Source organism: Sebastes umbrosus, chromosome 7, assembly GCF_015220745.1.
Source record: "Sebastes umbrosus isolate fSebUmb1 chromosome 7, fSebUmb1.pri, whole genome shotgun sequence".
Lineage (NCBI taxonomy): Eukaryota > Metazoa > Chordata > Actinopteri > Perciformes > Sebastidae > Sebastes > Sebastes umbrosus.
In genome coordinates, this window is record NC_051275.1 from 6,797,095 (window position 1) to 6,941,273 (window position 144,179).

Genomic DNA, 144,179 nt, shown 5'->3' on the forward strand with positions numbered 1-144,179 from the left:
TCCTCCAGGCTGTGAAATCTTGCAGATGCCATTAGGAGCACCAGAGGACACAGAGGCACATGATTTTTTAAGATTACCTGTCTCATGCACTACTGTCAGGATATAGTGACCGTTTTATAAAAATAACTTTTATCAATCATATTTACTGCTGCTTTAAACAAATATATATTGCATGTATCAATAATAATTAAATGCATTTCATATTTAAACTTCTTTTTTTCAAGGGAAAATCACATAAAATTCCAGATTTGAAATGGTCAAGTGTGTGTGTCTCACATGATGGAGTTCCTCTCAGCAGGTGGCTGAAAGAATGCAGTGCTCTGATTGGCCCAGCCAACTTCATCACATGACTCAAAGCAACAGGCTGGCAGTAAGCGGGCTGGAAGGCTAGAAAACACAGGAAAAATCGATTTGTCAAGTTAAATACTAACAAGCAGGACACAACCGGAAACTGCTGGATTTGTCTTTAAAACCAGAAAAGTAAATATTTCCCATATGTAAGTATTGTGTCTTAAGTACTGGAATGTCTCTTGTTCGTCTTGGTGAATTATTCTGATTGACTTGACTGACCAGTCAATGTCTCTTAATTATGATGAGTAGTTTGGTAGATGTTTATGGTGACGTTACATTTTTTTTTTTTTTACCCTAGCCTTTTCCGTAGATCATGATTTGTATGCTATAATAGGATGGGCATATATATGAGCTAGTCGAGATGAGGAGCACCTTCAGCCACAGACTCACCCCCCCTCGGCACAACACAAAGCGCCTGGGTCAGTCCTTCATGCTGGTAGCCATCAGGCTCCACAACCAAGACTGACCCCCATATGAGAACTATGAGGACTTTAAGAACTTTAAACATGCACTATCTGCAACCATCTAGCACTCTAACCTCTAGCACACTTTACACTTACTTTACACTAAACATCCTATATACCACTTTATAGACTGCACATATGTACATATTACATTTATTTATTGTACATACTACATTTATTTATTGACTGACTGTACACACTATGTTCACCCATTCACTCTATATCTTTTATATCTCTATTTATTGTTTTTGTAATTTGTGTATACCTTTACCTCTCCTGTGTTTCACTCTGTTTGCTGATGTTTGCTGATGTTGCTGCTTTGACACCTGAATTTCCCTCCGGGGATTAATAAAGGTTCATCTTATCTTATCTTATATATCATGGCAAGAGGAAGAATTGAATTTGAGTTTGCTGTATATTCCTGTTGAAATACATTCTTTCCAATTTGTCTTGTAGTATTAATTGCACACATTGTTCTAGCTTCTCGTCGGCTTTTATACTGAAAGACATAACCGGAAGTTCTACTCATGATAGTGGCGAATTGACGCTCGTACATCACATGATACTCTGCTCGGTAGAGCTGCTGCTAGACTAGAAACACCCACAGAAGATAGACATGGGCACCTTGTGTGGACTTTTAACTCACTTTTTAAGACTCTGCAAGGACTGCTTATTTTAATATAGAAGTTTAGTACGTCAAGTACTGTTTAATGATAATAAAAGCACCTATTTCATGCGTTGCTATGTGACGTTAGCGAGGTAAGATAACGGTTCTAGCTACAAGTGAGCAATCAGGACGCCTCTCTAACTTCTCTAACTTCCGAGAAGAAACCATCGGAAACGTTTCTGCAAGTGTCGGAGACAGAGTCAGTGTTCATGAGATGGAGTGACAACTCGCTCTGACATTATCCGGAGCACTTTGTAAAGTTTTGCAGCTTGTAAAAGAGGCAGGTTTTCACCATGTCAGAGCGGACTCCTCTCCTCCACTACCGCCTCTCCACCAGCGTCAATGAGTCCGAGACGCGGTCGCCTCCGCCCGGGCAGGTCCTGGTGGAGCACCCGGGCAGCCCCCGGCAGAGGTCCAGCCAGCAGCGACAGCCACAGAAACTCTCCATCTTCGTCGGTGTGGTGATCCCCACCTTGCTGTCCATGTTCAGCGTGGTGGTGTTTCTCAGAATAGGTGAGTGCTGATGATAATAGATGGACACTTAAATCACTGCATACCGCTTTGTGATTTCCAAATAACGGATGTACGCCAAACCCCACTCAAAATATGTTAGATTTTAATGTTGCCTTGCTTGTAAGTAAAGCTTCGTGGTATATAACATGCCTATGGTCATTTTAGGAGGCACTGGTGAATTCGGCATGCAAGTCATCCATCAAATCTGACTTGTTTCAGTAATATCAACTTTTAAAGTACTCACTGTTCTTCTATATAAATGACCATGGAGGTCAATATTGAATAGTGTGAACCAATACAACAAGTTGAGGTGACATTGACATTCAAACTGATATGATGAATCCATTCAAATCTTTTATCCCTTATCATTTCCTCCATAATTCAGTTACCCAATAAAGGAGATTAAAGCACATTAAATTACAGAGGGATTTTTAAGCTTTGATATAGTCACTTTGAGTTTCATACTCACCTGCACTCAAAACCATGGTCCTATTTCCTGTGGTACCAGTGTGAGAACTAGTCCAAATGCTACCTTTTTGATTTGATGGGGATTAAATCACCAGTTAAATGCAAAGTGAGTGCATGGCTCTGTTCTATGTCATTAAATCTAGCAGTGCATTTAGTTCAGTGACAGTATGACATGCAGACATCTTTATTATACTTATTACTTGCTTTTTACATTAAAACCCTCAACATCTGACACAGTTTTGCATGTAACCTGCAAGGTGGATGACTTGCCCCAGTGAGCGGGAGAGCTTTTCCCTCCATATTTACATTTATTGGGTAAGAATAAAATGTTTGACCAGGCTTTTCTTTAGTTTGAAAGTCACGCACAACCTATACTTTCTCTTGCAAAATTGTTCTAACCTTAACAAAAGTTTGTTCACAGCAAAAATGTGCAATTTTTGAAAAGCGATGTACTTATTTCTTGAGGTTCAGGTAATGATTTGATGGAGTGACTAGCTTCAGACGCCCAGGGTTTTAATATTTAAGTAATACAGAGCAGAGTTGTAACGTTTTCCTCAAAGTTTTCTTATCTGTAGGAAAGTGTAACATATTGGTTTCCACAGAGAACATTGTTATTTTTGGGGGGTCAATAGGCTACCTTCATTTAGAGGAAGGTTTTCTGCTTTTCATCTGGAGTAATGTGTAGGTTCAAGGCTAAAATAGCTGAAATAAGTCAGTTTGTTCCACGTCAAGAGCGTACAATTTCCGTTTGCCTTTGAAAAAAAGTGCTTGTGAAGCAGAGTAATCACGATATGTCATGCAATCCACAGTTTCACATTTCTGTTGTCAAAGCATAAACCAGAGGCTGCTGACAACTGGGAAGCACCAAAACCCAGCCTTTGACATAACGTAACTCCTTCTTCTCTTCTCTCTTATCTCGTTCCAGTAGTTGTTTCTCTCCCTGTTATACCTCCAAGTTGTTTTCTTACTTTCTCTCAGCCCCCCTCCCCAGCCCCAGTCTTGTGAGATGTCAGCTGCTGTGCAGAGGACACACATAGTGTATACACACCACACATACAAGCACAGACTTCACATGCACACACATAGTACATGTCTGTGTAGGACTTAAGAACTGCTATTCTCACACAGTAACATGCCACCCTAGACAGGAACTAACTGTAGTTTCACAGTGGAATTGAAACTATCAGCTGTGAAAGCCTCAACATAGAGGAGGATAAAGATACCTGTGTGTTGTTAGGTAACATTTTTTTTTAAATCAAACCCTCATCATACATGTAATATCATGGCCTAACATATCCCAGTAAATAAACTGATATTATTTTAGTATTTAAAATAATAAAATAAAATACTAAAAATAAAATGATAAAAACCATAAAATTTGCCATTAGAGCTAAACAAAATAAAGCCTTTAAAAAAAATCTTTTTCTTGCCATTACCACACTCAGCAGTCCTGTAGATGAAAGCAGATCATGATAACAGCAGCATTATGCTGTTAGTCACCGTGTGTAATCAAAGATCACAGTAGTAGAAAGTGGTGGTGATGAGGAAAATGTGTGTCTAACACGGTGTAAATATCTTCTCTCACACTTTGATGACAAGCACGAGACTTTTCTTATGAAGATGTGATATTTTAGTTATTTTAATCAACCGTTTGCTAGCATCTCAACTAGTTTTGTTACAACACTTTTCCTTTTTGGTCTTTGATAAATAGCTCCTGATGTTAAAGCCAGGGTTGTTAATCATCTTCAGAAACATTTTGTTACATTTGTTGACATTTGTATTGCCTCAACGCGCCCTTGTGGTTAGATGTTTTTCTCTTGCTGGCGGAGCAGCAGGTTGAAGGTGGCAGCGAGGCCGGATCTGGGTCTGTCTGTTGAGGAATAGTTCCTGTTACAAACTATACAATGTGGTGTGCAGTTATTGTAACTGTGTATACCTGCCATGCTCTATATATTTAAACCCCAGATTTAAGGTGTTAGAAGCCGTGAGCCACGCTGGACTGGGTAGCTGTGATAACTGCACCTTTTAATATATTTTATGTATTAATCACAGTAATATTTTCCCTTTTTGTATAAATAAAATTGTGCATTTTTAGATTAGTCATGTCTCCAAAGCATCCTACAGTTGCTCTTCAATTCCTCCATAGGATTATGTCAAGCATTGCTTTTTCTCCAGATAAAATAGCAAATCTTATCTTAACTGAAATACTTTAATTTTACATAATTTGCCAATTTTGTTATCTTATAGCCAACAGTTCTCTAACCCTTTAGCTTTAACGTACTAGGAACTTTTAACTGGTTATGAAACAGTCTCAATTTAACACTGATGCCTCAACATGACCTACGTCAGTAAACGAGACCATCAGCGAGAAGATTGGCTATTTCTATATAGTGATTCTTAATGCTTGTCATTGGTGCCGCCGGGTCGGATTCCACCGCGGACAGACCCAAATCCTGCCTCACTGCCGCATTCAGCCTGCTCGATGGCGATGGAGAGCTCTGCGCCAGGCAGCAGCGGCTCGTCCTCCGGCCTGAAGCCAAGCTTTGCTTCGCTGCTTGAAGAGAAAAACATCTAATCACAGAGGCACGTTGAAGCAATGCGTACTAGCCAATCACAGCGCTGTAGGGCGGGACTATGCGGACATTTCGCTCGGGGCGAATAAAAGGATTGGACGGGCTACCTGCCTGTCTGCCCGTGCACTCATTGGAGTCTTCCACAAACTGCTAGCTTGACAGCTGTTTGTAATGATAATTTTGGGGGCGGGGCTTTGGAGGGAGGCCTGAAGTGACGGGCTGTCAGTGTTGTCGACTTGTTGACTTTCTCGCTAGATTTAGCGACTTTTGGAGCTAGTGCCGCTAGCTACTTTCATTGGAAAAGAGTTGGCAACACCGGGCTGGGTTTTTCAGTTGGATAATTTTTACAATCTAGCGTTCTTAAGATTACTGACTGAACCACAGACTACAGCATCACACTAAAGACACGGAGAGGAAACTGGAATCACTTTCAACATGTGATTCCAGTTTCATTGAGGATGGAATGTTGGGATGAGTCATTTTCTACAATAATCCCTTTCATTTTGGATTTCTTATAAATGATTTTCAGAAATGTATTCATCATAAGCTACAAGCACAATTCTTCTACGTATGTCTATATCATCCACCCATACCGTATGATGGTGTCAGTGTGTATTAACGAGGTTCTCGTGCCACATTGAATGCTCACATCCTCTGCACTGTGACTGTGGGAGCTTCCCTGGAAAGTTTAAAATCTCCCTCTTCAGCCACACTGACGTTACTCCCAAGGCAAACTTCTGCTTTCAGCCTGCTGACCGAAGGAGTCAGGGTTTCATTCTGACTGTGTCTCTGTGTTCTGTGTGATTAGGATTCATGGTGGGCCAGTCCGGACTGTACCAATCTATCGCCATGCTCCTGGTGGCCTACATCATCATCTGCATGACCGTGCTGTCAGTGTGTGCCATCTCCACCAACGGAGCCCTGGATGCTGGCGGGGCATATTGTATCCTTTTCACATACACACACACACACACACACACACACACACACACCATCACATGACATTTGCACGTAATAGTCAGCGTAATATCAGTAACCACATCGAGATATCAAGAGCACACACTTGTAGAACTCTTTTCTACACTAAACGAAGACAAAGTGTGTCTTTATTTGTGGTGGTGTGATGTAGCGTTGTCTGTGACACTGAATGGGAGCCTGACTCGTTCATTATCTGCACTATAAGACACTGTTTGCTACTTTAGAGAGAGGCCAGTGTGTTTCGCTGCCAGGAATTTGGTAAATGACCCCAATCAGTGGTGTTTATCAGTCAGGACAGGTCATTTCCGTCATTGTCTTTAGTTGAAATACTACATGCACTACATGCCTACATTAAAGAGCTTTGTCTGCTTGGCATTCAGCCTGTGCAGTAGTGGCTTATCTGCAGACGATTATATAAAAATAATTCATTAAACGTGGATCATCTGCAGTTATATATTTACACACAGGACTTTGGAAGGACTTTGTTTTGACTGTTTTTCCTTCATTCAGGGAAGTTTCCCTTAGAGGAAGCCAGGGCTGGCTCTAGCCCCCTTAATCTAGGGTTTAGTTTGTCCGTTCTGGGCTACTGTAGCGGAGCAACATGGCGGACTCCGTGGAGAGGACCCGCTCCCTATGTGGATATGAAGGGCTCATTATAAGCTAACAAAAACACCACGATTCTTAGTTTCAGGTGATTATACACTAATGAAAACATAGTTATGAATATTATATTCTATCTTTGCTAATACATCCCCCGAAATGCTACACACTGGCCCTTTAAATCACTCAACTTTTCTCTCCTTCTCTGGCCAAATGTTAAACAAATTCCCCTACCAGCACCTGTAAAGCTCACCAATCAGCATGTTATATTTGTTTAATCCACAGAAAAACAAGTGTAAAAACTATAAGTTATGGTTTGTGGTTGTAGGTTATGTAGGGGTTAAGTCCTATAGACAGAGCCAGGCTAGATGTCCCCCCTGATTCCAGTCTTTATGCTAAACTAAGCTAACAGTCTCCTGGCTGTGGATGTAGATATTTACCGTACAGATATGAGAGTGGCGTCTTTGCATCTAACTCTCAGCAAAAAAAACAAATATTGTGTTCAACAAAATGTCAAACTATTCCTTTAACTTTGTTTGTCAAGGTCATAAACACAACTTGTGAATTGATTAATAAATAGAAATACAAACGCACACCTGTTTCACAGCGTATCCACCAAAACGAGTGCACTTTTCCTGAACTTCGCTCAGACATGATCAGCAGAGCGTTGGGCCCAGAGTTCGGTGGCAGTATCGGCATCATGTTCTTCTTCGCCAATGTGTGCAGCAGTGCTTTCTTCGTGCTCGGTCTGGTTGAAGCCATTGTGGCCACCTTCGGAGTGCCAGAAGGTGAGTTTAATTTTACACACCCTGTAAAATGCTGCCAGGTCAGCATTTGTCATTGTGTTAGTGAAGAAAAATTATTTTTATACACATTTAATTTACAACATGTAACACGCATCATAACAAAGAGACGCAACATTAGGGCTGTTAATAGCTGCAATATTGCAACACCTTGCTACTGATAAGCCAACCGCCGGGGATGGCAAGCAACCACCCTAACCGCTATGTTCACATTTTTTTGGAATATAGCTTAATACATTTTCTTACTTCTTTAGTTAGTTTACCAGGTTTTGTTCTTAATGGTTAAGTAGTGGTTTTCCATCTTAAAAAAACAGAAGGTTCACTCCTTTAGCCAACCAGAAGGATTTAGGTCACGGAGACACTAAAGTAGTTGGAAAGTTATGGAAAATCACGTTAACGTCCGATTTTACAGCAGGGCCCTGGTGAGAACTATGGAAAACATTCATAGGGATACCATATAAGAAATGCTTTCCGTGTTCAGTAACTGACTAGTGAAATAGTGAGAACATCTGAGGTGTGACTGCATAGAACTGTGAATATAAAGCAGAGAGTGTCTAGATAAAGTGGTAGCGGTAAAATAAAGCTTTAAAAATGGCCAGTTAGACTGAGGGCACAGCCATTATTGTTTATTCCTGTGAAAAGCTGTTTGTGTCTTTCAAAGCTTTTTAAATGCACCACTTCATATTGACATTCTGCTATTGAACACATTCTGTCAATCATTTATAAGCATTAACACATCTTCCCCCTTATCTTTTCCCTCATGACCTCCTGCCTCGACACCTTCACCATCTCATCCACCGCTAGACGGGTCTCTGGCCACTTCTGCCTACCAGATCCTGCCTTCGGGCTACTGGTGGTCTCTGCTTTACGCCACAGGCATCCTCCTGCTGTGCCTGCTGGTGTGCCTGGTGGGAGCCTCCATCTACGCCAAGGCCACCTTACTCATCTTCATTGTGGTCATGTTTGTCCTGGGCACCATCTTCATCAGCTTCTTTGCCGTACACCCTCGCACCATAGTCCTGCCCAGTTCCGCCGCATTTAACCCGGCAGCCAACAGAACGGGCCCCCCGTTTCCCACTACGGCCAACTTCACCGGCTTCAAGTTGGACACGCTGCTCGGGAACCTGTGGGGTGAGTTGGATGAGGCTGGAGACAGAAATAGTTCTCTCAGGATGTTTTCATACCAAGCAAGCTTGGAGTGCTTTATTTGATCTGTGGTGTGTTTACTTTTTTTTGTTCATTTTGCCGTATGACAACAATACTATTTAAACTTCAGGAATTTGCATAATACTTGCATGTGCTGGACTGATGTATGAAACCAGAGCCTCTATGATGCTTTTTCCTGTTGCCACCCATGTGCCCTTTTCTTTTTTTTTTTTTTTAATCAAAAGTACATAATTTTTTCCTGCAGTGTTGGCAGAGGACAGACGTTTTGATGGATCTGTAATTAGATATTGTACACGTTTTTCGGTTCTTAACGTCCATGGAAATCTATCCAAGCACTCCACACTGTTTGCAGGGATTTATATCCAGGCACATGATTTCTAAGCTAATTGGTGTAACTCGGGCATGCACCCAGGCGCATGTGAGAACTATTACACATTCAAGCTTTGACTAATCCCAAGCTCTGACTAAAGAGAAGCACAAACACACACACACACACACACACAGACAGAGACAGAGACATGTAAAATCATAATTTTACATGTGAATATTTTAAAGTCCAGAGAAAAAGGGTAATCACATGTTTACAATTAAAACTTCCAATGATGTATGAATAAGCGTTAATATTAGCTGTTAGATTATTTTCCTTCTTACTATACAATACTTTTACTTTCATTACTCAAAGAAGCACAGTAGTTTATATGATCTTTGTTCTTGTTGGAACTCCCCCAGGGAAAAATGCTACTCATTGATAGAACAAGACTTGACTATATGTCTGGATCGTGTATGGTCAGTCTGTGAATTTGTGGCTAAATTAGACTTAGACTGCTTTTATTGTCATTCCCGCATATGCATAAGTCTCACATACAGGGGGACGAAATTGCGTTTCACAGGGACCACAGTGCCACAAATTGTTAAACAAATAGTCAGTGGTCATGTCTATAATGTTAAATCCAGCGGTACATGTCCACCAGGTCCGGCAAGGACACTAGGGGACGTACACGATCATGGAATGCACCTGATTGGTGGGTGGTTTTCTGCTTGTCGTTTCAAACAGGAAACAACGCGGCGGCCTGCTCGTAAACTTTCTGTTATTCCGTCTAAACAATCCACCAAAATCTACTTCTGAAAACATTTAAAGCGAGAAATAGGCGATGCCACTGCTGAATCTGGTTTCATTTTAATACTAGATCGCCTTGTTTGACAGCTTGGTCCAAGTTTCGCGAGCCGGACGCGTCGCACCAGATGGGCTCATTTGCTTTAAAAAGGACTGTTCCCGCCTTTTCATTATGAAAGAGCAACGACCAATGAGGAAACTCCAACACTCGGCCGACCAATCGTGTAACTTCATCTCTCAGTCAGTCACTCACTCATGGTACATGTCCACAGCCTCCGTCCTTTCCACACTTCCCATTCATTGTCTATATAAGTAGTGGTGCAATGCATTATGGTAGTGCGGCGGCGCGATTCGAGAGATGGGGTGCCACATGCAAATCAGGGGGCGTACAGCGCGACTCGCCGCCTCTGGAAACTCCCTAGAAACTTTTAAACTAACCGTTGTCGATCCAAAATAAAGACAGATTCAGCAACTGCATGGCTTATTTTTAACATAAAACGCTTTCAGACACACATTTGGTGAACTATTTTCGTGATATAAGAGAATAAAGTTTCCAAACGAGCCATCATGTTGGTTCCGGTTTGAAAGCTGGGGGCAGCAGCCCACGAGGGAAAGCGTTCGTCCAAGCAGGTGCCGAGTGCCTTGTGTCTAGTGGCAGCCCATCAAGCATCCAGTGCTGGGAGGTGAGGTGATCCCTCGTGATAAAAAAACGCCCCTGTGCACATGCACCATCAGTCAGTCACTCAGTGACAGACTTTTGTAGGGCTGGCCCTCTGCGGTCCAGCCAAAAACAAGAGCAGAAAGTTCTAAAGTGTTAGTTAAAGTTAAAGTGTTAGTCGTGATCCATGTTATACATGTCTGGTAATGGTGATCAAAAGTCTCTTCAGTAGATCTGATATTTATTTCCAATTATACACATACAGCCATAAATACCTCAAAGCAGATTTGCTTTTTATAAATGGATCCAACATGCTGTGATTGAGTAGAAGCTGCTCTGTAAACAGCAGAAAGGATGTGCAGAGAATGGTTCTCTCAAACGCTGTAAAACATGATGAGGTTTGGTGGCGAGCAGGTGCAGAGGAGCCAACAAACCAAATTGAACTTTCCGTTGGAAGACTGATGGTGCTGATAAAAGCACAACTACAGTGACTTATCTGTTGTTATCTCTTCCCACAGCCGACTACACTGTGGATTACACGACAGGGAATATGATGACATTTGCCACAGTTTTCGCTGTTATATTTAACGGCTGCACCGGCATCATGGCCGGTTCCAATATGTCAGGTAGGTGAAGGCAACTTGTGTGTGTGTGTGTGTGTGTGTGTGTGTGTGTGCGTGTGTGTGTGTGTGTGTGTGACCTGATTACCTGTGTATGAACACACAGTAAACTTGTCTATCTACCAGGTGACCTGAAGAATCCCAGCTACTCCATCCCCCGCGGCACCATCACGGCCGTCATCTTCACCTTCATCATCTACAACCTGCTCAGCGTGCTGGTGGCCTGCTCCTGCGACCGGTCAGTAACACACACACACACATGTTTCCATTTTCATTTAAGTGTCTTGGCTTTATACTACTTCCTGTAACACATTCAGTTCTATCATTTACATCTACAAACAAACAAAAAAGCGGTGAAACGGCCCATAATTGAATATTAATCCAGGTAATTAAACCGTCGGGTTTTAGATAAGAGTACAAGTGCTGCGCGGTGCAGTGCTGTAAGTAATAGATGTTTGCATGTTTTGTTTTCAGCAGCTGAAATCCAATACTTAGTGACAATCAGATAATGCAAACAGGGTTCATTTTCTGCTTCACCAAACTGAATTGGAGCATGAGAGTAGCCCGATTTCAAAAGCATCTATTCCGAGTGGATGTTATCCGACAACAGGTGCCGGTTAATCAATTCAAACAGCTGCAGCGTGCATGAATGGAAGCGGACAAAATAATGGAAACACACTATAGTGACCAGTGTGCCTCCTTTTTAAGCCCATTGTTGACACTGGATCACTGATGGATGAATCATTATTATATCCCCGCGACAATGTAGTCGGGGGTATATAGCGCTCCGTGTGTCCGTCCTTCTGTCCGTCCTTCCGTCCGTCCGTCCGTCCGTCCATCTGTCACACTTTCGTTTTCGGAGCAGAACTCAAAAACTATTTAACATAGGAACTTCAAATTTGGTATGATGTTTGATAGTTTGGTCTAGTTGTGCCTTTTGGGGTTAAGCTTGTGTTAACCACAGACCGTAGTTCAGGAATCTACCTAAAAACCCATTCAAAAAACCCCATTGACTTCCAGACGAGGGAACCGAAAGTGCTAAAATGCTAACTCCTTTCCGAGTTTTAGGATTCATTCCTGTAACACTTTAACGGCTCATTCTGAGGTAATAAAAACACAATTCTCATTTTCAGGTGATTTATAAACTACAGGAAACATACAGTACTTATGCTACACACTGTGCCTTTAAGCATAATATTAGCATCTAGCTTCTAGTGACATTTCTTATTTTTGAGTTGTTACTAGAGGCCTACTGCCACTCAACACTCAACACTGTGTACTTTTAATGGTATATTCCACTGTAACTCTATATTTTGAATAACAGATACTTGCTACCCCTCGGCTTGAAAAGTGGCTGTGAAAAGTGTGTTGCTTGCTCCTTTGAGGAGGATGCTAGCTGTACTCCGCTTGGATTTACGACAATTACAAAGTAATTCTATGTCGACCCGAAAAAACATGTCCAAACACATCAAAATATCGATAGAAACGACTCATGCAGCGTAATCCACAAGCCTGTGTGACACTCAAGTATTCCTTTAATCAAGCGTTGGTGTGCAACTAACAATCTATCAGGGACACGTGGATAACTTCGGTGTCTGTGTCTTCACCTTACTTCGCTCTTAAGGTTAGGACGGTCAAGTCTTTTACATTGATGTTGCGGTTGGTATTTACTTCTTTCTATTTATTTGTCCTCCCTCCCCCGCCCTCTGTCTGTCTCTTTCTATCTGTCTTTTGCTGAGTGCCAGAGTTCAGTATCGATGTAGCTCTAAAGCGAGTGTTGCCAAGGTGCTAAACTGACATGACAGGGCTATAAAAGAGCATCAGAGATCAATACTGCCATCATTTACCCTGCCGCACCGTCTTCCCTCTGTCCGCCCACCACACACACACACACACACACACACACACACACACACACACTCCCTGATAAGAGACAGTTTATTAACACACTTTCTCCACCTCTGCAGTACTCTATCTTTGTCCCTGGAGTCACACATATTACTTGTACTTTACGTTGGTGTGTTTACATATGGTTTTCATCTGTTGTAGATATCTAAAGTAGATTCCCTTGTAGAAAATAATGACTTACGTCGGTTATTAATGAAAGCTAGAGGCAGTGTCAGCCCCCACTCACATGACCCAACAAAGAGGCCACAAATGTCCCTCACATGACCTGTGTGTGTGTGTGTGTGTGTGTGTGTGGCATTAAAATGTGTCTTGGTCACAAATGCAGTGGAATCTGGTCACTCAGGACACATCAGGTGATCAGTGATTCTAAACCAAAGGCACTTGTACCCCAGGGGATACTTCTGCAGTAGTCATAAGGTACATAAAAAGATTGTAGAGCAGCTCTACTAATTTGAAAACAAAATAAAATTGAAAAAGTGGGTCACTTGTAACACCTGCGCGTTGCGATTAAAGGCCTTTACACGGCGGGGGCGTGACAAATAAATGACACGAAAAGGTGAAATACTCGCCTGCGAATATTATATATGTCTAGGGCTTTTATTGTGAAAAGTAAGAACGGAAGAAGTGGATCTGGTCTGCACTGCCTTTGTCTACCTGAGTCTGCCTAAGTAGATGACCCCTCAACTTTATCAAAGGAGATTTGTTCTGTTGTGCAACATTTTTTTTTACTAATATCAGTAACGGCATGTGACATCACGCCATGTGCATTATGCACGTGAGAGAGAGAGAGAGAGAGAGCTTATCGATCAGTGCACACAAGGTTGCTGTAGAAATCTGGTCATGTGTCGTAATGACTTACTGTAGAAAGGACATGTAAATTATTACTGTTAATGGACAGGATAGAAAGTGAAACATGAAGTTCCTCAAAGCTGTTTCATTATGAAACATAGAAGGAGTATTATTGGTTTCATGTCCGGGCCGTCCCTCCCTCCCCTGTCTTATCTACAGTAAGCTCTGAGTCATTTGGTTTATTGAGGCTGACCAGAATTGAGCTGATACTGTATGTTATCTTGCTGGAGGAAATGTATAATTTCTCAGAAGCGCTATGAAAGCAGACGGGGTATTTCCTTATTGTGCACTTGTTTCTGTTCATCCTCACAAAGGCCAGATGTCTGGCTTTGTGATTTTTGACTTTTTTTTTTTTAAATTTTTTTAACAGCTGGTTAAAGCACCAGTAGGCAGGTTTTTTTTATATGTAAAATGCAAACCAAAGTAGCATATTAGGCATTACAGTAACAGAATATTAATTCATATTTGATCAGCGCTGCCTAGTTTGACCGTCTGATTGGAGTTTGCGATTGATTGTCTGCTCCCTCTGTTGAATGAACAGCCAATAGGAACGCTCTCTCTCTCTCTGAAATGACCTGTTATTGACTCCCGTCACGGGCTAGATTTTTTAAAGCCTGAAAACAGAGCCATGAGGAGGTGCAGAAGTCTAGTTTTCTCTCAGAACACTTGAATTACAATATGCTGAAAGGTTATTATGGAATTTTTGCCCAATGATGCCAATAAATATTCTGCCTACTGCCACTTTAATGTGAGAAAACAAGAAGAATATTTAAAAGTCAAACCAGTTATTTTAAATTTGGTAGGTAGCATCATATTTCCCACAATGTGTCTCATCTTACTTTTAGAAGTTTATGCGGAATTTTCAGTGTTTCGTAAATCAATCTCACTATGTGGTAATTTCTCCTCTGCATTGCAATAGCTGGCATTTTTACTGCTTTCACTTCCTGGATTTACACAACGGTCTGAATGTGCACTGTGGGAAAAAAAAACCCAAAAGTCTACAGACAATATTTGACACCTAACTCACAAGAATGCAGCCATTGACTGGCCAGCAGCCACTATCAGGAGATGATAAGTGGGCCAACAGTGACAGTGACAGGTCCCACCGGTGAACAATCTATTTTAATCTTCCAGCTTTCATTTTCCAACGGAGGATTGAAGCTTCTACCTGTTTGTAAGCAGCGTGCTGCAGCGCTCTTCATCTTCTGTATGTGGAAAAAACATTTCCATTCACCGCTATTTCTGCCTCATTAAGTCTGCTGAATCCAAGAAAAAATATTACCAACAATACCTAAAGTGCATCATAAAACTTTATTGATTTTCTGTAAGGAAATTAGAGAAAGACCGGCATTTATGATGGCACAATAATTTAGAAAAAAACATCCATTTACCAAGTGCAAATTGTTCCATCCATTATACGTACGAGATCACATACCTATTCAAAGAAAGCATTTTTGTGGTAATTACTCTGAGATATCTGTATATGAATAGAAGAAGCATTATGTGTTGATTTAACAAAAACACAAGCATGAGGGGAAACCATAACCTTGAAGCAAAAAAACCCCATCTTACATTTATCTCACACGACCAATTGTACATCCTAACTCCAAAATAACACACACTGACACACAAGCATGTGTTGGGCATTAAATTATTCAGACAGACAGGCTAACCAAATGATCATGGATTAAAATATGACTGCTTCTATTAAAGTCATTCGCCACGTTACGGCGCTGCAGCACTACATGTCAGTGAAGCCCTAACGCCTGAGATGAGACTATAGGGTAACTGTGAGGATGGCAGTATCTGATTATTATGGGATGTCGCTGTGGGATGTGGTAGGTAGGCTTATGTTTGTGTGTGAATCTCTGTGATTTAACTGGAAGATAGGTAACCCTAAACCTTTACTTAAACCCCCATTATTTAGCATTTATAAGCAGTATAAAAATACTTAAAGATGACCTATTATGCTTTTGTGCTTTTGTCCCTTTCCTTTAGTGTGTTATATAGTTTTTTATGCATGTAAAAGGTCTGCAAAGTTACAAAGCCCAAAGTCCACGCCAAAGGGAGTTACTCTCTACAGAAACACTGCTCCTGAACTGCCTGAAACGCCTTGCTCGAAGTCCTGCTTTTTCTTCCGTAACGTGGTGATGTCACCAAGTAACACATTTGCACAATACCTTCCTAGCAGCCAGTTTGTCACGTCCTCAAATCAAACTAGTTAGAATGGAGCTGGAGCGGAGTCCGAAGCGTTTTTAGCGTGTGTTTTGTGGTGAGTGTTCAAACCGAGTATGTTCTAGTCCAAAACCCAAAATACAAGTATGCACCTGAAAATGAGCATAATAGGTCGTCTTTAATGAATTGTTTATAACACACTATAATGTAGTTGTAAGCAGATATAAGAATATTTTAAGTATTTATTTATACATGTATGTATGCAAGTAAGTATGTCCTAACCTCTTATCATGTATTCGAATTGGTTTATAAACAGATAATGAATGATTGATGACACAGTAAAACACATCTGTAATCATATTTAATATATATACGATTCACACATGAACACAACCATACAGTGTTAGAAAGCATTTACTGATTATACACGTGCACAAGACATTCCACAGGTGGGCCCACTTACTAGATTTCTCCCTGATCTCAAGGCCTTCATCAGATGGTAGAGTTTGCCCTGTTGTCATGAGAACAAAGAAGTATTATTTATATATACTTCCATAAATATAATAAGCATAATGAACATGATGAAATAATGAATGCTTATTATTTCGTAGCCATATTATAATATAATTATTGCTTGCGGCTTCACAGAAGGAGATATAGTTACAAATAGAAATTAATCAACACATAAATATGTAGCATTTCTTGAAAATTACTCAGAAATATCTTCATATGAATACAATATATATAAACACCTAAAGATATCTGCTTACAACTACATTATATTGTTTTAGAAAACAATGAATGGGTTACACTTTATAATAACCATAATAATCATTTAATCTATAGTTGGGATTGACTGTTAACAAACAATGAAATGATAATTAATAATGTTTACTAATTATTCATAATGCTATCATTTCTGTTATTTTATCATTAATTTGTGTAATATGAAATAATTTATAATTTATAAATTCTATATTGTATCATAGCTGATGAGAGACAATAACAATTAAATTCTGAATACATTAGTAAACTATTTATTATCAGTTTAATGTTGCACATATTATAACATGTTTTTTACACTATATGAAGTATTTGTTAAAAATTACCAAATGATTTGTAAACCTTTAATAAATTGTTGTAAAACATCTATAAACATTACATAGAAAGATGGACCAGAAACCAATTATTAACAAGTATTAACTATCTATCTAAATATTTTTCATAGAGACTTTACAAAGTATTTATTAACCATTTAACAAAGTATTAAAATCATCAGTTGCAACTTTATAATAGCATCCAAATAATGTTTATAGATGGTTTATAAACCAATTATTAACCATTAACAAAGTGTTACAAATATGTGTTATGTTTACAGATAGATAGAAATGATATCTTAATCATTAACAAATACTTATATATATATAATTATATATATATAATTATATATATATAATTATATATATACTGTATATATATATATATCAAATTTTATAATGTGTGGAACAATATACTGTTTAAATAACCTAAATTATACGATACTAATATTTAGTAAACATTATTAATTACCATTTTGTTGTTTGTTAACCGTAAAATAACTATTAACTAAGTTTGATTGACTATCAACTTACCATTTATAAGTTATGGTTATTAAAAAGTGTTACCCATATATGAATTGTTTATATACAGCTTATAAATGCTAAATGGAGGAAGGGTTCAAATAAAGTGTCCTTTACGACGGAAGATGGTTAAAGGTCGCAGTTTTATGACCGAATGAGTTCAGCATGTTACTAATACTGTCAGGGTTTCAGGTGTCATTCCAACCGGGCGTCTATGCTGAAACAATATCCATTTTCTGTTGTAGTCGCGGGAGTTGTCCAAAAGGTGGCAGTCCAACTCTCTTACCAACCAGCTGTGCTCCCTTTTTATAAAAGGAAGATTTAGAGTGACAAGCTAACCTTTAACCGGCTCTTCTAAATTGCTACCCTCGGCAAATTGTAGTTCTGCATCATAGCTTTAAAAGGCAAAGCGGTTAAGATTGTATGTAAAAGTGAATGTCAGGGAGGTGGGAGGGCGGCCACTGAAAATGGTACCGCACGGTAAGGGTACCTCTTTATAACCGCCTACCTGTGTCAGCGTGTGTGCCGATGTCACAGCATCAGTGTCCTCTCTCAGGTGTGAGACGGGGAGCCGGGGACTGTCAGTGTGTGCTCCCGGGGCTGACGGCTTCAGACTGTCCACACTTGGATTTAACATAAACTATGACATACTTTAACTGAATTTTGTTAAGTCAGACAGTGTGGTCTGGTGATTTTTATCACACATTTAATAAAGCATTGAAGGGGACATTCACGTTTTCAGTGTTTGTTCACATCCATCTGGGTATCCGGAGTGCCTACCGACCCACGAACTGTGAAAAAAGACAACCCACTCGTTTTTTTTGGGCTGCCAAGATCAGAAAACATGTGATTCAACAAGCCATTGAGATTTGGCTACCCTTCCTATGTCATATGCAGAATCATTAGAATATACCGCCCACAGCTTGAGAACTACCTTTGTAAAGGTGCACCATATTTTTCCTGTAAGCCAATCAGAGCAGATTGGGCATTCTCGGGAGGGGGGCTTAAAGAGACAGAGGGTGAATTATACAGGTATATTCAGACTGACAGTATGATAAAAATAATGTGTTTTCTGAATATTACAGCATGTAAATATGTTCTAGTACAGTGGTTCCCAACCTATTTTCCTTGACGGCCCCCCTTACTTGATGTCATCACCCTAAAAAAATCACCCTCAAACAAATCCTCAATTTTAATAGAGTGATTAAGTGTATTAAATGTATTTATTAAATCAACTTTTTTTTATGAATAGAACTTGTCAGTTTCTTCAACAAAAATAAAGTGGTGACGTCTTGACAGATTTGCCAAACGAATGCAGATCATTTATATACACAGTATATGTGATCTATAATTTAAATGAATTTGCTATAATGGTGTTAGAGCGGAAATAGATTTTTTGTTATTGTGGTTAAATAAATGTAATTTAGATTTCTGCTAGACTGCCCCGTTAATACAGGTGCGAGTGGGAGAGCAAACATTTTTTTTTTAATCGCAGGGTAAATGTTGTTTTTGAAAGGCTAACCACCAACAAATATATCGATTGAAGCAGAATATTTCATTAGATAAAAACATGTTGTGACTTTGGAAAATGATTACATCTATCTTTTTTTCAATACATTAAGACTTTTGGACTTCACAACGCTCTGGAGTTATCGGGAATGTTCGGATCACACGAGTCGGAAACAATGCTGCGCAGCCACTACTTGAATCTAATTATATAAATAGTATAATACCATAAATATTAGTGTAGCCTGATCTTTATCTGCAACTGTGAACAAATACCAGGTTTAAACAGAATGAGGCCTACTAAGTAGCAAAAGAATATATCTTTTTAAATTTTTATATACAGACTTTTGTGTACATTATCCAGTACGTGTGTTGTTATGATTTTAGTTATACATGTGCAAAATTTAATTTTGACAACCTCAGAGCAGACGAATCCTGGTGCACCCCCTGTGATCTTTGGTACCCCCCTAAGGGTGGCCGGGACCCCAGGTTGGGAACCACTGTTCTAGTAGAAACCTAAAATGAAAATGAGCATAATACTTTAAGTTTTCAGAAGCTTTCCAGCTATAATGCAACTTCATTATGGAACTTTACTCCGGCTCCACAGTGGGGAACCCTGCGATCGACTTTGCAGATGCACTGACAGTACTGAATGTTTGCGTTTTTTTTCTTCTTTTATACAGCCGCATGAGCACATTTTCTGCTTCACAGCTATTAGTGTTGCAAAGAAAAACGTAGCTCATTTGGATGTGAAAGCTGTACAACTGGTTTCCAGGTCACTGTTAATAGAGCTGCCTTATATTTTGTCTGTTTTGAGATTATCGCTGATGATATGCCACTATGGTAAGAGGGCTGCTGATGATGGTGATGAAGGCTGAGGGGATGTGAGACAGAGGGGAATCTATTAACCTTACGCGACCAGCTAGCCAGCCATGACAGATTGCCCTGTCGCTACTTTATCAAGCTCTTTTGGTAGTGTGTGTGTGTGTGTGTGTGTGTGTGTGTGTGTGTGTGTGTGTGTGTGTGTGTGTGTGTGTGTGTGTGTGTGTGTGTGTGTGTGTGTGTGTGTGTGTGTGTGTGTGTGTGTGTGTGTGTGTGTGTGTGTGTGTGTGTGTGTGTGTGTGTGGGTGCGTGCGTGCGTGTACTGTATTAGGAATTTAAATCTACACAGAATGAGCATGACGACTCACTCTGTTGCTCCACAGTCTTTTTTAAATTTTAGAACTGGTTTCATGCCTGAATATTAACTAACTGGTTTAGTGTGTGTGTGTGTGTTTAGTGTGTGTGTATGTGGGGGGGCCTTGGCTTGATTGACTTCTTTGTGTGTGTGTGAGTGCACACACTACACACGTGCGTTCTCCGCAGCGCTGTGTGTCAGTGACCTGTAGGCTAATCCGCCCTGCGCTATAGAAGCTTTTGTATTAATAACTGACTTGATAATTATATTAATTTGAATCTGCCGGGCCTTCTTTTGTTGTGCTATCTCTGACATGCAGCCTTGTGGATTGTGTGTGCCTCTGCCTCTGTCTCTCATCTCTCTCCTGCTGCCCCCCCCCTCCCTACAAACACACACATGCTGCGTCTAATTCCTCTCACTTTTCCAGAAAAGTCACATCTTTCGTCACACTTTTCTCTTTTCTCTCTCCATCCTCCAAAAAACATGCTGAATTCTGTCTCTTGTCTTTTCACCTACGCACTGTCTATTTCCATTCCTCTGTTTTCCTCTTCTACATTTTGTCATTCCCCCCCCCCCCCCCCCCCCTCACTCCTTTCAATCAAATACTTTTTTTTTTTTACTCATTCAACATCTTCTCTCCCGCTTTAGCCCCTTCCTGTCTGCAGGATCTCCTCCCAGAACTCTGAAGCTTTTTTCAATAACTCAAGGACCTTTTACTCCTTTCACATCTGAAAAGTGCTTAAAGATTCTTGGCCATAGTTCCTCCTACCCCTACAAAAAAAATCCCGGTGACCCAGCCACCAGGTAGTATTTCACACAAACTATTGGGGCAGAGTTTGATTGGTGAATCACACAGCTACCGTTTTTAATACTAGCAGCTAGGGCTGTCAAGCAAATTAATCGCACATTTTTTTACGTTTAAAATGTATCCTAAAGGGAGATCTGTCAAGTATTTAATACTCTTACCAACATGGGAGTGGATATGCTTGCAAATATGCTTGCTTTATGCAAAGGTATGTATATATTTATTATGGGAACTTAATTAAAGCTGAAGTAGGCGAGATTGGAGCAAATATGATTAAAAAAAGTTATTTTTATAAAACAGTCGCTACATCCTGACAGTAGTACATGAAACAGGTAACCTGAAAAAAAAAAGCATGTGTCTCTGGTGTCTCCTAACGGCATTTGTAAGATTTCACAGACCGGAGGAAAACAACCAGGCAGAGCTGTCCTGGCATGTGCTGTCCATCTGCTGTCTATGAGAGCTGGCTGTCAATCACTTGCAAACTCTGATCAAACGGTCAAACTAGGCAGCGCTGATCAAATATGAATCAATATTCTGTTACTGTAAAGCCTATTTCTCGCCTCAGATGTTTTCAGAATCATCTTGTAGTGATAGGTAGTACCTTTATTGATCCAGAGGGAAATTCTAGAGTACTGTTTAGCTGTAAAATGAGAAAGTTTGTGACCCGGCAGTCATGTTGAGATCTCTTGGGGAATACCAAGCACCGCTCACATGACCGGAAGACAGCCAATAGGAACGTTCTCTCTCTGAAATGACCTCTTCCATCACCGGCTAGATTTTTTAAAGCCTGAAAACAGAGCCATGAGGAGGTGCAGAAGTCTAGTTTTCTCTCACAACAATTGAATTACAGTATGCTGAAAGGTTATTATGGCATTTTTGCCCAATGATGCCAAAAAATAGTTGCCTACTGAAGCTTTCAAACTGCATGTGATTATCATAAAGTGGGCATGTCTGTAAAGGGGAGACTCGTGGGTACCCATAGAACCCATTTTCAGTCACATATCTTGAGGTCAGAGGTCAAGGGAGCCCATTTGAAGGTGGCCATGAAAGTTTTTCATCGCCAAAATTGAGCCTAACTTTGAAGCGTTATTTAGCCTCCTTCCCGACAAGCTAGGAATTGGTACCAATTCCTTCAGTTTTCTAGTTTCATATGATTCCTTCACTTTAGCTCTAAAACTGAACCTGCTACATCCCGCGGGTCTCAGAGGGTTAATCCAACGTCGTACAAGAAAAACTGAGAGAAAACAGAATCAGGTTTCTACAACCATTGAATACCACAGTGACACAGTCTCGCTTCTCGTGCGTGAACATTTGAGCTCTTCTCGTTCTCGTCGTTTTGGCAGAAAAGACCGAGGAACCTCCTTGTCCAGACACATTGTAAGGCAACAAGTCCAGCATCCCGTCTCCTCTCATCCTCACTCCTTCCTTTTCTCTCCCCCCCTCTCGCTTTCTCTTGGCACTATCGCCCCACAGCAGCATTCTTGGCTTCCTTTTTTCCTTTCTCCCTCCTCTCCTTGTCTATCATTCATCCATCCATCCACACAGCCGTGCTCCCTCCTTTTGTTATTCCCCCTCTATCTCTCCACTGCAGAGATTCCAGTCACTTTCGCCCCCTCTCTCTCTCTCACACTGCTGTCCCTGTTTGTTTTTTTGAGTAGAGGTGGGGGGGTGTTCAACAATGGTGGTAGTAGGCCAAGTCTTCAACAACATGTCCTGAATTAAAAGCTGCTGGGATTGGAGGGAGAGATACAGGGATGAAGAGCAACAGACGGAGGAGAGAAAGGGAGGATTTGGGCGACAGGTGAGAGGTTTAGATATTTTAGATATTCATTTGAAACGGGTTGGCAGGCTCTTGGCGGTGTCTGTGAAAGATATGAGGCAGTTTATTATAATGAACGAATACCTCACCTGTCGTTTATGAGAAGCATTAAATTTATATTCCAGTTCACACAAGCACTGATGAGTAGAGAGAGCGGGAGTCCTGACGTCACTGCTGGGTTAGCCACCGTCTTCTGCAACTCAGTGCAATCTCTCGTCGAGGGTGTCTTTCATCTGTCTTTCTGAAAAAAATTAAACGTGTTTCTGGGGTTTTACTATCCATACTCTAAGATCAGTGAGAATCCCAGTTCTTGCTATTATAATTCAAACCCTTCATGACTCATGCAAAGTTAAACGATGATTCATTTGAGATTCAAAGTTCATTTTCGACCTTGGAAACATCAGTTGAGAAAAGATTCTCACCACAACGTCGATTTAGTAGCTGTTCTGGAGCTTTTTGCACGATATTCCTCGGCAGATTGCGTTGGCCCAGTTATCATGGAAATGTCATTGTAATTGATGTTTGAATTTCTATCTTTTGTCTGAGCACTTTGAGGACTTCCTCTTGCCCATGTTGGCTCATAAATTGAGTTTTAAAGCTGCAGTAGGCAGAATATTTTGGCATCATTGGGCAAAAATTCCATAATTACCTTTCAGCAAATGTTCTGAGAGAAAACTAGACTTCTGCACCTCCTCTTGACTCTGTTTTCATGCTTTCGAAAATCTAGCTGGTGACGGGAGACTTTGGCCAATCACAGGTCATTTCAGAGAGAGAGCGTTCCTATCGGCTGTTCATTCAACGGAGGCAGCTGTCAATCACTCGCAAACTCCGATCAAACGGTCAAACTTTGCAGCGCTGATCTGAATATGAATTAATATTCTGTTACTGTAATGCCTATTTCTTGCCTCAAATGTTTTCAGAAACATCTTGTAGTGTACTGTTTAGCTGTAATGAGAAAGTTTGCTGCCGGGCGGTGCTTGGTATTTCCTTAACTGATCTCAACATGGCTGCTCGGTCACAAACTTTCTCGTTTTACAGCTAAACTGCTGCACAGAGCGCTATCGCTTGTTTACTCAAAGTTTATTAATATTGAATGTTTCACGTCTTGAAATTGCATCAACCTCGACGCCGCACATCATTGGGTCCCGAGAAATACACCCACCAAGTGTGAAGTAGATCGGATGAACGGTTCTCGAGATACGTGAAGGACACACCCACACACATACAGTGGAGGAAATAAGTATTTGATCCCTTGCCGATTTTGTAAGTTTGCCCACTTACAAAGAAAAGAACGGTCTATAATTTTAATGATAGGTTTACTTTAACAGTGAGAGACAGAATATATAAAAAAAAATCCAGAAAATCACATCATATAAAAGTTATAAATTGATTTGCATTTGATTGTGGGAAATAAGTATTTGATCCCCTAGCAAAACATGACTCAGTACTTGGTGGAGAAACGTTGTTGGCAAGCACAGAGGTCAGACGTTTCTTGTAGTTGGTCACCAGGTTTGCGCACATCTCAGGAGGGATTTTGGTCCACTCCTCTTTGCAGATCATCTCCAAATCCTTAAGGTTTCGAGGCTGTCGCTTGGCAACTCGAAGCTTCAGCTCCCTCCACAGATTTTCTATGGAATTAAGGTCCGGAGACTGGCTAGGCCACTCCATGACCTTAATGTGTTTCTTATTGAGCCACTCCTTTGTTGCCTTGTCCGTATGTTTTGGGTCATTGTCGTGCTGGAAGACCCATCCACGTCCCATTTTCAGTGTCCTGGCTGAGGGAAGGAGGTTGTCGCCCAACATTTCACGGTACATGGCCCCGTCCATCCTCCCTTCGATGCGGTGAAGTCGTCCTGTCCCCGTAGCAGAGAAAGACCCCCAAAACATAATGTTTCCACCTCCATGTTTGACGGTGGGGATGGTGTTCTTGGGGTTATAGTCAGCATTTCTCTTCCTCCAAACACGGCGAGTCGAGTTGATGCCAGAGAGCTCGATTTTGGTCTCATCTGACCACATCACCTTCTCCCAAGCCTTCTCTGAATCATTCAGGTGTTCATTGGCAAACAGACGGGCCTGTACATGTTCCTTCTTGAGCAGGGGGACATTGCGGGCACTGCAGGATTTTAATCCGTTACGGTGTAGTGTGTTACCAATGGTTTTCTTGGTGATTGTGGTCCCAGCTGTCTTGCGATCATTAAGAAGTTCCTCCCGTGTAGTTCTGGGCTGATCCCTCACCTTTCTCATGATCATCGATACCCCACGAGACGAGATCTTGCGTGGAGCCCCAGACCGAGGCCGATTGATGGTCATTTTGTGTTTCTTCCATTTCCGAATAATGGCACCAACAGTTGTCTACTTCTCACAAAGCTGCTTGCTGATGGACTTGTAGCCGATTCCAGTCTTGTGCAGGTCTGCAATCTTGTCCCTGACGTCCTTAGACAGCCCTTTGGTCTTGCCCATGGTGGAGAGGTTGGAATCTGATTGTGGACAGGTGTCTTTTATACAGGTAATGAGTTGAGACAGTTATCTTTTATACAGGTCACGAGTTGAGATTCGGAGTACTTTCTTAAAGCGAGAGGACTAATCTAACTGGTCTGTGGGGGACAGAATTCTTGCTGGTTGCTAGGGGATCAAATACTTATTTCCCACAATCAAATACAAATCAATTTATAACTTTTATATGATGTGATTTTCTGGATTTTTTTTTTATATTCTGTCTCTCACTGTTAAAATATACCTACCATTAAAATTATAGACCGTTCTTTTCTTTGTAAGTGGGCAAACTTACAAAATCGGCAAGGGATCAAATACTTATTTCCTCCACTGTACATACAGAGATTCCTTTCCCTTATAGTTAGATTACAAATGGGGGGGTTTCGATGGATAGTGTTATTCTTCCATGATGGTGTACAATGCATTTCCTGAGGGCTGTTTGACGCAGAATATCAGACAATAAAACGGCTGTCCATATTGCTCTGCCATATCAGTCAGCCCCTAGTTACGAGCATCGTGGGCAGATGATGGAGTAACACAAACAAGTGGCTCCAAATTGCCAGTTGGTGCAAAGAATGACTGAATAGAGAGGCTGAAAATTGGAAATGGTGAAATGGAGAGCAGCCGTAAAACAAGATGAGAGTATCAGGAAAAAATGTGATAAACATTTTGAAATGTGAACGAGGTAGACGGGGTAACGGAGAAGCTGAGATGTGCGGAGTACATGTGAAGTGTTGGGAGAGAAGAGTGACTGAGGAAGAAAAGAAGGGAGGGAGAGAGAGGAGGCGGTAGCGTGTGTGTGTGTGTGTGTGTGTGTGTGTGTGTGTGTGTGTGTGTGTGTGTGTGTGTGTGTGTGTGTGTGTGTGTGTGTGTGTGTGTGTGTGTGTGTGTGTGTGTGTGTGTGTGTGTGTGTGTGTGTGTGTGTGTGTGTGTGTGTGTGTGTGTGTGTGTGTGTGTGTGTGTGTGTGTACAGAGGCCTTGTTAGTTATTGATCCCATTTAATAATCCTTAACCACAGTCTGCTCCCCTGAGAGCACTTAACTCTCTCCCTCCCTCCCTCTCTCCGACTCTTACAACCCCTCTCTGCCTCCCTTTTTACTTTCTGTTTGCCTCCTTTTCCTCGGCTGCTTCTTTATGTGTGTGCATCTCTTCCTCACCCCCTCGTGTACCGCGGCTACACACTCTCTAAAAGTACCTACAAGGTCAAGGTGGAGTGAGGCTAAAGACCAACACTAAATCCCCGCAGTAAAGGGTGTAGTTCTGCGCCGGTGCATTTGTTGCTATGGAGTCGATTCAGTCGTCTTCTAAGAGGCCTGAGCTCATTCAAAGCACACCGGCGGCCAGATGCAGACTGTAAAGGTAACACGGGTTCTTTTTACGAATTGAGATCCACACGTTCAGGCTGTTATACTGTTCAGACTTCTGAAGGGTGCTCTGAGCGTCTTGCCACTGGCTCAGCTTGCCAAAAGAGTTCTTATTTGTTTTTCCCCCCTATGGCACGGTGGAAAATCGGGCCATAGAATTGTCACCTTTTCATGTCTTTCAGCTGAGGTGTTGCTTTTATGCTTTTATACTTTCAGTTTAATTTAAGTTTAAGGATGGAGGTGCACTTTTACCAACATATTCAGTGTTTTTAATTTAAGACTAGAAACCCTGAAATAAGTCTTGGGTTTAATTCTACTGACTAAACAATCATCATTTATGTGAATCTCTTCACATAAGAAGGCCTTTAAAGGTACTATATGTAACATTTTACATGTATTCATCGCTTTGTATTGCTAACGTGTGAACGGATTTTACCGTAACTTAAACACACCTCTGGAGGATTACAGAGAGAGGAGATGATAGTGGCATCATCAATGTGTGCAAAAACATAAAATGTCACAGAATGCATGTTTTTGGGATACAGTGTAAATATAGTACACACAGCATTTTTATAGCTTTATAAAATGTTCAACTATCTTGTATGTATGGAGCTGTAATGTATGCAAAAACATACAGACAACATACAGATTTACAGCATCTATTCATCAACACTCTGAACCTTTTTTTCCTCTGTCTATCTACAAAACCCATTTATCATATATCAGACTACATTGTGCTCTCTAATATGATAATATAGGCAACATTTACTAAAGGATTAGACACTTCTGAAGACTATAATCACTCCACCATCCCAGCAAAGATTTACTACATATAGTAGACCTAATAAAATTTTTCTGCTGGGCATGTGGCAACTGTTGGATAATGTAAGAGCTTGTCCAAATGTAATAAAATGAGTTTATATTTCATTTAGTTTGCTAATTGCTTGATAATGTATACTGGGACTCGCTTTGCTACTTAATAACGGATAGAACAGGTGACAGATGGATCTTTTTTACAGGTTTATTTTGAAAATTAAAAAAAGTTCAAAGGTAACGTTACAAATAGAACATGTGCAAACATGCAGATGCGCTCACAGCTGGCGGTACCGTGAGGTGGTTGGCTTGCACGGTGCGTTACCGTGTAACGTAACGATGGATGCCTCTCTCATTCAGCAGCCTTGACACTACCCTCACCGTCCCGTCATCTGCCGCAAGCAAACCGAAAAAATTCCTGCTGCCATCGCACCATTTGTTTGAGCGACCTGTGACAGTTGCGTCACGACTGTACACCTATTTGCAACCAAATAGGTTTGTCCCACCGCATTTGTTAGCGATCCTGGTGCATGATGCCGTTCACATCGAAATCGACCCTGGTCTTACCCACCTCTCGACCTGGGTCAGTCAACGCGGGTTAACCCTTTCAGACACACAATCAACCCTGGTATTGTGTGAACTACTTGTGTTACATTTGATTTGTATGAAAAGTTCTATACAAATAAAGTCTGATTTGTTTTATTATTGAGTTTCAGTCCCCATGAAACAGAAGCCAGAGCATCTCTATTGTAACTGCTGTACTGTGACGTATCTCACAGTGAAACAGAATATTTGAGCGGTGTACAGCTACAAGAGGGATTTAAATCAAATAATTCACATTTGTTCGGGCCGCTAAAACCTGGGCGAGCTTAGAGTTTAGCTTGATAAGGGACTAGGAGCTACAGAGCAAAGGACTTGGCTCCACACACAAACCTCCCTCACCTGTTGTTGGATCAGGAAGAGGACGAGGGACAGATGAAAAGAAACTTTGCCAATTTTCAACCGGCTGTGTGGTAAAGTTACTGCCGTGCGGGCAGTACATGCAGATGAACGGCGCTCGGAGCCTCTTCCCGCTCACCTGCCGCCAAAACTCTGCCAGTCTTTTTCGCGCCATCTTCCAGCGGACATTCACAGCAGCACTGCAGTGACACAGAGTCGATAAAGTTTCTCTTGAATGAATTCGACCTCAGCCACCATTGTTTTGGAAATGAAAAGTGTTTTTGCCCGCTGATATCATGGATGTATAAAGAGGACCGGACACAGCGTTGGAGGCGGGGCCCCGTTCATTCCTATGAAAGTTGCTTAGTGGCGAATGAAGACAAAAAGGCCTTCCGCCTGACAAAGTAGCCGGATCTTGGGCACATGGAACATTCGCAGTAGCGTCCGCTCGGTCACATGACTCAGTCACGGGGTCCCAACATCACACCGTCGTCATGGCTTGCGCTCCAGCTCTCGGTCTGGGTCTCATTCACATGAACGGAGGAAGGGAAATAACTCTGGATTTAGCTATTAGTGCATTTTACAACTTTTAAAAACCTAATGATTTAAATAAGGGCTGTTAGAGTGTTTGTACTGGGAAGTTTATTTACCTAAAAAAAATATATTTTGATCAGCTTTTTGGCGTATAACAAGAGATAAATGAACAATTAACACAGGGACACATGATTAAAACTGGGAAAATATATTTTTAATTTAATTGGGACTTTAATTAGTGCAGCTTTAATGCTTTTTTTTTGAGGCAGGTCTGGCAGAATCATCAAATAGATCCAAACTTTGGGGGAGATATTTGAGAATAAAAATAGTTTAAATCTAAAGTTTTTGAATATAAGAGCACAAATAATGAGCTTTAATCTAAAATCAGCAGTACTATATCCGCCCACTCCTGTTTACAAACAGGAAGAGAAGGGCAAACAAAAGAAATATGCAGCAAAAAATAAATGCTGTCCTTGTCACGTTGATGGAGAGATTCATTAGAGGGACTAACCTTTGAATTCTACAGAGTCGGAGTATTGACTTCCAGGACCATCATCATGTCCATATTGCAGAGACACAAATGGTCCCATAATGGTGCAATGAGCATAACAGTGATGTTAGCCATAAGCCAGAGCCATCTCCGTAACTAGCTATGATCCCACTTGATCATTTATTGGACATTCTGAAGCCTTTTCCTTCTGGATCATTAAACTAGATGATCCTGAATGGTTATGTTAGTCGTGATGGGGAGCGACCTCGCCCTCTATGAGAGCTGAGACGACCGGGATCGCAGCAGAGCGAGCTCTGTTTGTGATGCCAGGCTTTTTTTACGCTGCTGTTCTAATGTACCTAAACACTCCTTGTCAGCGCTTCATTTTTCATCTCCTTTTGAAAAATCACAGATAATTATAAATCCATAATGTTCGACTAAAAGCGCTGGTGAATTATCAGAAGCACAAAACACATGAAATGATGGATTAAAAGATGAATACGCATGAATACACAAACGAGGGCATGAATAAAAATGGTAAACAAATGAGCTGATGGGATGGGGCGGGCCGGGAGGAGCGAGAACAATCGGCCAAACAATCTCTGCGGGCTCCTTTTAGTCCTCCAGCTTTGTTTCCTCCTCCTCTCTAAACGAGCTCCTTTAATCTGTCACTCGCTCCCTCGCGCTTTTGTTCTCCTCTTTATTTGGATGGCAGAGCTCATTTCAGCTGGATGATCTGATCAATAATTACTATCCAGGCCCCACACACACACACACACACACACACACAGTGTCATATAAACATTACACTCCTGGCAATGAATACACATTAAAGGAACAGTGTGTGACGTTTGGGGGGGGGGATCTATTGGCAGAAATGGAATATAATATGTTTTCATTAGTGTATAATCACCTGAAACTAAGAATCGTTGTGTTTTCGTTATCTTAGAATGAGCCACTTCCTATCTACACAGTGAGAGGGTCCTCTTCATGGAGTCCACCGTGTTGATCCGCCTTGTTTCTACAGTAGCCCAGAACGGACAAACCAAACTCTAGAGAGAACCCTTCGCATTTTTACGATGGCTGTCAAAGTTAACGCGATAATAACACGTTAATGCAAATTTGTTTTAACGCCACTGATTTCTTTAACGCATTAATGCAATTTGATCTTTCGGAGGTTGTAGCGGGCTCAGTTTTTAAAGCTAGAGTGAAGATACTGGCATCATATGAAACTAGATCCCTAAGGAATCCATTGGTACCAACCATGTCATACTAGCTTGTCGCGAAGGAGACTAAATGAAGCTCCAAACTTATGCTAAACTTTGGCGAGGAGAAACTGGCAAGGCTATATTCAAAGATATGTGAATGTAAATGGGTTCTATGGGTACCCACAAGTCTCCCCTTTACAGACATGCCCACTTTATGATAATCACATGCAGTTTTGGGCAAGTCATAGTCAAGTCAGCTGTTGTTGCCTGTTGGGCTGCAGTTCGCCACATTATGATTTGAGCATATTTTTAATGCTAAATGCAGTACCTGTGAGGGTTTCTGGACAATATTTGTCATTGTTTTGTGTTGTTAATTTCAAATAACAAATATAACCATAATTTGAATAAAGCAAGCACATTTGCTTCATATCTACATAGGTAGCAGCTCCTTTTCAAGGAGTCCGTCATGTTGTACCTCCATGTTTCTACAGTAGCCCAGAACAGACAAAACCAAACACTGGCTCAAGTGAGAGTCTTTTTATGTTACCTGAAGGCCACCGTATTTCTCTGACATGCTTGTGAAACTGCGATAACGTGAGCCGCTGAGTGCAAAACCGCGGTATCGCCAGCCGCCGCCTGACTTCCGTTGCTTTTAAAGTAGTGTTATTATGGTGAGGATGGCCTCTGAGGAGGGTGAACATCGTTACCACGGTTTTACACTCGGCGGCTCACGTAACCACGGTGTTGGAAAGGGAGGAGTGAGCGGAGGGGTACTCAGTTGGTTGCAATCTACAACCACACCACTAGATGCCACCAAATCCTACACACTGTACCTTTAAGAAACACCAAATTATAAAACAAAATACATATAGTTGTTCATGTTGTTGTGCACATGAATCTTTCTCTCTCTCTCTCACACACACACACACACACACACACCATTTGTCACCGCTGTCACCCAGTTTGCAGCGGCTTTGTTTTTGAGAGCCAGTTTGGAAATGTCAAGCTTTTTCGAGATTTATTTTGCTCCTGCTGCACGTCAGAGAAATTAATAATCAGCCTATAAGTTTTGACCCGCATCATCACTCACCATGCACACACACATACACACACACACACACACTTTAATTCCTCATCATGTTTAGAACCCCTTTTTTCTTTTTTTTTTTTTAATGATTCCCCTTTTCACGCTGCGACTCCCCTCCAATCGCGTGCCTGCGACGTATCAGCCCAGTGAACAGTTGTTTGGTGTTATGAATATGTCAGAGAGTCTGATTACAGCAGCGGTTCATAAACTTTTCACCGCAGTGCCCACGCCACGCACACACACGCGCACGCCATATAAACAAAGTAGTTGGCATTTCCTAATTTCGAGGGCGATGTTAACTTCTCAGCAGAACCTTTGATTTGTGGTAATGCAAAAGCGCGTGCGCGTGCGTCGTACGTGTGTATGTTCGCTCGCGCGCTGCCCGCTTCTCGGGCCCCCGTGTGAAATAATAGTGTGCTCAGATCTTTGGATGGAGTGAACAATACTTAACAGGGCCATGATAATAAGTATTAAAATCACTGGACCTGAAAGAAAACGTGATGAGACTCTTAATTACAAGAGAAAGAGAATGGACAGTGGTACAAGTAGAAATGAAATGAGAGGGGGAGGACTGAGAGAGAAAACTAGAAAAAAAAAGCCCTTGAATGGGTTTTAAAAACATCATGATGAGGGAGATGGAGGGGATGAGGGAGGGGAATAGATGGATTGGATGTGTGCGTGTGTGTATTGAAACACAAAGAGAGATTGAGATGGATCAGGAGAGAGAGAGAGAAACACTTTGCACTCTAATTCTCCTCTCTCTAGCTGTGTTGTATTGAAAAGAGGTGGGGGGCAGGCTGCAATCATGTGCACCCTGCTGTGGTTTTTGTACTCTCTGATCTCTTTTTCTCCGTGTCTAGTGCAGCATCTCTCTCTCTCTCTCACACACCCTGGCTGGAGTGAGTCCCTTATTCCAGGATCTCATCATTAGGCACCCCAGCAGAGTAATCATCACTTCCTCTTCAATCATATTCTTTTTCATTGGACACATTTTGGCCCCCCTCAGAACAAATGAGTTTGAAATGACCCGCAACCTTTCGGACCACTTGATTTTGATCCCCCCGATATGAATGTAATAACGTGGAGAGTTTTATCTGTTTATGGTTATCGACATGGTGGGCGTCTTCTTCTTCTGTGTGGTGTTGTTGCATGTGAAACTTTTCATCTTAACTTTTCATTTAATCATACACTTCTAGGGGCTCTTAATTTGGAAAACATCTAAATTAATACAGTAAATATGTTTGATTTTCAGCGTGTATGTAGTCAGAGATGTCCTGAAGTGACATAAATCCGTCATTGTCAGGCATTTTTTATTAAATTTTTTCCAGCAACCCAAAAATCAAAGAATAAAGACATTTCCCTCACACATTAGTGGTATTTTCCTTTTAGGATAGGATAGGATAGGATGGCACTTTATTTATCCCCGTGGGGAAATTGCAGTTGCACAGCAGCACAGATCCTAACAGAAGAAATGAGTACATATTATAAGACAGGGCATACAATAAATAAGAGTAAAAAATACCCAAGCGATAAGAACACTAAAAGTTACATGTTAAAAAAAGGTAAATAAATATGTGCATTATAAATGATGTGCAGTAGCAGTAGTGCAAACATTAAATCCATGTGAACAAGACAAACAAAGACAGTGCAAAAGCACACAGTGTCAGAGACCACCGAGTTGGCTGAGACTGAGGTCATCACGGCAGTTGGTATTGTACAGCCGGATGGCTGTTGGTACAAAGGAGTGCTTGAAGCGCTCCTTCGAACACCTCGGAAGGATGAGATGATTGCTGAAGGAGCTTCTTAACCCATTCATCTCCTCATAGAAGGGATGAGATGGGTTCTCCAGTATGTTCTTGATCTTAGACCTCATCCTCCCCTCAGCCACCTCCTCCAGGCTTTCAAGGCGCACTCCTACAACAGAGCCCGCCTTCCTGACCAGTTTGTTTAGTCTGTTTGCATCACCAGCCTTAATGCCACCACTGACTCATAAAACATGTGTAGCAGCCTGTTACACACATCAAATGAATTAAGTCTCCTCAGGAAGTAGTATTTTATACTTCTAAAAAAATACTTAATACTTTATACTATAATCCAATCAATTTTATTTCCATATAAGTATTTGTATATACAGTTCCCTTTGTTAACACCTTATTTTGAAAACCAGACTCAGTCCCACGTGTATACTTCCGCTAACTTCGCCAAGTCTGTCTCTAGCTCTCCCCGTCAGCTCCGTTCTCTTTATACATCCATGGTCAGCTCCATCGGAGCCGTTTGAATACATTTAACATAAATGTCAGTATATGGGTGCTCTACAGTTGTAGCGTCAGACGATTTGACCACGGAGATGAGAGGGACGGCTGGCTTGACCGTACGTTACCGCGATACGATAATGTTTCCTGTCCGCGACAGAGTTAGCATGCAGCTTTAGTCGTGATGTCTAGCTCTGCTTTTCCTGGTAATGTTTGAAAACCAAAGTGTTTCCATACTTGACTGGATGTGTAGTGTTTACCCCTTTGGATTTAAAATATGAGTGTGCAGGTCGTGTACACGTAGACCCTCCGCCGTTTTCTACATCGGCTCGTTGCGGTTTGTTTTGGTTGACTGATACGGAACGGATATGACGTCACGTTACTCAGACTACAACAATAAAAGCGGTAACTTCCTTCTACCTCTGCATAGACTCAAATGAAGCAAAAATACATTGATTTTGCGATTTTAAAAAATCGTTTTCAGAATCTTAAAAAGAAAAACGCGATACACCCCTATTCTTTATTCACATCAGAAATCCTGGATGTTACCGTACCCTCCAGAAAGGAAAAGAGTTCAACATAGACTCGAAGCTTCTGATTAGAGCCCTACCTATACTGGATTGTTGAGGCCATAGAAATAGACTAGGAGTAGAACGGACATTGAACTGTTTTCCGTGGTCAATTGACTTGTACAAAAGAAAATGGGGATTGTTGTTAGTTATTATGGTGACAATACGTCAGTGGGGCCGTAACTAAAGCACTAAACTTTGTTTGACAAAACAACCCCAACTGGCTTTTTCTGGCGCTTTCAACCGTATCATATGGTCTTTATCGGCAGAGGGAATTTACTCGACTGAGATGGATCTGTTGACATTCGGAGTGTCTTTTTTGCTCACTTGACTTAGCAAAGACCTTTCCACATCTTACCTCATCTTTTTCCCCATCTTTTATGTATTTCTACTTAAAACTATCAAACGAAACTAAAGATGCCAAAGACATAAACTGAAAAATAAAAAAATGTTTTTCTTTCTACTTGGTTCATAGTGAAGGTCAGACCCAAACTTCCATTCGTGGTTGTTAAAGTAATCTCTTGAATTGTGTTCTCCAAACCTTTACAGCGTCCTGCTTCAGAGGGATTACAGCTACCTGAGAGACATCAACATCTGGAACCCCTTCGTCACCATCGGGGTTTATTCCTCCACTCTCTCCGCTGCTATGAGCAACCTCATCGGAGCCTCGCGCATCCTCTACGCCCTGGCCAGGGACGACCTGTTTGGTAGGTAGCGCTGTGCTGGGGAGGAATGTCCCCCGAAACTAATGTTAGAGTTCTTGTTGGTGGAGGGAGGCAGACGGGCTTTGTGACTGAGATGAGCAGCACCTAGGACATTTCAGTGAACAAAGTAAAATAGACCTATTTTGTATGTTTACTACATCATTGAAAGTTTAAATTAATGTTTTTTTTTTTTCTGTTGAAGACAATGAATGGTCTCCTTGGACACCCAAAACCATTCTATTTTAACTCAAGGTCCACTTACAAGCTTTTTTCATGGCTCAGTAGCTAAACATACTTCAGTATAATACTCAATAAACACCAAAGAATATTAATAACTTGTATTATTCTCGAAAAATGAAAGTACTCCCAACACTTTAAACATAAAGTAAATGTAATAAATACACAAACATTGAATTTTAAATCTTTCTTTTAAAGCCAAGAAATGTCCCCGTGGAATGAGTTAAAGGATAGGTTCAGGTGTCCATCTGAACACTGAAACGGGTTTTGCTTGCTGGTTATTAAAAGATCAAAATCCACATTCCATTCAAAAATACATTCCAAAGTTTATCTGAAGTTAATATGATTTATCAAATGAAGCAAGTTACAGAGTTACACAAGTCTTTCGTTGTGTTACTATGCTCCACTGCTTTCTGCCTTTTTTTTGTTTAAAAGGCAGGTCTGGCAGAAACACCAAACGGATACAAAATTTTGGGGAGGTATTTGCACATGATGATAGTTTAAATCGAGCTTATAGTTTTTGAACATAAAGGCCCAGACACACCAACCCGACATCAGAGAACTAGCAGCGACGAAGGCTGACTCTTGCATCGCCTCACCTCGCCTTTTGTCTTGGTCAAAAAGTTGCACTCGAACACACCGCAAAGACTACAGCCCGACGGCCAGTTAGTACGTACGTTCTGCTCCTGAAATAACTCTCCACACCAGCAAGTCGCAGTAGTCTTTGTCATTCATAAAGGGAAACCGGAAGGCCGAGGACGGCGGATATACAAGCCGTTGTTATGATACGTACATGTGGCGTGTACATGTACACAACAAAGCGGCGTTTGCTGACCGTTTTCACACCACTCTCACTCACCACTTAGCTTCATTCCAGATGGCCATGTTGCTGTGAAAATATCCGTGTGTTGGAATGATCAGATGGTTCGGCCGATTCAACGCGCTGAATCGGCTGAAAGAACTCCGACATGGGCAGACTAAAGCCGACTATGCGGGACACACCGCAAAAACTAGGCCGACAGACGCTCACCGACGGCACTCAACTGTCCGACAGCTGACTGTCGGCTTGCCGTGTCAGGGCCTTTATACTAAATTTATAGTTGGTACATTACATTCTACATAGGATCTAACAGCTTGATGACTGACCCTGATGTCTCTGACTTCCTCATCTCTACAGCAGGTTTAGATAAGAGTAAGGCCGACTAGACTTATCATGATACTGTATTCACTTCAAGTAAAACAAGAATACATTTTCACACACGTCTCTTTATATAATTATATTTTGGATTATTTTAAGCCTTTCTCAGACAGCCAAGTAGAGAGGTAACAAGGGAAGAGAGAGATGTGGAGTTATACGCAGCAAAGGTCAGGCTTCTTCTCTAAAGCTATCTTTATTCAGTCTTCTTTCCACCACTTTTACGACAGTAATGTGTACAACCAAGCGCAACATGATTGTCTAATGCCACGATCAGACTACACAATATTTTTGACGGTTACAATGGTCACTATGTCAGATTAGACGATAGAGAGTCATAAATTCTTGTCGTGACTTGGCCGCGACACGTGACGGATTACACGCCGGTCCCCTGTTCCGACAATACACACTCTCCCGGACCCGCTGTCTTAATATACGGGCTTACCGGGGCTCAAGCCCCCGGGCCCAACCACGTAAAGGAGCTCACGAGGCTCCAGGGGAAAACAATAAGACGCAACGGCGGTGGTGTTTTTTACTCCGACACAACCTAGATTGAATGTCCTACTGCAAGGTCCGGCAGCAGTTACGCTGGCATCATTCTCTATAATAAGTAGCCATGTGCTTCTGTTTACAGCTGTGTGCGCGTCTGTGCTCAGCTGGTCAAATTCACGGCCATGACAGAACACGTCGTGGAAAGCAAAAAAAAATCAAACATGCTAGACTTTCTGTTGCAATAATAATGCATTTAACGCAAATTTGTTTTAACGTCACTGATTTCTTTAATTCATCAACACAACTTGTGATTTTTAGGTTGTAGCGGGCTCAGTTTCAAAGAAAAAAAACGAATGAATCCCTTGGTACCAACCATGTCATACTAGCTCGTCGCAAAGAAGGCTAAATAACGCTCCAAACTTACGCTAAATTTTGTCGAGGAAAAACTGGCATGGCCATTTTCAAAGGGGTCCCTTGACCTTTGACCTCAAGATATGTGAATGAAAAACGGTTCTATGGGTACCCACGAGTCTCCCCTTTACAGACATGCCCACTTTATGATAATCACGTGCAGTTTCGGGGCAAGTCATAGTCAAGTCAGCACACTGACACACTGACACACTGACAGCTGTTGTTGGGCTGCAGTTTGCCATGTTCTGATTTGAGCATATTTTTTATGCTAAATGCAGTACCTGTGAGGGTTACTGGAAAATATTTGTCATTGTTTTGTGTTGTTAATTGATTTCCAATAAAACATATATATATATATATATATATACATTTCCATGAAGGAAGTATATTTGTCCCATGTTGATAATCTCCCTGTAAGGTGCATTTTGGACAGATGAAAAATGTGTGATTAATTTACAATTATTCGTGATTAACTACGGACAATCATGCGATTAATCGCGATTAAATATTTTAATCGATTGACAGCCCTAGTAAAAATATTTTGGTTTCATTATGAAACCGTAGTGGGCCTACAGTACCTACACTGTGGCGGGTAATTAATGGGAAACGCTGCGTGGTGCATTTTGTGGTGCTTCCTGAAAGTTTACACCTTGAGTCGTCCTGTTTGCTGTGAAGTCTTTCCCACATTCCCACATCAAACGAACGGCAGCATTCGTGTGATTTCCATCTCTCCCTTCCCCTCTCTGTGTGAATCCATGCCGCCTGCTGCTTTGTCATTATTAATGACTGTGAGCAACTTCCTTATCCCGTCCTCTGCTCCTTTGTTAAGTCTATTGCAAATTGATTTGGCCCGTGTCTGTCCGTGTGTATGGCTGTGCGCGTGTGTGTGTGTGTGTGTGTGTGTGTGTGTGTGTGTGTGTGTGTGTGTGTGTGTGTGTGTGTGTGTGTGTGTGTGTGTGTGTGTGTGTGTGTGTGTGTGTGTGTGTGAGGGGAGGTAAATGGCTGTATTAGTGCGAGTTCCTCTGTGGAGTGATCAGACGGAGCGGAGGCAGATGACTCTAGTTCAGCTGATTGTTCACCAACAGCCGAAGGGTTAACTTAGTTTAATCTCTTTAATTAAGAGTCAATGACTGTGGAGCCATAAACGTGTAATACTCTTGTAGGAGGGATGAAATGGTTAGTATGACCACACTCTATGTGTGTGTGCACTTGTTGTTGTCATTCATGCATGCTGCTCACAGCTTAACCTTGCCACTGTCCTATGCAAACAGAGTGATAGATGTGTCAATTTTCCAAACGCACACGCAGAGTATTTTTTTTCTGCCGTCCCACACATTCCTCCGTTTCTTTTCTTCTCTCTAACTCACTAATCTCCAACTCCGTCACCTCTGTCCTGCCTTTCTCCATCCTCTCCATCACTCAGTCGGCTCCTCTCAGCCACATTGATTTGACTTTAAAGTCCCACTGATTTAATTCCCATCCTTCATCAGCTGTGAAATTTAGTCTCAAACTCGGATTCCCCCCCTCCTCCACCACTAACCGTCACCTCCCCTCTCTCCCCTTTTTTGTAGTTGCTCCTTTTTTTCCTGTCTTTCATTCTTGATGCGAACCTCTACTGCACAGATCTGCCATGGGATTCAACTCAGATCTCGTTGTCATGAGATGAAATGTCATATATGAAAAAGATGAGAGGCTGTATGTAAATGAGTTGTCTTCCAATAAACCACACAGCCCTGTAAGGTATTAAATAAAGTTAAGTGCCAGCTTAGTTTGTCTCCCTCGCTGTCTCACCCGCCCACTCGCTTTCCTTCTCTCTCTCTCTCTCGCTCCCTCTTGTCTTGAATAGACGTGCAGTTAATTACATACATTTTATTTAAATGTCAGCAACATTTGAAATTGCCAACCCTTGTCCAAATCTGATCTGTAAACTGTAACGTTATCACCGGCGCCCTGAGGTTCTGATGAGGAAACAACATGAATTACAGTAGAAGAGAAACAGGAACGCAATCCATGTGTTTGTTACTTTCAGTGACAAGATGAAGCCGTTTTCATTTTGATCGGCCGCTGCAACACGTTGTGGGATGATGCTGCATTGTGTTGCAGCAAAAGTTGAGCCGGGTTGGCTCAACCGTGCATACATCGAACCGCTTATACGTCATCCAGAGTAGGCTCTCATGACCACACCCCCTTTTAGGGGAAACCAATCCTGTGCCCCTCTTAGACGGGAACAGAGTAAACAGAAGAAGGTGAAACATGTCTCCAAACTTCTACTTTAAACAAACCGGTAACAGTAATAACGCTATGCCCAAGAGTTGCTGTGTAGTTGGTTGCACCGACAATAAATCCAAAAACGCTGATCTCTGATTTGTTCCCCTGCCATGTCCTTTATGACTCCAAGCTATAGACCAGACCAGCATCGCGTCATCGCTGAGGCTGCGCTCCCTTTCGGGGGAAAGAAACTCGCTGTCACAGGAGAGAAAATTATGAAAAGCTGTTTTGTAGCGGGTTAACTGAGGCTTTCACACTGAGATCTGAGGTACATACGATACGTTAATATTCACTGTCAGTGTGGTAAATGTCTAAATGATGCTGGTGACAGTGACTAGCATGGCTAGCTAACGTTAACTTGAATAATACAGTCACACATTAACGTTATAGCAGCATCAGACTGTCGTCTCCAACTAAATCTCAGCCTAGAGATCAAACAGTTTGCTATTAACACGTTGGTTATTTACAGACAACACTTAGCCTAACGGGATTCAATGAAATATGTAGAGATGCCCGGATAAGCAATATCCGGCCACGGTGTTGGACGGGGGAAGACTGAAGGGACATGACGGCGATCAACCTTCATTTATTAAGGTTTCGCAAACGCTCAGGTTCAGGCAAGGTCGTTAAATAATTATTAGATATATGTGTATAAAACAAACGATTTCTTAACAAGAGATGAATGCATACAAACTTGTCAAAATTCCAATCCAAACATAATGTAAAATTGTATTGAAGTCTGTGGGGTCTTCAGTTTTTTAACCCCCAAAAAGGGGTGCAGCCTTGACTTTTTGCGAAGTAGCCGTATTTGCCGGTCTGATGTATTCTTCTTTTTTTAACGGAGCCAACGCAGTGGCCCCATTGAAATGAATGAGAGCGCTGTGTTGTTCGGACATGGCCTTACACAATTCAGGTTCTGAAGTAATTTACCAAGAGTGTGCACTTACACGTATTTGACATCACATTGCGTCGGATCAAAAGTTGAGACAGGTTCAACTCTTTACTGGAGCCCTCTCCGTCGGCAGCCCCGCTACGTCAAACACTGTGGATTTGTTGAAATGATTGAAGGGGCTGGGTTCTTTCACTGCTGGTGTTAATGTTGGTCTAAACACGACCTTAGCATTTCTTTATATTATATGTTGTAGTCAAGACCGCCTAAACCAAGACCAAGTCATGAGCATGGATGTATTAAGAGAACTGGATACAGCGTTGGAGGCGGGCTCCCGTTCATTCCTATGAGAGCTGCTCAGTGGCGCATTAAGCCAAAATGGCTCGACTTCCGAGTGGAAAAGTACCCGGATCTTCCGGCGTTCTTCTGCATCCATTGGGCCCATAGAGCAGGCGCAGTAGTGTCCGCTCGGTCACATGGCTCGGTCACGTCGTAACAGCCGTCACGCTGTCGTCACGGCTTGCTTACTCGCTCCATCCCTCGGTCTGGGTCTCATTCACATGAACTGAGGAAGAGAAATAACTCTGTATTCGGCTATTACTTCATTTTACAACTTGTAGGACTTAATGATTTAAATAAGGGCGATTCAAGTGTTCGTACTGGGAAGTTGATTTAGCTCAGTCTGAGTTACAGACTTCTCTTTCCCCAATGTAAGTCTATGCAGAAAAAATCTTTTTGGGCTCTGTTGCATCACATGACGGACATGGAAGCTGTAATTTCACGAAAATTTGCTTCCTGGAAACTTGGTCATGACCAAGACCAGAGTGTTTCGAGATCGTGACGAGACAAATGATTTGAGGGGTTTAGGTCAAGTTGAGACCGAGACCATGAGAAAATACTCACTACTTTTAATTTGTCAAGTATTTAATTCACACAAGAGTATACAAAGTACCATGTGGTTATTTCATATAGACTATTGATTTATTGAATTACCAGAAAACATGCTATATCATGATATATATTGAAAGCCCGATTCAAAATGACCTGTCGTTATAGACGATTTTGGCCATATCCTCCAGCCGTAATAACCATTCATGCATAACAATGAGTTCAACATTTCAAAAGTTTTCTGTTTCAAGTCAACCTTGTTTTTTATTGTCCCGCCCCATCCACGCTGCGATTGGTCAGTTAACGAAAAAGGACATTGACGAGTGCATCGACTTTCACTATTCTGTTCCTTATTTCATATTCTATTTTTTGTAAGTCACTAAAAAAATGTCCTCTGGCAGCAAACTTTGCATGCCAAGTGAATACATTAATATCTAATGGGGGACTTGGAGAGTAAAGTGTCAAAAATCCTCAGGAATAGCAGTAAGTGAGGAGGAGGTGTCAATAGGGGAGCTCAAGTTAAAACTAAGTATTGACACGTGAACAGGCATCTCTGTATTAGTGACATCTGATCGACAAAGTATTTTATTTACTTCACGCTTACATTCTGTCCAAAAATGTGTACACACTATGTTTCCAGTGTTGGGAAGAATGCCTGCTGACATTTAATAGAGAATACTGTGGAGGAAATTCTCCATTAAACCCAAGGACGGTAGTTGATTACATTCTTTCTTTGATTAAACCTTCGAGTCCATGTATACGTCCAGGGTTTCTCAGACGTGGGTTTTGAAGGTCAATGCAGATATTTTTATATGGAAGGTGTTTTCAATTTTCATGCCAATAATTCCCTTAAATTTGAAGGTTCTCACCAAGATTTCTTTTCATCCCTGCAGGTAAGGCGCTATCTCCGGCTAAGAAGACGTCCCACAGTGGGAACCCCTGGGTCTCGGTGCTCATCTCCTGGATCCTTGTGCAGGTTAGTGGAGATAAACAAATGCAGAATGATGGAGAGAGTCATCAGAGACATTTGATACTTAGTAAGGGTGGAAAAAAAAAATTGATTCACCTATGTATCGCATTTTTCTTCTTTTTTTTTATGATTTTGAAGTTGATTTTTTAATGCCAGAATCAATATATTTGCTTCATTTGAGTCTAGAAGGACGTTACTGTATTATTGTTGCAGTCAGAGTAATGTGACGTCATATCCGTTTTGTATCCGTCAACCAAAACAAATCGCAACAGTCCGAAACGCGAAAGTAGAAAACGGCGGAGGGTCCACGTGGATACAACCTGTACTTCACATTTACAATCCAAAGTGGAAAACAGTACACATACAATGAAGTATGGAAACACTTTGTGTTTCACACATTGCCAGGAAAAGCAGAGCTAGACATCATGGCTAAAGCTGCATAGTAACGCTATCGTATTGAGGTAACGTGTGGTCAAGCCAGCCGTCAATCTCATCTCCGTGGTCATATCGGCCGACGCTACAACTGTAGAGCACCCATATACTGACATTTATGTTAAATGCATTCACAAGGCACCGATGGAGCTGACCATGGATGTATAAAGAGAACGGAGCTGACGGGGAGAGCTAGCGATGGAAGTATAAACGTAATAAGATTGATTGGATTATATTCACCAGAAGTATAAAACATTACATGTCCCTTATAAATTAAAAAGAAAATACCACTAATTTGTGAGGGAAATGTCTTCATTCTTTGATTTTTTGGGTTGATGGAAAAAATCTACCGCGTCCTCACCTCCTCCATCGCCGTCTGGTTCGCTGCTGCCACCGCCAGGGACAAGGCCAGGCTGCAGCGAGTAATTCGTGCTGCAGAGAGGCGATCGGCTGCAACCTTCCCTTCCTCCAGGAGCTGTACGCCTCCAGGACCTTGAGGAGGGTTAGGGAAGATTGTGGCCGACCCCTTCCATCCTGGACACCGTCTCTTTCAGACTCTGCCATCTGGCAAGAGGTGAAGGTCCATCAGGACCAAAACCTCACGCCACAATTCTCATTTTATTCTAATGTTTTAATTATTCTATTGTTATTTTTTACTGCTTATTTGCACCAACAAACCAAAGCAAATTCCTAGTGTATACCTGATACACCTGGCAATAAATAAAGATTCTGTTTCTGATACTTAAATATTGCAATACGTATCGAATCGGCACCCAAGTATCGTGATGGTATCAAATCGGGAGATAGACGTATCGTCCCAGCCCTAATACTTATATCAGCAATAATCATTAAAAGGGAAATCCCAGCAAATCTGCCAGTTCAGTCATGAAATCTCAGAAGTATTGACAGATTAAATAAAAGTAATTTAATTTTGAACTGATGTGTTGTAAAAAAAAAAAAAAAGTCAAGGCAAAGAAAGTTGAACCAAAGTTGAACCCATAGGGCCATAGAAATCACATTTCTTCTGCAGACACAACACTTTCACTCATTTTCTCCCTTCAAAATGGAGAGTTTTTAATTGCGCTCACTCATTTGATGTGCGATCAATGGTTCTAAAAATATAGAGCTTCAAGGGTCAAGAATAAAGATGCAACACTGGCCTTTGCTGTAAATATTTTAGTGAAATCGATAAATCAGGGGATAAATCCCTGCTGAGCTGCAGGAGCAATGAAGCTCAGTACAAAGGGAAGGAAGAGAAGCTTCAAACAAGCTACTCTTATTTTTGGATAATAGATCCAAGGTTGGCGGGGTAGTGCGACAAAAATCAGCCCAAACTCCTGTTTGGATTGTGAAGTCCTGCCATGGAATCTTTCCTCAGGCAGGAAGATCAGAAAGTCCTCCTGTTTAACTCGGGAGAATTCTTCCTTCAAAACAGAACTGATTCATTCAAAGGAGAATCTAATTCAGTTTGATGCGTTTGTTTCCTGTGACTGCTCAATCTGCATCAACATAAACCTGTTATACTGTTCTTTAATCGAGACCATTTGCCTCGAACAAATAACGCTTGAATTCATTCATTTTGTTGACTAATGCGTTCCAAAAAGGTGCCTCATGAACACAAGTCTCTTGGGTTTAAAGGCTGTCTCAAGGAAATTCAGATCTAAACACATATACTGTATGTGTATATGTATGTTGGAAAATAGTTACTGAAAACATGTGCAAAGACTGTAAACATTGTAGTACTGGATTGTGGAGTTAGACCGTTGAACTATTTTTTGCCAGTTTTGTGTTCAGGATTTTTTAGGCGAGGCTGAAACCATGGCTCGATGATGCACTTAACATAACCCCACCTGTCTTCAGAAACCTGGTTTTAGACACCCATGAAAGTATCAAGGGTTATCTCGGCTAGCTCAGTAGGTAGAGCAAGAAATTTATACCCTAAGGGTAGTGGGTTCGAGCCCACGTTGGGCATTCGCACTTTTATCACTGTTTTTGTATTGTATTTTTATGATTGTAATCCATCCCATGTCCTATGTATATTTATTATTTTTCTGTAAACTTCTAAAAGAGGTCCTGCCGCGATTCGGCGCTGGGCTCTTCCCTCTTCGCTCGCCACTACTGAGGGGAATCCTGACAGGCTGCACCTTCCCCGCTTGTGGGTGCGGTTTTCAGCCATGGATGTATTTAGAGAGGTTTCAGGTTCAGTGCCTTCAACGGACACGCCCTCAGCGTCTCAGAGCAGAGAATACTGCTGATTTTTCCATGATTTTGAAAGCTAATTTTATAAACTTGGTGATTTTTTTTAATCTTTCAAATTTGACTGGGTGGTTAGTAACACATTTTTCTGTGGTGTGACAAACCAAGAATGCTTATTTATTTTTGCTTTACACAGACTTTAACCTAACAATGCAATTGTGTCGTTTGCCACTAGACAGATCGTACAGAAGGGAAAGGCACTGTTTTCCCAATTCTGCATCTATCCACTCTCCTGTCAATTGATGATTGTTAAAAAAATACGTTTTGTCTTTGATGACATAGATGTTTTATTTGTTGTAGATACAATGGTGGACATTTTCACCTCACGCTGCTGTGTGGTGCCTACATTTTCTGCTACTGCAGGGCGTGTAGTCAGTTGATTTCAAACCAAAAATGTGCAAGCAGCAATACCAGAGGCCAAGCAATCGGCCCGTTTCTGAACGGGCACTGAACTAGTCCATTTAAGGCCTTATAAGTACTTAATATAATTTGAACTGAATTCTGGAAGCATTGGGGAAGTCAGTAAAGGGATACTAAAATTGGGGTAATGCGTTCTCTCCTCATAGTTCCAGTTAGCAGCTGTATTTTTGGACCAATTGAAGACGATTAAGTATTTTTTTACTGAGTGCTGCTAGTAACAATAATCAAGATGGGATAAAATTAAGGCATGGGGGTAACATTTTCCTGGTCAGCATCCGGCATAAATTGATTTTTGAGATCAACTGATAAAAGTTGACTGAATATTGTTACAACTGGGGAACCCGCGGAGGGACTCAAACGCACAACTCAAAACAAGGCAGGTGCACTCAAACAGTCTTTACTTGCCAGGTTCGGTATGCAGGTGAGCAGTCAGATAAGGCAAACAGAGCCGACGAGGGTAAGGCATGAACGTGGTCAAAAAATAAGATAACTAACACTAGGAAATTGCTGGAACGCTTGACTCGGTGGACAAAGTATATGTATAATCTCTACCTCCTCATAGACTCAGGTGAAGCAAATGTATAGATTCTGGCATTAAAAAATTGATTTCAAAATCATAAAAAGAAAAAAAAATCAGGATACATAGGTGAATCAATTTTTTTCCCACCCCTATTTGATGTAGTTACTTATCCCCCATGACTGATGCAGTCCCCATCTGGGCTGGTCACTAACAAAAGTCTGAAAGTGATTATAACTTAATTCAGTGCTACCATAAGATAAAATAAGATAAGATAGAACTTTATTAATCCCAAAGGAAATTCTTGTGCCAGAGATTGCTCAAAATTACAACAAGTTCAAGTGTTTAAAATAAAAAAACACTATTTCTAACAGCTGTTTCTAATAGAATAACAATAAAGTAAGATACATTTAGTAAAATTAGTAAACAAGATAAGTAAAATTAAAAAGGTAAAGTAAACTAAAAAACAGAAAAGGAAGTAATATTGCAGCATGGTTCTGAAGACGTTGAAGGATCTCCTGAGGAAAAGACAGGCGGCTCTGACCCTTCTTGTACAGAGTCTGTGTGGTCCGTGTCCAATAAACACTCAGAGTAACTTTTAAATAGTCGTAACACAGGGAGGAGATGCATCATCTCATCAAGTTTTATCAAAGTCAGTGGTGGCTGAGAAACTGTGGGAGGAACGCGAAAATGGTTTCAAGAACAGATGGAGACGCTGAGACAGAGGTCAGGCATATTAAAACAGCTGAACAGATCTGACCAAAGAAGGCAAAAAAAAGAAAAATCCTGTAGTGTGTATTTTTCTCTTCTATTGTGTCTTTTATGTGGGGAAAAAGTACATTTAAACTGAGGGGAAAATATTGGCAGAAGGAAGGAGGGTGAGGATAGAGAGAGACAAAGAGGAGATGGAGGATCTTAGGAGCAAATAAGCCTGACTATCCCATCATTATCAGAGGTGAGCGTTGAAGCCTGAACGGTTGTCATTATTTGCGCTCTCTCTCTCTCGCACTCTCTCTCTCTTTCTGTCCCTCTCTCATCCTCTTCTCTTCATCCCTCGCCAATCTCCAGGAGTGGAGGAGGAGCAATTAGATGGAAATCGTTAGCAGTGCCGCCGCTGCCATCAGAGATCATTGACTCTCTCGTCCTCTTTCTCTCTGCCTCTTCCTCGGCCATTTGAATGATTCACTGATGACAAAAGTCTGATTGTAATCTCGCCTTGCGCACGGCAGGATTGAAAAGAAAGTAGGAGGGGGGGCGGGTACGAGCCAAGGCTTTCTTTTATTGGACTTTTAAATAAAAATAGGCGGTCTGCAAGAACAAGGGGAGAAGAAAAACAGAAAAGGTTGTTGCTGGATAGGTGAGGTTAAAGCCCGGAAGAAATTAACGCGATGGAAAAGATGGACATTGCACGTGATGACATTGACATTGTACATATGCTGGTCAGATTTTTTTAAAGTCCCTCCAAGAACCTTGTGATTATAAGAGTTAATGCCAATGTGGCCAATACTCACGAGTATTTTTTGAATCCCCACAAACTGTTATGTAAAATCGCTCCAGCTGTAACAATACTTTACAATTTTTCCGATGACAGTTTCCCCACACATAATCAATCCAATTCAAAACCACTACTTTGAGCCGAGGTGAAGTGAAATTCAATCCTCGGAGCCTTTCTCAAACCGGACCCTCCGTCCACTCCCACTCCGTGAGTTTGTAGTCACACTCCCAGCTGAATGAAAGACCTTTCTTTAAGGTGTAGGGTATAAATACAGCTATAGGCTTTGGGACGAGCTTCCCTATCTCCGACGGAATCTGTCGTAACGTTCCGTAACCATGGTTTTGTATCAAGCTAAGGGGATGTTTAAAGGTTCACATTCCTAGAAAGAAAAAAGAATATGCAATATACAGAGAAACTAAAGATAACAAATAAAACTTACTCCCATGCTTCTTTGGTGGCATTTCTTTTCTTTTTTTGTAAACATCTTCTCGTTTTGAACTCTCACTGCTTGGTTTTTGCAACCGTCCATGTAAATATACAACACTTTACAATCAACACGTCTACCGTTTTCTAGATTAGACGAGGGTAGAACTGATCTTAAATACAATGTAACCTTAAGTTGTTCAATATCTGTTTAGTTTGAGCATTACACGTTTGTACGGGTAGTCGCACGGAACTTACATTTATACGGAGCTTGTTCCAAGACGAACACAAAAACGCCGTTGCACATTGCCAGTAAGTCTGAATCAATGCAGGCTCGCTGTTGGAGAGTTATATAATCCAGTTCCACTCCCTGCTAATTGGTTTGGGATGGCGCTCGATATGGCGGACCGTCCATGCGAACGCGCCAACGGAGTGGAAGTAGGTAGGGAGAGTGTGTAGGGGTTGGTTTTTAGAAAGGCCCCTCAATCTCCCAAAACAAAGGTCCTGCAAAGGAGCAGTGATTCTACTCCAGCTCTTTCCTCATTTCTGAGCTCATGCAGGGGCGAGCCCAGATACCCACTGAAGAAAACTCAGTTCTCCGTTCTACCGTGGTTTCATTCTTCCGGTCATTATCTAAAGCTCATGGCTATCGGTGAGGGTTGCAACTTAGATTGACTAGTAAATCGGGAGCTCTTCGCCACACGAGCGTAGTGCAGCATCTGCATTACTGCCGACGCAGCACAAATCCATCTGTTGATCTCACTCACGAACAAGAACCCCAAGACACTTGAACTCCTTCACTTGGGGCAGTGACTCACTCTCACCCCCGAAGGCAGCGTAACATGGCCTCAGATTTTGAGGTGCGGACTCTCATCGCCACTGCTTCACACTCCGCTGGAAACCGTCTGCGCTCTTAAGATCACAGTCTGATGGGTTCAGCAGAACCAGCATGAAGCTCTGTTGTGCAGAAAAAAAGTGATGCTGTGCTGGGCCAGTAAGTTTAGTCTGGAACTTGACACACATCATGATTAGCAGTCATTCCTATAAAGGTACTATATGGAGCTTTCAGGAAATCCTTGTTATTAATGACACCAGTGGCCGTTAAGTGAACTGCAGGTGCGAGCAAGCGAGCATCCTGGGCATCGTCCAAAACAGTGAGGTGACATTACAGTACAATCATATATCATATTTAGAATAACGTTACTATCTGTGATGTTCCTATATTTTATTTGGACCATTTTGCTCCATGATACTAACTAGCTTGTAGTTTTACAAATTACTCTATCAGCTGACGTTACGACCCGACAAAACCATCCTGAGTCCTTAGAAATAGAAATCAGTCCACGGACTGTTATAGGCCACCGAGAAAGTCAGGGAAGGTCTCAGTTTTTAAGTCACGTTACATCACCGTTCACGCATTGACAATACAAAGCAATACAAATTTACATTTTTACCTATAGAACAAACCAAAAATAAATTCCTGCAAAATTTCCGCAAACTTTTATATAAAAGCTGTCATCACAAAGTCTGAGGTTACACTTTTTGTTAAAGGCGCTAAATACGATATCCAGAGCGTTAATATAGCAGCAAATTTGCTATATAGATATAGAGGAGTAACGTCTCTGTGTGTGTTGTAATCTGAGCTTCTCTGTGCTTTGTTGACATAGCCGGGCCGGCCGTGCATCCGTACCTTTTAGTGCATACTCTTGCGTGTGAGCGTGCCCCACTGGCTAGCTCACGGCCACCGCTCTGCACCACTCTCATACGGTGGTTACAACTGATAACCGTTAGCTCTGGCTCGCCGTCGCCATGTTGAGAGCCGTTGAGAGGCAATAGAAATGCTCCCAACCCCATATTTATCACCTTTAAACTTTTTTTCGATTGCTTGTCGGTTAAACTCTAAAGTATTTATTTCCTGTAACTGATCGCTTCATTAGCCATGCTGTATCTGCATCTGAACCCAAGCACGCATTTAAGCAAGCAACCTGGAGACATTTCTGGAAAAGCATTGGCTTTGTAATCCAAAGCATTACTTGACTGCTTCCACTCAGTTCTTTTTATTTAATAAAAGTGTCTGTGTGAGCTCACTTATTCCACTGAAATTTATGTCAATTTATGCACTCTGCTTTCCAGTAAAAACAGTCTTTCAAACCACCACACAAAAACATACCCGGGAGAGATTTAATGTGCGTGTGTGCACGCACGCACGCATGCACGCGTTGTGCACGTTGACAGCAGTTGTCCATGCTGGCCTGTGTCTGAGTTAATGGCTAATTAATGCTCTGGTAGAGCCGGCTCCCAGGGGAGCGCTGGAGAGACACCCACTGACTTTGACTGCCAGAGGTCAGAGATGCTCTCTTAGCCGCTCTCTTCTTTTTTCTCTCTTCTTTCCATCTCATCTCTTCCACTCTTCTTCTTCTTCTTTCTTTTGCTCTCATTGCTCCCTCGGTTCGTCATTTTCTCTCTATCTTTCTGACCGCCTGTCAATAACGTGACATCATTAATCTCAATTGCCCATCATTACTTTCTATCCCCTCTCTCCCCTTCAGTTTACTTCTGCTTCATGGTCACAAAGTTAGCGATCACAGAGTTGCTACTTTCTGCCCTCCATGATGTGCCCTTGAGCTCGAGAAAATGTACTCCAACTCCAGCGGAGTTTCTCGCAAACCACATGATAATTGGAGAGAAAAGACTACGCTCTGTGTTTGCACAGAACAGTAGTTACCTCTCGCTCTGCGCTATCAATCGCACACAGGAAAAGAAAGCACACTTGATGATGATGATGAAACATTCCCCAGAATTTCCATTTCATTCAGTACAGAAGAACTAATAATTGCCTTTGCCTGAAAGATTTCATGTTTATGCACACTTTGTAGGAAGGTGTGTGGCGCATGTGGAATGTAAGGATGCGATGGGGGACGATTTCAATTGTTATAACTTGAAAGTGTTGCTTGTTGGTAACGAGTGTAATTTACGCACTGAATGAATAGTTAAGCTACAGTTGTGTGATGGGCACAGCTGACCATGTGTGGGGATAGAAATAGTGTGCAAATACCAATATTGCATTAAATTAGGGTGCAGTTACTTTGAATGATGGACTCCAGCTGTGTGTTGGGGCGTTCATGTTTGTTTACTTTTCTCTAGCTAGTCTTCCATATCGTTCTTTTTTGAGTCAAATATATCTACTTTGAGAAAGAGAATCCTAGTTGTAATTACTGCTCAGATGTGAGCTGTATTTACAAGTGAGACAATGATCAGTCTGATAGCTTTAATATGAGAGGAATGCAGCATAAACTTGACTTAATAAATAAATAAATAAATATCTGATTAGATTATAAATTAATTGTGCATACAGTTGACCAAACTGTGATTTCCTTACAGCTCCTTAAACCTGTAAAGCTGCACCGACCATATATATATTTTTTATTTTAACAGTGGATCAAATGACTAATGTAATGTGTAAGGTGTCACTTACAGTATAGTGACCCACCCACAGAGATTTATCTTAATCTTTAGCTTCTATTAGCTTCTTTTAAATTGTGGTTTTCCAGCCTATAATTTTACTGTTTTGGTTCACTCTCACTGCTCTCATCAACTTCATTTTCAGTCGCAGCAGGAGGCTATTTTCAGTGAAAAAAGCTGAGCATAATCTTTTTATTTTTTATTCTATTTAACTTAAAAACACAAATAACAGACTTCAAGTAAGCAACAGGTTACAAACAACATAAATTATTTCTAGGGCTGTCAATCGATATTATTATAATATATATTTAAATGATAAGTAAGAATATTAATCAAAAATGAATCAAACATTTTTGATCTGTTTAAAATGTACCTTAAAGGGAGATTTGTCAAGTATTTAATACTCTTATCAACATGGGAGTGGGCAAATATGCTTGCTTTATGCAAATATATGTATATATTTATTATTGGAAATCAATTAATGAAACAAAACAATGACAAATATTGTCCAGAAACCCTCACAGGTACTGCATTTAGCATAAAAAATATGCTCAAATCACAACATGGCAAACTGCAGCAAAACAGGCAACAACAGCTGTCAGTGTGCTGACTTGACTATGACTTGCCCCAAACTGCATGTGATTATCATAAAGTGGGCATGTCTGTAAAGGGGAGACTCGTACGTACCCATAGAACCCATTTTCATTCACATATCTTGAGGTCGGAGGTCAAGGGACCCTTTGAAAATGGCCATGCCAGTTTTTCCTCACCAACATTTTGTGCAATTTGGGAGCGTTATTTAGCCTCTTTCACAACAAGCTAGTATGACATGGTTGGTACAATGGATTCCTAGGTTTTTCTAGTTTCATATGATACCAGTACCTTCTCTTCTAGCTTTAAAACTGAGCCCGCTACAACCTTAAAAATCGCAAGTTGCGTTAATGCAATAAAGACATTAGTGGCATTAAAACAAATTTACGTTATAATCGCGTTAAGTTTGACAGCCCTACTTCTAGGATCTACCACCGTAGACCCCTTGTACACTACCTGCCCAGCACCAAACAGCAAATAGACAAAGTTAGCCACTAGCTGGTGAACACAGTGGAGCATGAGAGTGAAGTTGAATCAAATTTGTCCAGACACAAGAAGCTAATGTTGATCTGTGTCTGCCTGATGTGTTAACGGGCAACTGTACGCTAACTATGTTCACCAAAGCAGCTTTGATTGTGATGATACTGTGCGTCCATGTTGTGTTTACAGCTCAATGCGCTACCCCGAAGTGGCCAAAGATTCAAACATATTAGCTTTAAAATACAAAATTCTACTGTGTTTACATAAATATTTGCTGCTTTCTAGAGACATAATAAATGTGACTGTAATTGCGGTAGTTATAGGCAGATGTAATGCAGGTGAAACAGTGCTTTCATTCTTGGCTTTCACATCTGTGGTAACCCACAGAGAGATACACACAGCCCTGTCCACACATTTCTGGTGTCGGAGATCACGGCAGGCAGCAGCACTTATAATGGGGTCGTCATTTCGCTCCTCTATTAGGAGTCATCTGGTACTCCTCAGTCAGAGAGCGAGGGTGAATCTCATGCATTATACGACTCTCCCTCCGAATCAGGCGCCGAGAATTCAGAATGTAACTCGACCCAACTGTGTTGTCACGTAGCCGCCACAGCTAACAGAGCTGACTGCATGCAGCCCAACAGCAGCCTAGATACCATCTTAATTAAGACTGAACATTAGCCTCCATCAGTGGCTCACCAAGTGGAGCCCGGGGACCACCTGCGGTCCCGCAGTGGTCCTCGGTAAAATGTAGAACAATTTAATTTTAACAGCGTCTTGCTTCCTACATGTTGGTCACATCTGACCTTCACGTCACCTCCCACCTACAGTGCAGAAAGATAATCATATCTAACAGCAGGAAATCTTCTATAAGGTTTCTATTCATCCAAAATGGTCAATTAGCTGGAGATCGTTGATTTAAAAACGTTGTGAACCTCCTGCCTTGATAACAGCTTTCTTACTGTAAAAGTTGATTACTTACGAAAAGGGATTTGAAAGTATTTGGTTGATAAGTGTATTTGATATTGGATTATAGGATTCAGTCAAATTTTAACAATCATCTCAGAAATCATAAAAAGTCCCCCTCCACTCAAAAATGTGTTCTGCTTATTGTTACTTCACGTGGATGTTTGACATTCGCTTTGCAGAGTTTGACACTAGAAAGCTGTTTTCACATTCATCTGCTGAAAGGGGGGAAAGTTTCTGTTCTCACCTTGAAACTTCCAGCACACGAGATTTTCAGTGAAGTAGGAGACATCTGGTGTCCAGCAGTTAAACTTTTGAAATGAAATATATTTGCATCGTCATAAATGCTGGATTTTTTCAATGAGGGAGAGGGAGGAGATGCCATTTTAAGAATCTTTAACAAGGTAATTGAACTTTTCTTTTGGAAATACCATATATTATTCAAAACAGCGTTTAGTGTTAAATGTCTTAAAGCCTTTAGCTCCCGTACAGCACATAGGGGGCATTAGAGACTGATACATGAGCTTGTGTCGCCTCTTTCCATGTGAAGATAGATGGCAGTGAGGTAAACTGTGTCAGTTACTTCTAAATCAGATGATTCATCGTCTTATTTTCACTCAAAGAGCACATGAACATGCAAATCAAGTGATTGACTTCATATTTTAGGGATACATTTTTGGAGGTAGGTGGGTGCTGGAAAAGGTCATGAAAAAGGCATTAAACTGCACTCTTCTGTCCCACTTTGGAATGACACGTTCTTCTTTCTTTCCCTCCCTCTTCCTTTGTTTTGTCCTTTCTTTCCAGCTGGTGCTGTTTTCAGGGAAGCTCAACACCATCGCCAGTATTGTGACCATCTTCTTCCTGTTGGTGTATGCGGCTGTGGACTTGGCCTGCCTCGCTCTGGAATGGGCCTCTGCACCTAATTTCAGGTACACACACGTACACATACACACAGTTAAAGGAATACTTCACCCCTAAAATGACCATGTGTATATCACAGGTAAGACTAATAAGGCACCATAAAAATGCCAGTCCATTTCACATTTACCAATTACTCGCCCCGTGTTACCTAGAAATATTGAAGAAAACTTCTCACATTCCTCCACGGTGAACAGAGAATACAAAAAAAACGAGAAAAGTCTTAGTGAATTATAAACACAAACTGTATATAAGGAGTGGACGTAGTCACCGTGACGTCACCTATTGGTTTGTGAGCTGCCGTTTTGAAGCCTTGAGTCACCATCTTGGTTGTTTGCAACCAAGTGACACAAGAGGGAGGAGCTAAGTAAAACCAAACGCTGAATAAGACATTTCTAGGCGACCAAAAAGGTCATAATTATCGTTCAAGAACTGAAAACACACTGTGAAAGGATTAAAGTTCTAAGAAGAAAACACTGACGACTCCCAGACCGGACAACGCCGTGGTAGTGACCTGTCAATCACAAGGTAGCCACGCCCTAAAGCATCCCCTGCTTTATGGTCTATTTGACTCTAAATGGGACCATAATTTACTAAATGAACATCATGCTGTATTGAAGAAGTCTTGAAACTAGGCATTGAGACCATAAACTCATGTTTACGATGTTTACTGAGGTAATAAATCAAGTGAGAAGTAGGGCCATTTTCTCATAGATTTCTATACAATCAGACTTCTTTTTGCAACCAGAGGAGTCGCCCCCTACTGGCTGTTAGAAAGAATGCAAGTTGAGCTTTGGCTTCACTTTTCAGACCCAGAGGTTGCCCTCTGGTTGTAAATGGGCACAACAGCAAAAGTATTGCTCGGATGAGTAGCGTGCCTGCCTGTTATAGCATGTCATAGCCGCCTGTTTAAGCGGAAATGCATGTGTTTGGGAAGTAGTGAGCATTCGACTGGATAAATGAGACTTGAATTTTACTGCATGAGCGTATGAGTTTGTAAACGGATGTTTTGACGTATACTTTTGCTGTTGTTAAACGCGACCCCCCTATTTACTTCAATTCAGCAAGACTTTTTTTCTCCGTTTTTGGATTCTCCGTTCACCGCGGAGGCATGCGGGAAAAGCAGTTTTCTACAAGAATTCAAGTTCAAGTAATTGATATACAAATTGTAATTTTGGGGGTGAAGTGTTCCTTTAACCTGTCATAATGAAGACCTACGGCCGACACCCTGCGATGTGACTTTCCGCAGCACATTTTCCTCACTAAACACACTCCTCCTCTCTTTTTCTACCTGCCATTGTTTACGTTACGTGTGTAAAGATGTGGTTGTTTGCCAGCTGGATGCTGCTATGGTGACAGTGTACTAATTAAAAGTCATAAAACTGGCCACTGCTTATAGCCCCGCGTTGGAGAGGGACTGACAATAAAACTGTGTGTGTGTATGTTTGTTTTTGCGGGGGCGCAGCCTGAACTGGATGCTCAAGTAACAGCGCGTGGAGATGTTTAGAGATTTAAATTTACAGTGTTTGTGTTTGTGTTTGTGTGTGTGTGTGTGTGTGTGTGTGTGTGTGTGTGTGTGTGTTTTGTATTCCTAGGACACTTGCAATGATCCTGATTTATAAAAGCTCCCCGAAGCCATTTCCATACAACAGTAGCATAACCCGAGGACTGTGTGTGTAGTGTAGCTCGATGATTACATCACGGCGTCAGCGCTGCCTGGCTTTTCCATTCACTCTGCAACTTTTTTATGACTTATTCTATATTTTCCGTGTGAAGTGTTGATGGTGTCACAAAATGGAATGTTGTCATCCGAACCTTTAATTTATAAAAGTGCACTCCCAAATCCAATAACCTATATTGTTTTTCTAAAGACATACCCTCCTTGATTAAACTCCTCCGCTGGCTGTGAAGTACATTTCAAACATGACAACCGCAACCATTTTTATTTGTTATGGAGGAGAGAAAGTGTTTAAACACCATGCATCACTTTTTTTGTTGTGACAGATCGCCTCCAGCGCTGCATTCCGGTGTTATATATTCCTCCGCAGTGATAGTTGGAAATGAGTTGCAAGATGTGTGAGAACATTTGCGGCTCTCCACATCAAGGACGCATCAGTCACGTCTAGTTGGAATCAGCACCAGACAGTGTAAACATACTGTACATCTGGAAAACAAGATAATTATCATCCTGTAATATTGACTCTCAGCACAGTGGGGTTTTATTCAACTGTGGTGCTTCTGAATATTTTGTAGGATGATGTTAGTGGATTGGTTGCATATTGGACTGCTTCCTTTACTTAGTTTAAACGTGAACACAGAGATGATGTTTGGACCAAACTTCTCTTGTCACATTTTAGGGAAGATGACAATAGAACAATATTCCAAAAACTTCAGAGCAGTCCTTTTTTAGTGCTGATAAGGCTGCATGGTGAAAGTAGTTCCATTGTGAGGGCCGATGCTTGGCCCCAGAAGTTCTGCTTGCGGCGTTGTCGAGAACCTCGGTATGGCTGCTTGTACAAACCAAGTATGAAGTTGATTAAATAGTTTAATATTGGAGCTAACTTTGAGGGCCAGCTATAGAAAAACTGTATCCAAAAAAAACAGTCCAAAGAAGTAACTTTTTCCAGGTTGGGACTAGAAATGGTCTGTACCAAATTTGGTGACATTGCTCAAAATTTGTACGAGTAGCACAAAGTCAAATTTGGACAAAATTCAAAATGGCGGAAAATCAATATAGACATAATGGGCGTGGCTTATATGGATAGATTTGTCTTGAGACTTATGGTTAAAAAATAACAGGCCAAAGCGTAAAGTTAATTGTTATAGCGCCACCATCTGGCAAAATTGCACCACATTCGACACTGCATACCTTCGGTCATGAGCATTACACCCGCCCTGTGTGAAGTCTATTGGATGACCAGTTCTCGAGATATGTGAATAACTGACAGACAGATAGATAGACAGAGATTTCTTTCTTTATAGCTAGATATTATTCTCTATAAGAAGTGGACGTGGTCACCGTGACGTCACCCATTGGTTTGTGGACTTCTGTTTTGAAGCCTCAAGTTCGACATTTTGGCTTTTGGCCATTGCCATCTTGGTTTTTGGCCGTCTCCATGTTGGATTTCTGCAACCAGAAATAACACAAGAGGGTGGAGCTAAGTACAACCAAACGCTGAATACGACATTTTAAGGCGAACAAAATGTAACAATTAACTTTCATGAACTGAAAACACACTGTGAAAGGGTTAAAGTTCTAAGTTTAATTGATCTGTCAATCACAAGGTAGCCACGCCCTAAAGCATCCCCTGCTTTATGGTCTATTTGACTCTAAATGGGACCATAATTTACTAAATTAACATCAAGCTGTATTGAAGAAGACTTGAAACTAGCGATTGAGACCATAAACTCATGTTTACAATGTTTACTGAGGTAATAAATCAAGTGAGAAGTAGGCTCATTTTCTCATAGACTTCTATACAGTCAGACTTCTTTTTGCAACCAGAGGAGTCGCCCCCTGCTGGCTGTTAGAAAGAATGCAAGTTTAAGGCTTGCAATTGGTGAGTCTGTCTACACTAGTGGGAAAATAATAATTGTTATCATCAGCAATGTTATAACAGCTTACTGGTTAACATAACAATGAGTTACTTTACACTAAAGAATGTTTTAATGCAGACATATACTGCAAGGACTATAAGAATCATCATATTGGTTTGATTGTATGCATCAAAGGGTTAAATCGAGCATTTATGAAGTGCTTAGAGGATTATTTGAAAATATCGCGATATATATCATGTATTGCGATATAGCCTAAAAATATTGCGATATTATTTTTAGGCCATATCGCCCAGCCCTAGTACCAACCATGTCATACTAACTTGTCAGAAAGGAGGCAAAAAAATGCTCCATGTGCTCCACACAACATGTGCTAAATTTTGGTGAGGAAAAACTGTCATGGCCATTTTAAAAGAGGTCCTCTGACATCTGACCTCAAGATATTTGAATGAAAATGGGTTCTATGGGTACCCACGAGACTCCCCTTTACAGACATGCCCACTTTATGATAATCACATGCAGTTTTGATCAAGTCAGCACACTGACACACTGACAGCTGTTGTTGTCTGTTGGGCTGCAGTTTACCATGTTATGATTTGAGCATATTTTTTATGCTAAATGCAGTACCTGTGAGGGTTTCTGGACAATATTTGTCATTGTTTTGTGTTGTTAATTGATTTCCAATAATAGATATTTACATACATTTGCATAAAGCAAGCATATTTGTCCACTCCCATGTTGATAAGAGTATTAAATACTTCTCAAATCTCCTTTTAAGGTACATTTTGAACAGATAAAAAATGTGCAATTAATCGTGATTAGATATTTTAATAGATTGACAGCCCTATTTAAAATGCATCAATTTCACCTGCCACAAGAGTGCGCTGTGAACATCAGTATACAGTGTCTGCTTTATAGTATTAATGTTGTAACTAACTTTCTGTACAAAACACAGCGAGTGTGCCCAGTGTTTCCTCTGGTGCCTTCCATGTACAATGCCGCTGTGTGCTATCTGCTCATGCCTCGTTATCACTGTGTGACCGCTGGCAAAGGCTGCAGGACACAAAGTTAGCGGCAAAACTTTTCCTCCCGCTGATCTCTCCCCGTCGGCCAGGGGACCCCGGAGCCCCCGGAGCTGATAAGACGGCCTGTTGTCTGGCCGGCCGCCCGCTGTGTGCCTCCTTACTCCTCCCCTGAGTTGTTAATTCTGCCAGTTCATTGTTGCCGTGTCACCGGGCAAATTTCAACGCCAGTTGTTTGTGTATGTTTTTTTTTTTTTTTTGTAGCTTGCGCTCTCTGCTTCTTTCACTCCTGCTCTCTGTCTGGCTCTCTCCCACGTCTCTTTCCAGGCAAAAAGAATTAAAAGCCATTTAGCGCCGTCTCTCCCCCTGAGAACTGCTCTGTAATTAGCATAACTAATTTAGCAGAAATATTTCCCTTTCCCTTAAATTTGTTGTTGTGTGTAGGGGAGGGGAGGGATTGAAATTATGATGTAGCGGAAAAGATGTCTGCTTGTTAAGTGTGTTTGTGTTTGTTTGTGTACGTGCGTGCGTGCGCATGAGAGTATACAACAGCAGAGTGAAGGTATGCGATTTGGAGACTGTGTTTGTGTGTCTGAGATCCAAGTCACGCTGGATGATTTTTTTTTTTTTCTAATCATTGATGTGTGAGTGCATCTGTCTCTTGGACTATCTCTCTCTCTGTGTGTGTCTGTGTGTGTTTGTGTGCTTGCTTGTGAGTATTTTCCTTCCTTTATGTGTGTTTTCAGTTTTATCTTTGTGTGTTGTGTGTGTGTGTTGTGTGTGAGGAGGCTTCTGTTGGCTGCAGCTTTATCAGCAGCGGCTCCAGCTGTGTGGAGTGTTCCTCGGGGGGTACTGTGTGTCCTGCTGCTGATGCTGCATGGGCACCGGCCACTCCTGCTTGTGGCTTAAACACGCATGAACACACACACACACACACACACAGACACACACACACACACACACACACACACACACACACACACACATAAACACATGTATACACAGTATCACGGGGTCACTGGCCAGGATTCAGGACACAACCGAGCGCTGCAGCACGTTGATGCCAGAGGATGTTTGTGGAAAGCGTGGAACTCGGTCACACGCAGGCGATGACCTTCAGTCGGAGTGGGCAGCTGAAACGCAACAACAACTGGCATGTCCAAATTACAGCAGCATTCTCTGCAGCTACCTTTTATTGTCTTTGTAATAATCTGTGAATTGACCAGCTGAACCATTAGCTCCAATAACAATACGCTGTCCTCTGCCGGGCCCGACCTTTGTCCGAATATAGGAGTCAGAGTGATGTGACAGATTGGAGTGTGTAAAAATCCAGATGGGTCATCAGCCGTGTCTGGATGGATGAGAGAAAGTAGGTTGTTAGAGGACATTATCTGTTAATGGAGGGGTATGACTTGATGGTAGTTGAGGATTTAAGGTGCGTGCCTAAACTCAAACCACAGATTCAGAGCTGTATAGTTTGATTTAGAGCTGATACTGACCCTATTGTTTCTCCAGGTTCTTTGTCAGGTATTTTATAAGTAGACTGTATCTCAACTTGGCAATTTCACAAGCGAAGAAGATTTGATTTCCGGTTGAAAAAATAGATTTTTTTCTGGGTTAGAGAAATATGGTATCAGATCGGTGCATAGACTGGCGTACTCGCCGATACCAGAGACTGGATTTTGGGCAGTATTGGACGCATTTCTGATAATGGTATCGGTATCCGATACCGGTATCGGTATCGGAACAACTCTAGTGTTTGGAGTGAAGACTGTAGATCAGACGATGCTGCTATGTCAGAGCTTGTAGGACCACGATCACCAAACCCAGTCTGTACCACAGAGGCCTGCAGAGACACTACACACACACACACACACACACACAAGAGGCAAAACTCAAGGATACCATTCACACGGATGAAGAAGAGATTAAAAAAGGATGCTGCTGTTAATAGAAGACCAAACATGATGCAATAACCGCTTATATTATCATGACAGGAGTCCTTGAATATGTTGGGCTGAGGTTAATGTCCTGAGATTCATCCCATCATGCAGCTGTGTTCAGGTAGTTTTTAGGTCAAGATACATTGAGCTGAATTGGTTCCCATGTTATACCAGCCTGATCCAATAACAAGTTACTTCTTAAGTTCTTAAGTGTTTTCTTAAGGTCAGTCCAGTGCCAGTGTTGGGACGCTGCCTGACGTAACGTCTCATACACTCACTGACTCCTCACTTATAGAACCTGGCAGCCCCCCTGTCTGTGCGTGCGTGCGTGCGTGCGTGCGTGCGTGCGTGCGTGCGTGCGTGCGTGCGGGAGTGTCAGGATAAAGTTTCTGTCCCCGCTTTCCCTCAATTATGACGTGTTTTTTTGGCTAAAGGCCGGGTCTCCTCTCTCCATCTTCATCTGTTTCCTTTGCTTAATGTCTCTAAGGACTTGATGGCGGCGATTATTTCAGGGTGCTTTTGCTGTGTCAGCTAAGTGACATCAGTCGCTGGAGAACAAGAGAGACGGCTGAGGGGGTGAGAGCGAGGCGATTGCGCGGAGGGGGACCGTTGCCGCTGATGATAGAGGGACCTCAGAGACAAAAGAGATGGGTGGGCGAGCTTTTATCGTAATTGCACCTGCTCTCCGATGGGATGGAGAGAGGGAGGAGATCAGAGAACACCGCCGATGCTAAGTGATCAAGTCTAAGAAGAAATAAAAGCAAAGTTTAAAGACAGTAGGTCAGTGCGGTGCAACAGCGAGCACAGGCTGGATGGTATTGCAATCCACTTACAATATGATGAAGCTTCCTACGGAGTTTTAACAAGTTGATGTTTTGTTTAGGGCTTTCAAAGTTAACGCGATAATAACACGTTAACGCAAAGTCGTTTTAACGCCACTAAGTTCTTTAATGCAACTTGTTTTTAAGTTGTAGTGTGCTCCGTTTTGAAGCTAGATTGAAGAAATCCTAAGCAATCCATTGGTACCAACCATGTCATACTAGCTTGTCAGGAAGGAGGGCAAATAACGCTCCAAACTTGACGCAAAATGTTGGTGAGAAAGACCTGGCATGGCCATTTTCAAAGGGGTCCCTTGACCTCTGACCTCAAGATATGTGAATGAAAATGGGTTCTATAGGTACCCACGAGTCTCCCCTTTACAGACATGTCCACTTTATGATAATCACATGCAGTTTGGGGCAAGTCATAGTCAAGTCAGCACACTGACACACTGACAGCTGTTGTTGCCTGTAGGGCTGCAGTTTGCCAGCGTTTGTGAGGGTTTCTGGCCAATATCTATCAATATCTCATTGTTTTGTGTTGTTAATTGATTTCCAATAATACATATATACATATATTTGCATAAAGCAAGCATATTTGCCCACTCCCATGTTGATAAGAGTATTAAATACTTGACAAATCTCCCTTTAAGGTACATTTTGAACAGATAAAAAAATGTGATTCATTTGGGATTAGTCGTGATTAACTATGGACAATCATGCGATTAATCGCTATTAAATATTTTAATCGCTTGACAGCCCTAGTTTTATTATTATTTCCTTTCAAAAGTCTCACCGGAGAAATCATTCCACTGTGCTCTGGGAGGGTTTTACTCCACAGGTTTAGTAACACCCGCAATGAAACCTGTCCGACTCCGTCTTCAAGAGCTGATAGCCATCTAACTAATTTCACTAGTGTGACATTCAGCGGTGAGTTGAAGTGTCCCGTGTGGTCTAAACGCTGTTTCAGAGGACTTTCCACCTGGACAAGTTTTTTTGCAATTTGTCTGTAATGCGTACACCTACAAATAGTCAGATAAAACTCACCAAATGGCAGAGTCAACTGTTTGAATTTCAAAGAGCCAGAAATCTTGTGTTTACATCAGTACACTCCACATATTGTAGCAGGCTCATGTTAACCAACCCAGCCGGTGTGATGCTATATGCCAAAGGATACCGAAGGGACAAGAGAGGGAATATTGCTTTAGGAGTATGTTTTATATTTTGCTCAGAAAAGGACAACTTCAGCATGCTGATGATTCTTGCTCTCTCGGTCCTTTTATTGGTGAGATGTAAAAAATATCAAATAAACTTGAAAACTGCAGTAGAAAACAGTCTGATCTACAACAGAGATATATTGTATCGGAATGTATATAAAGTTTGTCCACCAGTGAGCACTGACAAGTACTTTTTTTTAACTTTAAAGTGTCCTTACTCAGTGCATATCTTGATCACAATTCTATAAAGGAACTGTTTGTAACTTCTTACACATATAAAATCTGGTCGGTGTCCCATGCGCGCTCACGTGTGGCTACGCTGTTCTAACACAAACTACACGGAAGCACCAAAACCCGCAAAGTTATATCTAGTGAAGCCTTTCTTGCAAAACAGTGTCAACTCTTCCTGCTCCAGCCACCCGACCACAGTCAGAGGACACAGGGGAGACGATGCTGTGGCTGCTTCGTTGCCTGCCTGCTTGCATTCACTCACGCACCGCGCTCGTTCTCACTTGCTCCACCTCTCACATGCATGCGCGCACACTACACACTGCAGAAGACTGAAGTCTGAAGCAGGAAACATGGTATCAGCAGTGATTCATAGAGAGACCTTCGTCTGGTCAGCTAACATTACTGCCAAGCAGGTGAAATATAGAGTGATATTGTGGTTTTAGCTAACATGTGTCGCCTCACTGTTTTGACCGATGCTCGTTCATGTCTATGTAGAGCGAGCAACAGGACGCTGACTTTCGTTGACTTAATGGCCACAGGTGTCACTGTTAACAAGCAATTTCTGATTCTTACATAGAGTCCCTTTAACAAAAAACTAATTTGGATCTTTATCAAAATGTTTGTATATGTTGTGTTTCTCTGCAAATCTACTGCCTCGCTAGCAGTTCTGGTGGCTCAGAGTTGCTTTGAGCTAAATGCTAACTCAGCATGCCAACATGTTGATGGTAATGCTGGTAATGTTTACCATGTTCACTATATGCTGATTAGCACTAAACACAAAGTACAGCTGAGGCTCATGGGAATGTCATGTTGTTTTGCTGGTATCTGGGCATAAACCAAAGCCAGAGGATCAAGTTATTATCATTCAGTGTTTCCCATAGGTTAGCTGCTGTTGGCTAAAAAGTCCCAGAAACTTTTGGTGGAAACCCGGCTTAAGTTATTAGACTTTATCCTCTGGGGACCATGAATATCTATATCAGATTTCTTGGCAATCCTTCCAATAGTTGTTGAGACATTTCAGTCTGGACCAAAGTGGTGGAACCAGCTGACAGACTGACATTGTTATCCTTAGATGAAAATGAATATCAGCAATTCTCACATTTTGATATCTGCCTCAAAAATCCATTATTGATCTGGTTCTAAATACTAAGAATAATTTTGGCAAATGGGGCAGATTCACTGTCTCAGTTACACAGGATGAGACTCTCGAATATCAGTGCAAACGATTGGCTTTCAGCAGCTTTGTTCTTTAAAAGTATTCAGTTTCAAACCTTAGACCGGCTCACATATTCCTTTGCCCCTCCCTAATCAAAGACTTAAACTTGACCAATAAAAGGGCTAATGGCTGTCTCATGGCCCTCTGTGTCGATCCCTCCCTCTCTCTACTCTTTTCATTTAGTTTCCCCGGTGGTCTGACCCCCCTGCTATCCTCTCGACACTTTCACACTCTCCTGCTGCGTTGGTGTTCGGCAGCGGTTACTTTAAAGAGTCTAAATCTGTTAATGTATCCGAGGAGGAAGCCAGTCGGTCATTTGAGCCGCGTCGTGTAATTACAGCTGGGACTATTTTAATGGCTGTTTATCCACTCGGCTGCAGTTATTGCAGGGAATCTGGGGTCAATTACATGATCCTCCAAACACGTGAGCGCTTCCGTCCCCTACGCATAGCTCCCAACTCCGAGCCCCCTTCAACTCATTTACACTTAATTGACACACACGGTTATGAAAGTATATTTTGACAGTTCCATACATGTGCAATGAATACAACTAAGGCACTTCATGCATATATGAATTCAAGCTCATGCACACAAACACTGAGAGGTCTACAGCAGTCTGCAGAGGCAGCTTATTATCCATGTGCAGTGTTTGTTTTTATTATTGCTCCTTTCCCGGCATTAATTCCATATTTACTTTGATTCCGCCGTGCAGTCACGCATTAGGAAATTGTGTGTTTGTGTGGAGAATTCGAGTCGAAGTAATTATAGTTTGTCTGACATTGACATTCAGACATCACTTTTGGTTCAAATCTGACCTTTTTAGAACAATATTGCAACGTACAGTAACTTTGGCCCAGATTTGCAATTGCTGAAATGTACATTGTTTCATTAAAGAATTATTCGTTTATCTTGCAAATCTAACTATTCAATTAAAGTAACACCTCTTAATTATAGTCGAGGGTATGTTGACTTTGCTAAAGTGTGTGTTGCCTGCACGCATGACATCAGCTGCAGGGGTGTAAGGTTAGTTACTACGGGCCCCGGTGCACGCTATTATGACGGACCCAAGAGTTACTAGTTATGAAGCACTCACCGACACATACACACCTTCATATTGTCTTGTCACATGATCAAATAGAGACGACATTGGACGGTTACACTTACTAATAACCATTTATGAATGGTAAATTGATAGTAAATTAACATCGATATTAGTTATTTTACTGTTCACAAACAACTAAATGATAATTAACAATGTTTACTTATTATTAGTAATGCTATAATTTGTTATTTTAACAGTTTATTGTTGCACATATTATAACGTTTTATATACTATGTAGGTATTTGTTAATATTTAAGATATTGGTAAACCTTAAAGAAATTGTTTGTAAAACATCTAGAAACATTACATACGTTTCTGGTCCATCTATCTATGTAATGTTTATAGATGTTTTACAAATGATTTCTTAAAGGTTTACAAATGATTTGGTAATCACTAACCAATATCTAATAAAGTATTTAAACTGTTATAACATGTGCAACAATAAACTGTTAATAAATAGTTTACTAACGTAATCAGAATGTAATTGTTATCGTGTCGTATCAGCTATGATACAATATAGAATTTATAAACTCATATATTACACAAGCTAATGATAAAATAAATAATTAGTAAAACATGAATTATCATGTCAATTTCCCATTTATAAGTGATGGTTATCAGTTAGTGTTACCAAAATAATAAATTATTCCTTTAAAGGGACTATTTGTAACTTTCAGAAATGCTTGTTAACAGCGACACCTGTGGCCGTTAAGTCAACGAAAGTCAGCGTCGGGCTCGCGCTTGCTCGCTCTACATAGACATGAACGAACATCGCTCAAAAGAGGTGGAGCGAGAACGTGCACGGTGTATGAGTGAAGGCAAGCAGGCAGAGGAGCAGAGGCTCCGGCCACATGCGAGCGCGCATATGCACATATGCGAGCGCGCATATGCGAGCGTGCATGGGATCCCGACCCGGTACATTTATACGCTTAAAAAGTTACAAACAGTCCCTTTAATTGAATATTTATTAATATAATTTATTTAGAAAAAGCACATCATCTTGTTAAATATTGCTACTGACTATTTGTGCCCCCAAGCAAGTATTCACAAGTAGAGTCTCACTGCAAGAACAGGATGTTCTTCAAACATTAGCATTGAGTTGAATAAAGATGAGTTGTCAGTCTCAACAAAAACAGAATATATTTGAAAGGTGTGTTTATTTTTCTAAATCTTAGTATATGTGATGCGTCGTTCCTTAGAACCTTCTCCCTTTAATTACATTTCACTATTTTCATTCCCCACATTTCTAAATAAACAACAAGATATTAAGAGTCTGAAATGTTTCCCTAAAGAATTGCGTTAAGGAGCATTTACAACATCATGTGACACTGAAACTGTCCAGTGAAACCCAGACAGATGACATTCTTCCACGGGTGTAACGGCTAATTAACAGATTCCCTCAGCGTTGCTGAAAGTTGGTTAATTTTCCAGATGGCTAACTCACTCTTTTGAAATTGCTGTATTTTATATTCTTTACTTTTTTGAAAGTAAAAGAAGATGCACACGGTCTCGTATCTTCCTTTCACTTCATCAGAGCAACATGCTGATCATCAGACTTAAAAGAGAAATCAGCACCACCAGAATGTACTCAACATGTACAAAGACAGCAGTAAAGATGTACTCAAAAACACTGTAAAATCAACAGTGGAACCATGTTAATACTTCAGAACTTAATGAATGCACTACTTATCAATGGCAATACGCATACAGCACTTATCTATAGATTAATATGTTTTATTCTTGAAATGCATCACAGGGCTGATACAGTAGAATTATGACTGAAATAGCGGCAGATTCATGCGTATAAACGGCTTCACAGTTATTTGTTTCTATCTAATTAACTGTTAAAATAAAGTCACACCATCTGCCCCTGGCTGCAGATTTATGGTTCTGTGTGTCTCACATCGTGCTGCTTTGAAGCATCCAGACAATAAAATGATTTCCTGAGGAAAGCATCATCATTTTGTTGAGCTTGTTGTCGTCATGCATCACTGTGATTGGCTCAGCTGTTTCAAGGCGATGAGACCAGTGATGTCGCTGTCTGAGAGAGAATTTATCACCAATCACCACACCCTCTGATCTATATTCCACGTCAGCCGGCTATTTTTGCATTCGCACTACTGCACATAGTACATGAACCAAAAGAGCAGAAGACACTCAACATAGTCCACGCGCCCGAGACCTACCGCTTTACACTAGTTGTTGCGCTTGCACGTTTTAAAATGGCATACTAACATGCTCACTATGACTGACTATATCACTGAAGCTGATGGGAATGTCATTAGTTTTGCAGGTATTTGTTCGTCATACTTGCCAACCTTGAGACCTCAAAAATAGGGAGGATTTCGAAACCAAAGCAGGGGGTCCTCCCCCTGTTTCCTGCATTCTGGTGACTTTCAGAATTAATTAATAATAATAATAATGAATATAATAACTAGGGCTGTCAAAGTTAACGTGATAATAACACTATAATGCAAATTAATTTTAACGCCACTGATTTCTTTAACGCATTAACACAACTTGCGATCTTTAGGTTGTAGCGGGCTCAGTTTTAAACCTAGAGTGAAGATAATGGCATCATATGAAACTGGAAAAACCTAAGGAATCCATTGGTCATACTAGCTGAGATTAAATAACGCTCCAAACTTAAGCTAAATTTTGGCAAGGAAAAACTGTCATAGCCATTTTCAAAGGGGTCCCTTGAGCTCTGACCTCTAGATATGTGAATGAAAATGGGTTCTATGGGTACCCACGAGTCTCCCCTTTACAGACATGCCCACTTAATGATAATCACATGCAGTTTGGGGCAAGTCATAGTCAAGTCAGCACACTGACACACTGACAGCTGTTGTTGCCTGTTGGCCTTGAGTTTGCCATGTTATGATTTGAGCATATTGTTTTATGCTAAATGCAGTACCTGTGAGGGTTTCTGGACAATATCTGTCATTGTTTTGTGTTATTAATTGATTTCCAATAATAAATACAGACGTAGGCAAAATTGTTGGTACTCTTCCGTTAAAGAAAGAAAAACCCACAAAGGTCACTGAAATAACTTGAAACTGAGAAAAGTAATAATAAATAAAAATTTATTGAAAATTAACTAATGAAAATGAGACATTGCTTTTGAATTTTGGTTCAACAGAATCATTTTAAAAAACAAACTAATGAAACTGGCCTGGACAAAAATGATGGTACTCTTAACTTAATATTTAGTTGCACAACCTTTTGAGGCAATCACTGCAATCAAGTGATTTCTGTAACTCTCAATGAGACTTCTGCACCTGTCGACAGGTATTTTGGCCCACTCCTCGTGAGCAAACTGCTCCAGCTGTCTCAGGTTTGAAGGGTGCCTTCTCCAGACTGCATGTTTCAGCTCCTTCCACAGATGTTCAATAGGATTTAGATCAGGGCTCATAGAAGGCCACTTCATAACAGTCCAATGTTTTGTTCTTAGCCATTCTTGGGTGTTTTTAGCTGTGTTTTGGGTCATTATCCTGTTTGAGGACCCATGACCTGCAACTGAGACCAAACTTTCTGACACTGGGCAGCACATTTCGCTCCAGAATGCCTTGATAGTCTTCAGATTTCATTGTACCCTGCACAGATTCAAGACACCCTGTGCCAGATGCAGCAAAGCAGCCCCATAACATAACCGAGCCTCCTCCATGTTTCACATTAGGTACAGTGTTCTTTTCTTTGGATGCTTCATCTCTTCGTCTGTGAACATAGAGCTGATGTGACTTGCCAAAAAGCTCCAGTTTTGTCTCATCTGTCCAAAGGACATTCTCCCAGAAGCTTTGTGGCTTGTCAATATGCATTTTGGCAAATTCCAGTCTCGCTTTTTTATGATTTGGTGTCCTCCTGGGTCGTCTTCCATTAAGTCCACTTTGGCTCAAACAGTGACGGATGGTGCGATCGGACACTGATGTACCTTGACCTTGGAGTTCACCTCTAATCTCTTTGGAAGTTGTTCTGGGCTCTTTGCTTACCATTCGTATTATCCGTCTCTTCGATTTGTCATCAATTTTCCTCTTGCGGCCACGTCCAGGGAGGTTGGCTACAGTCCCATGGACCTTAAACTTCTGAATAATATGTGCAGCTGTAGTCACAGGAACATCAGGCTGCTTGGAGATGGTCTTATAGCCGTTACCTTTAACATGAAGATCTATAATGTTCTTTCTAATCTCCTGAGACAACTCTCTCCTTAGCTTTCTGTGGTCCATGTTCAGTGTGGTACACACCATGATACCAAGCAGCACAGTGACTTCTTTTGACCCTTTAAATAGGCAGACTGACTGATTACAAGTTTGAAGATACCTGTGATGCTAATTACAGGACACACCTTAGTTTAATATGTCCCTATGGTCAAATTATTTTCAATCTTTTCTAGGGCTACCATCATTTTTGTCTAGGCCAGTTTCATCAGTTTGTTTTTTAAAATGATTCTGTTGAACCACAATTCAAAAGCAACAGCTGATTTTCATTAGTTAATTTTCAGTAAATTTTTATTTATTATTACTTTTGTCAGTTTCAAGTTATTTCAGTGACCATTGTGGGGTTTTCTTTCTTTAACGGAAGAGTACCAACAATTTTGCCTACGTCTGTATATACATGCATTTGCATAAAGAAAGCATATTTGCCCACTCCCACGTTGATCTTTTGAACAGGTACAACATGTGTGAATAAATATGTTAACTGATTGACAGCCCTAATAATAACCTTTAATTATCAGGAAAGAAAACTGAATAATTTGCCCCTCTGGCGTGAACGTTATTATTTATTATTATTTCTTTCTCTTAGTAACTCTCCATCTCTCACTCACTGAGGGCCCTTTCAGACACAACGTGACAGCGGCAACCACCGCGCTCTGAAACTCGTTATTTCCACCAGCTTGTGCCGCGCCACGACAGGCTTTTTTTGCTGCGTCGAGCAAAGCGCGCGCCACCGAGCGCGGCTCAAATGAACACCAAACTGTGTTGTGTCCAGCTCTCTTCCACGTCACATGCGTGCCAGAAAACTACATTTTGGTGTAGCTGTATCGTTGTCCGGGTGGAAACAGTAGACTTTTAGAGCCATAGGGCTTATACTCGCTGTACAGAGCCAGAAACAGGTTGTGATAACTAAAAGGAAAAAAAAAAGAAATACGGGAGAATTGTGACCCCGGGAGGAAACCGATAGAGGGCAATGAAAAACGGGAGTGTTGGTCGTAAACTGAAGTACTGTACAAATACATAATATGACCTGACGATGGCACCAGATGAAGAGTTGAGGGATCACCATAGTGATTACAAAGTCATCAGGATTCACGCCATGGATATATCTGTATCAAATTTCAGAGCAATCCATCCAATAGATGTCGAGACTCTTCACTACGCAACAAGCAGCAGTAATATCTATAAATCTCTCCACCCCTCTAGTAACAAGTCTCGGTCAACCACTTTTTCGTGCCGTGAAATCCTAAGACGAACTCATTCCAGCCCTTAAAGAAAGGGGATCATAAGTAGAAAAGATCATTGAGGATCTGACTAAAAAAAATCTGCCATTGCTTTCTGAAAATGGACTCAATAGCGTGGGAATAAGGTCAGTGAGTAGTAATACTCTGCCTGAAAATGTATTTCTGTGCTCTTCCTACTTCAATGTTTCATTAGCTTGTTGAACTCAGGTGGGTGGATAATCACGTTAGGAGAATCTGATTTCATTCTTCCCGTTTTTTTCACCGAAATCCTCTGTGGCTCGTCAAATCCCTCCCAGTCTAAAGCGCTGACATTTAGGAAGTGCCTCTTCAGAGGGGTTGGATGTGAGCTAGTAGCTAACAGAAGGTTTATCTTATCATATCCTCTAAAGAACCCCTCTAAAGGACTTTAAAAAAAGACGCAGCACATATTATAACCCACATGTACTTAGAAGTTCATACGTTATTATTTGGAAAATGACAGGTTGCAGTCAAAACCGTAGAGCAGTATCGGAAAGTCCCTCAGTTGGTCTTTGTAGATGGAGTCAGATCATGTTTACAAGATGTCAATTTGAATATGTCAGGTTCCTCAAGAAGACCTCACACTTGAAGTTTGTATAAATCACCCTGAGTTGTCGTGCCTTGTAGCTGTAGGGATGCCACGGTGAGGACATTTTCTCACCGGTTAATAAACTTGTGACAAGAAAATACGACGCTTAATATAGGTAGAGAGCTTACTTTGATCTTTAATGTTGGATGTCTGTGTGTCTGGCCTCTCCGGTCAAGCTTCCCCTGCAGGACCGCGGGTTTCTACCTGACGCCGCTGCGCCGCACACACCGGCTGTGAGCACTCTGCACGGTGTCATACCAAAAGATTACATAGGTTCCCCTATTAGCTTTGGGTTTAAATCCGAAATATTATCAATTGGCGCCTTTGACACCAAATCCTCAGCCATCGTCTTGTCTGTCAACTCTCTGTCGTCCCGTGTGTGAAATCTGACTCCTGCTACTCTGTTGCGAAACTCCGTACAGAGCAGACACTTTCACTTTCACTTTATAATTGTAGCGTCCGTCGTCCGACAACATGCTTAGTATTTTACGAATTAGAGGTTTGAGATAAGGATGTCCGCGTACTGCCAATTTGTTGTGAGTCTCCTTATGGCGACTATGCTACAAGTGAGGAGATCTAGTGCACATGTGTGGAACGCTTCCTCCAAGCGGACAGTATACTAGTACGCATCCACAGTGTCAGCAGCTGTCTGTGTAAACGTCTGTTTGGGAGTATAACGCCTCATTTCCACAGGGTTTTGTTTGAGTTGGTTGGTTGAGTTGCATACGTACACAGAGAGGGCTGTGTGGAAACGAGGCATAACCGAGGCTTAAGACATTTCTCTGTTAATAAGTTCAGCTCTCGACCAGACACATCAGGCCTCTATTAGCAACAATGGACAAACCTTCAAAGAGAAGTGACAGTTGATCAACAGACTTTAAAGCTGCTACCAATGATCAATATTTTTTATATTAACATTGGCTCAAATGACTAGTATCTTTAGAATCAGAAGAATCAGAATCAGTCAAGTAAGTGTGAATGCATACAGAGTAATTTGGTATTTTGCTGCTCTCACTGTACATGCACAGAAATAGACATACGGCTAAAAACGGGGACAACAAAGCTGAACAGGGTGAACATACAGTAAACATCTACTATTTAGTTTGCTTCCCCTGCTCTCACCGACCTTGTTTTCAGCCGCAGGCAGCGAAAAAATGTGTGATAAACCCACTGTGCCCTGCATCAAACAGCAGACTGATAAAGTCAGCGACTAGCTGGTGGACATAGCGGAGGACTTACAGTAGTTGAAGAGCCAGATATTTCCCTGAGGAGCTGGCGTATGAAAAGAGATGTCCACAGACATGAATGCTAATGTTTGTCTGTCCGCCAGATGTGTAAAAAAAGCCACTGTTTGCTTCCACGCTCGCCGGTATCGGCTCGATAAGGTGATAGTATGTCATGTTTACAGCTTGTTGCGCTGCCCCCAAGTTTAACAAATCAATGTAAGGAGGATTTTTATTTATCAAGTTCAGCACAGGGTGTTTCCTTGTGTTATTGAATGACGGCGTCCCTTTTAAACGGTAACAGAATAACTGCTTTTCACGTCTTGCAGATTATATCCCAAGACTTGGAAACGGTACCATAGCAGTGGTGATAAGAAAACACTGTGGCAATTTCAGTATGGTCAGTAAGGACAACTTTCACCAGGATGGAAGGAGGAATGTTTTAATGCAGTGTGAGGGACTGTAGGCGAAGATTATAGAAGCAAAGAGGCGAAACTCCTGTACTTTTTGACAACAGTCGCTAGATGGCTCTGCAGAAGCGCTTTTGGACTGAAAACGCCAATGAGTCCGTTGCCATGGATGTATAAAGAAACGTCTGTAAATCAGAGGATCATTTTTTTTTTTAAGATAAATCAACTTCCCAGTACGGACACTTTTATTTTTATAGAGATTTTTATAAAACGGTCGCTATATCCTGACAGTAGTGCATGAGACAGGTAATTTGAAAAAAATCATGTGCCTCTGAGTCCTCCGGTGCTCCTAATGGCATCTGCAAGATTTCACAGACCGGAGGACAAAAAACAATCAGAGCCGAGCTGGAGCCTTGCCGTCTCTGAGCAGCTGTCAATCACTCGTGAACTCCGATCAAACGGTCAAACTAGGCAGTGCTGTATAGTTATAATAATAGTTATAATAGTTGAATAGTTATAATAGTATGCATATTTATAATATTTTGTATTGTTCAACACAGGATATTTCATTAGAGACATTAAATTATGACAATAGAATAGAAATAATTTAGTTTTACTTTTGTACGGCTCTTTGTGGGCGGACGTTTTACTGGTGTCCGGTAGTTGATTTCAGTCCAAAATGGCGGAAGCATCGCTTTGCTGCTGTGCGCTGTAGTTGCAATGGAATTGACTTTCACTTCTTATCAATATATGTTCTTTGCTGTAGGTTTATCTGAATGTAAATGTACTAATAACACAGAAATATATAAACAAGTGATGCTTCCACCCTATAACCTTTTCCTCTCCCGTCCTCTTCTCAGGCCAACCTTTCGCTACTTCACCTGGCATACGTGCGTGTTGGGCATCGTGGGTTGCGCCGTCATGATGTTCCTGATCAACGCCATCTACGCCTTTGCCAGCATCGCCTTCATGCTGCTGCTGCTTCTGCTGATTCACTACCTCAGTCCCACCTCCAGCTGGGGCTACATCAGCCAGGCGCTCATTTTCCACCAGGTCTGACACACACACACACACACACACACACACACACTCATATTGCCTTGTCATTATGAGAGCAACTAAAATCTCATCCCCATAGCTTTACAAGAGCCTGTGCCTCTGCCAAGCGATCGTTCTATCCGGTTTATAGTGACACACACACACACACGCACACACACACACACACACATGCACAGACAGACTGATCTGTGCTGCCTCTCCCTCAGCCAAGCACTTTGCATTTAGCAGACAAACACGCTCACACATGCACACAACACTGCCTTGTCATTCCTACAGCAGCTATCTATCACATTTATATCAGGTCTACCAGACACACACACACACACACACACACACACACACACACACACACACACAAACACACACACACACACACATCAGCGTCTTTCCCCTCAGCAAAAGCTCTCTACATTTATTACACACACACACACACACACACACACACACAGCTTTACATCATCCAGCTCTCCATGTCCTCTATCTGGCGAGCCTGTTGCTCTCAAGGAGAGGAGGCCCCGTTGCCAGCAGGGCCCGTTGCCAAGGCTGCGTGCAGGGGTTATGGGCAGGGAGGGTGAGGGTGGCTGGGTTTGCCAGCAGCTTGTCAGGAGGCAGAACATTATTACAACCACTTAACTTATTGAGCTTTTCCTCCTCGTCCTCTTTCCCCCTCCTTCCTTTTTTCTGTTCTCTCCTCTGCTGTTTCTCTCAACCCGGAATCAAATTGCACCCCCCTGACGCGCCCCTCCCTTTCAGAGTCAGAAGGTGATATGCAGTTGGCTTACTAGTATCATGCATACTGAACAGGCCTATACCAGGTACAGGGAACTCAATTAAACGACCATAAAGAGACTCAAAACAACCACAAAACCGCTTGCAGTCATGGTGTTTTGCTCCATGTAAGAGTGGTGGGGGGGGGCTTTTTACAGTGTCCAGGGGGCCCATTGTCTCATAATCTGTCCATGGCTTTAGGCTATTTGGAGTTACAAATAGCAGCCATTCATTGATATCGTTTCGTATTAGAATATTTTAAGTAGGGCTGTCAGTCGATGCAAATAATTAATCACACACTGTTCAAAACGTACCTTAAAGGGAGATTTGTCAAGTATTTAATACTCTTGCTTGCTTTATGCAAATGTATGTATATATTTATGACTGGAAATCAATTAACAACACAAAACGATGACAAATATTGTCCAGAAACCCTCAGAGGTACTGCATTTAGCATAAGAAATATGCTCAAATCATAACATGGCAAACTGAAGTCTGATAGGCAATAACAGCTGTCAGTGTGTCAGTGTGCTGACTTGACTGTGACTTGCTCCAAACTGCATGTGATTATCAGAAAGTGGGCATGTCTGTAAAGGAAAGACTCGTGGGTACCCATAGAACCCATTTTCATTCACATATCTTGAGGTCAGAGGTCAAGGGACCCCTTTGAAAATGGCCGTGACAGTTTTTCCTGGAGCGTTATTTATCCTCCTTTGCGACAAGCCAGTATGACATGATTGGTACTAATAGATTCCTTAGGTTTTGTAGTTTCATATGATGCCAGTACCTTCACTCTTGCTTTAAAACTGAGCATGCTACAACCTAAGAATCGCAAATTCCGTTAATGCGTTAAAGAAATTAGTTGCGCTATTATCACGTTAACTTTGACAACTGTAACTTAAAGTTGTTTATATGCCATTCATTAATTAGACCGAACAAACAGTGTAACAGTTTATAATGTAGAGTTTATTATTTCCAAGAGCCAGGGCTTTACATGCATGTCTTAACACATTTTTGCTAATTTCACAAATGTGCCTCCTTTCTCTAAAGCGGTGCCCCAGTCTGACCCTCACTCTTCTAAAGTTTCTAAACCGGCCCCTGGCGAGGAGCCCAGTCCGATTGAAACGATTACACTAATAGGCCTCGCGGGAGAAAAAGGCCACGTGTGTGCGTGTACATATCTCCTACATGCACTCGTCTCCCGTTTTCTGCACGCTCCAGCAGTAGCCATGTGTGGCAGGGCGCCAACTGGGTGACATTGAAGCAGGGACGGGAGACGCAACAGCTCACAACAATAAAAAAACCACACTGGGAGATAACAGGCGGCTGACAACAGTGTTTTAGGAGAGAAAGAGAATGAAGAAAAAGACAAACCGAGGCAAGAAAACGCCGATGGTATCACGGGAGGGAAAGATATAAGCAGGAAGAGGGGATGAGTGATTGAGAAACTAAGTGATGGATGAGACTGAAGCGACAGAGAAATGATGATAGCCTGATGGATGACAAGACAGGGGGAAATGGAGAGATAAAGAGAGACAGATGATTAGATGAGTGGAGGCAGTTGGACTTCGCCTCTGGGGCCTTGGGTTTTTTTTTTTTTTCGGTTTCACAGCAATTACCGGACGGGAGCATGAAAACAGTTATGGTGATTATGATGGTAATAATGTTGGAAATAGTTGCATCCTCATTTTTGATTGATGGCTGTATAGACACACACACAGCTTCAGGACCTTGAGCGAAGCTTGTAGCGCTAAGACAGTCATTATCAGCACAGTTTTTCTGGTTCTTTTCAGGCGAACTCCCTAAGTGGAGCGGCAACATCATTTTTCTTACAACTTCATATCATTACCTCGAGTCTATTAAACACGCCCTTAAAGTGTTTTCAAATGAAAGTCATTTGAAAGTATTTTTAGTAGGGGCTGTCAATCGATTAAAATAGTTAATCACGATTACCTGGTAATCGCACCTTTTTAATATATGTTCAAAATTAACCTTAAAGGGAGATTTGTCAGGTATTTAATGCTCTTATCAACATGGGAGTGGGCAAATATGCTTGCTTAATGCAAATGTATGTATATATTTGTTTTTGGAAATCAATTAGCAACACAAAACAATGACAGATATTATCCAGAAACTCTCCCAGGTACTGCATTTAGCATAAAAAATATGCTCAAATCATAACATGGCAAGCTCAAGCCCAACAGGCAACAACAGCTGTCAGTGTGCTGACTTGACTATGACTTGCCCCAAACTGTATGTGATTATTATTTCTCCCGAACTTTCATGTTACACAGTGTTACTCGCTCAACTTTACGGACCAATCGAGTGTAAAAGCAATGAATACACAGAATTGCCGACAGTGTAAGCAGCTGTTTTAACATGGCGAACATGTCGTCACCAAGCTAATGGTCATTAATTCCAATGAGGGTATAAATTGAGTGTTAATCATTCCCAGTAGACTGTAGGGTTTAGACCTAATGTTTGGTTCCACTTGGTTACATTTCCCCAATGGTACCTTGATGCCACCTCATCAACACACCGTCAGAATGCTAATGATGCTCGGGTTATAGTGTGCATCATAATACAAACCGATACACACTAGCATTTAAGCATACAATCGTAAGCAATCCGAGGTGGGTACATTTTTACCGATCACAGTTTGATTGATCCACATGTGCGTATGCATATACACATGCTGACATCTGCACACAAATGTATACACACCATCCATTTGGTCCCTCTCACAGTCTCGCATCCTAATGGGATGCTGATTAGAGATGTCATTTGGTTCTACATAAGAGAAGTCCGTGCAGTTACAGTACAACAGCACACGCATACATATAAGATGGAGATACACACACACACACATGCACATAAGATATTCAGAGTCGGGGAATTAAAGATATGAGATGGACAGCAGAGCCGTGTGATGGCTCCAGCTTCAGCTCTGTTCATTTGATTTCTCTCTTTTTCTCTGGATTACTGTCTCTCGTGGATTATATCGGATTGCATTATGTTATCATTACAACTCCACTCATTACAACTGATTTACAGGACATACACATAATGTGCAATGATGGTACTTGCAATATAATTTAAATAACGATGAATTATACCAATTACACTTACCTATACTTAAAATTTGATATTGTATATACATATCTATATGCAACCCACCTAGACTGATCCTTTAACCTGTTTATTATGCCTCTGCGTTGGCGATAGACGTGGCCGGAGGCATTATGCTTTCACTTGTCCGTCTGTCTGTAGTTAGAAAAATTTGGATGTGCACAGACAAGCGAAAAACCTGCCGCAGAGAACCCCCGCGAAGGGCCGTGTGTGATGTTGTTACGTCACTTGGCTGCGTTGACATACGCGACCCTCGCAGATGCAGCAAACATAAATCATGCTTAATTGTCTCAGTCGGAATTCCAAAAGTCAAAATTTATTGAAAAAAGATGTAATCATTTCCAACACTCACAACATGATTTTATCTAACCAAATGTTCTGCCTCAATCCATATTTGTTGGCAATTAGCCTTTCAAAATCAACATTTTCACTGCGGTCAAAAGACGTCATAAAAAAATGACGACAGACATTCAAAGCTTTCAACAACGAGGTTGCACTGACATGAGCTGATGTGGAATCCTGACGAGGAAATGTTTGGATCTTTTATACTCTGTGCTAGTTTCTCCTCACGGCAAACCAACACTCTCAAAGCTCCTCAATGTTCTCCATCTTCTACGCACATTGAGGTCGTGTAGACACACAGTTGTAGTTGCAGTCCGAAGTCCAAAAGTCAAATTAAAAAAAAAAAAAGAGACATGTAATCATTTCCAAAATTCACAACATGTTTTTACCTAACAAAGTAGCTTCAATCCATATTTGTTGGCATTTAGCCTTTTCAAAAAACAACATTTTCACTGCGGTCAAAAGACGTCATAAAATATGACGACAGACATTCAAAGCTTCATTTGAAAACCTCAATAGAAGCTTTGATTGTAAAAAAAAAAAAGAAAAAAGACATTCAGGACCAAGTGGCTTGGTCCATGCCAATTTGTTAGTTTCCCATTTACACAGAACAAAGAGCTTGTAGACTGTGAGGAGATATTTACTGAATTTGACAAAAAGTGTATTGAATTAAAATCACAGTGGAGTGGGAAACTTTTGTATGATATAACTTTATATTTAAGTTGTATTGGCAGCACAGGTCAAACAATATTAGGCTATTTAAAATTCTATGAATCAATTAATTAATTAATTAATGTATTTATTGGCATATTTCCCAAAGGATATTTTGCCATTGATAATTTAATCTGCCGGACCACCACACGTAATACCGGCAAAAAAAGGGCATATACCGGCTAACGTAGACCTTGCTGTCCGTACATACGTTCGACCCATTCTTGTGAACGCAATATCTCAGGAACGCCTGGAGGGAATTTCTTCAAATTCAACTTGGACTCAAGGATGAACTGATTAGATTTTGTTGGTCAAAGGTGAAGGTCATTGTGACCTCACGAAACACATTTTTGGCCGTAACTCAAGAATTCCTATGCTAATAATGGCAATTTCACACAAATGTCTAATTAAAAATAAAATTATGAAGTGATGACATTTTGGACAGACACGGATGTAAACTGCAACTTGATTTGTTGGACTGTAGCAGCAGAACCCCTGATTGTATTGAACAGAGCAAGGATGCGTTTTATTGCTTGTTAATTCAACTTTTCATTTGTAAGAGGAAGATTGTGCCATTTCTTCTTTCAAAAGTTTCATCTCTGCAACTCATTTGCTTAACTGAATGTCTTGGCAGCCCGTTGAAGTTATTGAAATCATTTTCATCCAGTCCCCACCTCTGACACTGCCAGATCTGTCTTGTGGGAGCTTTTGGGGATTTGTTTTTTGCATTTGCGTTTAATCCCAAAGAAATCAGGGGATACAAATCTGGGCATGATAAATCACATAGATATTGGGATAATGTGCAGTGACATAAAATGATAAAAAACAAATGTATAGGGAAAAAATAAGACCAGGTGCAAACAAACATCTAAGAGCAACATATACTGTGTTGTAGAAATCTATATACTGTAAATATACTATCTCAATAAGTAATACTCTACATTATGTAATTGCCAAAGTTGATTCTAGAAACAGCAGTTGAGAAAACAATCTCACCACAAGGTCTATTTAGTAGGTGAGGAGCTTTTGATCATATCACATCATCAGCAGATGAAGTCGCTATGGAATTGTAGGTTTTCAAATTTACAAAATAAAAAAGCGCTTTAAGAAATTCTCATTTATGTTGAAGTTCAAAGTCCATTCTAAGCATTGACTGTATAAAAGAAAAGAAATGGATGTATTCACCTTGCTGCCACCCATTGGTTTGTAGACTACCGTTTTGATACCTCAAGTTCGGCATTTTGGCCGTCGCCATCTTGGCTTTTTGGAGCCAGATGTGACCATATTTGGACGAGAGGGTGGAGCTGGGGAAGAATGAGGCCCGGCGGGGCGAGTTGCTTTTAGCAGAGCAGCTAGCTAGCTTGGTTAAGAAGGTGTATCTGTAAGTCACATCAACTTTGATATTAATTGGAATGCTCATTTTGGCTAGCGAAAAGCATGCTTAAAACAAAATGTACTTACCGGAAAAGCCGACTCCTTAGAGCGTCTTTTAGTACAACCGAACACTGAACAATGCCGTGGTAGCGACGCGTCAATCACAAAGTAGCCACGCCCAAAAGCCTACCCTGCTTTATGGTCTATCTGACTCTAAATGGGACCATAATTTACTAAATGAACATCATGCTGTATTGATGTTTACAATGTTTACTGAGGTAATAAATATACAATACAATCAGACTTCTTTTTGCAACCAGAGGGGTCGCCCTCTGCTGGCTGTTAGAAAGAGTGCAGGTTGAAGACACTTCTGCATTGGCTTCACTTTTCAGACCCGGAGGTTGCCCCTTGATTCTAAGGCCTAAAGCTCCAAACTCCTTCTGCAGATGAAGGTCATGTAATATGTTTGAACGCTCCAGAACAGCTACTAAATTGACCTTGTTGTGAAATTGTTTTGTCAGAGACATATCTGACAGGTTTGTAGTTCTGACAGGTTTGTGAATTTGTGCCCAGCTGGAAAATTTCATTGTGAAATAGTTTTTTATCCTAATATTCCTATAGTGTTTCAGTTGTATTTCTATTATCATCCTTGTGTTGCCACATAATAAACTTCTTGAAACTGACAGATGAAATTAATTTTGATGAATTACCTTATCTTAAACCTGACTATACTATAGCTTTAGGTTGTCTTGAGCTTAACGAGCCAATTTTACTTGCTCAATTAAAATCCTGTGATTTTGCAAGCATAAGGAATGTCAAATCTGTAGGCTTACATATATTCAAAAGAATGTAAGGCAAAAAATCTCTACTGCATGTGTGTGTAAGTTACCTCACCTCCAGTCATGAATTTCAGGGAGTGGGTGTCATGTAATTAAAGTGGACTTAAGTTCTGAGCCTGTCTGAGTCTCAGATGACTGCAGACACATCTCTGTCTTAGAGGAACTCCACCCTACAGACTATCTGAATGGCACATGAGTCCACTGGTATGGACCACGGGGTTAAAAAGAAGGAGGAGGATGGGGGTAAAAATAAACACAGTAACAACCCTCATCCCATTTCTCTCGTCTCCTATAGGTGCGCAAGTACCTGCTGATGCTGGACGTGAGGAAGGACCACGTCAAGTTCTGGAGGCCTCAGGTCCTGTTGATGGTTTCCAACCCGCGCAGCAGTGTAGGCCTCATCACATTCATCAACGACATCAAGAAGAGCGGCCTGTACGTGTTGGGACACGTCCAGCTTGGAGATCTCAGTAAGGACACTGACCCACTGTTAAGTCTCTGATTGGGTTTGACTATGCTGTTGTAATGCATTTACTTAAAGGGGACATGTCATGCTCATTTTCAATTTCATACTTGTATTTTAGGTTTCTACTAGAATATGTTTACATGCTTTATTATTCAAAAAACACATTATTGTTCTCATACTGTCTTTCTGAATGTATTTATAATCACCCCCTGTCTGAAACGATCCGTTTTAGCGCCGGTCTCTTTAGGACCCCCTCCCGAAAATGCCCAGTCTGCTCTGATTGGCTCGCGAGAAAATATGGTGCACCTTTGCAAAGGTAGTTCTCAAGCCGTGGGCGGTATACATGGATTTATTAAGAGGACTGGATACAGCGTTGGAGGCGGGGCCCCGTTCATTCCTATGGAAGTTGCTCATTGGCGCATGAAGCCAAAATGGCTCGACATCCGAGTGGAAAAGTACCCGTATCTACCGGCGATCTTCCGCAGTAGCGTCCGCTCGGTCACATGGCTCGGTCACAGGGTTACAGCCGTCAAGCTGTCGTCACAGCTTGCTAACCCCGCCCAAAGTTCAAGGTGCAATGTTATGATGAATTAGTATGTCCCAATTGTATGCATACTGCATGCAACAGTAGGCACTTTGTAAGGGCAGCTGCAGTACGTACTAAAAGTAAAAACAAAAAGTATGCTGATGATTAATGCACCCTATGATTGAAGAATTAACTCCACATGGGTCTCAATATGGCAATAGCTGAGCCAGCAGCTAGCAGCTAATGGTGCTAGCAGCCAATGGTGCTAACACTACAAACTGTGCAAACAATGGCAACAGTGCTGACGGCATTATCAGTGGTAACCGCCGTGTGAGCACAGTGCAGAGCGGCGCCGATTAGCTAGCCATGGGGACACACAAACGTGCACTAACATGCACGTGCTGCCGGACCTGCTACGTAAACAAAACACAGAGTGCGAGTGACTTCATTCTCTGCTCAGGTAGACATTTCTCCACTATATCTTTAGCAAATAGTTGTTTGCTGCTACATTAATGCTATAAATGTCGTATAGAGAACCTTTACCACTCAACAGTCAGGATGGAGCGTCCTCTCACTTTGACACATTCTGATAAATCTGCTCTATCTCCTGTGAATGATCAAAACCAGACAGTGTTGACTTCCAAAGTTCTTTTTCATGACAATATCAGATCATCAGGAGCACTTGAAAGTTTACTTCTGCACCATTTCTCATCTAATCCAGCACAGTGTGACTGTGAGTGACTATTAATTATGAGCAAAACAAATTAGGGATGGTGATGGGATATACTTTTTGGATAATTTAACATTATTATGATGTTTAGAGGCGGCAATGACAAAACTAAAAGCTTATTTTTTTTTTTACTTTCAACTTCAACATTATTGTTGAATTTTAATAGCAAATTGTTGTACTAGTCTTTCCTGGAAACAGTGGTAATATTGCCACTTTACTTAAGTGTTTTCATTCAGGACAGGTTCTAAAATAACCGCAAGGTCTTTTCAAAATATATAAGTATACGAATTAGCAAAACGCCTCCCTGTTTCACAGTGAGCGCTGCATCATTTAATGGAGCGTTTTTAGCATGCTGGACCTTTCTCCATGACATCGGCTCATCTGCTGCTGTTTTATTTCAAGGGAAGTAATCACGCGCACAATGCTCCGGAGGCGTCTCCTTTCTTTTTCTGTAGAGGCACACACTCGCAGAGTTTTCAGAAGCAGGGTCATTGATTGTTTTCTTTGTCTTTTGAGGATTTTGTTGTATGTGTTGATGGGAGACTGGGACTGGCCCTGAATGAAGTCTTCAGAATCCAAATCCTCTGAGTGTTTCACAGTGAAAACATGATATGTTCATTAGCTGGTGAAGAGCCCTTCTCTCATTTTGAGTACTGATGAGGCACTTGGTCTTGAGAAATACTGTATGAAGGAGGTCATTCATTCATATAATTACACTGAAGAGGAGTTTGTTGTTGAGGACTCCCAGCCACTTCAACATTGCCCTCCTAATGTATTTTAAGTCCATCCATATATTATCACACTTGTTTAGCAGCTGTTTGCGTTGAAGCTGAATACAAAGAAGACTCATCCACAGGAGTGTGAGGAGATCCTTACAGAGTTTAAACTACCACAGGAATTGTCTATGAAGCTTGCAGATGTGGCCTCGGGATTGCTCTCTACATCAGTGATTCACAAAGTGCGGTCCGTGGAACTCTGTCAGGGGGTCTACGAAATATAAATTCTAAAATTGTGCTGTATCATTAAAAATAAGGATGCACCGATCTGACTTTTTCAGTCCCAATAGCGATACCTGAGCTTTGGGTATCGGCCGATACCGAGTACCAATCCGATACTAGTGTTTAATGAATAGGCTGTATGCCTCACTGGGACTGGGATCATTCTTTTATGTGTAAGGCAACATCAGGCCTGACTTAAACATTGCTTTCCAAACTTTGTAAAACAAAATACGACAAATAAATACATAGATGCAGTATACATTTACTGAATTGATATTTATTATTAAAATAATAAATCGTACTTGCAACTTGGTAAAAAAAAGTGGAAACCTTGTTAATGTGGCAACAAATTGGTAAAAAACGTAGACAGCAATTAAAATTCCAGTCTATAATCTATATAGAATATAAAAATAGAATTGAACTGAATAGATTGGCTCCTTTGTCACCGATATCCGATCCATCTATTTGAGTCAGTATCGGCTCGCTATCGATCCGGTATCGGTGCATCCCTAATTAAAAAGTTCACATATACAGATGGGGATCATTTCCACCAATAAAACAAGCATATTGTGACCATTGCTACTACCCATGTTAGCTTTGGGCTAATAGAAACTCTGATGTTATGAATCAGTCACTGTGCTCAGGGCGCAACAACCTGTTGCTGCTGCTGCTTAGCTTAACTTATTAGCTGGCGAGCATGGAGACATATTTGAGTCAGTCCACATCGTAAAGCAAAGCTAAGCCCAAACTAGCTAAATTGAGAAAATGGGACGTTAGTAGGGCTGACCAAAATGTGTCGATGCTTCTAAGCTTTGACCGTTGCCATGGTAATCAACCTCCAAATCAGAATCAAGTTCTTTGATGTTGGCTTGGTGTGTCTGGGCCATAAGAGTACAAATGACATATGCTTAATCGGTGTTACAGTTATGAGGGGGTCCATGGCAAATGTTCTCTCTGGCCCCAAAAAGTTTGAGAACCCCTGCTCTGATGGTTTTTTTTGGTTGATTGATCACCTGCCTGCCTGCTTGTGCTGCCCTGTATCTTTCTCTCCGTCTCACATTCTGTGCACGCTGTTGTTTGTACTCGCATCTTCCTCTCTCTTCGCCGCCTCAACATCTCCGCATCTTGTCTCTTACCTCTCACGCTGTGCCTCTAATTCCAGCTCTGTCATACTGACTTCTCTACTCTCTCTCCTTTGACTTGTATATCTATTGTTCTTGACCCTTCTCTTTCCTTTACCTTCTCTGAATCCCAACATACTTCCTATTAAACTGTCAGCTATATATCTCACCATGCCATTTTGTTTTCTTCTTCCCTTCCAGGCACTTTACCGTCTGACCCTCTGCAGTCCCAGTATGACTCCTGGTTGTCCCTGGTGGACCATCTAAACATCAAATCTTTCGTCAACCTGACATTGGCCAATTCCGTGCGTCACGGGATCCAACATCTCCTCTTCATCTCTGGACTAGGTCAGTGTCATGCTCATCACCACAAAATGTCCCAGTTGGTCCAATAAGGACATTAAAGAGTCTCCACTGATATCTGGGATTACAGCTGCTGATAACGGAAGGCTGATTTCATGCTGTGATTTGAGATTTTTGTCTTTTTATAATTACTGAAATGATAATCAAAGCCACTATGTGAAGTATTTTATGTGATTTTTCAAATTATAATGTTGGCAACGGTTTTGGTTTGTAGAAAAAGGAAGCTATCCCGGTTAAAATTGGTGAAGCCAGTTAGTCTCACTACGACCACTAGGGGCGTCAAAGTCATAAATGTTCAAATTCTACATAGGTGTTTTCAACTGTTAAACGTAATTTAACATTTTTTTTTTATTAAAGTTTCATTTAAATTCCAAAGTCAGTATCATACAACATATAACACTGTTGAACATTCATTGACAGGGCTCCTTCTTTTTTTTTACATCTGTCCACATCCTAACATTTATATAGTCGAGTATGTCATAACTGGAGTCCATCTTTATAGAAAAATGTCCATCTTCATTTGTAATTTTACTGACATACAGTATATTCCATTGTGTAGACTTGTTTCAGTCTCTGAGTCCTCAAATGTAATTTGTAATTTATGTATTTAAGCTTAAGCTTAAATTTTCAGGCAGGAATTTTACTTTTGGTTTAGTTGATTTTAGAAAATTCTTAATTTAGTTTAGTTTAGAAAAGTTTTAGTCTGAACGTCTTCAGACTTTTGACTTCAGCGCTGTCACTTCAACTTCATTCAGTGCTTACACTTCTCTACACAACTATCATCACCTCCATTTTAACTGTTAGTTTAACTGACAGCAGTCATTTTGTTCCAACTGCCACTTCAATTTCTTTTAGTGCTTAAACACAAGTTTAACTCCTTTCAACACTTCAATTTTAACTGACACTTAAGTTGTTTTCATTAATTTTGATCCAGCCGTCATTTTAACTTCTTTCAGTAATGCCGCTTCAGTTTCTTTCAGCAGTTCCACTTTAACTCCACTTTGATTTCTCTCACTAAGTGCTTACACTTAAACTTTAACTAATTACAGCACTTTCATTCTAACTGCATTTTAAAGTGCCACAATTTCTTTCAGTACCTACTTAAACTGACACTTCATCTTCTTTCAACTGAAACTGTAACTTTTCTCAGTACACTTTGACTGGCTTTTCCACTTCTTTCAGAAATTCTATTTCAATTGCGACTTCAACTTCTTTTAGTATTTACACTTAAATTGCCACTTCAACTTATTTTAGTATTTACACTTAAATTGACACTTCAACTTCTTTCAGTGCCAGTGCTTCCATTTTAACTGTCATTTCAACTACTGTCAGTAATTCGGCCACTTCAATTTATTTCAGTGCTTCAAACTTCAGGTACAATCTAATATCCTTAAACATGTTCAAGCTACAGGAATACACAAACATGTAGATTAACTTTGGAGCATTATTTAGCTAGTGTGGCATGATTAGTACAAATGGATTCTTTAGGTTTTTCTATTTTCATATGATACCAGTATCACATTCACTCTAGCTTTAAAGCTGAGCTCTCTACAACCTTAAAAATTGCAAGCTGTGTTAAAGAAAATTAGTGGCGATAAAACGAATTTGCCTTAACATGTTATTATCACATTAACTTTGACAGCCCTAGTTTTAACACTGACCTAATATTTGTACATCCTCTCCTCTTCAGTAGCACCCTCTCTAAACCTGTGGTTTTCCGGCTCTTTCCTTCTTATTTGCTGTCTTCTTACGTTGCTGAGAGTTGTCACTCATGTCTAACTTGGAGCGCTCTTCTTTTCTCCAGCCCTCTCTCTTATCTCTCTTTGGCTTCCCTCCAGTTCTCACTCCAGCGTGTTCTTCATATCTGTCTCTCACTTTCACTTCATCTGATAAAACCTCCATCCTTCACTTTACTACTCGAGAAATCAATGATGATGATAAAGAAACGATTTGCATTAGATTGTGAAAAATGGTTGTCTCATTCTTTCCCTCATCTTTCTATTCTCCTCTTCCCCTCTTTTCAGGCGGGATGCGTCCTAACACTCTCGTCCTCGGTTTCTACGATGACTGTCTTCCAAAGGACAAGCTGATCGACCCGTCGCTCTCCACCTGTCAGTCCACAGATCCCTCCGGCTCCTTGGAGGAGCTGGAGCAACAAGAGGCTCTCTTCCACTTTGCCCCCATGCGAGGATCCAGCGACAGGAAGGATGATGGCGAGTTTGGGGACGGGAAGGTTCTGGGACCCCAGGAGTACGTAGCGATCATCGCCGACGCCATGAAGATGCTAAAGAACGTGGTGCTCGCCCGATACTTCAACAACTTTGACCGAGCCCAGGTCCTCTCGCCGCCCTCTTCCTCTCCAGGGAAGGGGGCCGTGTACGTCGACGTCTGGCCGGTCAACCTCCTGCGTCCGGACAGCTGCAGCTACGTCGATACCTGCTCTCTGTTCCTGCTACAGCTGGCGTGCATCCTCAACATGGTGAGGGCCTGGCGCAAGGCTACGCTCCGTCTCTTCCTGTGCGTGGAGGAAGGGCGGAGCGTGAGAGGCCCGGAGGAGAAGCTGGGCCAGCTGCTGAAAGAGCTGAGAATCAAAGCTCAGGTCTACACGGTGCCCTGGGACCAGCAGGTGGCGCTACACTGGCAGCGCCAAGGCAAGTGGGGCAAGAAATCCCCGAATGGTGTCAACGAAGAGAAGAAGCAGAGGGCAGACGAGGAAGAGGAGAACGACGACGACTACGTTAACAGCTTCCCGAGTAACGCCACGCGCCTGTCGGACGACTACCTGTCTGCCGTCAACAAGCTGATCCTGGACCCGGCCCGGCCCGCCCCCGCCGTGCGTTTCCTGTACTTGCCCAGCCCCCCAGCTGACACCAGCCGCTACACCACCTACTTAAACCAGCTGGAGCTGCTGACTCGGGACCTGGGCCCCACGCTGCTCATCCACGGAGTCACGCCCGTCATCACCACTGACCTTTGAACTATCCCCCCATTGATCATTCCTAACTGGATGCAATACGAATGAGTGAACAGCAGATTGTTTCAGTTTTTTTTTTTTCCCCCAACGAAGCTCCGTGCGTCAGCGGACAGGCAAAGCGACGTGTTGCTTGTTTGAAAAGCTGCTCGTCCTGGCACGATTTATGCAAAGTTTCGCACACCTCCAGCTTATTTTCACTGGTCAAAATCGACGCTGACAGTAACTGACAGTTGATCAATATCACTCTCTCTATGTAATAGAGAGTGACATTGCTCGTAGTATAGTTCTCTCGGTCGCTGTGTGTTAGGAAGAGGTGATGCTGAGGGCTGGGGAGTCCAGCAGAAGGTTCACTTTTAGGACCACTTTTAGTACAGCATCACTGTAGACCTCAGCAGTGCCCTGACACTGAGACTGGGGACAAGAAAACAGCCCTTGAAATTTGACCCAGCTAGTGATGTCACTGCTGACTCATCGATACCACCTGCACTGCCTCGCACAATAGAGCTCCAGCCTATTGAAAATGAATACCAGATATTATACTTGGCCACTTAGGGATCACAAAAATCCTATCTACTTATATTTAACCTTTCTTTCTTTCTTTCTATTTTTGTGTTCAAAGCTTGTAGTTGTGTTATTCCCATTGAGCTTCTGAAGGCACCATGAAGTTAAAGGAACAATATGTAGCACTGACGGCTAGCATTTTAAAATGGGTAACAGCAGTCCAGATTCAAAATATTGGAGCTATCGCCCCGTCTGCTCCTCCGGTGTGATTGGTAGCATTTAGCGGAGGTTTTCGCAATTTGAGGGTTACCTTATAGCCACGACCGCGTTAGCCTCCGGCCAGCGGTAGTTGGAATCACTTCACCGGCTGTGTGTCTCAAATACTCGCTGACTTGATAACCAGCTGCACACGGACCACAGTTGCCGAGGCTTTTCAGATCGGGTAGAATCTAACGTTAATGTTATTTCTGTTGATCCAGTTCGTTTGATGGCCAGTTTGTTTCATATGTGGCAACGTGGGGGTTGAAATGGGCAACGGACGGGAGCACATCAACCAAAACAAAAACAGATTTTCCGGACCGGAATGGAAATTTCAAAGGAGAACATACTGGCTGTAGCGTTGTTGTCGGAAAAGCCAGCATTTCAATTCTGCATGTTTCCTTATCAGTCATCTTATGGTTTATTACAGTAAATATATTACATATTGTTCCTTTAAACTATTAGGTCAAACTTGTCCCCATTTAAGCATGAAACAATCAAGATGATTGAATGTACCCAAGTAAAGTTAACAGCTTTCAGACAAATGTACAGCTTACCAAACACAAGCCAAATCAGTATGAAATGGTCGGGCCCACAGGGGAAAAATCAGATTGCCACCCCGCCTCTAGCGTCAGTTACTCTTTCATCTACATCTATGTTAGAGAGAGAGCCGTCTAGTTCCTGATGCATTCCAACCTGAATTTGAAGTGACTCCCCTTGTTCCTTTCTTGAAATGTTTCCTTGGTGTGCTGCTGCTCAAATTTCCTTAAATGACCATTCCATATGCCTTCAGATCAGAAAGTGCCTCGCTAGTTAGGGAGTTAGAGGTTTGGACTCATTCCATCACGGACAGAAAGTTGGACTGCGTTACACCTCGGAGCAGTCATTTGTAGGAAATCTGCTTTTTCCATTTTAGGAGCTTAGAACAAAGAAAGCAGGTAATAGAATAATAACAACGGTGCTACTATAGAAGTCTTAAAAGTTTTATTCCAAAAAAGAAAATGTCATGTGGGATCTCAGGAAGACATTCCTCTTTTTCCAAATGCACTTTGTCATTCCTGCACCAAACTGCATGTTGTGCAACTTGACATGTTTACAGCGCCAATAACTACTGTGATGATCCACGATATTTTATTGATTGTTTTAATATATTTTAGGTAACTTTTAGAATCGTTTTTACTCACTAGTGACCACGATGCGTCACCAGCCTCAGTGCTGAAGTGCCTGAATGAATTTATGAAGTATTTCTAACATTTAAAGTGAAAAAAGTAACTTTTTTTGTGGCCACAATTGGCATTTAATGGTAAATAAAACATAAGCTGGGTTTCCATCAAAAGTTCCCTGGACTTTTTGTCCCTTGAACTACTTTTCGAGGAACTAAAAATGTTCCTTCAGCCCACTGTTGTCTGCGTTTCCACTGCGGTCTGAAGACCTGTGAAGATCAGGCACATTAGTCCGCTGACGTATGAAAAAGCGACATGACATGTGACGAGGGCTGCTGGTGGTCACAGCGGTAAACACACTCTGCAGCCTGACGTTCAGTGTGTCCACCTGTTTACTCTAAAAAAAAATACATAAAAATAAACCTTGTAAAAAATAAATCTGAGGTCTCGTCTCACTGCAACAACGATATTTACAGCTGCATATATTTACTGATGCACGTTAGATGTAATATACAGGGCCCCCCTAAACCCCTAGGAGAAAATTTCTATTAATTAGTTCCCTCAAGTTAGGTTTCTCGTTCCCTCGAGTTAGGTATCTCGTTCCCTCGAGCTAGGTATCTGGTTCCCTCGAGTTATTAACTCGTTCCCTCGAGTTATTAACTCGTTCCCTGAAGTTAGGTATCTCGTTTACGAGTTACTTCATAGTGCAATCATTCCCGACAGTCCACGCATTGCTGATGTACGGAGCCCCCCTAGATGATGTACTTTGGTAAAGTTGGAAAGATATTGACAGATTCAAACTTCCTGGATCAATAACTCATAACCAAAAAGTTGTTTAAACACAAACAACGGCTCTTTCCAACCATAGTAAGGTAGACAATGAGCTACTGACTGAAATGCAGCAGAGGAAAATGAAACGTGAAAAAGAGCGTGTTTGAATGTTTGATGATTATTTATTTGTGCTTTAGATCGTAGCCGTCGTGAAACAATCAGAAAATAACTTTTCTTTCTCTCTCTTTTCTAACGTTACCAATTACGGCTTTAACAACACACCCACTGAGTTTACTGATTTCAGAAAAAAGTATTAGCTTATAAACTCAACTTGGCACTTGTGAGAGGAGGAATGTGATATTTCTTCTGTCAGAAGTTACGTCATCTCACTTTAAGCATCACTGTGTTACCTAGCATTTTGTGGCAAATAGTATTATTTCCATTCCTTGACACATTGATGCAATTGCGCATTTCCACTGCACGGTACGGTACGGCACGGCTCTGCTCAACTGGACTTTTTGGTTTTGCACCAGCAAAAGTTGTGGATAGTACCTGGTACGTTTTTAGAGAAAAAGCACCTGGTACCAAAAGTGAGTTGAGTCGAACCAAGCAGTGGGAATGAGGCGTGAGATCAATGTCAGTCGCAGGTTTATTGTAAAATATAATCTTGAATTTTAAGTCTCTACAAACCGATTCTTTCAGTTTTAGATCCATCCTGACAATCTGTGATCCATATTTGAAGAAAGGCTGGTACTTGGATTTGGACTTCCCTTGATATCTTTGTTTGAAATGAGATCGATGTTTACTTGTTGATCCAATTATATCCTTCCTATTCCACGGATGGGTTCTTGTTTGGACACTACACTCCTCAACAAACCATTGACACACTACATTTCTTCTAATCTTCGTCCTGGATTTCTGCTCTTCAACTCACAGGAGTGCAAAAAAATGGATTTGTTGGAGAGATGAAATGTTCAGTGTTTGATTTCCTGTTGAAATCTGAAAGATATATATATACTTTACAAGATGGAAACTGATATGACTGAAAAAAAATAAAAAGTTTGTATTATGTTCTGTTGTTTTTTGTTTTTTTTTACTTCCTGAGGAGATTGTTTGCGAACGCCAGATCAAATTTAACAACCGCTCAGGGCGCCCGGACTTTGTTTCATTTCGGCTGAAGACCAGTTTGTGCGTCTCAGAGCAGAGAGCTGAGGGGGTTTTCGTGTCTGCTGCACTTGTTTGTTTGAGGTAAACTTGGGGAATAGGGGTGAGATAGCTCTGCAGCTAGGACAGAGAGATACTAGAGGGTGCCAGCCAGCCAAATTACCTTGTCCTACAGTCACCCTCGCCGCCAACCAGGCAGAAATGGATTCCATTTCCACTCTGAGGTGAACAACAGATTGGAGAAATAAGCCCAAATAACCATCGATATCTGTTCCGGAGGAAGGAGGCTGACATTTATCACTGAGAGAAACACCCCTGCTCTGAGAGGATTTCATGTGTGTGTATGTGTGTGCGAGGTATAGGTTCAGGATTAGGTTTTTCTGGTGTGTTTGTGTATGTTCATGTGTTTTTATTAAATATTAATCTCGATACTGGTGACAAATGCATGTCCCCACTGTTGGTGACATTTACAAATGTGTATGACGATTTGTGAGTAATTTCAACCCGTTCTCACTCCCAAGTCTTCAAATATTAACGCTAGGTCAGCGGTCCTCAGCGTCTGATACCGATGCGCCGATTCACCCTTTAGCGCCTATATGGGAAGCAACGGGCTTTCAACTAACTTCAATGTAAACCCATCTGCATCATTATTAGATGCTCAGAGCAGATGACGTTGTATAAAGAGCGAGAAAGTCCACTTAGGGTGGGTAGGAGGGGAGGTTGTACGAGTCAAACGAACAGGACTTTCACCCGATAGACTGCTGATCGTGTCCTGTGTGAAATCAAGTCAACGTCGACTTATTTTACTTTAGTTTTGTTACATAACTTCCGTACTTTACTAACAACAGTTATGTAACAAGCATACATATTTCAAGCCAAACCACAATCTTTTCCTAACCCTAACCAAGTAGTTTTATTGCGTATGTAAATCTAAAAACTACCTAAATTTACATTGTAGAGCTGTCAATCGATTAAAATATTTAATCGTGATTAATCACAAATTAGTCGCACATTTTTGTATCTGTTCAAAATGTACCTTAAAGGGAGATTTGTCAAGTATTTAATACTCTTATCAACATGGGAGTTTACAAATATGTTTTCTTTATGCAAATATATGTATATATTTATTATTGGAAATCAATTAACAGCACAAAACAATGACAGATATTGTCCAGAAACCCTCACAGGTACTGCGTTTAGCATAAAGAAATATGCTCAAATCATAACATGGCAAACTGCAGCCCAACAGGCAGCAACAGCTGTCAGTGTGTCAGTGTGCTGACTTGACTATGACCTGCTCCAAACTGCATGTGATTATCATAAAGTGGGCATGTCTGTAAAGGGGAGACTCGTGGGTACCCATAGAACCCATTTTCATTCACATATCTTGAGGTCAGAGGTCAAGGGACCACTTTGAAAATGGCCTCGTCAAAATTTAGCGTAAGTTTGTAGCGTTATTTAGCCTCCTTCCCGACAAGCTAGTATGACACGGTTGGTACAGTACCAATTTCTCTTTTTTTTTTAGGTTTTCTAGTTTCATAAGATGCCAGTATCTTCACTTTAGCTTTAAAAACTGAAAATCACAAGTTGCATTAATGTATCAAAGAAATGATTGCCGTTTAAACAAATTAGCATTAACGTGTTATTATCACGTTAACTTTGACAGCCCTAGTTCAGACACAAATCTTGTTTCTTATTTTATGGATGATGAAACACGCATTTGTCACTAATTTCTCTCCATACACTTCAGGCTTCAGAACTACATTTTGCATTTAAAGTGTTTCGCTTGTTAAAACAAAAAAAGCTGTAAGCTACAAAAAAAAGAAGAGGTGGTGACAGGAAGGAAGGAAGGAAGGAGGGTGGCTGAGGTAGAGGAGAAGAACCGCCCACCCATAGGGGTTTTCCTAAGTGTTCCTGTGTGTGTGCGTGTGTGTGTGTGTGCATAAAATCAAAGATGGAGACCATCAGGGCTGAGTGCCTCCGAGTCTAAAACTCTGCTCTGTCAAGTCTGCAGCTCTGATCAGAGGAAACTTGTCACTACCTTGTCACTTCCACCATGTGTCATCGCCCTAACCACCGGGCATGCCACCGGGATATACACACCACTTCATCACTTATAATTTCTACCACACTTTCCATTTCATCTCCCACTCTGCATCTTCCGACCCATTTAATTTTACATGACTCCCAGATTGCCAGAGTCATCAGATGGATCGGAGAGGTGTCAAGTAGAATTTGGTCGCGCCGAAACCCAGATTTGATTACTAGTTAAGGTTTTGCGGAGGCCAAACAGACCCCAGGCTTTTCCTATGAATCCTGTTTGCATACCAATATGCAGCGAGTGTGTGCTAAAGCGTCTAAAAGCTCTGCTGTGATTGCATGTCTACTGTATGTTTTTAGAAGCATTGGCATTATGATTGCACAGCCAGTACATGTAAGTATGTACAAGTACATGTAAGTATGTACATTTACATGCATTTCTGCCCCTTAATGGCAACGATCCCAGAGGAAAGTAGGTGCACTAAGTGGTGGCATGTAAGCTTAAAGAAAAGGCATGTGCAAATCATGTCAGTGAAATAACAGCTCCATTTTCTTCATGATTATGAGTGTGATGGCCTGCCTTAACATACATTATATATATATATATATAGAATGCAACTGGTGTTGGTTTTTTGCAGGCAAATACTTTGGATTGCCAACATTTTCTTGCAAAAACATTCAGTGTTTGACCTGTAACTGAGAGAATGAAAAAGCCTCTTAGAGAACATTTTAGGCTGTTATAAATTGTAAATGGGAATTTGACACAATACCATATTATATTATTCTACTGAAACCTGTCAGTACCTTTGAGTACTGTGACAACTAGATAGAAACTGAGGAAATGGTTCTACCTATTCTCTAGTTCTATAGATGTTCTGTGTGCCTGGCCTGAGGACAAGACCCTGACTCTTGCGGTGCCATGTCCTCTTTTAAGGCTGGTAATGATGGAAGCCGTTCCAGCTCTCGTTGTAGGCAGTTAAGGTTTTATTTTCTGGGTGAAAAAAAACTGGATGGAAAACTTGTCATATATCCATCCATCCATTATCTGTAACCACCTTATCCCATTCGCGGTCGCAAGGCTGGGAGGGGGCTCGAGTCGATCCCAGCTGACATTGGGCGAAGGCGAGACAGGTCGCCAGACTATCACAGGGCTGACACATAGAGACAGACAACCATTCACACTCACATTCACAGAGTCAACAATTAACCTAACTTGCATGTCTTTGGACTGTAGGAGGAAGCCGAAGAACCCGGAGAAAACCCACGCGAACATGTAGAGAACATGCAAACTCCACACAGAAGGGCCCCAAGCCGGATTTGAACCTATGACCCTCTGCATGGGTCTTGCAGTGCTGACAAATACCTACTTGTCATACAGTCAAAAACAAATCAAACATCTTTGTGGCAACATATCATCGTGACACCACTCAACCCAGTATCTCCGTCTCGCTGTCCCGCTGTTTATCCTCATTTTGCGCATGCCCATTGTTGCTTTGTGTAATGAGCATGTGTCAGAAACAATAACAAAGATGGCGGACTAGCGGCTTTTCTACGTTTTGTTAGCGCTGCTCAGACTTATTACTACATTACATTTGAAACATGTTCCAGTCACAGGAGGCCAAAGCAGGGACACATTAAACATGTGGAGGCTGAATAGCGATTGAATGTGCTTTTGGGCTATTGAAGGCGAGGTTTGGAGCACTCAGAAGGGTGATGGACATAAACCCTTTCCTCATTGATGCATATAAAGACTGGCATCTTAACACATTAAATGCATTTTAATATTTGTCATGTCATCACGACAATGTTGACTGACGCTTCCATGCCATTGGCTGGTACTGCTAGGCCTACCCTCTTTGAAAATAAGACCTGGCCCATGTGTATGTCGTTGTTATATGTAGCTAGTCATGTGACCTCTTACATGGATCTTGCATCTGTTTAGGTGTCTGGCTATGTTGAGGTATGTGTCATATCACTTTTACAGTGCAATGATATTGCAAACTTTTATTTTAAATACAAGTTTTGTATTTGCCGGATATACTGTAGTGGTCTGACCCTACTTCTAAATGTATCACACTCATCTAAATGCAGATTTAACTTAACAGGCACTTCTGTCTTGCTGTGTTGTGTCTAAGCATGAAACTTGATAAGCTGTTTAAACTCAAACAGCCAACATCTCACCAGGTGGTGCTCGCACTTGTTTGAATAAGGGAATTGAATTAGGGTGGAGCTTAAAAAAGCAAACCTGCACTGTTTATCAGCCCCGTGGAAGGTTAGGAAAAAAAGAGAAAATTGTAGAGGTGTATTGAACGTCTTTTGAGATTGCCTCAAACCTGTGATTGGTTGTATAGATATGGTTTCATATACTTTACTGTTGATGGAGAACACAAAATAAGAGACTAATTGGAAGTGGTTTATGGGCTTAGAGAGTTTAGTAATATTAATTAATATGATATAGGTTGCACAGTAGTACTCTATAGTAGTACAGCACTGTAGTCTGAATATCATGAAATCAGTCATTTTCATGTTGGTTGTAACACCATGAGCATCATGTTGTATAAATATATAAGTTTTTAGGTCTAAGTGTTTAATTACCTTTGAGCTTTATGGCTCTACCAGGTAGTACAGGCCAGTTTACAATAAACACTGTGAGGTTTGTGTGGTTTAAACTGTCTTGTGGACACGCTAGAAGTAATCTCGCACATCTTGCACGTACCTCTCAGAGGCAGAATGGATTGATACCTTTGATAAAACGGAAGCATATCTGTTCTGTGAGTTGGACAAATGACAGACATAAAAACACTTTATGTGGATGGGCCTCAAGAGTCTACTCTAAAGACTTCTATTCTGACTGTAGACATATTAAACGGCCCTAGAACATTATATGAAATGCATGCATTATATTTTAATAATCATCTGTTTAAACCATCAATTTCAATAGTTTAACTTTCAATAGCCTACATTTAATACACTACTCGGCTACTGCGTCAAACTCAACCTGCCCCCCCTAACAAGCTTCTGGCAGGTTAGGAATGACAACTTGTGGAAAGCTACCGGTTACATGGCGACTAGCGGCATATCCAGTGTCGCAGGAATTGCGTTCTGTCATCAAGTGCTATTAGCTAAAGTTGGCGATTTTGTTGGACAGCTCGGAAGTTTAATGTAGAAGTGAGATGTATTTGTTTTCCTGTGCAGCCCTCAGTCATTTGCTGGCTTCCTAAATTGGCACTCAAGTCATCAAAACTTTGTCACTAACAAATTGTCCCAATTTTCACTACAATTAATAATATCATACTTACATAGACGTTTATCATGTTCCACTCATTAATTAATTTTTGCGCATGAGATCAGTATACAAAGAGCCAGCACAGCGCACCGCTGCAGTCTCTATAGCGAGTGATGTTAAGCGCGGTCAAGCCACAATTACGCACACAGAACCCTCCGTGCTTATGTGCACATCAAACGTGTCATTTTGATTAATTATTCTACACAGTTCCTTCTGAGCATCAACATGCATTTAGCTCCGCTTATAATTCCCTCAGGACCGGCCGTTCCGTCTTTCACCCGGATGGTGTCTCCATCCTGGACAAAATGTCGTCTGAGCTCCACAATTATAATTATAATAGCCAGAGATGAAACAAGTTGAAAAATAATGTACGGAGGCCCAGACAACAATACGTTTCCTCTGAGGAAAACTCTCTACAGGACTCCCAAACTGTCAGTGCGTCATGGTGGGGATGGCTCTGTGATTAAAGGGGGAGAAAGTAGTGAATGTGATAAGTCTTGATTGTCACTCAGAGCCTCTAATGCACCCCCCTAGAATAATGCTTTCTTTCTGATCCCACTCCGTGCTCAAATGCGCCATGTAAGCCATCCTGATGAAAACGCCTATGGTGCCTGCATATTAGCGCGTGCGTGCATGCATGTGCGTGTGCATGAACGTGTGGTACACTAAAGTGTCCCAGTTTGGGGGTTAAAAATATGGTCACCCTATGTTAGTGGCCCTGTGAGGCTGTGCAGCGGTGCTGATGTTGACGAAATGCTAACATCAGCTTACTAACATGCTCAAAATGACAATGCTATGTAACATGCTGATGTCCACCGTATTAGAATAACGTTCTAGCCGTCTGGCAGCTGCTGCACCACGGAGCCGAAACACAACGCACGCCGGCCACAGCGCTCTGGAGGACGGATAGACGTGTTGCTGAGGTCCGCCGTTTGAAATGCAGTTTCGGGACGGTTTGGAGGTGCACCGTCCACCAGTGCCGGCCGCTCTCGCCTCAGCTCCCAGTACCGACACCGCAACGGGCTGTGCTGTGATTAGTGCAAATCAATCTCTTTAGCTCTATGATAGATGCTCTCACTTTCTGTTTCTCCCACATCGCACACACTCCCTGGACCGCTTGTTTGTGTTCAGCTCACACTATATCTGTTTAAAGGGTCTCTTGAGACCACTCCACGCTGCAAATAACTAACTCCATGAAACGTGTCTATAAAGCTGGCATGTACGTACGCACACACACTCAAATCAGCATAGCTTTACAGTGTCAGCGGCGTGCCGAGTCACTCTGCGCTCCGTGTTGAGTTTCCCATCATGCTTTTGAATATGTATGGTGAATGTGCTGGCAGAGCCACAGGTGGAGGAGCATCCCTTATTACTTATTCTGTTTCATGTCTGACCTCCGCTGCTGTGCCATATTCTTTCATTTCCACACGCAGGTTGGACGGCATAAAGTGCATAAAAATGGCGGCCTACTGGCTGAATGTCATTACATTTTCCATTTACTGTCCCACCATGTGACTTGGCGACATCTGCTTGCTGTTGGTATGTTTTGGTGGTGAGGAGGATGCGCGGAACCGAATGCCGAGGCCACCACAGTTTTAGGAAATGTGCGCCTCTCCACTATTTATGACACAGAAAAGGTCTCATTCTAGTTTCTTCATGGCCTTGGTTCAAGTTTAGTAGTAACAGTGGGAATGCTTTCTGAAGGAGAACTCAGATATAGCTCCCAAAGTGTGTGTGGAAATACGAGTGCGTGTGTCCTTGTTGATTGTATTCAGGAGCATTGTGAAAGGCCCGTGTGTCCCCGAGTAGTGGGAATGAATCGGTGCCATAGTCTTGCAGATTCTATATTAATTCCATGTAATTGAAACAGGCTGTGTAAACACACTGTGTGTGAGTTGGCAACCTACAATAGCCCTCCTCTCTATCACACTCATTTTAACATCTGTTTTCCCAATGTTTTCCCCTCATCCACTCTCCATTTATCCACCGAGCTGCTCGCTCCTTTTCCCCTCATTTACTACCTGCCCTCAAAATGAATCTCCACATTTCCTCTTATTTTTTATTACCTTTTGTTCTCCAACACTTTCTCTTCTCAGTTGCCTTTTATTATAGGTGCTACGTGTTGCATTTTGACAACAACAAAAAAAATCATTACTGCATTGATTTGGGGGCATTAAGTAAATAACTAAACAAATGAGACCATCGTTTAGAAGATTTAGCTGCCTTCGCCAGCCAACTACACTCCATTTATTAGACATGCTAGCTAGCTCTACGAATGGCAATGTCGGCTGGTTGGTCCACTTTAGTGCAGACTGAAATATCTTAACAACCAAATTGGATGGATTGCCAAGAAATTTTGTACAGACTTTCATGGTCCAGAGCTGATGAAGCCTAATGACTTTGCCTCTAGCGCCACAATGAGATTGATGTTTTAGTTTTTTTAGTGAAATGGCTTAAAGGGACTGTATGTAAGTTTTTACACGTATAAATGTTTTTTAATCGTTTTTTTAATTCCCAATGTGTGAACAGGTTGCAAACCTAACATAAAAAAATGAGACCTTCTGCGACTGGAACTGAGTTCTACACTGGCTGGGCCTTCGATTCATGGAGGGACCTTTGTTTGGTTTTGGGTATCAAAACGGATCCCGAGCTGGCAAAATTCCTATTGGACAGGTAAGTGAAATATATAGTGATATTGTGGTTTTAGCTGTCAATCACGTTCAGTCTCGTGTGTGTCGCCTCACTGTTTTGATCGATGCTCACTCGTGTCTACAAGCGCGAGCACAAGCGCGAGCAACAGATTGTTGAAAAAGTGGAAAGACTAACAGTTTTGATGAGTTTTATTTTGTTCATGTCAAGTTTGAATGAAGTGTGTTTTACAATGATCAGCAAGGTAAAAAATACTGTTTCTTTCAATGGAGTCTGGCGGCTTTGAGGAGAGCATATTCATTGTATGTTTTGTGGTCACCTCGGCTCAGATTTCCCTTAATCAAGAAAAACATCTGCTCCTGTTCCCCAGGTTGTGCATGGGCATTAAAAAAGTAATACAAATCATCTTAAAAGTTTGTTTGTATAACATATGTAAGTATGTTGTAGCAGTTCCTCATTCTTTGGTACTTGTGGCCATTTCCCTTTTCCCAATTCTTTATAGCTGAATGTCACAGTTCCCCAGAGTTGATTGGAGGGTTATTCAGATCACCTGTTGTGCACGGTGTGGGAACTGGCTCCTAATTAAGAGCAGCTTGGTGCATTTCCCTTCTTGGCAAATCAGGGTGTGCCTGAATCCTAGCTGGATGGAATATTACCACTTTTCCACTAGGTTACCTGCATCAGGGCAGACCTTAGTGCTATCAGTGCAAGAGTTTGTGCTTGCCTAACGATAACGCCTGCAGGCTTTTTGTTTATTGGTTTATTTTCATCGAAACCCCCTCTAGACACATTTCCTGAAGAGGCATTTTTTTTATTATTGAAGGTAATTGTTAGAATTGTTTCTACAAGTAAATATTTCAGTATTGTGTGGTTGGGAACTGCTTCTCATGCTTCTCCCCGATTAGCTGAATTCTGGGGAATCAGTTTACCTTTGTCAAACTAATAGAAATAAGTCATTGTAATAGCCATAAATAGATAAGATCAAAGGGGAGATAACACTGAAAAGCTTTGCAAACCAAAGTGACAAATTCAAATTTTGACCTGATGATGGCGCTAGATGAAAAGTCAGACGGTAACCAACAAACACAAGGCTTTCATCCAGGTGTTCATTCGTGTCACATGTTCACAACATTCAGTGTCATTTTCAGTGTACAAACGTAGTAGTTTTAAGCCCATCCATGTAGGTTTTTTTAGCCAAGAGGCATGACAAAGCGGTGGTATGTGACGAGTTGGGATGAGAACGTGTTGGGGAAACACTGGGTTAAACCAGAGTCGGACTGGTCATTAGGAGCACCAGTGGGCTGATGGTTTGCCGATATGGTTACAAATCTACTCAGCGGCTCTAATCCGAGCTTCCTCCAGATGTCGGAGCTCCTCACCTTATCTCTAAGGCTGAGCCCAGCCACCCTACGAAGGAAGCTCCTTTCGGCTGCTTGTATCCGCAATCTCATTCTTTCGGTCACCACCCAAAGCTCGTGACCATAGCTGAGGGTTGGAGAGCTTTGCATTCCGGCTCAGCTCCCTCTTCGCTACAATGGTCCTTTACAACGCCTGCATAACTGCTCATCGAACCGCCTATCCATTTTACCCTCACTCGTGAACAAGACCCTGAGATACTTAAACTTCCTCGCTTGGGGCAGTGATTCACTCCCAACCCGGACGGTGCAATCCACTGTTTTCCGGCAGAGAACCATGACCTCAGACTTGGAGGTACTGGCTCTCATCCCGACCGCTTCACACTCGGTTGCAAACCACCCCAGTGCGTGCTGAAGGTAACGCCCTGATGGCGCCAACAGAACCACATCATCTGCAAAGAGCAGAGAAGCAATTCTGAGGTCCCCAAACCGGACACTCCTCTTACTCACCACAGTAAGAATTTAATCATGCTCTGTACTGTATTGAACGCTATTAAACCTCACAACTGTGTCATTATGTCTAATGTTCCTTATCAGTCGGCTTAAACGATATTAAGAGAAAGCACACTACAGGTCATTTGGTCTTCAGTAATCAGAGCAGTGACCCAAAAGAAGAACAAAAAGAGGCGAGAGAACTCATCTGTTCTGTTCAGGCTGCTTCTTTCCTCCTCTTATTTCACCTCCTACCTTCTCTGCTCCTTTGCCCCACCACTCTTCAGTAATTAAGATGAAATTTCCCCCCTCCCACCTCTTCCTCCACCCACTCCCATTTGAGCCTGGTTGAATCTGGTCCTCCTTTTGTCGTTGAGGGAACAAACTAAATTAATGTCTCCTCACAAAGTCAAGACAAAAGTGATCACTTGAATGGAATCTGACAGAGAGCAAAAGAAGTAGGATGGGAAGACTGTGGCTCAGTGAAATTGGCAAATGTTATGAGTGTTTGTCTTTGTGTGTGTTTACAGCGGTAATTAGTGCATTACGCTGTGGGTAAAATGCTCAGACCAGCCATGCAGAGGAAATGGACAAGTAATGGAGTGTTACCTACGCCAAAGCACACCCACAGGGTTCATTTAACACACACAAACACACACACAAATACATGGCTGTGGGTGCATCCACTCAACACAGCAACAAAATGTCACGGAGGCTAATTGCGAGAGAGAGTGCTTTACTTAAATGATCATTGGCTTGTGTGATTAATCAGATTTCAGAAGTTGAAAGGCAACTTAAAGTCGTGTAAATTAGCGTAGGTGCTGTTAGAAGTTCAACAAGGTTTCTAGTACAGCAACCTGGTCTCACTCGTAAATCGTCAAATACCACCGTTTGGTCAGTGCCCCTCAGCGCACAGAGGTACCCTTTAGCAAAAGTATGTGACGAACCGGGCTTTCAATTAACTCCAATGTAAACCCAGTCGCTGCGTTATTCGATGGTCGGAGCAAGTGACGTAGTATTAATAGCGTGAGAATCCGCTAGGGTGGGCGAGAGGGGAGGTCGATGGGTCAAACGGCTTTCAACCAGGAGAGCGGTGTTCTTGTCCCGTGAGTCTTTGGCAAGCAGTGTGGCTAATCAACTTGGTCAGGAAATGACTCATAGAAATATGAAATATCATAGAAATGCCAAAATACACTGGAAGGGGGCTTTAAATTTAGGCTTCAGAGGGAGATTAAAATGGGCCCAACACTCAATTGTTCAACATTGTTAGGGCAGGGAATTGGCACCCAATGAGGCCACTCAAGCCTCATATAGATACCTGGATAAAAAGGTCTTAGTAAGCTCTTTTGAATTTTGTGTTTTTCTCTTAATGATACTTCAATACAGTAATTTCCACACTGATAAAAAGAAAACTCAACAATAGGTAATCATTCAAATACAGGCCTGAAAAACAAGGTTTTAAAAAGTGATTTCCAGTTTCCAGCTTCAGATGATTTTTTTCACTCCAACAAACACAATTTTACATGATGTTATTTTTGCTTTAACAACCCGTACTGGCCGACATGGCCGGATTAACCTGTTAGGGTGTTCAGGGCTAAAATATGCTGCTGGCCTCCTCATAACCCAATGCTCACCATGCTCTGTGCATTGTATGCTTTAGGAATCCTGTCGCCTTCAAGTTCCCATTAAGTACAGTGCAAACAGCAGAATACACAGTACCTAGTGTAAAAACTAACACTGCTAACTCTTCCTGCCTGTCGTCCGCCATGTTTGTTTACATGTTTGGTCACGAAAGATTTTGCGAGATTTCCATTTTTCTTTTAATTTGGGACTCTTGTTGGTCATATATGGAATCTGTTAGTGTGTGGTGTGCTCCACACACAATAGGAAAAAAACTGTTAAATTCAACATGACATGTCGTTATGTGTGGGGCTCTCTCATATTTTCAAAATCTGTTTTAGTGTGTGCCAGCCTTGTCGTGACTTCACATCCTCCTGATCTACTGCCCCCAATGCAGGATACACACAGTAGCCATCATGCAAACATGAGAATTTAGACAGAGACATAATGACACCAGCATAAAATACCAATACAACAAGAACAGGGATGATGATTGACACGGAAATCAGACCTTATTCAAACTGACAGACGTTCATCAAAAAATGATGTATAACAGGTTTACTCAAAAGATGTAACAAATTTAAACAGCTAAAACTCTTTTGGTGGATTGATCCGGAATCCAGGAGCCCCGATGGTAAAGAACACGTTGATCCGTTGTTCAATTTCATCTAGACTTGTTTTTCAAATTTCATTTAGACTTGCTGTTTTTCAGCTAGACAGCCCATAAACACCTCTTGTTTTCTGGAAGGAGCCAATAAAAAATATTGATTTTAATCTAGACGACTGGAACAGCCAATAAGATCCAGTCAGGCTGGGATTTGACTCATGTGGAGGGTGTGGGAGCTTGACCCTTTACCATTCCGCCCTCTTTTTTTAGAGGGGTAGGGGCGAGGGGGTACACGGGGTCTTTACGGGGAGATAGTAGTATATATATATCACATAGAAGTGGTGTACATCATCTGAAAGCTGGGAACCTGAAGATTAATTGACATGCAGCTCAGCACTGTTTATTATTCTATTCGTTAATAAGAAATAAGAATGAATTAATAAATAAATAATCAATTAAAATTAATTGTTAAAGTGTATAAAAGCGTAGAACATTTATGTACCATTTGTTACTATGTTTTGGTGCTGAATTTAACAATTTTTTACCACTCGAGAACTAATAAAAATGATTATTAATCCATCCAAAATACCACATTAAGACACCAAGACCTTGAGGAACACCATAGAAAAAGCCATGCTGTGATTTGGTATCAAAAACGTTTTGATGTAGCCTAACTTGTAGCGTTATATTAGCAATCTTCCCGACAAGCTAGTATGACATGGTTGGTACCAATGGATTCCTTAGTTTTTTTTAGTTTCTTATGATACCAGCAGGGTCTGAAATTAGCACCCACCACCCACCAAATGCAGATAAATTGTTGGCAGTGGCGGATAAAATCGTTAGGCCATCCATCACTTTGGCATGCAGGGAAAACCCAGGGATGGGAATACAGAATCTGTTCCCTTTTGAGAACGGGTTCCTAGTTGCAAAGTGGCAGGCAGTGAAAAAAGTTATTTCAGACCCTGGACACCAGTATCTTCACTCAGCCCGCGACAACCTCTGAAAGACAGAATTGCGGCCGGATGCAGCGTTAAGAGGTTAAAGATGCTTAAATAGGAGTAAGTCTTAAATTAATTATTTCCATTTTGGCTTGAAATGTAGCAGCTTTAAAGTGCTGTAAACCTCACTGAAAAGTTTAGGTTTCTCATTGAGTGAAAGGCTGTCAGTCAGTTACCGCATGATGGTCTCTCTCAGCACTTGTGATTTCATTCACGTCAAGACTCATTCACTCCCAAATTTAGAAGTCACCATGGTTACTTTCTCTTTACTAAAAAAAAATCACAAATATTCATTCAAAGTGAAATAATCACTCACGAGCTGCATATCAAACCTAGAGACGGCACAGTGTTTGGTTGACGGATGAAGTCGTCGCTTGTTGAAAAATGTGAGATCTGAATATAGAGAAGCTGTGTGTGTGTGTGTGTGTGTTTGTTTGTTGAGGTAACCGCAAAGGTAGACTGATGTCCGCTGACACTTTTAACAGCTCAGTGTGTTCTTTAGCCTCTGTGGAAAATGGTACTGTCGTATAAAAGTCAGTCTTGCACAGCAGAGTTTAAACTGGGAAGAGGAAGAAAAAGAATTGGACATAACCAAAGAGAGGGGAGGAGTGGGGGGGGGGGGGGGGGGGGGGGGGGATGGGAGAGCAGTGACTGGGACGCACTCCGATCTGGGCAGAGGAGTTGAGGAGCAGCAGGAAATGAGATAGGACATCTTCATTTAGTTTTAACATCTGCTTAACTCTACGGTGCAACCTGCTCTGCACAGGCAGACAGCAGCAGGCTCAACTTCTCACACTAACAGATGGATTTAGACTTTTAGACTCAGACGCTTGGCAATATCCGCTGCCTCAGGTGAGATTTTCGAATTTGGTATTGAATCAAGCGTATCAAATCGGTCTTGGGATATGAAAAGTTGATGCGTAAATGGGATTTTCTTTTTTAATTAGTCAATCCGCTGCCATATTTCAGGGCCCCACCTGTATTGGTTTGTGCCTAGAGGCTGTGCATTGTGTATATTTCTCAATTAACTGTCAGAGAAAGAGCAGACATAATGGGAGGAGGGATGTGACAGCAGCTGAACCTGTACTGTTGCACTGTGCTTCTGCAGAGTATTTGTACTGTTACCCCGTGTCTGTCATTTAGCACATACTGATCACATTAAGTAGTACGTTTGAATGACAGTGAGTTATGGTAGGGTGCGATCGGTCCGGAAAGCCTAAAGGATTGCGTTCACCTGTTCGAGCATCTGTACAACCACAAAAGCAGGTGAAAGATGCACTGTTTATCAAAAATGGAATCAGTCATGCTGCCCTTGCAACACAGTCTCACGGCAGTTCGTGAAATAGTCACGAAATTTGATTCATGTACATAAACACAAATTTCCCTTTTTTTTTCGTGACCTTCAGCACGACTTTCAACAATGTATTTTTTGTGTGTTTTCCTACAAATGTCCAGCAACATGTGACGCATGTGTCAACTGTTTCAAAATAAAACAACTTAGTTTGGTTGTTTTATTTTGAAAAGACTGAACAATTGACACATGATTCCGATAGGTTCAGGAATAGATCGACTTGGTTAGGCTTAGGCAACAAACTACTTAATTAGCTTTAGGAAAAGATCGCTGTGTGGATTAAAATAACACCGGAAGTGGCGTAACTTACGCACGGAAGTTACGTGACAAATAAATCAATCTTTGACTTGTGGTTTCACACGGGATACGAACACCGGTCTCCTGGGCAAAAGTCCTGTGTTGCTGTTTTTTTTGCAGTTGTAGAATCTTTTAGCTCTTTGTTTAGATTTTATGGCCCATTTAAGATAAACTTAGCAGATGAGCATAGTGGAGCAATTAGCAGCTACAGAGAGTTGGTAGAGACCAAAAACAGAGCTAAAAGAAAAGGAATTTTGGACTTGCATTCCCCAGGTGGTCAGAAACACAACTCCAACTGACTGATAATGTTGCTGTGCCCAAAAACGCAATTGATTGCTAACATATAGGGCTGTCAAAGTTAACGTGATAATACCGCGCTACCACACATTTTTTTCAAAGCCACTCATTTCTTTAATGCATTAACGCAACTTTTGCTTTTTAATTAACCTCTTAAAAATCTGATGTGCTGGCGATCTTTCGGAGGAGGTAGCAGGCTCACTATTAGTCCATTGGTACCAACATGTCAGATCAAATTGTCGCGAAGGAGGCTAAATAACGCTGCAAACTTACCCTAAATTTTGGTGAGGAAAAGCTGTCATGCAATTTTCAAAGGGGTCCCTTGACCTCTGACCTCAAGATATGTGAATGAAATTGGGTTCTATGGATACCTGTGAGTGTTTCTGGACAATATTTGTCATTGTTTTGTGTTGTTTATTGATTTCCAATAATAAATATATACATGCATATACATAAACCAAGCATATTTTCCCACTAAGTGTATTGAATATTTGACAAATCTTCCTTTAAGGTAAATTTTTAATAGATTAAAAAAATGGCGATTAATTTGAGATTAATCACGATTAACTATTTTAATCAATTGACAGCCCTACTTTCATGTCATAATATGTCAATGCTGTGTTCACACTTGTTCTGCTGCCCTCAAATGGCAAAAAAGTAATAGCTAAATGAATTAATGCTGCTTTAATGTATAAATCTATAGCTCAGCACAGCCCCCTGCCTTACTGGCATTCTATGCTTCACATTAAAGTTCAATTCCTGTTGTGAATCTAAAAGTTGGTTTCCAGGTATGTTAAGTGTTTTCTTCACATTACACAACGTTATGTAATTGATGAGCTTTTAGGCATCTCTTACAGATATTTACAGACATCCATGCTCAGCACGACATAAAAGGCCTACTTATTACCGAGACGCCAACACCTCTTCTCTCTCCCATCTTGTTGCACTTCTCCTTCCACCTCCACAGAATGTGCCGAGCATGAGAATATATGCCTTTCTGTTTGCGCTAGTCTTTGCACAGCAGAATAGTTTAGTCTGAGAAATCCTCCAGCACATATGAACTGATCTATCTAATGCCTCCGGTTTGTCTGGAATGAATGCGGACAGAAATTGGTATTTTATAAAAAAAAAATGTTGGCTCACTCACACACACACCCTCACTATGTAATATAGACATACACATGATATCAGCCACACATCAGCAATAACTCAGCATCTGTAACATCTCTCTGGCACTTCCAGTGCGTGTGTGTGTGTGTGTGTGTGTGTGTGTGTGTGGTCCTGTTGTATGTCTGTGTTTAGCTCCATAGTGAGAGCTGTGGGAACATTCAGACTAAAGTTATTTGGCTCCAACTGAGAAACGAAAGAAAGAGTGTGTGCGTCTGTGTGTGCGTGTGTGTGTGTGTGTGTGTGTGTGTGTGCGAGCGCGAAAGAGAGAGAGAATAGGAAAATAAAACAACAGATAGGAAAAAAAACAAAGGCTCCCCTCTGATTGAATCTGTTGAGGCGTGGCATTGAGATAGATCACAAACAGTGATGTGGTGTGTGTGTGTGTGTGTGTGTGCGTGTGTGTGCGTGTGTGTGCGTGTGTGCGTGTGTGTGTGTGTGTGTGTGTGTGCATGCTCCTGCCTGGTCTGACCGTTACACAAAGTGGAAAAAGATGAAATTTCCCATCCATTTCTGAAAGACACGTGTCAGTGTGCGTTTGTTTGTGTGTGTGCGTTTGTTCGTTCATAAATGTGCTGTTTGAGAGCGCGTGTGTGTGCATGATAAACACATTAGTGTGTGCATCAGCATTCATGCGGCCCGGTGTGTGTGATTAGTTATTTACTCGGTGCTGCAGTGTGTGATTAAGTGCGGTTTGAAGCAGTGGCTTTACGCTACACTGCGTCCTGGACTCTGCAATCAAAACAGCACACACAGGTAGAGAGAAAAGTACATCAGAGAGGCTGCACCATTTCATATCTGCTTTAAAGGAATTTGTCCCATTCATAAACTTGCTGATTAACGTACTTGACTCCACCTTTACAACTCTCCCCAGGTGAAAAGCTGAAAGTTAAAGGCTGTGCTTTCATTTGAGGCTGAAATTAAACTTAAACTGATTGGGTTTTTTTTTTCCATGTAGCCTATAAACATTTATTAATTGATTTTTATTGCCAATGTGTGAATAGATTGTAAAAGTTAACGCAATAATAACGTGTTAACACAAATTCGTTTTAACGGCACTAATTTCTGTAACGCATTAACGCAATCAATCTCTTAGAGGTTGTAGCGGGCTAGATTGAAGAAAAAATGACTTGCTCCCGCACACACTTTTCTCTGCTTCATTCGTCAACGTTTCGGTCAAAAAGGACCTTCATCAGCACCACAAACAATTTTGAGAATGTGCATGTTTTCCACCCCTTGTAGATTGAAGATACTGGCATCATATAAAACTAGAAAAACCTAAGGAATCCATTGGCACCAACCATGTCATACTAGCTTGTTGCGAGGAGGTTAAATAACTCCAAAGTAACGCTAAATTTCGGCGAGGAAAAACTGTCATGGCCATTTTCAAAGGGGTCCCTTGACCTCTGACCTAAAGATATATGAATGAAAATGGGTTCTCTGGGTACCCACGAGTCTCCCCTTTACTGACATGCCCATTTTATGATAATCACATGCAGTTTGGGGCAAGTCATAGTCAAGTCAGCACACTGACACACTGACAGCTGTTGTTGCCTTTCATTGTCTTGAGTTGTTAATTGATTTCCAGTAATAAATATATACAAACATTTGCATAAAGCAGCATATTTGCCCACTCCCATGTTGATAAGAGTATTAAATACTTGACAAATCTCCCATAAAGGTACATTTTGAACATATAAAAAATGTGCTATTAATTTTTGATTTAACGCGATTAAATATGGACAATCATGCGATTAATCGCGATTAAATATTTGAATCTATTCACAGCCCTAGTTGTTACCTAACCTAAAGAATTAGACCTTCCACCACATTCTAGGTTTCCTCTATCAACCTGTAGACTGTTTTTAATGTGAAGAATGCAGGCCTGTTTTTCCAGGAAAATCCAACGGATGTGACGTCATGCGCGCTCGCGAGTGCCTTGAAATGGAGTCCGCTAATGCCAACAAACGACCAGCTCCCACCGCAACTCAGACTCCAATACAAACTCCACGGATGCATAAAAAAAGCACGAATGTGGCCGACGTCAGAGGAAAACTAGTGTTGTGGGAGAATAGCAGAACCAGTGCGAAGGGTGTGTGAACGTGGGAAGTAAGTGGTGAAGCAAGAGAGAGGGAGCGGCGGCAAGATTGTGAGAAAACGAGCGAGCAGCGGAGCAGAAGAGAGTTAGTTTAGCTCTGAGAATGTCAGTGAATGTACAGTGGAAGTTGCAGTTTGTGCAGAAATAAATGCTGCAGCTCCTCAAGACCAACAGAGGTTTCCGTGTGTCTTGTTTCCCTGCTGCTGAGTGAAGTGGCGGGGGTTAACTCCGCAGGGAGTAGCGTTGTCAACTATGTTATTTGCACCAATTTTACGGTGTTTCCCCTGTGCCTTCTGACGACGGTAGGGAGGCTGAAGCAGAAAAAATAACACAAGGATCAACATTGGCCGGGCCTTCAATTCATGGAGGGACCTTCGTTTGGTAAGATTACTGCCAGGCATGTGAAATATAGAGGGATATTGTGGTAGTTGCTAATGCTGCTAACGTTAATCAACATGATGCCTGTCAATCACGTTCAGTCTCGTGTGTGTCGCCTCACTGTTTTAACGGATGCTCGCTCGCGTCTACGTTGTGCGAGCACAAGCGCGAGCAACAGGACGCTGACTGTCGCTGACTGTCGCTGACTTAACGGCCACAGGTGTCACTGTTAACAAGCAATTTCTGATTCTCACATTGAGTCCATTTAATTGAGAGGATATTGAGGCTTAAAGTTGTATCAGTAATATTCTACTGGCACTTTGCACACAGTTGGAGACAAAAAGCACCTGCTCTGCTTGCTCATTTCCAATTCTTCTTTTCACTCTATGCAGGAAAAGATGACCTTTGCCAGAGGAGACCATCTGTGGTCGACAAGCTGTCAATCATGTCTACATATAATAGAAAGAACAACTGGGAATGAGCACGCAGAGTGTGGGTGTTTTTTCATCTGTCAGTTGAGATAATTCCTCACAAGTATCTGCACAGATTTTGAGGATGTGCATGTGCTTCTCTGAGATTGGCTGTTCACTTTTCAGGCTGTTACCATAATATGTTTTGAAGGTTGGTTCAGAAGTGTTGTTGATCAATGCCAGTCACTCCTCTGTTGCTTCAATTGCTGTTGAGACGTCAGGCTTTCTAAACAGGCAGAGCTGTCCCGGCCCTGTTTCTGTTTTGAACGCTCTAACCTTTCCGTCTCCCTGATCAACACGCACTTTTTGTGTTATGCACTTCTGCAAAGCAAGATTGCAGCAACCTATGTCAAGTACCATGTATTAAAAGTAGGGCTGTCAAACACAAATTTGTTTTAACACCACTAATTTCTTTAACGCATTAACGCAGTTAAGATACTAGCAGATTATAAAACAAGAAAACGTAAGGAATCCATCGGTACCAACCATGTCACTGGAAGGAGGTTAAATAACGCTCCAAAGTTACACTAAATATTGGCGAGGAACAACTGGCATGGACATTTTCAAAGGGGTCGCTTGACCTCTGACCTCAAGATATGTGAATGAAAATGGGTTCTATGGGTACCCACGAGTCTCCCCTTTACAGACATGCCCACTTTATGATAATCACATTCTGTTTGGGGCGAGTCATAGTCAAGTCAGCATGCTAAGTGCAGTACCTGTGAGGGTTTGTGGACAATATCTGTCATTGTTTTGTGTTGTTAATTGATTTCCAATAATAAATATATACATACATTTGCATAAAGCAGCATATTTGCCAACTTCCTTGTTGATAAGAGTATTAAATACTTGACAAATCAACATTTTGAACGGATGCAAAATGCGCGATTAACTATTAACTATGGACAATCATGAGATTAATAACAATTAAATATTTTTAGATTTTATAACTTCCGAGCCGAGCGGGATGTAAAAAAGACTCTTAACATACCTCACAGCACAGGAATATCTGGAAAGATCATCTTTAGAACCATAAAAAAATCAGAGCTTTGCTGGCGATTGTCGGGAGGGAGGAATCAGGCCCAAAATCGGCTTGTTTCTTGTGTTGTGTGCTTGTTTAACACATAACTTTCATCAAACAGGATTTTTCTACAAACTACGTTTAGTAAACTGTCCTGTATATGTTTTTATTTCATGCTGCTGGAGGCTATGAAGCAAACATGAGTCACTGCAAACCAGCCACTGGATATCTTTTACCATTTCAAACACATTTACGTATTTGTGACTTTGTGAAATCGCTGTGTGGAAATGGGGTTGGCTTGTCATTTTGAGACAAGTTTATTTTCCCAGGGAACAGCTGTGTGTCTTGCAGATTGTCGCACTAACAGATAAATCACCACAAAGCAGTCGAGGATATGAAACCCATCTTCTTGTCGAAATTACCAGCTTCCAAATGTCTCATTCGTGTGTGTGTCTGTGGAGTTTGTCTCTGTGTGGTCTCATGAGCTACAGTTTGGACCCCTCATGTCACCTGTGGTCCCCTAAAGGGGTCCAGTTTTGATTGACAGGTGGGCCCTCCTCGCCTTTATTGTGAAAACCAATACTCTTTCCAAAGCCCGCCACTGTGGTCTAGTAGGACCAGTGTGTGCGTGTGTGTGTGTTTGGAGGGTTAAACAAACATACTCTCCTTTCGTTGGACCACTCAAGCACCACGTTTACGTCTCCGTTTCTTTCCCCTCCATCTCGTTCTCTCTCCCTGTGGGTATATGTGGTTACCTCTGAAGGACTGGCTAATGTATACTGTGTGTGTGTGTGTGCGCAACACAGTCTCACGGCAATTCAATTTGATACGTGTACATGGACATGAATTTCCCTTTTTTTTGTCTTTCAACAAACGTATTTTTGGTGTGTTTTCCTACAAATGTCCAGCAAGACGTGATGCACGTGTGAATTTACGCTCCTGTCTTTTCAAAATAATACTACTTAGTTAGGTTTAGGAAAAGATTGACTTGGTTAGGATAAGGCAACAAACTACTTAGTTAGGTTTAGGAAAAGATCGCAGTTTGGGTTAAAATAACAATGGAAGTGGCGTAACTTAAATACAGAAGTTACGTGAAAAAAATGACTTATTTAGCTTAAGGAAAAGATCGCAGTTTGGGTTAAAATAACACCCAAAGTGGAGTAACTTAAATATGGAGGTTACGTGTCAAAAACGACTTAGTTAGCTTTAGGAAAAGATCGCGGTTTGGGTTAAAATAACACCGGAAGTGGCGTAACTTAAGTGCGGAAGTTACGTGACAAATAAATAAACTTTGACTTGTGATTTCAACACCTGGGCGAACGGTCTCCTGGGCGACAGTCTGGTGTGTTTTGATCCACCCATCCACCCCGACCTCCTCCCTATGCGGCGTATATATCCTTGTATACTTCCCGGTTCACAATTAGGTGGATTACATACTGACCGTACACAAATCAATACATTAAATTTCATGACTATTTCACGAACTGCTGTGCGACTGGGCTGGTGTGTGTGTGTGTGTGTGTGTGTGTGTGTGTGTGTGTGTGTAAAGAGAGAGACATTCGATGATAGATTTATAATCCTCTCACATATGCTGGAGCAATCAAGGAATCACCCCCAACTCATATCCTCTCCTCTAATAAAAAACACCGGAGAGAGAAGAAAGAGAGAGAGAACGGACGGTTTGAAAATGACAGAGATGGAGCTGAACGATGAGAGGGAGAGACGGAGAGAAAGAAAGCGATGGATGGAGAGTTGAAAGAAACAGTGGGAATGAGCTGAAAGAGTGGATAGGTGTTGAAAAACAGTGTTTTAATGAAAGACTGGGTGGACTTTCCGGTCTTTTAGTCTGGCGAGACACAGGAGAGAATGTCTAAAAAGGCAACAGTAAAGTTTGGATGAGATGTGAGCAATGTGGAAATGAGAGAACGAGGGATGGCGGGGAGGGACTGAATGAGCATGATTTAACGTAGCCTGTCTTTACGAGGTTGTAAGTTTTGTTTTTTGGATGAAAGTGATCTTTAGTTTATAGCTCACCCCCCCCCACCCACCCTTCCCTCTCTCGGCCCACTACCCCCTCTTCCTTTCTTCTTCTTCCATCTTCATCCATCTCCGCTGGTAAATTATACGCTGAAATATCTCTGCAAGATATAAAAAGGAAGGATGTTTTTCCTTCCACGGTCAATATTTCACATATCGTTTTTTTTTCCATACAATATTGGAGAAGCAAATATTTCAGTGTTTGTCCCTGAGGCATTTCTTGATGTGACTTCCAGGGTGACTTTAAAGTTCTCCTCTGAATGTTAAGGACACAGTGGCTTTAGAAGTGTTTACTCCTCTACATCACTGAATTTAACATTAACAACTTGTTTGTTGGAAGTACATTTATTGAGGGATATGTGGTCTGAAGCCCACACTAAGTTGAATGGGAATTCTAGGAAATATGATTAACATAGGGCTATCAAACGATTCAAATATTTAATCGTGGTTAATCACAATTTTAATCAAACATTTTGTATCTGTTCAAAATATACCTTAAAGGGAGATTTGTCAAGCATTTAATTCTCTTATCAACATGGGAGTGGGCAAATATGCTGCTTTATGCAAATGTATGTATATAATTATTATTGGAAATCAATTAACAACACCAAACAATGACAAATATTTTTACTTTTTTAAGAGGCAGGTTGCGTTAATGCGTTAAAGAAATTAGTGGCTTTAAAAACAAATGTGTGTTAAAGTGGTATTATTGCATTAACTTTGACATCCCTACATGTTAGTAATTATTTTTTGGACACAGCAACATTATCAGTAATTTGGAGTTGTGTTTCTGGCTACCTGGGGAATGCAAGTCCAAAATTCACTTTCTTTTAGCTCAGTTTTTGGTCTCAACCACCTCTTTGAAAATGGCCATGCCAATTTTTCCTCTACAAAATTTAGCGCAAGTTTGGAGCGTTATTTAGCCTCCTTCCCGACAAGCTAGTATGACATGCTACCAATGGATTATTTAGATGTTTCTAGTTTCATATGATGCCAGTATCTTCACTCTAGCTTTACAACTGAGCCCGCTACAACCTCCAAAAGATCGATCGCCTTAATGCGTTAAAGAAATTAGTGGCGTCAAAACAAATTTGCGTTGACGAGTTATTATCGTGTTAACTTTGACAGCCCTAAATAAAACATAATTCATATTTATCTGAATTCCAATCAGAGCTTCATTAGATAAATAATTGTTAAGTTCCTGTATCAACTGCATAATTTCCTATCCATATTATGAGTATTCACGACACAAATATTCATAATCCAACTGCACATACACTGAACTAATCTTTAACACAAGAGTTGTGTAAGATGAGAACTTTTATGATCACTCTGAGTATTTGACACTGGAGCTGTTTATTCAGTAGTCGAGCTAAAAGTGTGAAAATGTGACACCAAATACCTCTCGCTTTTTGTACTTGCTTTTCCTCCTTCCCTGTCTCTATCTTTCTCCACCATCCTCTCTACTCTCTATCTTGCTGCCTTACCCTTCTCCTCCTCTCTTCTTTCAGCCCCCCCGCCTTATTTTCTTCTCTCTATCTTTTCTCCTGTTTCTCTGTCTCCCCTCTCCCTCACCCTTTCTCTTTCTGCCTGTTTAATAAGGAGGTATCGGTGGAGGAGTCGGCCTCTACGCCCTCCTCACTCCACTGAGCCACAGCCTCATTAAGACAGGAAACACGCTGACACACACACACACACACTCAGACGCACCATCACTTCATGCTGTGGGACTTCACCGGTTGCCTTCTTTTCTTTTCTTTTCACGGCTGTCTATATAATTTTGACCTTTTTCGCCTGTATTCTATTGCTTTTCTTACCTCTAACCTTTTCATTTCTCTGTGAGCGTGTGATTGGCTTTGTTTCATGGCACTTTCTCGCTTTATTTGTGCTGACAAAACCTTTTCGGTTTTACCTGCTAAACAGCTTTCCTCTGCTCTACTGATGTATTCTTTCATTTTACATTTTCATCTATTTCTTTTGTCACACGTTCTCCGTTTCATCTTTAGCGTTGCCTGCAGTTAAACTGATGCGGTGACATGACAACACGGGCAGCCGCGAGCAAAGAGAAGGTCTTTAACCTCAAATGACATGAAATTCATTCTACAGTATGCCTGTAACAACAGAGATTAATTTTTAACTCGGAACTCAATGACATCTAGGCTAATAAAAAATACAATATACTTTTATATGGCCTGCAAAATATTTATTTTAAGGGCTGTCGGTTGATTAAAATATTTAACCCAAATGAATCGCACATTTTTTTATCTGTTTAATGTGCCTTAAAGGGAGATTTGACTAAATGGGAGTGGACAAATGTGCTTGCTTTTTGCAAATGTATGTATATATTTATTATTAACAACACAAAAAAATAACAAGTATTGTCCAGAAACCATCACAGGTACTGCATTTAGCATAAAAAATATGCACAAATCATAACATGGCAAACTGCAGCCCAACAGGCAACAACAGCTGTCAGTGTGTCAGCGTGCTGACTTGACTATGACTTGCCCCAAACTGCATATGATTATCATAAAGTGGACAAGTCTGTAAAGGGGAGACTCGTGGGTACCCATAGAACCCATTTTCATTCACATATCTTGAGGTCAGAGGTCGAGGAACCCCTTTGAAAATGGTCAAAATTTAGCACAAGTTTTGAGTGTTATTTAACCTCCTTCATGAAAAGTTAGTATGACATGGTTGATACCAGTGGATTCCTTAGTTTTTTTTAGTTTCAATATAATGCCACTATTTTCACTCTAGCCCGCTACAACCTCTGAAAGATCGATTGCGTTAATGTGTTCAAGAAATTAGGGGCGTTAAAACAAATTTGCGTTAATGTGTTATTATCATGTTAAAGGTATAACATGCAAGAATTGACTAAACTAATCAATATACAGACACAAAAATAATCCCTCTCAATCATCACTTATGCCCCACTAGAAATGTGTGGCGGTGTATTCTCTTTTTTTTTTTAATTTTGCTTTACTCGGGACGCTTCTGGGCATCTGAAAACTAGCTTTTTGCCCCACGTGGGGCGAATAACAGCACACAGGATAAGCAGCTCGTTGAGCCGAGGAGGAGGGGCCAACTTTGAATGCGGTGTGTTTACAAACAGCAACCGACAACTGTTGCATATTATACCTTTAACTTTGACGGACGTAATTTATTTCTGTTTTATGAAGTTTTGTTGATTTATTTGCATGTTAGATTAGACCTATATGAGTTTTTTCTGCCTCTGTTTGAAGTACAACATCTGGGTGATTCTGATTCATTCTGAAATGCCACCTCGATGGTTAATATTTAGAGAACTTTCGGCAAAAGGGAAAGTTTGTGGCAATGCTTAAAAAAAATGAAGAAAAACCAGTGTTGATTGTTAGAAGGAGACCGGATGCAAAGAGTAGTCTTGTCTTCATTATTGTCATGCATCGTTGTCTTGTTTAATGCCAGGCACACAGTACACGAGAATCAATTTTGGGCGTGATTCCTCCCTCCCCCGACGATCGTCAGCCAAGCCCCTGATTTTTTGATGCTTCTAAAGATTATCTTTCCAGATATTCCCGTGAGTTATGTTAAGAGTGAGTTATGTTAAGAGTGTTTTTCACATATCTGATCGGCTCGGAAGTCCATCCTGGCCGCACCGATTTCAAATCGTAAATATTAAACATGTTTAAAATTTACGATGGGACATCCTGTTGTGTGTGGGGAACCCTGAGGTCCGCCAATGATGCAGTCACGTGGGAAAGAACAATAGCGGCATGAGCTAATGCAAAACGTGAACCATATAGTAGTAGCAAGATGGAGCTCAGAAATGGGGGACCAACTTTTGGCAACAACACAAGTGTTTATTTAACGTGTCTCCATGACTTCATCCATTATTTTTACTTTTTCTTCGTGAATTTTCAGTTCAAAGTAGTGAAAAAACTAACTCGCTAATTCTTCCTGCCCGTCGTCCGCCATGTTTGTTTACACTAAAGTCACTTTTGATCTACACTATAGGAACTAAACTGTTAAATGTAACATAACATGTCGTTATGTGTGGGCTCTCTCACAGTTTCTGACCGTTACTCACCGTTACTAACACAAACCCAACTGCATTCCCATGTTACTCCAGTGCTGGATCGTCACACTTACCTTGCACGGCAGCTGGATTCTCGCGATGTCACAAGATCACGTGAGAATCGCGGAATCACATATCACAGAAAAATCCATCTTTTCAGGCTTCAAGCAAAGCTGCTCTGCAACAAAGATGACGCATTACAAACTCTGCCAATGGTTTGAAATGGTTTACACTTCCTGTCTCCTAAGTGGGCGTGGGCGTGGGCGTGGTCGTGGCGTGTTAAACCTATGACGCCTTCTCCAACTGTCGGATAACGTTGCGGGTGGGTTTATATTGGAGTTAGTTGAAAGCCTGGTTCGTTACATGTACTGTTGCTAAAGTGTGCCTCCGTGCATCGGTTTCCGACCGAACAGTGGTATTTGACGGGTTGGGAGTGAGAACGTGTTGGAACACACCCTCAGTATCTCTCTCTCTCTCTCTCTCTCTCTCTCTAACCACTCCCCCTGGTCATGGAGGCTTTGACAGTGAGTGAGGGGAGAGAGAGGCCATGTGGTGTTTCAGATAAGCACAAAGTTCTTCTCTCAGGAACACAACATCCCAAATCACTCACTCTCTCTCTGACACACGCACGCACACACACGCACACACTGGCACAGATGCACACATAATTAAAGACAGATTCAAACACAAAACTCAAAGAATCAAGCATCAATCATTTAACTTCATATGATGGCTCAGATCTAATCACACGCACACACACACACACACACACACACACACACATTCACAGAGTGCAGCTGGCAAAAGCTCAGCCAGGTACTGCAGTATTTGAGCTTTAGATGGGGCTGTATTTGTATATATTTGCTTGTTGTGGTATATGTTTGGCCTGGTGACGTGGTGGTTCAGCTCAGTCAGACCAGCTACCTCCCAGAAAGGTCTCTCACTAACTAAATGGCCTCGTTCTCACTGCAGCCTATAAAGAAATTATTACGCTGCAACAACAGCGGGTGTGAGTTCACTATTGATTTGTTTCAGCGGTATGGAAAACTATCCAACTCCTCAACAATGGCAAAGTTGTCAGACACTGGATGTAATGTCAAGTCAGAGGTTATCTTAAAGAGCCTGCGGGGCCGCTGTGATAACGCTGTTCCACAGAGGGAACTTGGTGCAGTCACACCAAGCGCGAAGCAAATTTTCGCCTCGCTTTCCTTTATTTCCTCCATCATCCATGTAAGAAATAACCACTGTTGCTGCTTTGTACCTGTTGTGGAAGTCAAGGAGATGTCAGAAAACCAAACGCAGTCATGTCTGGGTTCATAACGTCACCTGGCGGCGAGCTGTATTCCCATACAGTTCCATTGCACGGACTGTATCAAGCAAAGTCACACGTCGCTAGTGCGGTATGAACCTAAAATAAACAGACTGTGCTGTGATTTAATCGCAATAAACAGATTAAAATGATGCCAAAATAACAACATCATGATGTCGATTTGTAAAAAGACCGAATTCATGCTTTGTCAAGTCTGTCCACAAGACGACAAGCAAACAACTTTTAAAAAGCTTGTTTTATGAACAGAGTTCGGATCGATTAGTGCCGGGCTTTGCTAACATTGTAGCTGCTCCATTAACACTCCATCTAGGAATAAATACGGCAGCAACAACGTCAGTGATGACAGCGGGAGAATCTCAACGCTGATAAACTTCAATCAAACATTAAGATATAAGTGGAAAAAACTGTACCCAAAACATTATAGACATGACCACTGACTATTTGTGTTACAATTTAGTCACAAATTCACATACTGACCATATACGGTCCAGCTATATACTCAGTTTTGACCGAGTCTTGTTAATCTGGGTATAGAACAAGAAATCACAGAGCGCATGGGGAAATGAGCAATTTGTTTTTGTCAACTTACTGTCAGATCTGTATCAACAACACCAACCATCCAAGTGTCCCTGTCTCTGGTGCTCCATTTTTTAACCGTATAAATGATTACTTGTTGGGTGATTCATTTAGGCAATTACACAGCTAGCAGTGTACTATCGGGCCACATCCAGGTGGGGTGCGGGACATCTGGCGAACTGTCGGACTCAGGTGACGTCATCAAACTGTAGGCCTTCCTTGATGTGGTAAGGAATTGTAGGATGGCATTATCACCTTTTCTTCCGTAAAGGATAGTTCAGTGTATCCTATGCTGAAGGATATAAGAGAGGAAGCACTGAATCAACTTTCCTAAGCATTTAGAGAATTCAACCAGCTCTTATCATGGCTGCTACATACTGTATATATACTTAGTTAGGAACCTTCCTAAGCCAAAAAAAGTATTTGACCGCAGCCTTAGCACTTGTATTGTAGAACTGAACACACTTTTATTTGTTAATTTGAGACACATTTTGCCCAAAAGTGTCTGCCAAATGAATATAATGCAATGTAATTAAGAGGTGGCGAGTCACACAATCATGTAACCACTTCAGCGTTTGCCGACATTTTCATCCGTGATAAAGAATCAATCCATTCCAAGTGGCTGCTTTCTAGACTTGAATTGTGTAGCAAAACCTGCATTCACAAGGATGATTGTGCTGTCATGTTCTTAATTATTACTTAACAAGTAAACTAAAAGATAATCCCTGAAAACGTGTTTTCTTCAATGAAGATGAGAGAAATGACAGAGAAGAGGCTTAGGAAAAAAATTCAGGCACTAAAGAATCGAGACATCAAAGAACAGTGAGGCTGATGGTTCAGTTCCGCCAGAAGGAAATTGGATTAACCAGAAAAAAATATGAAACCATACAATGCATTGTAATATCGCTAATGCAGGGGGAAAAAAATCAATAGCAAATCAGACGGTGAAAATCCATCTATGGTTGGAGTCCCATTAGAGTGTGTGAGTGTGTGTGTGACCTTATCAGTCCTATAACGACACATACAGCGCCTACAAACAGAGTGTATCATATGAAGAGGCTACAACTGGCTGCACACGAACACACACACAGTTCCACCCAAACACGCAGTTAATGAACTGACTGATTTGTGCGTGTGAGACACCCTATGTCAGTTGTCCGTGTGTATATGTGCGAGTGTGAGCCCGTGCCCTGTCCCCTGTACGGCGCTTTTATGGACCCGATTTATCGTCTTCGGTCTCCAAAGTGAATATTAATAGATTTATTGCTCTGGAAATCTTGCAATCCATCCAAACTATGAAGGAGAGAGAGATCTAATCCGTCAGGAAAACAGAGTGGGGGGGAGTGTGTGAGAAGAGATGGGTTGGTTTAGAAGATGAAGATCTGTACACGCCACGAGTCAAGACATTTAATCAGCGGTCGGCACAAAACATTTATTCTTGGTATAAGAACACAGGTAGAAGAGCCTGTTTAATTCCCGTTTGATGGCATCAAATAAGGGACAGCCCTTTAAATGCAAAAGTCTGTCACTGATTGATGAAGTTACACAATTGGTCGTCCCGAGTTTTGGAGTTTCCTCATCAGCCCTTGCTCTTTCAAAATGAAAAGGCGGGAACGGTCCGTTATGCAAATGAGTCCATTCAGCACGACGCATCCTGCTAACGAAACTTTGACCAAGCTGTCAAACTAAATTCTACTTCTAAAATGAAACAAGACTCAGCAATGGCATTGCCTATTTCTCTCTTTTTCTGTTTGAAACAGCGAGCAGCAAACCAGGGACCAATCAGGTGCATTCAACGATCGGTTTCGTCATCGTTTGAACGGCCAGTTGAGTGGACTAGCACGTCCATATAGTGTCCACCAAGCCCCCAGGAAGAGCGACAGCGACGGTCATTGATGCTAATTTTTGTAGTGGCCAAACGGCGGTACTACAACTTCTGTGTCCGTCAATGTGATGTCATTGGGCCCAAAAAGTATTTTTCCAATAGACTTACATTGGGAAAAAGCCGTCTGTAACTCAGTGGATAATTGGTGAATCAACTTCCCCGTAGGAACACTTGAATAGTACTTATTTAAATCATCAGGTCCTAAAAGTTGTAAAATGCACTAATAGCCCAATCCAGAGTTATTTCCCTTCCTCCGTTCATGTGAATGAAACCCAGACTGAGGCAGGAGCGAGAGCACGGAGGCGGAGTTAGCAATCCATGACGACAGTGTGACGGCTGTGACCCCGTGACCGAGCCTTGTGACCGAGCGGACGCTACTGCGCCTGCTCTATGGGCCCAATGGATGCGGAAGATCGCTGGAAGATTGCTGGGTACTTTATCACTCGGAAGTCGAGCCCTTTTTGGCTTCATGCGCTACTGAGCAACTTTCATAAGAATGAACAGGGCCCCGCCTCCAACGCTGTATCCAGTTCTCTTAATACATCCATTATGTCCTCGCCGGACCTGGTGGACATGAACCGCTGGATTTAACATTATAGAAATGACCACTGACTATTTGTGCAACAATTTAGCCAAAAATTCACAGACTAACCGTATACACGGTCCATCCATATACTCGGTTTTGGCCGAGTCTTGTTTTGCAAGAGATTAAACCTTTCTGGCCATGTTGTTGGCGACAAATTCTTTGTTCGCGCTTCTCAAAGTGCCTCGCCAGTTTTCATGCCGCCACAATTCACTGAGGTTTTTGCGAGCCTCTCTGTTGGCGGGTTCCATTCAGCTAACTGTCCAAAACGGTAGCAGCTGTTTATTCTGCACAGCCTCGAACTATCTGCTCTAATTGGGAGTTTGTTTTGGTCACTCAGCCAATGGGGGTCTCTGACTGACTCCCAGAACATCTCTGCCCATTTTCTGTTGGCTGCTCTGTCCGATGAAGTCTGCTCTGGTGTGTGTGTGTGTGTGTGTGTGTGTGTGTGTGTGTGTGTCAGACTGGGCAGATATCAAGGGCACTAGACAAGCTGGTTCCCAATGTGTTAACAGCATCACAGACTACTCTGCATCCGCCCTCTCTAACAAGCAAGTGTGTGCGTGTGTTTCTAAGTGTTAAGGCGGCAGTTGGCCCATCACTAAAAACTTTTTTTTATGTAGGATTACAGAGAAAGACGAGAATAGTGATAATTTATGTGTGTATGTATGTGTGTGGGCCAGAGGTCTTTAGGCTCCATTAGCAGTATTTTTTTTAATAGAGAATCTAATTGATTGAAGGTTGTTGGAAGGATAATGCTGTTTTTAAACTGTGCCTGCTGCTCCATCTTTAAGGAATCCAATACTTTCTGCTGGCCTGCTAAAAGCATGAATAAAAACCGATTAGTTTTGGCTGAGCTCTGTGCCAGTGTTTTAAAAGGAAGGAAGAAGGAGTAGAGGGAATACAAGATGAGAGGAACAGCGACTGGGAGAAAAAAAAAAAACCTGTTGGGAGCTGTTTTGTTTGTCTTGCAAACGGGAGTATGGCTACACTTTAAATGATTCTTCAATGGTTATTTGTTCAGCCAATCACAGTGCTGCATGCTTTATGGGGAAGCACACCAGTTTGCATCCAATAAACTCCCACAGTCGCTGACACGATGTCGCCGGCTGACTTATCACAACTCCTGCATCACGGTGTCACAGCTGTAAACACACAGCAGTCAAATAAGCACAGAAGCTTTATGGTGTTTCAGGCAGGATACGTAAGTCGTGCACACCACATCAGCTGATCAGCTTAACAAAACCAGCACCAATCACGGTCCTCAAATATGGGTGGTCTATTTCAGCCCAGTCGCACAGTAGTTTGTGAAATAGTCACGAAATTGTATGTATTGATTTGTGTACTTTGACATGAATTTCACAATTTTTTCCTGATGGTCAGCACAACATCAATTCGTATGTAATCCACGTAATTGTGAACCGGGAAGTATAAAGAGTAACGCCGCACAGGGAGGAGGTCAGGGTGGATGGTTGGATCAAAAAACACAAGACTTTCGCCCTGGAGACCGGTGTTCGTGTCCCCTGTGAAACAACAAGTCAAAGTTTATTTATTTGTCACGTAACTTCCGTACCTAAGTTACGCCACTTCCAGTTTTTATTTTAACCCAAACTGTGATCTTTTCCTAAACCTAACTAAGTAGTTTTGTTGCCTAAGCCTAACCAAGTTGATCTTTTCCTAAGCCTATAGGAGTTTTGTTGCCTAAGCCTAACCAAGTCAATCTTTTCTTAAGCTTAACTAAGGAGTTTTGTTTCCTAAGCCTAAACAAGTTGATCTTTCCTAAGCCTAAGTAGTTTTTATCACGTAACTTCCGTACCTAAGTTACGCCACTTCCGCTGTTATTTTAACACAAACTGTGATCTTTTCCTAATTCTAATTAAGTAGTTTTGTTGCCTTAGCCAAGTCGATCTTTTCCTAATTTGTGTATATGTACACATCAAAATAGATTAAATTTCGTGACTATTTCACCATCTGCCGTGAGACTGTGTTGTCTATTTGTGACATCAGACCTCCTGTTTCTGGTGGAAACAGCCGTTTCCTTCCCCAACCCAGACTCCTCCTGTACTGTTAGCTCTTTCATCAGGTACTCTTTCAACAGTATGCTCTTCTGATATTGCCATAGTTGCAAGTTTGTCACCTTTCAGCTAAATTCAACATTTTGAGTGGAAATATGTCACCAGCGACTTCTTTGTGCCAGGGGGGTTGAGTGGGCATCCATCACCCTCCGCTTCTCTGCTTGGCCAAATCACAGACACACCTGGATACAGGTGCCACACTGTTAAGGGGCATTCAGATTAAAAAAACAACAACAATTAAAATGCATCCATTAAAACAAAACAAGGGGCTGCGTAGGTGGGGGGGTGTTGCCTCAGGCACCAGTGAGACACTAAAATCAATTCCAGGAAATCCAGTTTGAGTATCAGATACATGAATTTGAAGGTTTATCAGATGTCAAAACACTGCAAAGTGGTTTATAATATTCTAAAGGGAGGATTTTACTTGAAAGTTATTACAGTGGTTACTATGTTATCTATGGTATCAGCCCTTTACAGACATGCCCACTTTATGATAATCACATGCAGTTTGGGGCAAGTCATAGTCAAGTCAGCACACTGACACACTGACAGCTGTTGTTGTCTGTTGGGCTGCAGTTTGCCATGTTACGATTTGAGCATATTTTTTAAGCTAAATGCAGTACCTGTGAGGGTTTCTGGACAATATCTGTCATCGTTTCGTGTATTTGTGTTGTGTGTAAATATCAACATTGGAGTGGGCAAATATGCTGCTTTATACAATTGTATATAAGAGTATTAAATACTTGTGAAATCTCCCTTTAAGGTACATTTTGAACAGATAAAAAATGTGCGACTAATTAATCATGTACAATCATGTGATTACCATATTTTAATCAGTTGACAGCCTTACATAAAACACAAAAACTGTAAATCTTCACATTTGAGAAGCCGTTTCAAGAACCAGAACATATTTGGCATTTTTGCTTGATAAATAACTGAAACGATGATTATCAGAATCATTCCCCGAGACGCCCCGCGCTGGTTTGGTTTCAGAACTGTCAACCTTTCTCATCCCACTTGAGTTTACAGCCAAATATTCCATATCTCAGTGATATGTGGCTGCTGCAGGGTTTCAGTCTGATTACAACAAAGACATTAGTGCTCCTTGCTGAATCTTTGGCTCATGCTTAGTTTCACGTGGGGCGCATCCTAAACAGCTGAGCCATACTAACGTTTTAGTGTAATAACAGAGATTTGCACATTTATTTACAGGCACAATACATGGACAAATATACTCTATGCATTCACTACTACAGTAGTTTGTTGCTGTTGTCTTGTGACAGCCTGTAATTTCATTGATTTTCTTGTTTGACATTCAGGTAAAGAACTGTCTGTGAAAATGACTCAACCTCTTGGTCTTTTTCAGAAGCCCATAAAATGGTGTAAAAACTGCAGAGTCATCAGGCTAAAAGCAAAGCTTGTTATTCTTACAGTAGCTCTAGTAAAGGTGACATTTTGGAAATGAGAGGCTTGCATTGAACAGCAAGTTTATGCACATGTGGTGATCAGTCAATTTGGCTTTTAGTTCAGTCACAATATGTGGAATTATATAGTGCTACAGTCAACTGTGCTGTTATTATAAAATGTAGTTTTACTTTAACCCAAATGTCTTTATTTATTTCATACATACAATCCTCTAAAATACTAAAAAAACACATCTCGGTTTAGTCATGCAGAAAACAGCCTGGAGGACTGTCAGGAAAGTCATCACTCTCCAACATTTACTGTCTCCTCATAATTCACAACAGGTCATTATAATCTCCCTTCCACAGATTTAGCCTCATTTTAGCCTCAAATCAAGTGCAATAAGTAAACATTTACTCCTGAAATGTATCCACACTGAACTTGTGGATATATATGAACTCACTTTAAATTGACTTATTATTAACTGATTGTTGATAAAGTTTGAGAGTGGATATACAGTGGCTAAAGTAATGAGATTTGATACCAATTAAGGGGTTGGAGTTTTGACTCAAAAATGTTTTTTACATGGGTCTAATTTTTGGGCACCTTCTCCAGGATAAATCCATAACTGCATCAAATGTGATATTTATTAGCAGTCCACAACTAATCAAATCCTTTTTTCAAAATTGAAATCCAAAAGATCTCAATTCTCAAGTGATAAAAAAAACGGTTAAATTAAAAGCACCAAATCTGTGTAACAAATTGTATCAATCCAAAAATTGCTGGAACAACTTATAAGAAATAAATGAGCATGTGGATGGCCATCATATACTTCCATTATGTTCTAAACCCTTAAACATTGTCACAATTTATTTTAATTACTTAAATAATTGATTCATGTTTATTTCTGATTCATGACTAGAACATCTTGACACACAGTGCTGAGCTGCATCGCAAATTAATCTTCAGGTTCTCAGCTTTCAGATGATGTACACCACTTCTATGTGACATCTACTGTTGACCTGCTATCTCCAGCTAAAGACCCCCTGTACCCCCCAAAAATGGGTCTATTCTGGGTCTCCGAGGGGTAATATCACAGTTCACATAAATTATGGATGCACCTTGCTATCCAGGCTAGCTTGCCAGCTGGTAACTTAGCTGTACTAATGCTACCTGGCCCCGCCAGGCCCTGCTCTACCCCTTGTCCAAATATGGTCATTTCTGGCTCCATTAAAAGGAAGATGGCAACGGCCAAAATGCCAAACTCGCATTAAAACAGAAGTCCACCAAGCCCCCAGGAAGAGCGCTGGGCTTTGAAGTAAATTTTCTCAGTGGCCAAACGGTGGAATTACAACTTTCTTGTCCATCACGTGATACCATTTGGCCCAGAAATACTTTTTCTTAGAGACGTCTGTAACTCGGCAGAGATATTTCACATATTTCATTAAAAGCCAAAAATGCCAACCTGCAGGTGGCACTATCAGGATCACCGAAGTCAGCAGGATCCTCTGGGGACACTGAATGTCTGTACCAATTTAAAAACAAAAAACTTCTTTCATGCAAACTGCAAGAGGTGAAAAAAATGCATAAATTCCATTTATATTGTCTATAACACCATAGATTTTCTCAATGCAGATCCTCTTTAATATAGGATATCGAAACAAAGTATTCAAATGTAGTAATACCTATTCTACTAATGTTTTATATTATTACATGAACTGACAATTGTGACTTTAAAATTAATTACTCGAATAGTAATTAACGTCAAACCGTTTAATGCTGTATCATTTACTACCATTTTATTATATCATTAGGTTTTAGTGCATTTTTACCTCATTTAAAACTATATTTTAGAAAAATTTGACAACTTTGATCGCATTATCAGTTATAGACTTTAAAGAAATGACTTGAATGTCGTCATTCCTCTGGCTCCGTGCCTCACACTCTGTGGCTCTGTCAAAGCCATTTCTACTCTACTGATGCCTTAATGCCATTCAGGAGAGTTGCTTAGTCACTTATGATGTCATATTAGCAGCACTGATTGATTTTGCCATAGAGTCAGAGATGCTGTAATTGGTCCCGAGAATAAATCTCCAAAGTGGCCTCATTAATTAAGACGCAGCAGAATGACTCAGCGAGGATTTAATGGCTTGGTGAACCGGGCCCAAAGAACAGTTGAATACATTTTGAATACTTGAGGAGCATTTGATTTATATCATCTTCGTGCAGGTGACACATTTGCTGTTGTAGCAGTTTAAGGGTCTGATGGAAGAAGCAAACACACTTCAGTCATCTGAACTCTGAAGAAATATTTGACTTTGGCTCTGACGTTAAGTGCTAGTTGTTTGCCTCGACAAAGAGCCTCATGCAAGAACATTTTGGTATTCTTATCTTAAATCTCTCTTACTTTTTTCCCAGACATTCACTCAAAAGAGTTGTCCAAGTGTCGTAAATTGTACCTCAGTAGATGCATGTTCATGAATTCGGTCATTAGCATAATCAAATTGCTATACCCGGTAAAAAAAGAACTTCACACTGTGAAGTCTGAAGTGTTATAACAGAGTTCCTGTTCACCTGTAGCGACTTGCATACAGACCCTGAAATCACTCAGGATGCATGTTAATGCCAGGTCTGAACGGGGCCAAAGACATCTCGTATTTGTCTGTCACACCCATCAGCACAATAAAATGATTCATTTGATGAATAAATCTAGAGCCATTAGGTGATGACTTATGACTCAAATTTTATATAAATTAAATATTTCATTTTCATCTGAGGTCCACAGTCTGTCTGTATCTCTGCTTTCAGACACTTGCTTCTGAGGTGAAACTATTATCCTTGACTTCTCACCGTGTCTCTCTTTCCAGCTAACACTGAACACAACACCAGATAGAGGACAGGAGATTTATGTCCTGGACTGATGCCTCCCAGGCACTGCAGGGACTTGCATAAATAATAGTTCTCACTCTACAAAATGTCCTCTCAAACAATTGTTGGTCACTGAAGGCTAAATAAGAATAAGTGGGAGAGCTTCACTAATCGTGGAAATCTTGTTCACACGAGTTACGATTCCTCCCCAGGTCATCCGTGTTGAAAATACACACGGAACCAATCCAGCACAAAAACCACAACAACCTCATCTCCTACTGCTTGATTTTCAAACGTTTACCAGTGGATCCTTCTTGCATAGCTTTTTTGGTGGGAAAATATGTTCCTTTCGCTTCTCTCCCACACAGTAATAGCTCAATGCAGAAGCAAGTCTATGAAATCATTTCTGAGAGGTGATTAAACAGTTTTTACAGATTTGCAGCCGAAGCTCTTCATGCAGATTGATCCAAAGCCTTGATGAGAATCGTGTTTCTCATATACAGACTATAGAACAACACATTTTAAGGAGCATTTAAAGGGTAACCGAAGAGTATGGAAGCAAAGAGTTGAAACTCCTGTGTTTTTTTGACAATAGCCGCTGCCGCTATTCTGGACTGAAAACGCTTATTATATTTATAATATTTTATCGTTCAACAGAGACCATTTTGGTAGATTTCGCTTATTTCTATAGAATAGAATAATTTTGTTTTACTTTTGTATGGCACTTTTTAGGCGAATGTTTTACTGACATCCGGTAGTCGTTTTCAGTCCAAACTGGCAGAAGCGTAGCTCTGCTGCTGGGCGCTGATGTTGCAATGGAACCAACAATTGACTTTCACTTATTGGCAATATACGTTCTTAGAGGTAACTCTGGTATTTTTCAATCTGGTGACTAGTTGTGGGACAACAATTTTTGAAACAGGTCCAGTATTGAAGGAGAGCGCTGTAACCGGCAGCCACGATATGAACTGCGAGGGCCTTTTTTATAGACCGGCTTGACTCAGACTCAACCCATTTCACTTATAACTTTACACAAATATGCGGATGGGTGAAATTATACATAATTAATGAGGAAAAGCTTAATTACATTCTCTTATTTTAAGAGTTTTTTGAGATATTTGAGACATTTTTCGAGTTTATTAAATACCTGCAGCGATCCCACCGCTATCACAGCTATTGCCGTGCTCTGGCTGATTTCCTGTAGGCTGTATTTGAAACCGCCACTACCTACTTACTACATACTACTGACGAATGCAGTATGCAGTGTACAGTACATACTGCATTCGTCAGTATGCAGTATGAAACAGTTAAAGTGATTTATTTTGCAGTATTCTAGGCCAGGCTTTAGCCTTTAAACAAGTACCTCTTTACCTTAACTCATACCACTATTGCAATATTATCGAAAAGTACAATAAAAAAAACTATGTTTGTAAGAATACAATACAATTACTTTACAAGATACCCCTTAAACCATTTTATTCTAACAGCTTGTGGTGAAGTAAGAAAAACAGGATCAACGAGGGGAAGACGGTAAATATGAAACATTGATCGACAACATTTACTCAAACTGCTTTTTCAGTTACAGCAACAAAACAGTAGACTGATCTCCCTCCAGATATTAGAGTAATGTTAAAAGGGTCATGTTGTCTCAGCAGGTTATCTCTCTGCCCCGTCAGAGGCAGCTCTTTCCCTCGCCACTCTGCAGCTCTGCAGCCAGTCTGTGAGCGTCACTAGCCGGCTCTCCAGCGAGTTACGCCCGCGGGCGATTGTGGTACTTTTCAACTCCAAGTAGGCATATAACCACAGGTTCCCATTCATTTTATAATGAATGTTTGTGTTGTGATATTTAAACAAACTAACCAGGAAATAAAAGCCTCTTGTCTAGAGACCGGTGTTATCTCTAGAGTGCTCCAGCCAGCTTGTAGCGGTCTGTGAGAGTGACTGCCCGGCGACCCCGGCAGGCGCTAGCTAGCTGTCACGGCAGTTTGTGGAGCCTCTAAACTCCAAAAACGGTGGAGCAAATGTTTGATTCACCATCTATTATTGTAAAACTGCCAATAATCAAAATCTACACAGTTGATTTCACACCCTCTAAAATTTTTAGAAGTTAATTTATTGATGAAAACAAGCTGGTTTTGGCTGCTGTTGTTGTAACCGTAGTCTGTACCGTACCAGTACATTGTGGAATACAGTAGGCGAAGTAGACTGGTCCGATGCATACTGGAGATTTTTTCCAAATCAGTACGACATCCGGGTATTTTTGGCATACTGTAGATTTTGCTTTTGTTTGCATACTGCATACTACATGCCACATTTTGGCCAAATCAGTATTTACCACTAGTATAGTATGTGGTTTTGAATACAGCCCTAGTGTTTCTTGTGTTTCCAGCCTCTCCCTGTCTGTGTCTATGTGGGCGTGGTCCTCCTGGCTCTCCTGGCTCCCAGCTCTACTCATCATATACACCTGTCTGCAACCAGCAACCAGCCAATCATCTCTCCCAGTCTGCATGCCTGCTTCTCATCAGGCTCCTCAGCCTGCAGTGTCTCTACTCACGGCCTGTCAGCCACTCCTGGCCAGATCATTGCTTCAGCTATTGTGGTAGCTAATGCGTCAGGCTGCTCTCCTGGTCCTTGTGATTGTATTCTTGTGTGATAGCCCTACTAATTGCTGTCTCTTTTCCCAGCGCCCGAGGACCATTACCTGCCTCCCTATCTGCCTATCTGCTCTCCAACCCACTCATCTGCCACCTCCGGCCTGCCCACGTCATTCTCCCCTCATTCTTCCATCCTGTTCCAGCCATTCCTCACCGCCCTTGTGCCCTCTGCCCCCAGCCAGGTACCTCACCGCTCATTGCACCTCCTTTCCCTGCAGACCCATTCATTAAATCCTCTCTTCTTCTGAGTCAGTGTCCTGTATTCCCCTGCTCCCTATGCTCCCCTGCGTGACAACCACAGCAGAAACGATAAGTGCGCCTCCCCATTAAGAGCAATGTGGTGGGTGCAACTTCATTGATCATATACAGTAAATGAGTCTGAGCGGACATCCCTTATGCGCTCCACCAACTCTCTAAAGGCGCTAATAATTTCACTGTAACTGTGTGTGGCTGTACATCAGACTGGCACATATTGGTACTTTGCAGAAAGTCGAGGCCACGCCCCCTTTTGGGGGATAGAAAACCGAAGATCCCGCAGACTTCAATGCAATTTGACGTGCGTTTGGATTGTAATTTTGACAAGTTTGTGTGTATTCATCTCTACCGAAACAAATGTTTGTTTTATACACATGTCTAATAATTGTTTTGCGACCTTGCCTGAACTTGAGCGTTCGAGATACCTTAATAAATTAAGGTTGATTGCTGACATTTAATTGAATCTCGTTAGGCTAAGTGTTTTCTGTAAATAACCAATGTGTTAATAGCCAACTGTTTGATCTCTAGGCTGAGATTTAGTTGGAGACGACAGTCTGATGCTGCTATATCATTAATGTATGGCTGCAGCAGTCTCCCACTCAAGCTAACGTTAGCTAGCCATGCTAGTCTCTGTCACCAGCATCGTTTAGCCATTTACCACACTGACAGTGAATATTGCCGGTCGGATGTATTAGTGCTGATCTTTGTGAATTGGACTGTTTTTGCAATGTTTTGCAAAGAAGAGGGCAGATTTTGTTCTAAATGTATGCATATTACCTAATTCAAGTATGTGCAAATAGCACATGAGCACCAAGACGCTATTTGCTTGGCAGCACAGTTGTGGGTGCATTTCACCCTTTGCGTGTGCTTTGAGAATAACACGGTTTCTTTTTGTCTTATTTGCACAGGGTTGGCGGCCACAAAGGTCGTGCAATCCTTTTGTGAATTCGCCCCTCAGTCTTTCACCCCATATGAAAACCCATCTTGTCAGATGACTGGCTTAACCACACAGTGTGTGTTTGATCATCACAGGTGACAGCTAGCTCCCGGGGTGCTGCTGACATCAGTTGTGCCTGGAACTTCCCGTTGGCGCGGTGTACTACGGTAACATGCTATCCTCTCATGAATTCATCAGTTGAAATAGCTGCTTTTTGTAATATGTTGTCATGGGATTCAACTAATGTGTTTTTTTCTTTTTATTGGTGGTCCTCGATTGAAGCTTCAGATAGGTGATTGGTGCTGGAGCTATAGGTATATTATTTGGGTGAGAGGCAGCTAAAACATGGGGAAGTGAGGTTTGTCAGTTTCTTCTAAAATCTGATCTCTCATCTGTCTCTCAGAGTTGTTTTTTTTAACAGCTCAAATCTCTTTTTCATCATCTTTTGACATTTTCAATTCAGTGTAGGGCCACTTTTATATGTGTTCCCTCATCTGATAAATATAATATTGTTGTGGCAATAAATCCTGATTCTGAACAATCAGAGTCCTTATGTTTTTTGGTGAAATCCATGCACCATCAGTCTTGACTCTCTGCTGGTGCTCGAGGAAAGCGAAAAAGAAGGTGAAACCTGTCTGGGCAAAACAGGTAACTGCCCCACAGCCCCAAACTCAAACGACTCCCTGTGGGGCAATAGGTTTGTGCTAATTTGATAAATTCTATTTGTATTTGAAGCATATACTGATATAATGTGTGAAGTGATGAGGGCCTAGAGGCGAGCCCTGCTTTATTACTTATGGTGCCTTCAAATGGGGGGGTGTTTACCGTGCTCACAAGACGAGTCCATGTGAACGTCCCTCTTGTGGTATTCACAACCTCGTTAGTAGAAAGTTTCTGAAAGCTCGGAGTTTACGTGGCCATGGAAATTAATTTTTCAGTGCATAATAAGTTAATATATTGTAATTTTATTAATATTGTTTTTCTTTGTAGTTTTATAATAGGTCTGAGGAAAATGATGATATTCATAACGGCCTCATCTTTCTCCTCTGTCATTATGCCTTTGCATTAACTGCATGTTACCCACTTTTTAGCTTGCTAAATTGTTGGCCTCTGTTGTTTCTAGACGTCGACAGTAACGTTAATATTGCCGTTGCGTAAATGACCTGTGATTTGCCAAAGTCTCCCGTCACGGACAGAAGCCCTGAGGAGGAGCAGAAGTGTAGTTTTCGCTTAGAACACTTGAATTACAATATGCTGAAAGGTTATTATGGATTTTTCCCAATGATGCCAAGAATATTCTGCCTACTGAAGCTTTAATGGTCTGAATTTCAAATTTTGGCACCTTTAATGCCTTTCTGTCTTACAAAATGTATGTAAGGAAATTTGAAAGTATTATACAGTACAATAAGAGTTTTACTAACCAGTCAGACCAAGTTTATCCTCATCTCCTTTAACTGAAACTGAGCTGCAGAGTGGGTGATAAATGTAACAGTTGGCATAAAAAAAAAACAGGAGAGTGAACTTCTGACTCATGAGTGTGTGTGTGTTTGTGTGTGTGTGGGCTGAGCATACTGTAGAACCCAGTATCCCCCCGGATCTGAGCCTGATTGGCATGCAGACTAACAATGTTGATGTATTTTTAATCAGTTCAGGTATAAGGGACTTACATACAGGAAGCAAGTGAAGTGTTGATCGATTCTAAAACGTCAAACTCATAAGACCTGAGACCAAACTGACTTTCTATAATGACACCATGGACCTTGATAACGAAGTAAAAGCAGGCATACTTCTCAAAGGTCTCAATGTGCCTCTATGAGCCTGGATTCATTGCACGAATAAATTTCTCATTTGAGTCCTGAGCTGAAAAACGTTGACGCATCTTTGTGTGGATACGGCCGCAGCTAAAATGACTTTGAGGTCATTTGGGAGTGAAAGAGTTTGGTCCGCTCTCTGCTGGCAGCCTGTTGATGACTTTGTTTTGTTCGCAGTGGTTTCCAGGAGACATATGGTGAGTGTTACGGTCTAGACCAGCTTCTCCGCACCCATCAGCGATAGCTGAGATCAAACAGCAAGCCAAGGAGAGATCATTGTGCTGTGAAAGACCACGCTCGCTGCTCTGATTTCTCTCTCTCTCTCTCTGTGTGTGTGTGTGTGTGTGTGTGTGTGATGTGAGGGAAAACAGATCAGTATGTAGCTATCTGTGAAAGCCAGTCCATCAGTCAGACTCAACTGTGCTCCTCAGGGACATGGTCTGGGCTCTGTGTGTATGGGCGAGTGTGTGTTGCATGTGAAACAGCTCACATGTGTTATTGCACTCAAGTGTGGGTGTGAATATGTATGACCAGTGTAATGTGAATATCAGAAAAGAAGGAGTGTATAATGCTGACATCAGAGGTATAGTGTGCCCCGCTGCTGCTCTCCTGCACTGCTGTCTCTGATTAAAACCCATTCCAGAGGAAACCACAGAACATCTGGAGAAGTCATCACACAGTCCATCACATCTCAGACCAGCAGTGTGTAGTCCATATGTAAAGTCCATAAAAACCTGTAGGCGTCTTTATTCATCTCTATTCAGAGCATTTGCACGAAGAGCTGTGTTTGTGTGTGCGGATGTATGTTTTCCTGCGAACGCCCCTTCATGTGAGCAGTAGCAGCAGCAGCAGTAGCCGCCGGGTGTCACAGTGATTGAGTGCTGAGGTCATCTGGGTGCAGGCAGGGTGGGTCTGGGGCAGAGAGGCCCCGAGGATGTCGGAGGCAGAGCGGGTCAGCTTACTTTGAATCAGACAACAAGCAGTCATTTATCAGTGATTGCAGAAATTTGGCAGAAATCGTCCACAGGAGCTTTTATTGTAGAACAGCTGGTGTTGTGGATCATGATGTTTGCCGTAACTCTTTGACTCGCACACCGATCGGCGGTAGAAGATAAAACTGTTGGAAACTGGATCATTGCAGCAACAAAATCTGAATCGACATAGTAAAATGGAGCAAATAAGAGGAACAGTTAAAGTGAGGGTATAGGCAGAATGTTTTTGGCATCATTGGGCAAAAATTATATAATAACCTTTCAGCATATTGTAATTCAAGTGTTCTGAGAGAAAACTAGACTTCTGCACCTCCTCATGGCTCTGTTTTCAGGCTTTAAAAAAATCTAGCCCGTGACGGGAGACTTTGACCAATCACAGGTCATTTCAGAGGGAGACCGTTCCTATTGGCTGTGCTCCGGCTGGTGAACGGTTCTTGGTATTTCCTCAACTGATCTCAACGAGGGTGCCGGGTCACACACTTTCTCAGTTTACAGCTAAACAGTACACTACAAGATGTTTCTGAGAATATTTTATACGAGCAATAGTCATTACAGTAACAGAATATTGATTCATATCAGCGCTGCCTAGTTTGACCGGTTGATCGGAGTTCGCGAGTGATTGACAGCTGCTCAGAGACGGCAAAGCTCCAGCTCGACTCTGATTGGATGTTTTCCTCCGGTCTGTGAAATCTTGCAGATGCCATTAGGAGCACCGGAGGACACAGACAGACCCACATGATTTTTTTTCAGATTACCTGTCGCATGAACTACTGTCAGGATATAGCGACCGTTTTATAAAAATATATTTTTTTAATCATATTCGTTCCATTTCTACCCACTGCTGCTTTAAGGACACGTTGGCTAGAACGGATAAAAAAGTAACGCTATATGAATTACAGAATGTATAGTTGTGAGTCAAATAAACATAACAAAAATAACAATTTTAAAAAATATCGTCGCTGTCCTATGAAAACCATTTATCGACAAAACATCAAGTTTTTCCATTCCAATTGGTTTTAAATGGTTTATCACACTTAAGGAGTAGACTCATACTGTATAGTGGCACTCTATCTTTCAGTTTAACTGGAAAATTCAGAATTACCAAATTTGGAGATACATGGTTGGACACTGAATATGGACACTGAATATATGCAATATGTGAAGGAATATGACAAAAGTCAGCTGAATCCACGACCCCGGCTGTGTGAAACGGACTTGGGGGTAAATAAATAAAAACATAATTCAAAGCGGGAAACACCCACAGCATACAGCCAGCTCTCCTTCCTGCATTTGTCAGATTAAACTGTTGCTTCTAGCCTGCATTATGACTTTAACTTCTTCGTATTGTGTAATATTATTATACAATCCGTGCACCGAGCTCTGATTGGTCAGTAGGCTGTGCTTTTATACGAGTTGATGTCTTATCTTGAACATAACCTGCTACGGAGCAGGTTAGCTGTTCAGCATTAGTTACCATGGCGATCTACCCCGGTAAGAAGTGAACCAACGTTGTAGGACTAAAAACCTAGGGTTAACCCTGAAGTTACCTCGCTAACACCAAATTCTGCTTTGTAGTACAGGCCTCAGAAGCCAGTGAGACTCAATAACTGTCCTATTGTGACCAAATGCTGAATTAAAAAAACCCCAGAAAAGTGACAACTTTAACGCTGAAGTGACCCTGTTTATGTTGATCCATCCATCATATGAGAGGAACACTATCTGCAAGTATAGTGGAACCTTATTTCTCAAATTGAACTGAGGGTGACACTGCTCCAGGTCTGTAACCACTCTAAACCAACTAGGTGTGAAAATACCGTTAGTAACAGAGGAACTAAGACCCTGCCTGCACCAGAGGGTGTCTGAGACTCTGATGAAAGACAGGAGGCAGGAGGGAGAGAGTGGAATGGATGGGATGAATGAAGGGAGGGAGGGAGAGAGAGGATGTGGGGGGCAAGGAAGTGAAGCGTGTTGCTAGTGAGGGAGAATAGAGAGCTCCAGGGATGACGTATTTTTGTAGGCTAACCAGGAAGTTAGCATCGTCCTGGTTCCCTCGACAAAAAGCCAATGGGATTTTTCCATTGGGTTTTGGATTATTGCAGAAAATAAGCTCTGTGGTGAACAAACGTTTATGATACTTTGTTCCTTAAAATAATCTTCACAAACAAACATCGCTTTTATGATTTTTGAAGAGTAAATGCAATCGCCAGAAGTAAAAAACTAACGTTAAGCTATAGACAAACTACACCACAGTCGCATGAGCGCGAGTATGACGGCGTGATGTCATTTAGTAGTGTCATTTAGCCACTTATTAACAACCGCCTTTTTTAAGACACATAAAGGCTTCAAAATTCACGTGTGGTGTATTTATTGATGTATTTTATGTCGTAGAACAAAACGCTAGAATCGCTTCAGCGTGTGTTAACCACAGACCTTCTTTCAGGCATCTAACTAAAAACCCATTCAAAAAAAAACATTGACTTCCAGACGAGGGAACGAGAAGTGCTAAAATGCGAACTCATTTCTGGGTTTTAGGACTCATTCCTGTAGGGAATAGGAAAAGGGGGAAGTTAGGAGAAGGTGGTAGAGGAGCAACATGGAGAGAGGAAAGGAGGATGAGAGAGGGCAGGGAAGGAGGAGGATGTGGGAATGAGAGGAGTTTATGGGATGGATGAGGGATGAGAGATACATGAATGAAATAAATGGGGTCAAAAACAGAGAGAAGTGTACTGTACATGGGCGGGACGGAGGGTGGTTGATGTGTTAGAGAAGCAGAATGCAAGCGAGACCGACTGTGTGTATGTATGTGATAGATAGAGGGAAGAGAGAGATAGAGCTGCTGCTGCTGCATGTGTGTGTGTGTGTGTGTGTGTGTGTGTGTGTGTGTGCGTATTTGTGTGTCTGAAGGGGACAGAAAGCATGAGAGAGAGGTTTATCCAGAACTGTGTTTATCCTTCCTGCTCACTTGGGGAGCGAGGGGACTGCAGGCCCTTCCTCAATACGACAGATAGGCAGCTATCAGCTCCCAGAGCACTGGCCAAGTCCAACTGTGTGTGTGTGTGTGTGTGTGTGTGTGTGTGTGTGTATGCCTGGAAGTACATTTACAGTATGTGTAAAAAGCGACCTTGTTTGTGTTTATGTGCTTTCCAATACCAAATACATGTATCCGACCACAGTAGATAGTTGTAGCAGTGGATCGATCCAGTCAAGTGTGTGTTTCCGAGTGTCGACTGTCGAAAACTGCAAGCTGGCCACATAATAAATGTCAGCATACGCACCAACAGCATAGTTAGTTCAGCTTTATTTATACAGGAAGTTCTCTTTTACAAGGAAACACAATGCATGTATACCGCATCATCACAAGACGGAATTTTTGCCTTGCGTCATTTGCGCGGATTTGACTGCTGGACCATTTGTGTTTATTCTCCCAAGACAGCCAGAACTGTGCGTTAGCTTCTAGCTTGCAATGGGCACACCAACCGTGTGTGTGTGGGAGTGTGTCTGTGTGTTTGGGTTTAGCCATAGACTGTATATAAGTAGTGGACGTAGTCACAGTGACGTCACCCATTGGTTTGCGGACTGCCGTTTTGAAGCCTCGTCATTTTGTCCATCGCCATCTTGTTTTTTTGCAACCAGAAGTGACACGAGAGGGTGGAGCTAAGAACAACCTAACGCTGAATAAGGCATTTTTAGGTGACCAAAAAGGTTATAATTAACTTTCATGTACTGACAAAACACTGTGAAAGGGTTTTAAAGTCATACTTGCCAGCCCTCACGATTTTCTCATTTTTCATTACCCTCTCCCGATTTCCTCCCGCGGTCACAACTTTCCTGTATTTCTCCTGATTTATGACAAATTTTCACACCTTTTTTTTCCGTTTCATTATTGCAACCTGTTTCTGGCACAGAGTGTGTAAGCCCTACTGTTTCCACCCGGATGACAATACAGCTACACTGAATGTCGTTTCCCGGTGTTAGACAGCTGCTCGCGTCACAACGCGGTTTGAGCTGTGCCTGCTGCACATTACAGCGTTCAGCGCCCAAACTCGTGTTTTTCTCGATGCAGCGAGAAGCCGACGTGGTGCGGCACATGCCATCGGAAATAATGGTTTTCAGAGCGCAGTGGTGCCGTTGTCATATTGTGTCTGAAAGAGCCTTCAGTGAGTGAGAGACAGAGAGAGAAATGGAGAGTACTAAGAGAAAGAAATGCTCAAGCAGGGGCAAAAAATGAATGAATAAAAACTGATGAAGTTTATACCAGAGATTCACACAAGTTCACGCCAGGGGAGGAATTATTCAGTTTTCTTTCCTGAGAATTAAAAGTAAAATTAAAAGTAGGCCTATTTAACATTAAAATGCTGTTGCAGTGTACTTATTTTGTTATTTTTATTCTGCATTATTCAGGAAACAAAGTCTCTGAAAGGCAAATTTTCCAGACCCCTCACTTTGGCTTTAAATCCTCTCTGTTTTTGAGGTCTCAAGGTTGGCAAGTATTGATAAAGTTGTGAGACAAAAACACAGAAATATCCCAGACCGAACAACGCCATGGTAGTGACCTCTCGATCACAAGGTCACCACACCCTCAAGCATCCCCTGCTTTATGGTCTATTTTACTCTACATGAGACCATAATTTACTAAATGATCAACATCATGCTGTTTTGAAGAAGACTTGAAACTAGTGATTCTGCGGTCTGTTATTTCTTTATATCAGACCGTTGCTATGTATAGCAGACCGTTGCTATGGGCACAGCTCTGATGTCGGACTCTGGTGGACCGTTTTGTGTCAAATTATTAATTTCTAAAGTAAGAAGCCGTGTAATAAGCGGGATAATGTACAGCTAGTGAGTCATTGTTGTGAAAGAAACCCCTCGTAGCATCGCCCTGTCGAGCTTTCTTTCACAACAATGCCCGGCTAGTAAGATGCAAAGTACTGGAATCCAGTCTTCCCCAGTTCCCTGAGTTGGAACCTACCCTCTGATCTGGTGTCTTGCTTGTTCACTTTGAACTCCACTAAATGTGTTCAATATCTTGACAACTTAGATAGCAAGGCCTTACAAATGAAAACACAATTATGCTGATGCCCTCTAAATGTCAACGATGGCCTCAGACCTTTTACTCACAGTGGTGAGTGCAATAGCTGCCTGCTGAGTAATGAACAGCACTGTGGTAAATGCTGCCCATTGGTTTAATGGTAGTTGCAGCAGCATGAGCATGGTGTATCTCCATAATCCAGTATAGATGGAGCAGTACAATGGATTGTATGTACTGGTTTTTCAGCGAGAGTTGTGTAGGACAATCTGCTATAAGATTATATTTCCATTGGATGGGAGTGTGAACATCAAAGCTTCTAGCTCTTGTGAAATAGATACATTTTGTCTTTTTGGAGTTTAGAAAAAGCTTTAAAGGTATAAAGTTTGTCAAAAACAGGCCGTAATCTAGAAGGCCTGGTTTGTCGTAGAGTCGGTGATGGAAGATGGTATCATCAGCATATAGAGTAACTAGCAAGGGCCTAATATTGATCGGTATGAGGTCCTTTGTCAACCCTCTGGGGACTTTGTTTGAAACCATTGGGAAAGCAGCTTATTTTACATAATGTTGTGATAAACAATTTCAAAAGCCTTTGACAAATCTACAACTATGTGCTGAGCTAGTGAAGGGCTTTTTGTTTTGTTACGATGTGCGCCACTAAACGATAAACACTGTTGCTGTGTTGGCCTTCTTTATCAATTTGGTAAACAAAGACAGAGACTGCTCCTTTACGTTCTCTGTTCGTAGACTGCTACTAGACGGAGAGTCCCATGAAAAAAATGCTGTGAACTTTGGGGAAGTGGTGCTCGACGTTGCATCTTTTACCGACTGACATGCTTGTACCGCAAATGAGACACACATTTGTCATTACCCATTCCTCAGTAAAAATGTTGATGTATTTTTTGCTTTTTATTGGCCGGGCTATTTTCTGCGGTCATTGTCAAATCTTGTGTACGCTTGCTGGTCTGCTAGCTTCGTCTAATGTTACTGCAGCGCAACTTGTTTAATTGTCGGCTGATTGGCAAATCATCATTTTGTGTCAGAAGGGGATGCAATGTCTGTGAATTTGATTGGATAGACATTTAAACTGGTTTACAATGTGACTGTGTTATCAAATTTATGTCCATATTCTTGTGACCTTTAGTGAGCCACTCAGACACAGGAAGCTACTGGTAGCTCGTGAGCTACTTGTTGGAGACCCTTGCCCTACACATTTATACTAGCCAGAACTCACTGTTTCATGCCTCTCCTGAATCTTGAACACTGTTAATGACAAAACCTGAAGTCCCGATCCTCTTCCAGGTTGATGTGTTTTCAGATAAGATCAAATAAGACGCGTCGCCAGGGCAATGTGGTGACAGATTATCTCTTGCCAAGGCATCCCATGGCGGCAGAAAGAACTGGGCCTGTTCCCCACATTCCATCAAATGAAAAGATGCTGACATGCACACTATACTTACACCATAGACGTGGAATTTCACGACAATTAGCTGGTAGGCAGAGGATGAAGGAAGATGATTTGTGTGTGTGTGTACCTGCCTGCCTCAGTTCAGTTTTGAAAAGTGGCTTGCTCCATTATCTCCTCAGCGAAGCAGAGGTGGTCCAGTCCAACAGAGATAGAGGGAGAAAAGGGACAAAGGTAGAATGGGGGACAAACAGAGTGTAAAACAGATTTAGAGTAGAAAACACAGCTTTAGATAGAGCACAAGAAACAGTGTTAGGTAACATCAAGTAAAGCTTCTACAGATTTTATTAACCTAAAACACGGATGATTTTAGGTTATTAATAACTTCTTCTTTTTAGCATAGTAGAAACAAGCAGTAAATTGAATATAAGAATGGGAAACCTTAGCTTTCCCACACGGGCCTGTGGCTCATTCAGAGCCAGAGAAAAGTAAGTGAGAAAGAAGATGTATTCCACGGCAATGTGGTTGATCATCACCCTGTTACTGTATGTCCTTTGGTGATGTCAGCTCCCATTAAAAAAAAAGCACATGAAACAGTGGCTACTTTGCCAGCCAGATGTTGAAGAGGAAACCTGAATATGAAATGATGTCATTATGATCACGAATCTGCTAAAAGGGAGGCTTACTGGAATCTGCAGTATCCACACTTCTGAAGGATAAAATAAATTATTAGAGTTTGTAATCTGAAGAGAAAAGGATCATGAAGCTACATCCGCTGGAGCAGATAGCTGCGAAGATAACAGACAAAAAAAAAAAAAGAAAAGATAACAGACGATGTGCCTTAAATTGAGTGTTCTGCTCACTTTTCTCACTAATGCCATTTTTTCTGCCTAATTCCATTTGTGGATACATGAGGAGATAATGGAGGAAATTGGGTGTACTTTTGAGAAAGGCTCTTTTGGTTCTCATTTTGAAACTTTCATGTCATGTAGAGAGGATTATTACAGCGAGTTTCACTTTTTGCCATGAGCAACTTATAAATATTTGCAGTTGTGGCTAATGCGCATGGAAGCATATCCATATGATCAGTAACGCCACAAAATTATTCATGCTATACTTCATTGCAAAGCTCAACATGAACCGATCTGCTGCCTGCAATTATCTCTTAATCAATTCCAGACCTGGCTCAACCTGTTAATATCAGACCTGACCTGACCCGTTACTCAGAGCTGCTGCTGGGAAATGAAGGCAAAATCTCAGGACACTGGTATTTGTTCACCTATTTTCCCTCCTGCTCAGAACCAGCTCCGTTGCAGAAGATCCTGCTTACTTTACGCACAGCTGGCAGAGCGTGGATACCTTCATTCAATCATAACATGACAAACTGCAGCCCAACAGGCAACAACAGCTGTCAGTGTGTCAGTGTGTTGACTTGAGTATGACTTGCCCCAAACTGCATGTGATTATCATAAAGTGGGCATTTCTGTAAAGGGCAGACTCCTGGG

The 144,179-nt window shown here is 41.5% G+C and overlaps 1 protein-coding gene across 1 annotated transcript; it reads left to right on the forward strand.

Annotated features, from left to right (window-relative positions):
- The first annotated feature begins 1,775 nt into the window (after positions 1 to 1,775).
- Positions 1,776 to 89,362, forward strand: zgc:153039 (uncharacterized protein LOC767698 homolog). The gene is made up of 13 exons (XM_037774249.1): positions 1,776 to 1,995; positions 5,845 to 5,979; positions 7,265 to 7,402; positions 8,222 to 8,548; positions 10,875 to 10,982; positions 11,103 to 11,214; positions 35,133 to 35,290; positions 42,561 to 42,643; positions 54,484 to 54,608; positions 74,257 to 74,449; positions 81,914 to 82,088; positions 85,661 to 85,807; positions 87,847 to 89,362. Exons 1-13 carry the CDS (start codon positions 1,776 to 1,778, stop codon positions 88,797 to 88,799), a joined length of 2,874 nt encoding a protein of 957 aa, XP_037630177.1. The 3' UTR covers positions 88,800 to 89,362.
- Positions 89,363 to 144,179: the final 54,817 nt, after the last annotated feature.

Bases quoted from the DNA above. Each gene is read 5' to 3' on its own strand.
- zgc:153039 (XM_037774249.1), top strand. From the start codon at position 1,776: ATGTCAGAGCGGACTCCTCTCCTCCACTACCGCCTCTCCACCAGCGTC. The intron at 8,549-10,874 runs GTGAGTTGGATG...CTCTTCCCACAG, and splicing joins GCTGCTCGGGAACCTGTGGG to CCGACTACACTGTGGATTAC. The intron at 85,808-87,846 runs GTCAGTGTCATG...CCCTCTTTTCAG, and splicing joins CCTCTTCATCTCTGGACTAG to GCGGGATGCGTCCTAACACT.